Raw genomic sequence first — 129,207 nt, 5'->3', positions numbered from 1 at the left:
GCTTGGTCGTCATAAGGTTCCGGTGCTGAAACGCCTAAATATATAATTAATTCATTTATTACAAAAATCTTTTCAACCCTTAAACGCCGACTGGAAAACGCTGTCGTGATAAGGCCTTTTGTCGAAGAACTGGAGCAACGTGCTGCGGATATGCAGGAAAATGGCAGTGTATACACTATGCAATGGTTTTAACCGGTGTCAAGCCATGGGAGTCACATTAGGTTGATTTGCTTTTGAATGCTGACATATTTGAGGCGATAAAGCTTGAATAAAAAAAACAATGATTTTAAATATTGGTATCAAATGCTACACCTACAAACTAGCAACACGGCCAAGCCAACAACAAAGCGATATGATCGCAGCAAACGGATATCAATTTCGACCAATCAGCGACTGGTCTCCGTTTGACAGCAAATTGGTCTCAAATTGACTGACTACGTGTCGCATCCTATCCTAGGATCAAAGGCCTTTCATAATATATGTCAAACATATAAAACTGGACGGTCCACAATTCAATTTAAAATTTGCATACGATCACCAGATGCATATATCTGATGAATTAAGAAATCGAAAAACTATAGGGAATTTGTTTTATATTTTTGCTCACTTACACAAAGGAACAAAACAAAACAAAAAAGACAACATTGGGTTCATCGCTACTCGAATGTTTAAGATAAGTGATCTTGAAACACGAGTAGATGTTGAACTCGGACATTATGGATGTCATTTTTCGTGAATTTGATGCCTAAAATACGGTCATAGTCAAATCACATTTAAAACGCAAAACAAAAAAACACCCTCTCCAAAATTTGTTAAAATGCAGTTTTTGTCATACTAGATCCGGTGGTGGGAGAAAATTAAAGATTCACTTGCGCCTTTTTCAAATGTTACGCTAGAAAAATTGGCTTAAAAAAGTACAAAAATACTTATATCTTTTGATAGAAACATCGTACAGCTTTGATGTCTTCTGACGAAATGTGTATTTTGGCAATATGTACAATTGCTCTGAACATAGTAGGCTTGAAAAAATGATAGTTTTTGACATATGACAAAAAACCGATTTCGGACTTTTTATTTCTTCAATAAGTTATATCTCCTCAGATTGAAGAGATAGAAAAACTGCTCTTCGAGAAAGTTGTCGGGGTTTTTACCTTCTTCAACTTTGCAGAACATTTTATTTCGATATCTTTTGAAATAAAAAAGTTAGGTGCTGAAATATGAAGTATTTTAAGATTTGGCGTTTAGGACACTTTTGCATATAACGTGGCTTGGACTCACGAGCAAATGTCTAGAAAACATGAAGACTCTATCTTGGATGGTTTTTGAGTTATTAATTTTTTCCACTTAATGTTGGTCCTCGGACCATTGTGCACTGTTGGACTGTTTTCTGGAACGAGCTGTAGTGCCTTAACAATTGCATAGGCTTCCGCCGTGAAGATAGAACAGCCGTTAGGAAGTCTGCCGGAAACTTGCTCGTTATCGGTCGAGATGCCAAATCCTACATGTTCATCAGCTACCGATCCATCAGTAAAGATTTTCGAGAAATCTTTGTACCTTCCGCAATTGATTTCTAAAAAGAGTTTTTTTGCCCTTTCAGGATATTCGCCGACTTTTATTCGATTTTTTAGCGTCCAGTCGATGTTTGCTCCAGGATCCGACCAAGGTCTGCTACCTGGACGGTGCTTTTTAGCAACAGAAGGAATAGGTAAACCCGTTATATCGTGGTAATGATCGGATGCTCTTATGACCATGGGTGCTGATTCGTTTTCCCGCTGTGCTAGCCAAAGTAGACCCTTGCTTACTAGAACTTGAGTCCATAAGTAGCGGAACGGTAGCTCTCCACATTCGGCCATCATTGATTGAATGGGACTCGATCGGAAGGCCCCGGAAATACTTCGGATTACAGCGTTGTATGCTGGTTCGAGAATTTTTACAACTGGCGCACCTCCTCTGCTGACCAGGCCTATCCCGTGCGTCAGTTTTGGAATTGTCAGGCTCTTGTGAAGCCTAAGAAGAGTGCCGCGGGGCCCACTTTTCCAGCGGCCACCAATTACTGCAAATAACCGTTGAATAGATGCCACTTTCTGTCGGGTCTCTCCAGCGTGCTGTTTGAACGACATTCTGTTATCGATAGTTACCCCCAATAACTTTGCCGATTTAACTATTTCCAGCGGCTGATTGTGTATTTTTATACAGGGAACTTTACGGTGTTTCCAACGCTTACATATGTGGATTACCTTAGATTTTTCGGCTGACAGATCGAAACCAGTCCGTTTGGACCACTTTTCAACTACCTGGACCGCTTGTTGAAGTTTCTTTCTCACTGTTGTGGGTGCTTTACCGATGGACAGCAGGAGGATATCGTCAGCATATACGAACAAAATAATGCCCCTTGGGACAATGTTGAACACCTCGTGTATGCTAACCAGGAACAAAGTAACGGATAATACGGAACCCTGAGGGACCCCATTTGCTTGTGTGCGATAATCAGATGTTATGCCGCCCACGACTACCTTGAAAGATCGATCGGTTAGGAAACTTCTGATAAATCCTACTATGCGACCACGTATGCCCCACGAAATTAGGGTGTTGATTATAGGATACCTCCACGCGGTATCATAGGCCTTAGAAATATCCAACAGTGCTGCTTCACAATGTTCGCCGGTCATCAGAGGTTCGTGCAGGGCGTTTTCGAAGTCTGCGAGATAACTGTCAAGTCCTTTACCGTTTCTAAAGGCGTATTGTCGTCGGTCGAGTCGTTGGTCTGCTTCTAGTCGTGTAATCAACCTGCGATTCACCATTCGTTCCATCAGCTTTCCAATGCACTGCCCATAACCGCATAACAGTAACATTCGACAAAAGTAGGCATTGGAGAAAATGGAACCCAAAGTTGCAACTTTGAATAGTATCGAAATTTTAAAAATTTCTCATCAATTTGTCATCAGTCGTATAGCAATCAAATTTTCTACAGCAGTTCCTGTATGCTAGAGGAATTGTCAAAAAATAAATCGAACCTCAGTATGATTGATGTCACGCCAATCTATTTTTCTAGTGTGACTGTTATGCGGTCACATTGCTCAATGAGACAAAATGACTTGGTATTTTTTTTCATAAATCCTAGAACAAACTTGATTTTTTTATTCAGGTGGTCGAAAGCACTTGTGATTTGATGATGATCCTCGATATTAACTCAATACCAGCAAAATATGCAAATGTTACAAATATGCAGTTATGGGCAGTGCAGCTGAGTAACGATATTGGTCTAAAGCTGTTAACATCCTTATGACCCTTTCCTGGTTTCGGAAGTGGAATCACCAAAGCTGTCTTCCATTGATCGGGCACTGTTTCATCTCTCCATACACGGTTGATGACATTAAGAAGGACACGTTTTGTCACATAAGGCAGGTGTCGCAGCATAGGGTATCCGATGGAGTCTATACCGACTGACTTCCCGGTTCCTTTATCAAGGGCCCAGAATAGTTCGTGCATTTGGAAATCACTGTTGATAACGTCAGCTTCTCCTCCGTCTATAGTGATTGCGATGTTTTCGGCAGCCAATTTGCTTTTCCTAAAGGCGAGATTGTAGTTTTCCGTTGCCGAATTCTCGTAGAAGTGTTCTGCAAAGGCTTCAGCGATTTGTCGAGGATCGTCTACTGTTAAGTTGTTCATCTGCAGTGTTATGTTGCGGAAATTTCGTTGACCTCGGAGAGCGTTGACTTTGCGCCACAAAGAAGTAACTGGCTCGTCCGAGTTGAAACTGGAAAGGAAGTTTTCCCAAGAGTGTTGTTTAGCTTGGCTGACAATTTCCCTTGCTTGTGCTCTTGCGACCTGAAATTCTTTCAGGGCTAAACCTCTTCTAGGATCGTCTTCTGCAATTCGTTTTAGTGCTCGTAGTCGTTTTCTTCGCTTTTTTATGGCTGCCGCCACCTCGTTGTTCCACCAAGGCACTGCTTTTCGACCGAGTTTTCCGCTTGTGCGAGGAATGGATTGTTCCGCAGCGTTACGGACTATGTCTTCAAATTCGTTTAAAGACACTTCTCGATCTCCCGGCGTGGATTGTTCGATGATCCTTTCGAAAGATTGCCAGTCTGCATCTCCATATTTCCATCGGCGCTGTACAGTCAGTTTCGGAGAATGCATTGAACTAGTGAGACGAATGGGAAAGTGGTCGCTCCCAGCGGTATCAGCATTCACAGACCATTGAAACTTGGAGACTAGTCGATTAGAGACGATCGTTAGATCTATTGCAGACGTTTTCCCGGACGTGCTATCAAGCCTTGTATGGTCACCGTTGTTGAGAATTGAAAGATCGTGACTGGCCAAGAGTTCCTCTATTTTGATTCCCTTGCGATCTGTAGTAGAACTCCCCCAAATGACGCTATGCGCGTTGAAATCACCCATCAAGATGACAGGTTGAGGTAGTTCGTTGAGTAATGCACGAAGCTGTTCTTCGACCTCTTGAGGTGTCATTTGTGGCGAAAGGTATAGTGACACGAATGTTGCGGCTATCGGATGTTTCATGGTAATAGCGACTGCTGGGAGCGGTGTTTGGAGGTCTATGAAGGAGAACGTAGTGTCTTGATGAACGGCGAGGCACACGACGTTCCTGTGTCGCAAGGTTTGGTCGGCTCGAAATCTCCATTCGTAGTCCTTCAACAGGTTTTGTGAACGGTTGTCGGTGCCCATGAACAGCGTTTCTTGCAGTGCTAAGATGAGAGGTTGACGTTCGGAAACTTCTAGCGCTAGATCGTTGTAGTTGCACCATAGTCCCCTGATATTCCACTGTAGAGCGATAGTCTTCGTTTGAGTTGCATGGTTGTCAGCTGAAGTGCTGTAACATAAATGTCCATCAGGGAGGGAATATTCATTTGCTGTATTATACTTGCCACGTGGAGCAAGCTGGAAGCCTCCTTCTCCGTCTCTAGACTGCAGTCTGGGACGATGCTGGGTTTGACGGTTCACAGAAGAAGTGACTGAGCCAGAGGGTGCATCGGAGGCTTCCAGAGTACTTGTTGCTTGATGTCCCATTGTTGTTAGATCCAGCGATGAACTGCTGTTATCGTACCTAAAGTTGTCCTCTTTACTTGCCATTGAAGATGTATTGAATCATCAGCTCCGAAAGAGCTAGAAATTGGTCCTCCTTCGACTTGCACTTCTTCAAACGGGAAAATAGATCACGCGCCAATCCCATGAATTCGGAGATCGTGAAGAGGGTGGAGGTTGCTTCGGTTGAGTGTTGCTGATCGGCTGAATTTGTTCCATCGCGAACAACTTGCGAGTAGAGGCGCCGCCCTCCGTGGGGGTTGTTGATTGCTGGTTGAGACACCGTCACTCTCGTAGACGTGGTTCGTTGATGTTTCACGGGATCCTGCTGACTAGCCGGGGTGGAGTGTTTACTAGTTTTCCGTTTTGCCTTATTACTTGCCAGTCGTTGCAGGTAGGATTTCCTTAAGTTACAGCCCTTGTAGTTAGCCGTATGATTCTCTCCACAGTTTGCACATCTGATTTGGTCGCGTGTAGAATTATTTAACTCCGCATTTCCATCCTTTCTTGAAGGTAGCCCACAGTTAGAGGTAAGGTGATTTTGGCTACATTTAACGCACACTGGTTTCAGGTTGCAGCACTTCGAGCCATGCCCATATCGTTGGCAACGATGGCATTGTACGACGTTGCCCGGTTTCTTAATGAACTTTTTCCATCGTACTACGGAGTTGCAGACATACCTTATCTTTTGCAGGTCTTGGAGCCTTACGGTGACATTCGCGAAATGCAACAGGTATGGAACGAGACCCACATTGGACGTGTTCATTGGTTTGACTTCGGTTGGTTTCACCCCAACCTGATCTAACTCCTCAACCAATTCAGTTGTGTCCATCAAATGTAAACCGAATAGAACGATTTTAATAGGAGTTTCACTGCTAATTTGGTGAGTGAAAAACTCCAACGAATTAGTCTTCATCGATTGGGTGATTTTTTTATGAACATCAGCGTGTTTTGTTATAACACAGAGAACAGACATCCAGGCTAGAACAAATTTCATTCGGAAATTTGTGTAAGGATTTGAATCTTTACTTGAGTAAGGTTGCAAACCAATACACGATGACAACACTAACGCCGCCAAACACCATATTGCCACAGTCAGTGGTGAATTGAAACATTTCAAGTGGTGAATTAAATTAGTATGGGAAATTAACCGATTGCAGCGCCACGCTATTGCCACTTGTGTTGCCGATTTCAAATGGCCGTTAAATTCCTTACACAGCTTTGGAACTGGACTTGGATGTCTGTTCTCTGTGGTTATAACTAGCACTCCACCATTCATGCCTTTCATGTGATAGCTATCATCGGAGATATTATTCTGTTTCAACAGATTTCGTATTTGTTTCGCATCTTGTCGCAGCACAGTAATAGGCGGACAGTGTACCCTTTTGTTGATGGGAGATTTATTGTTACCCCTTTCCGCAGTGTGCACGTTCTCGTTCCCATCGATCGGAGCGTGTGTGAGCACATCGAAACGATTGCTTGTCGAAATGTTTGCTACCGAGTTGTGGATACCATCAACTGCACGCTTAAAAATTTTTGCACACCGCATGTGTAACCCTTACACACTTTCCGTCATCGCTTGCAAAGATGGCAGAATGTGTGAAAAAAATGTGTAAGCCAAGCTCATGCTATGAGTTGATGGCACCTTACTCATTTTTGAGCAAGCCGTCTGCGGTTGACAAACGCTTTGGAGAAGAAACGTTTGTTTACACCGCTGAGTTAACTGCTATTGTGGCCATCGTTAACGAGTGCTTGTGAGCTGTTTCTTTTGCAGCGCAGCAGTAAAAGCACTACAACTTTATAATTTAAACGTGATATATTATTTTAAACGTAGTTCGGGATTAGCAGATGGATTGCGATTTAATTGGTTCAAAGATAACAAGAGCCATTAGTTGAAATTTTGCGGAGTAAGCACAAAAACAATTTAGGGTTATGTATTTTGTTCTCCCGGAGGTATCGCTTCTATCCGGCCTTGGTTACCGGGCTTCCTGCCTATAGGCCTATAGTATGCCAAGCGAATTAGGAGCGAGCGCCAAAATCGCCTCTTTTTCGACATTTTCGAGCTCCTCAGCGAGCTTTGGAATCGATTTAAGAATGTGTAGCTCTCACTCATTTTCCAATCAAGGGAAGCGTTCCCTCAATGTGTAACTCTCACACATTCTTCAAATCAGTCTGCAAACGCTTCGATGTGTGACAGTTACACAGACTGTTTCGATTCTCAGGCGTCAACACAAAAATGTGTAAGGTCACTTTGCACTAATTTAGTGTGGTCTGGAAAAAAGGCCAAAATGAGTGATCATTGCACATTTCTGAGTGGACCAATTTGAGCGTGATGGGGTAGTGTGGTTTGCGTCCCGCTGCTCACCCATATTCTTTTGTGTACCGTCTCGTTTGCTTCTCTTTGGAAGCTGTCCTCCACTTATGGAGCATTCGCTATCTGATGAAATTTCATCTCGACCATACTTATTGTAGATTTTGCGAATAGGCTCCTAAAGGCCTATCTCAATTTCTGCATAATTCGATCAAGCATTGATTAAAACGACATGTTTACTCATTTTTTAAGTATTCTTATTAGGTAAAGCCCATAAAATATATTTTCAAAAATTTTAATAATTTTTGCAACACTCTTTGTTTAGCACTCAATTTTGGGTAAATTTTGTTTACCGTGTATGTCAAACAGGAACATTTGTTGTCAAAAGTGAGCCAATGTGGTGTCTTTTGCAACCCGCCGTTTCACTTTCGTTACGTCAAGGTTGACCTCGAATGTCAAACAAGACTTGCTCATCATTATTTTATTTTCGAGTTTATTAACTATTCTGTTATTGTTCAAGTTCGGAAAAATTACCATTGAGATCAGAAAACCAAGCTCTTTCGTGTTATGCACCAAAAGCGGGAAAATATTTTTCATTTTAGGACCCTATTAAAATTTGAGACGATCCCGACGTGGAGGCATTTTGCTCGGAGTTATCAACCTCCAGCTTTCAGACTACTTCGGTAATTCGATTCGATCGCGACGAGAAAACTATTTTTCGATAAACAACCAACGATATCTGTAGCACAGCGAAAAACACGTGTGAACGCTACGAGATAGCGGTTAAGACTGGTATTAAAGGAATAATATCAATAATGCTATCTCAACACTTTGCCTCACTTTGCCGAGGGTATATTTTTTTTACAGCCGTCGGACCACTTCGTGGTCTTCCACAAAGTTCTTTGGCATATAGTCACCTACAATAATACAAAAGGGTTTATTTATTGAACGCTTACAGCGCCATCTAGCGGCAAAATTCGAAAACCTAAAATTTCTGCATACATTTGGCCAAGTTTTCCCATGCAAACTTCAAGCGTTTTGAGCGCCCCCTTAGGCTCAACCGGTTCTGCTCAAATTTTGAACGTAGCTTCTGGGAGTCCAAAACAACTAATTTAGGAGGTAAGACTTGGCATTCTTCAAAATTTTTGTTTTTCATATAAATATGGGCCACCCTACAGCCATAGAAAACAGCGGATTACAGATGACACGTACAGTAAGATAAAGGAGCGAAGAAATGTCAAAGCAGCGATAGAGCGAGCAAAAACGTGAGGAGCCAAAGTCGTAGCCGGTCAGCGCTTCTCGGCGCTAGAAAATGAAGTTAAACGCTCTGTCTGGCGGAAAGACAGACTTGCTGGAAATCGAAGCAAACTGACGAGTAGAAAGGCCAGTTTTGCTCATTTTTAAAAAGCAGTCTGACGGAAGGACAGACTTGCTGGAAATTGAACCAAACTGGCGAGTAGAAGAGACAATTTTGCTCTTGCTTGAAAAGAAGCAGCCTGGCGGAAGGACAAACTTGCTGGAAATCGGAAATTGGCGAGTAAAAGGACAGTTGTGCTCTTGTTTGAAAAGAATCAGTCTGGTGGAAGGACAAACTTGCTGGAAATCGAAGCAAACTGGCGAGTAGAAAGGACAGTTTTGCTCTTTATTTAATAGAAACAGTTTGGAAAATGAAGCAATCTGGCGAGTAGAAATATCAGTTTTGTTGAAAAGAAATCGAAGCAAACTGGTGAGTGGAGAGGACAGTTGAGCTCTTGTTTGAAAAGAAGCAGTCTGGTGACATCGATGCTCTTTGGTTTGGTGCATGATTTTAGCTGATTTATTGCGCGGCGAACATAACACGATCCCATAATCTGAAATGCAAATAGTCACAATCGATTCGCGACGAGATTTTATGATTTCGAAGGACGGCTGTGCCAACAACGCGTTCGCGATTGAAAAGCCCGGATTTATTAAATACCCGCTGCGTCTGCATTGCCTTGGCCTATGACACATGCAATTCGTGAAGTTTATCTGCTAACTTTCCGCTAGTAGCGGAACGAAAAAACTAAAAATCCGAAAAAATCCAGATCACCCAGATGGATCGGTGACAAAACCACGCACTGAATGCGCACACGACGTAAACAAACAAAACAAATTTTACAAATTTTGGCGCGACAACAAACTGTCAAAAATCCTGAAAGGGGTAAACCGATGCGTAAAAAATACCGCAAAAATGGTAATCACTAATCCCCTCGTTGATTTTTTTTAATATGAATGAAAAAGTAAACATGGTACCGAAAATTTTAGGTGGTTTGTACCGCACTCTTACGTCTGTATAAATTCGTCTGTGATCTGATGCTGCGCGTTTCGAACGCAGCTTGTTGAGAATCTAAGATAAGTGCGACAATACATCGAGCCGAGGGAAACAACACCTGCAAATGAGTGCTTCGGACTAAGCATTATAGAGCGTGGTGCTAGTGAGATGCCAAACGATGTTTTTGAAGCAATTTTCTTCTAAGTAATATGTCTGTTTGTCTGTGCTGTCATTTTCATAGGAGTACTATCAAAGGCCCCCAAAATCAGCTGATTTTAGACGTCAAATGAAAACGCCCATTCGGGCCCCCGAACGCAAGTTAGCGGATCGGTAACCACGAATCGGTTCAGGCAGAATTAAATTAATAAAAACCAAATCTCGGCCCTGGCATGCTGCTGTTGACCTAAACATAAAACCCTCTCTCAGATATCTATGCATCGTGTCGCCCCTCGGGCACGAAAAGTTGGCGCAAAGCAGGGATGCCAGATGTGAAGACATGTCTTCAATTTGAAGACATTTGATGTTCTGTGAAGACATTTATTTTTGTGAAGACATATGGGAGACACTTCATTTTTTGTGAAGACTTTTGAAGACTTTTGAAAGCTGAAAAATAATAAGTCTTAATGTTGTTAATCTAAACCAACAAAAGTCTTCTGGGAATTCAACTGGGTATTCTCTATTTTTCAAAAAATCTCCAAAAACAGAGGTTGCTTCTAGGATATTACTAAGGTTTTTTTCAGAAATTCTCCCCAGAACTTCGTTTGAATTTAAAACAGAGCTACATCCATAATTTTCCGCAAACTTGTCCGAAGATTTGTCCAAGCCTGTTAAGATTTCTCCAGTAGTCCCTCGAGAATCTCTCTATAAGTTCCACGGGAATTTCTTCAGGATTTCATCAGGAATACCTTCAAAAGCTTTTCAGGAACTCTTCCAGGTGTTTCTCGAATATTCCTCCTGGAGTACCTTAGGAATTCTTTCAGTTCCTCGAGAATTCCTCCAGAAGTTTGCCGAATTTTTTTTTCACGAGAGCCTCGGAAATTCCTACAGGAGTTTTTCGGGAATTCGTGCTGGAGTCCTTCGGGAATAAGATGTTCCTCGATAATTCCTTTAGGAGTTCCTCGGGAATTCCTCCAGCAGTTCCTCGAGAATTCTTCCATGAGTTCCTCGAGAAATACTTTCTCGGAAGTTCCTCCAGGAGTTATTCGGGAATTCATCGTGGAGTTGCAAGGAAATTTCTCCGGTATGTAGTTTCTCGGGAATTCATTCAGAAGTTCCTCGAGAATTCCTTTAAGAACTCCACGAGAAATTCAAGGAGTTCCTCGGATTTCCTCTGGAACTCCTTGGAAATGCCTCTACAATTCCCTCGGGAACTCCTTTAAGGGTTCCTCAGTTAATGCTCCAAGAGTTCCTCGGAAATTCTCCCAGAAGTTTCTCAGGAATGCCACCAAGAGTTTGTCGGGGATTCATCTAGCAGTTCCTCGAGAATTCCTCCAGGAATTCCTCGGGAATTCATTCTGGGATTCCAAAGGAATTTCTCTGGGAGTTCCTCGGGAATTCCTTCAGAAGTTCCTCGAGAATTCTTTTAGGATTTCCTCGGAAATTTCTAAAAGAGTTCCTCAGGAATTCCTCCAAGAGTTCCTCAAAAATTCTTCCAGGATTTCTTCGAGAAATCCTTCCAGCAGTTCTTCAGGAAACCTTCATGAATTCCACGGGAATTTCTCCTGGAGTTTTTGAGAGCTACTCATGAATTCTTCCAGAGTACATCAATAATTTCTCAACGAGTTCCTCGGGAATTCCTCTTGAAGTTCTTCGAGAATTCCTTAAAGGAGTTCCCCGGGAATTCCTCTGGAGCTCCTTGGGAATTCCTCTAGAAGTTCCTCGGGAATTCCTTTCCTCCAAGAGTTCTTCGGAAATTCTTCCAGAAGTTCATCGAGAATCCCTTTAGCATTTTCTCGGGAATTCTTCCAGAAGATTCTCGGGAAATATTTCAGGAGTTCATCAGATATTTATCTGGATATACCTATGTTTACCTCCAGGGAATTCCTAGGAAACTCCTGGAGTAGGTTTACTGGGGACCAACAGGAATTCCCGAGGAACTGCTGGAAAAGAACCTCGAGAAACTATGGAGAACTGCCCGTGGGATTCTTGGAGGATTCCCCGACAAACTTTTTAAGGAAATCCTGATGGAATTCCTGATGAACTTCTGGAGGAATTCCCGAAGAACTCCTGGTAGGAATTTATTGAGGATCTTCTGTAGAAATTCTGGAGAATCTCTTGATGGAATTCCTGAGGATCCCTGGATGAATTGTAAAGGAACTCCTGGAGGAATTGTTGAGGAGCTTTTGGAGAAATTATCATCAATTTCCTGAAGTATCTCCTGAGGGAATTTCCGAGAAACTCCTGGAGGAATTTCCGAGGAACTCCTGTAGGAATTTACGAGCATCTTTTGGAGAAACTCCCGAGATTCTTCTTAGGAATTCCCGAAACTCCTAGAGGAATTTAAGTATAACTCCTACAGGAGTTCCTGACGATCTTCTAGAGGAATTACCGATGAAGTGCTAGTGGAATTCCCAAGAAACTTATGTAGAAATATCCAAAGAACTCCTGGAAGAATTGCCAAGGAATTCCTGGAGGTATTTCCGGGGAACTTCCCGAGGATCTACAGGTGGATTTCCCGACAAACTTTTCAAGGAATTTCTGAAAGGATTCCCGATGAGATTCTTGAGGAATTCCCGATAAACTTCCGGAAAAAATCCCGAAGAACTCTGACAGAAATCCCAAGGAATTTCTGTAAGAATCCTGAAGGATTTTTCGAGAATCTTCTGGAGGAGTTCCCGAGGATCTCCTGGTGGAATTCCTAAAGATCTCCTAGAGGAATCCCCGATGAACTCCTAGCAAAGTTCTCGAAGAACTCATGGAGGAATTTTCTAAGAGCTCCTTGAAGAATTCCCGAGGAAGTCCTGGAGGAATTTTCGAGGAACTCCTGTAGAATTTTCCGCAGAACTCTTGAAGGAACTTTCTCGGGAAACTCAACTCCTGAAGACATTCTCGGGAAACTTATGAAAGAATTCCGGAGGAGCTCCTGAAGATCTCCAGAAGGAATTCCCGAGGATCTTTTGGAGGAGCACCCGAGGATCTCCAGGAGGATTTGCTGAGGATCTTCTGCAGGAATTACTGAGGAACTCCTGGAGGAATTCTCAAGGACCACTTGGGGGAATTTCCGAGGATGATCTGGAGGAATTCCTGAGACACTTTACGATGAATTCCCAGGGATCTTCTGAAGGTATTCTTGAGGACTTCCTGGGGGAATTTCCGATGAATTTGCGAAAGAATTTCCGGAGAAATTCCATGATTTTTTGTGGAACTCGTGGAAATAAATCCGATGAACTTGTTTAAGAATTTTAGGGAAAACCCTAGAAAATTCTAGAGAAAATTATTGCAATATTGCTGGAAAACCTCACGGTATATTCCTTTATATAAAACTAAGTGAGAACATAGCATTTTGACTTTTACCATTAACTTTATACTAAAGCTACAATATGGGGTGTGAAGACATTTGAAGACATTTTAGAGTGCCTTGTGAAGAGATTTGAAAATTTCACCTGGCATCCCTGGCGCAAAGCAACACGCACAAACGCACGCTTGACGTTTTCAAAATTCCCGCGCATATCGTAAACATTCGCCAGATTCTCGCTAGACCGTCGTGTTGTTTCTTGAATTTGTATGAAGATTATTGGTGATATTATCCGATTTTTGTACAATTTTCGCCGAAAGGTTGTCGTTTTAAGATAAATTAAGTGCGAGTGAACATTTTGAGGCGGAAGGAAGCTAATTGATAGTGATTTTGAAGCGAGACGTGAAGGGATTGCAAATCAGCTCACTAGCGGTGCTTTTCAGGAAAGAACAGGAATAACGCAGACGCCAAAATGAGCCACAACGGAATGCTGACCACCGGTTGTATCGCGGTGAGTATCTAGGTGTGTGAATTTATGTGAAGGTGAAACTTGATCTACCTATCCAATTTACAGGATATCATGCGGGGAACCGAGTTGGAAAAGCCCGTGGTGCAGATCCTCGGATCGAAGCGCATCGCCGGTGGCGGCGAACAGTCGGAACGGTACCGGCTGTTGATCTCCGACGGGCAGAATCTGTACAGCTTTGCCATGTTGGCGACGCAGCTGAACGAGCTGCACCAAAAGGGCGAACTGGCCGAGTACACCGTGATCCGCATCGACCGCTACATTACGTCGGTGGTCAACCGTAACGAGAAGGGCGAGAAGCGGGTGCTGATCATATTGGATTTGCATGTGGTCAAGCCGGGACCAGCGGTGGGAGAAAAGATCGGCAATCCGCAAACGCTGACGGATACGGGCGCTGGCGGTGGTGGTGCAGGAGCGCCATCGACTGCGGCTGCGCCGGCCAGGACGGAATCCGCTGGAAGTGTCAGGTTTGTGGTTTGGCTTGTTTTTGTGTGCATTCCATGCAATGTTCTTTGATTTTCAGCAATGGCTCAGCTTACCAGAACCGATCGATGGGTGGTGGTATGCACGGCGGTGGCGCATCCGGTGGCGATAACTTGTCCCTGGAAAACACATTGACCCATCCGATCAGCTCTCTCAGCCCGTATCAAAACAAGTGGGTTATCCGAGCCCGAGTGATGTCCAAGTCGGGCATCCGTACCTGGAGCAATGCCAAGGGCGAGGGCAAGCTATTCTCGATGGATGTCATGGATGAGTCGGGAGAAATTCGGGTCACTGCCTTTAAGGAGCAGTGTGACAAGTACTACGAGATGATCGAGGTCGATAAAGTCTACTACATCACCAAGTGTCAGCTGAAGCCGGCCAATAAGCAGTACTCGACATTGAAGAACGACTACGAGATGACCATGACCAACGACACGATCATCCAAGAGTGTAAAGATGCTGGTTCGTCCATGCCCTCGATCCAGTACAATTTCGTGCCGATCTCTCAGATTGTAAACATGGAGGCGAACGCCATAATCGACGTGATCGGAATTTGCAAGGAAGCCGGAGATGTGATGCAGTTCACGGCCCGGTCCACCGGTCGAGAGCTTAAGAAGCGTGAGGTGACCCTGGTTGATACGAGCAGCGCGGCCGTTTCGTTGACCCTCTGGGGCGAGGATGCCCAGAACTTCAACGCCGCAAGCAACCCGGTCCTGGTCATCAAGGGAGCTCGTGTGACTGAATTCGGAGGAGGCAAATCGCTCGGACTGGTGGCCAGCAGTGTCTTGAAGACCAATCCAGATACGGACGATGCTCACCGGGTCCGCGGATGGTACCTGAGCGTGGGATGCGACAGTGTCATTAACAGCGTTTCCACCAGGACCGGGGCCGGAGCGGGTTACTCTACCGAGTGGTTGACGTTCCACGAGGCCAAGGAGAAGAATCTGGGCGCCGGCGATAAGCCGGATTACTTCCAGGTGAAGGCCGTCATCCATAACATTAAGTCGGCCAACGCTGTGTACAAGGCTTGTCCAAGGCCCGAGTGCAACAAGAAGGTGATCGATCAGGACAACGGACAGTACCGTTGCGAGAAGTGTAACGCCGATTTCCCGAACTTCAAGTACCGGCTGCTGGTTAATGTAAGTACAATAACAATTATCAATTTTAAATACCTACATCATGAAGCACAAGTGGACAATTTTCAAAACGTTTCGTGGTCATCGGGGTACTCGATACAGCTTGGACTTGATGAATTTGACAAACACAAACCATTTTAGAAAACTAAACAAGTCTAATCACTCACAATTATCAGTGCGCTTCTAATTTGGTTTCAAACCGTTCCTAATTCACTTTGATCAATTTTAATATTCTATAATTTGCTCTGCTTCCGTCGACTGAAAGCACCTATCAACCTGTGTTCGGATAGGGGAAGAGTCTAGTAGCAGCAATTGTGTTCGCAGCTCAAAGCTAAAAAGAATGGTTTTTATTAGAAAGTGCGTCGAAGGAGTCATGTGATATTTAGTACATTTAGTCTTGCCTATGCCGTTCGTTTCCCCTCGGACACGATGCTTTAGGAAAGCGTTTGTTACCGTTACCTATCGGTGGTATCAATCAATACAGGACACGATTTATCTATCATTCATAATTTGAACATACCTAGTGGTACTTAGTATACCTATGTGCGCGGTCGGTTACCCTGCAAAACGAGCCTCAGCCACTTTCACGACTCTACAAATAATAATAGAACATTCGTCTGTTCAGCTAACCTATAAGCAACTGGAGTATACAATCATACCTATATCCACTCAAAAATAAACGAATTCAAAAATATAATCGGCTTAAACCCACGGTGAAACTATCAATTAGCTAATTCATAAGCATTAATCCATACTGCACAATTTGTCATAAAAAAATATCAAATTTCAATCACGTTGAACGATAGCAACCACACGTTTATCGGCATCTGCGTCTGTGCAATGTCAAGTCATTGTTGATCGTAGACATCTGTCCGATGAGTAGGATTCTGTATTCGGCGCTGGCAAACGTCGTCCGTGCTGCCAGAACATCCCCCGCCCCGTGGATCGAGGGGAGGGCCTCCCGTAGATTCACCCAGCTCCATTACCGCCAACTTCACCACAGGTCGCTTCAATTTACCGGACGTCGTACGAACGATTGCCTGACGTACTCTGCCGTCCTTACCGGGAATGACTTCATCTACGATTCCTCGAACCCATGACCTTCTTTTGCCTTCTACCACGTATACGACGTCACCAACCTTCAAGGACCTTACTTCATCCAGCCACTTCGTCCTTCTATTGATTGTAGGGAAGTACTCCTTTGACCATCGCCCCCACGCAAGGTTCGCTAGCTGCTGAGAACGAAGGAAACTGCTTCGGAGCGTCTGCTCCAGATTAACGGTTGGTTCCATTGGTTCATGAGCGCCTGAAGAACATCCGAAGACAAAATGGTTGGGCGTTAGGGCTTCGGGATTACTCATATCTTGTGGCATGTACGTGAGGGGCCGTGAGTTGATCAATCCCTCTACTTCAACTAGCGTAGTCCACAAGATTTCGTCGGTTAGTTTCCGACCGTCGTTCAACGTAGCCATGGCTTCTTTGACGCTCCGCACCATGCGTTCCCACACTCCACCCATGTGAGGGGCGGAGGGTGGATTGAACGACCTGTTAAGTTTTGACATCGGTAAAAGTGGAATGAAAAACACTTGTTAACTAGTTCACAGTCCAAGTTCAACTGACATATATTTCTCCTATTTAAATACAACTCTCAACCCTATACTGATATTCTCTCATTCTCTATTCGTGCAGTCAGTCTTCGGGTGACTGTCCATTTTACCGTACCGTCTTAAATCTGAGCGAGTATTCTCCAACCACTACAACTCCTCCATCCTTAAGATAGAAAAAATCCTACTCATTCAGAGAGTTTTAATTCAAAACTATTTGACTTAACCTAATCAGATAGCACTGGAAACTTATATGACTGAACAGGAATGCATTAAAATTTCTTTATAAAAAGTTAATAGTACACATAATCCGATATGTTCTTTTTCACACGTCGTCTTTTCGAACGACGAATCTCGTCGACTGGTGTCCTTTGTGTATCTCCGGTAGGACCGACATTTTCCCCCGAAAAAATGAAAGAATCGGCTGCAAACCCGTAGAAATCAGAACTGTCGTCCGTACTGTAGTGGTCATCCTCTCGCCTGCGTTTACTTCCATGTGAAACCGTCTGAGTATTGATATTGTCCTCAATCGACCGCTGATCCACCTCGGTTGGCAAAAAGGCACTCTCTCCTTGAAAGGCAAAACTCTTTGAGGCCTTTCGGCGAGAGGCTGGCACAACCTTAAGCTGGCGTTTGTGCGCCGAAAGGACTCTGCCCGCAAGAGAGACCTGTAAAATGTTCGTGGAAATTCGTTTCAAAAATTTTGCTGGCAACCATTGTCGAATATCAGTTAGGTTATTGTTCTTATAATAAATCAGATCTCCAACTCTAAGGTTGGAAAATGGGTCAGGCAATTTACCTGTACATGTATTAACATCAAGTTCTTGGCAATCATCATTTACCTTCGTCAGATTATGCTTATAATTATTCTTTGGGTTAATCAAATCAATTAAGGTTTTGGGTTTGTATGATAGCATCCGCTCAGAAGGAAATTTACCATCTTCCAGACAAATGTTTCTGTAATTCATCAGAAACAGCGAAACTTGTTCCTCTGTATCCAGTTTCCTTATTTCCGAATCGACCACAAACTTCTTAAAAACATCTTTTATCAAACGAACCATTCGCTCAGCTTGCCCATTACTTTCTGGGTGATAAGGAGGGCTTTTTAACACCACAATACCCTGATTCCTAAAAAAATTGGTAAACATTTCAGAATTAAAAGGAGGGCCTCCATCTGTTACTAACACATCCGGCAAACCAAACCGAGCAAAAATATTAAGAAAAACTTTTATAACTTTCTTATGATCTGTACCATATTTCATATGCTCAATTTCTACCCACTTTGTGAAACTATCCACAACTACTAGAAACACTTTCTTATCAAAATGAAAAAAATCGGCATGTATCCTGCTGAAAGGTTTATTAGTACGTTTCCATGGTGAATAAGGTGGCTTTTTTGAAAGCGGTGTTGTTTCACTGCACGTCCTACACGATCTTACAAAATCCTCGATATCTTTGTTCATTCCGAACCAATAGACTGTTTTACGGGCTAACTGTTTAATTTTGTTAATACCAGAATGATTCATGTGTAGCATCTTCAAAACTTGCAGTTTCATAACATCAGGGATTACTACTCTGTCCTGAAACAAGACACAACCATCCACTTCTTCTAAATCCCGATGATGCGAGTAAATGTCCATAAAACTTCTTTCAATCCTTTTTGGCCAACCCTTATTCAAAAACTCTAATACTTTAAGAAGATACTTGTCCTTTCTAGTTTCCTTTGCCACTTCTTTATAGTCAAGCGGAAATTCATTTGTAAAATTTAAACTTTTAATGTATTCACGTGCTAGTTCACGTGGTATCTCCTGTGGAAGAGGAAACCTAGAACAAAAATCTGCGTTGCCCATTTTCGCAGATTGCCGATAAATGATTTCATAGTCGTATATGGATAGCTCCATTACATAACGTTGCAAACGTGTAACAGATAACGCATTCTTTCCTTCCTTCCCGAAAATTCCAATAAGTGGTTTGTGGTCTGTATAGATAATAAATTTCTTCCCATATAAAAATTTGTGAAATTTTTTAACCGTGCTTACAACAGCCAGGGCTTCCAGGTGCAAAATAGGGTATTTACGCTGTGCGTCATTCAAGGTAAACGATGTGAAACTTACTGGTCTTTCTTCTCCGTCAATTATGTGGGCCATAACTCCGCCCAGTCCATATGAGCATGCATCGGTAACAATAACAACGGGTTTCTCTGGGTCGAAGTACTCTAGAAGGTGGGTTTTAAGAGAAAATGCTTACATGCATCAAAAACTTTGTCACATTCATGATCCCAATTAAAACTGGTATTTTTCTTCAGTAAAGCATATAAACATTTGATCCTAGTAGACAAATTTGGTATGAATTTGGCGTAATACGTAACCAAACCCAAAAAGGCTTTGAGCTCCGAGACATTCTGCGGAGCCTTTGCTTCGCGGATAGTTTCGATCTTATTTGGACAGGGTAGCAGACCTTTGTCGGTCAGCACATGCCCAAGATATGGCAGCTCTGTCACAAAAAATTTACATTTGTCAATATTCACTTTGATATTAGCCTTGGACAACCGATCTAAAACTAATAACAGCTTTTTCTTACAATCTGCATAATCCTTCCCAGCAATTAAGACATCGTCAAGATAGCATGTCACAAATTCCAACCCTTGAAGCACCTGATCCATGACTTTTTGGAAGATAGACGCGCTCGATGATGCCCCCTGTGGAAGCCTATTATAGGCATAAAGCCCTTTGATTGTATTTATAATCATAAACTTTCTTGACCGTTTGGAAAGAAGAAGCTGTGTATAAGCACCAGTCAAATCCAGCGAACAAAAGACTTTGGACCCGGCTAAGGTAGCAAAAATATCTTGAGTCAAAGGTAAAGGGTATGAATTGGGGACAATCACCTTATTGATTGACACTTTGCAATCTATAACCAATCTTATATCTTGGTTCTTTTTAATTACTACCACTACCGGTGACGCCCACTCGCTTGCTTCTACAGGGGTAATGATACCATCCTTTTCTAAATTGTCTAAATGATCCAAAACTTTTTGTCGTAAACGGAGAGGAACCTCGTATGCTTTCCTAAAAATCGGTCTGTTGTCCTTTAAAACTAAATCCCCTTCAAAACCTACAATCGGATTAGATAAATCCTTGTCAAACACCGCTGGAAACTTACTTTTCAACTCAAGAATTGTGCTGTCGTTATTTATTGAATTGATCCTGTCCATAGCAGCAACGGGTTTCGCAAAAGTGTTTCTCCAGCCAGCGTAGAAAACATCCCATCCTCGTCGCCACTGTTAAGTTTTGACATCGGTAAAAGTGGAATGAAAAACACTTGTTAACTAGTTCACAGTCCAAGTTCAACTGACATATATTTCTCCTATTTAAATACAACTCTCAACCCTATACTGATATTCTCTCATTCTCTATTCGTGCAGTCAGTCTTCGGGTGACTGTCCATTTTACCGTACCGTCTTAAATCTGAGCGAGTATTCTCCAACCACTACACGACCATTTCGTTCGTGCATCGGTGAAAGTACCGGCGCACTCCAAATCGATCTGCTTTATCTGCTGCTGCAGTTCGCGATTGGCCCCGACAAAGTTAGTGCCATTGTCGGAGAAGATTTGAACCGGTAATCCTCGTCTGCGTGTGAATCTCCGGATTGCCATGATACAAGATTCGCTTGAAAGGTCATAGGAGACTTCCAGGTGAACAGCTCGTACCACTAGACACGTGAAAACTGCTACGTACCTTTTCTCCTTGCGCCGACCGACGGTTACCTCCAGCGGCCCCATGTAGTCTATACCGACGTAGCTGAAAGGTCGGACATTCGGCGTCAATCGTTGCTCGGGAAGCGGAGCCATACGAGGGGGAAGGGGCTTGCACTTGCTCACTTTACAGAACTGGCAACTGCGAGCAATGCTTTCTACGGCTGATCGTAGATGCGAAATTTGAAACCGTTGACGGACTTCATTTACGACGGTTTCTTTGTTCGCATGTCCGTAACGACGATGGTAGTGGTCCAAGAGGCGTTGAGTAATCTCACTCTCTTTTGGGAGAATGATAGGAAATCTTACGTCGAAACCAGCATAAGCGGCATCGGCAGTTCTCCCTTCCATCCGAATGATACCGTATTCGTCAGCGAAGGGTGAAAATTTGTAGAGTGAACTGCTTTTCTCTAGAGCTATGCATTTCCCTATCGGTTGATCACGGTTCTTCAGCAGAGTTCGAACTTCGTCCGGATAGTATTCACCCTGCGTCATTCTCCAGAGAAATTGCTCCGCTCGTAGAAACTCCTCCTGCGACAGTGGCACTTTGCGGGCGGCCACTTCGGATCTCAACAGCTTCGCTTGATTTTTCGTAGCTTGGATAGTTTCTATTGGGCGCCCAGATATGCGCAATCGGCAGTTACTGATAAAGCGGTAAACGCATGCCACGGTCCGTAGCAGTACACTCCACTTCGAAAATCTACCAACGTCTATCATTCCCACCGGAAGCATGATGTGAGTGAGCAGGTAGGCCGATCGTAGCTCTTCAGTAGTGTTCGGCTTCTCTTGCTGCTGTGGCCAACTGTCTTCGGAGAGATACAAAAATGATGGACCCTGGAACCACCTTCCGTTAGAATCAGGCTCCGAGTCGCGTACCCACTTTGTCAAACAATCGGCTACATTCTGCTTAGACGGTACCCATCGCCAGCATTCGGCTTGGGTCAGAGATAGAAGTTCTCCGATACGATGGGCGACGAATTGTTTGTAGCGCCTGTGGTCGGAACGAATCCACGCGAGAACCGTGGAAGAATCCGTCCAAAGGTACACATCACGAGGTTGAAGGGTATGGTTCGTCAAAACAGCCGTCAACATTCTGGCCCCGAGCACGGCCGCTTCCAATTCCAATCGTGGAACCGAGAGATGTTTCAGGGGGGCGACTTTACTTTTCGCCATAACCAACGAGCACCGCACGCGTTCCAAGTGGTCCGTAATCCGGAAGTACACCGCACAGCCATATCCAGCCTCACTGGCATCGGTGAACACGTGGCACTGCAGCGTTCGACGGCACAGAGGATCTGCTTCACCGAAATAGCAACGTGGAATACTGAGCTCACTGATACCCGGTAGTAACTCCACCCAGCGTGTCCACTTCTCGAATTCTTCGTCTGCCATTTCTTCGTCCCACTGCACCCCACTTCTCCATAGATCCTGAATGAGGGTGCGTCCATGTATGAGGTACGGTGCCAGGAGACCAAGAGGATCAAACAGACTCATTATGATCCTCAGAGCGATTCGTTTTGTCGGCCGCTTTCCTCCGCACACGTACTGAAGAAGTTGTTCGCTAAGCTCGGTTGAAAACGTTAGAGAGTCCGATTCTGGGTGCCACAGCATTCCAAGAACTCGTTCCCATTTCGCCTCGGGCGTTGACTGTAGCAGGCGTGGCTCTGGATCGTTGCGTTCGCCGAGCTTCTCCAACACTTCCTCACTGTTGCTCACCCAGTTCCTCATTTCGAACCCGCCACGGGCGTGGATGGTTCTAACTTGAACAGCCAACTCCGCTGCTTCTTCTGGGGTGTCAGCACTGTCGTAGTAGTCATCCATGTACGTCTTGTCCTTGATTGCCGCTGCAGCTAACGGGAACTCGTCCGCCCACCTGTCAGCGTTGACTCGTAGAACGTGCTGCGCGACGCATGGCGAGCATGTGGCGCCAAACATCGCTACGTCTGCGATGTAGACTTCAGGAGGATGTTGTGAATCAAATCGGAAGAGGAAACACTGAAAATATTTGTCCGGCGTTCTCATTCGAAGCTGCAGAAACATTTCGCGGATATCGCCTCCGAATGCAACGCGTTTCTCACGGAATTTGCAGATCACTGAAGGGAGCGACACTAGCAGGTCGGGACCTTTTAATAGTTGTGAGTTGAGGGACACTCCATTCACTTGCGCTTTCCCGTCCCACACGAGTCGTTTCTTCTGCTTTTTCGGATGTATAACCAGGCCAAGAGGCAGATACCACACTTGCCTTCGGTTGATCTCCATCAACTCCTCTTCTGTAGCCTTGTGGACGTAGCCTTTCTGCACGTAGTCCTCGATTTGCTTGTTCACATTTTCGCGGAGATTTGGGTCCTTCGCCAGTTGGGCCTCGAAGCTCCGCAAACGTTTCATCGCCATGGGAAGGCTATCGGGTAGATCGATTTCGTCGGCTTTCCAAAGAAGAGCGGTTTCGTATTTTCCGTCCACGAACTTTGTGGTATTTTCCAATATTTCGCGGGCGCGTTTCTCATCAGCGGACTCAGGCGGTGGTGTAGTTGCAGCCGTCATGTCCTCCAGGATGAACTGCTGCCGAACTAGATCGTTCAATTCTCTGTCGGCATCGCAATTGCACTCGTGGAGATTTACAAATGCTGGTTTTGATAGTGCGCTTGCATCTGGGCCATAGACGGACCACCCTAGCAAAGATTTCACCGCGATCGGTTCGCCTGGTCGGCCGACGCAGCTATCCAGGGGCGCGAAGAGACTCAAATTTTCCAAACCTAGGAGAATTCTAGGCACGGCCTCGGAGTACGCAGAAACAGGAAGATCTCGGAGATGTGGGAATCGCTCGGATACTTCGTTGAAGGCCAAACTCTGACTCGGAAGGTTCAACTCTTCGACGGTGTGCGCATTCTTCAGTACGTAACGACGGGGCAGTCCTTTTCCGGAAATTTCGAAGTCCACGCGCTTCGAACTCTCTTCATTCCTCTTCACGCTCGAAGTCCATCTCAGCTCTAGAGGTTCAGGAACACAGACTGCTCCAAGCTGTCGTGCTAAGCTTGCTTCGATAAGCGTCAAGGAGGACCCTTCGTCCAAAAAGGCGAAAGTTTCGCATCTGCGGTTCCCATTGAACAACATAACTGGTATAATCCTGAACAAAACGGATTTTTGCGACCGCTCGTGAGTGTTGCATTCCGACGCTCGAAATTGTCGTTGACGCTGTTCCTGTGTTGAACCGCGATCCGAACGATGAAGGAGTGGGTGGTGGCGGTCTCGACAGTTCCCGACGTTGCATCGAATTCTCGAACGACATCTCCATAGGGCACTGTACTGTTTTGATTTTGTATGGGATTTTGACGTTTCGTGGCCTTGTTGTTTACAAAATTTCTGTAAGAGGGAAAGAGAAGGAGATAATTTCATGCACTGCCCTATTGGCCGTGGTCAAACAAGCAAACCTCGCACAACTTCCAATGATGAACGGCTTTCAGGCGAGCTTCCAATCCCAGCTGCTGGAAACGTTCGCAGTTCCGTACACGATGGTCTGTTTTACCGCATATCGGACAGGGTTGCCTTTCTTCATCGCGTCTCTGCACCTCGGCTACCTCTTCGTGGGCGTACACATGCCCCTTCTCTTTCGGCTTGTCCCTTTCGGCTCTCCCAACCGCTGCCTTCTGTTGGATCGGTGACGTAACTTCGCTGGCGTCGTACACCAGTTCTTCCATGAACACTCCGAAATGTTTAAGGGTCGGTTCCGCATACCCTCGCTTGAATCTTGCCCACTCGAGCTTGTTCGACGCTGGCAGCTTCTCCACTAGTTCGCTGAGCAGCGTAGGGTTGGACAGATGGCCACTGAGATTCGCGGCCTCCAGGTGATCGCATAGCTGTTGCACCGTTAGGCCAAAATTGATCAGCGACTCCAATCGTTCCGGTTTCGGTGCCTCGGCCCGACGCACCTTGCTCAGCAGATTCTTCACCAGCAGCTCTGGTCTCCCGTACAACCGTCGCAGCGTTTCCATAATCGCGTTAACGCTTTGGGGAAACATCAGTTTCGTAACGACGGCGTGTCGCGCTGGCCCGCGCAAGCACTCTCGCAAGCGAATTATATTTTCCACGTCCGTGAAACCGCACGCAATGTTGGCTGTCTCGAAGCTGTGGACAAATATAGGCCACTCTTCCGGGTCGCCCGAAAAAGTGGGTAACTTCTTCGGCCAGATTTGTCTCGCGGCTACTTGGTCGCTGTTCGGCCCCGCCCCGTGGGAACCTGGGTTCGATCCTATCGCCGCGCGCTCAATCCCTCGCAAAGACGGCGCCAGGCTGGCATTCGATCTAGCCGCACTTCCGAAGTGGTTTCCGACGGGTTCCGAAGGGATATTCCTAACCCGCGCACTGTTGGCACGGATCTGATGATCCGGAATCGCTTCTGGGATGAATCGTGGCTCTAACTGCTGTCGATCGGCTATCTCATCTGCTAGCGGCCGGAAACGATCCGGTTCCGCCAAATCGTTCGCTGCATTAGGCCACTCCGAGAACTGTGTCGCGCTTTTGTCGTCCCGGTGACTCATACCGTGCTTGCTTTTCAACCAAGCCTTGGTCCTGTCCTTGCGACTGAAGATGCTTGATTTGCTGCTCTCGTCATCAGCAATCTGTTCCTCCAGCTCGAATTTGTCACGCAGGTACTTCTCCTGCATCGCGAGCTCCTTGGCCTTAATGGCGTGCTCCTGTTCCTTCAGCTGCCTCTCCTTCTCCAGGCGGATCCGTTCTTCCTCTAATCGTGCCCGCTCTTCCCTCAACTTCTGCTCCTCCAGCAATCGCTCGTCTTCCAATCGCTGCAATGCTAATTGCGCTCGAGCTCTGGTTGTAGAAGTGCTGGATTTGGAAGATCTCATCTCCCCGTGGCTCGATTTGTCCAAAGCAGGAACTTCTGGATGTTTTTTTGGAGTAGCATTACCACTCGCCGCCAGATCAGGAACGACCAAGGTCTTCGATTTCTCGGAGTTCTTCGATTTCTCCGAAGTCTTCTTCTGACTAGCGTTGCTTGACTTCAGCATCTCACTCGATGTAGCACCGAGGACAGTCAAGTTCGTCGTTTGTTTCTTACCTCCTTTCTTCTTGGCTCCGGTGGTTTCCGAAGGCGGTTCGGGCAGGCACTTACTGCATCTCCACGACCGCTGTTGGATTCCCGGGGATACCTTGGCACAAGTGTAGTGGTACCATACACTGCACCCATCGCAGGCTACCATGCCGACGTCGGCAGAATTCGGTTCGTCACACGCACCGCAATCACGAGCATCGTCCTGGGCTGGCATCCTATCAATAAATCTTTGAGGATGTTCGGATAGGGGAAGAGTCTAGTAGCAGCAATTGTGTTCGCAGTTCAAAGCTAAAAAGAATGGTTTTTATTAGAAAGTGCGTCGAGAGAGTCATGTGAAATTTAGTACATTTAGTCTTGCCTATGTCGTTCGTTTCCCCTCGGACACGATGCTTTAGGAAAGCGTTTGTTACCGTTACCTATCGGTGGTATCAATCAATACAGGACACGATTTATCTATCATTCATAATTTGAACATACCTAGTGGTACTTAGTATACCTATGTGCGCGGTCGGTTACCCTGCAAAACGAGCCTCAGCCACTTTCACGACTCTACAAATAATAATAGAACATTCGTCTGTTCAGCTAACCTATAAGCAACTGGAGTATACAATCATACCTATATCCACTCAAAAATAAACGAATTCAAAAATATAACCGGCTTAATCCCACGGTGAAACTATCAATTAGCTAATTCATAAGCATTAATCCATACTGCACAATTTGTCATAAAAAAATATCAAATTTCAATCACGTTGAACGATAGCAACCACACGTTTATCGGCATCTGCGTCTGTGCAATGTCAAGTCATTGTTGATCGTAGACATCTGTCCGATGAGTAGGATTCTGTATTCGGCGCTGGCAAACGTCGTCCGTGCTGCCAGAACAACCTGACTTTCTCTTTTGTATGAATATTCTATGAGGCTCGACAGCTATTGCATTATCATAGGGTGACCAGGTTTTAATGTCGCGGTAACAGACACCATATCCTAACTCTCATACAAGGATCGGTAAATTCGCCTCACTCTATTCATATTCACTCCTCTTTGCTGAAGCGAATCGAGAAAGATGCAGCAAACGGATAGTCGTGATCAAACACGCAACCCCATCACCAATGGGAAGCTATGCGCAAGCTGGTTGACATGGATATTCGTGGCCGATCGCCGCAGTTTGGATCGCAAGCGAATGAATGAATGGCGAATGGTGACGAATGCTGGTGAGCGATCGAAGCGGCTATTATCATAACTAGAAAAGAATTTCTGCATGTAATGCATACGTTTTTAGTGTATTGTTGTGGAAATGCTAGATTAGCGAAGAAAATAACAAACATTTTTTAAAAACTTCAAATATTCGTACGCGCAATATCACTCACGAATCGCATCACCTCTCCATCGCTTGCGATGCGAATGAGGACGAATGTTTAAATTCCATGTATGGCTTCCCACCGTTCGCCGGTGTTTGCTGTCGTCGCTGACAAGCAAACACACAAACTAAAGCGACAAGCGAAATCCAGCAAAGATGGAACTGATATGCGATTCACGGCAGTATAACAGTTAGAATATGGCGTCCTTGGTGATAATTGTAGGAAAAACAGTAATCTACCAGTTTGTCGAACATCACATGTTTATATTAGGCTTCTGAACTGAGATATACAGGGTGTCTACTACCTGGAAAAACCTGGATAACCGGGAATCCTCAGGGGATTTTATTTAACAGGGAAAAACCTGGAATACTCAGGGAATTTCTTAAGTACTTAGGGAAATTTTACTCCGATAAAAAAAACATTGGGTCGTATGAACCTGGTAGTAAAAATCCATATAGAATTTTCTCTACAAGGATTTTTTCCAGAAATTCTGTCAGAATTTATTTCTGGAACTTCTTTAAAAATACCTCCTGGATTGTCTCCCAGGATTCCTTATAAAATACCTTCCGCATTTTTGACGTTATTTTTCTTGCTATTCCTTTTTGATTTTTTTCCGGAAAGGTATACTTCCGGATTCCTTCCAGGATTTCTAAATTCCAACCGATTTCTCCTGGAGTTTTTCACGGGGATGCTATTTCTTCCCAGAGTTCCTCCAGTGTTTAGCTCAAAGATATCTTCGTAGGATTTCTACTAGAATTTATCTCGAATACTCTATAAGAATATCTGTCGGGATAAATCGTGGAATTTCTTTCGGCACTCCTCACGGAAATTTTACCCGATTCCTTCCGGTGTTCCTCTTGGGACTTCCCCAGATGATCTTCACAGAATTTCTTTCAGAGTTGCTAAAGGAGTTATTCCTGGGGTTTCTACTAAAGTTCCTCCAAGGGTTTCTGAAGGAGTTTTCACGAATTTACTGCAATAGTTCCTCAAGAGATTTCTTTCATTTTTCTCCTGTGATATCTTCAAACCATTGCTTTGGGCTTTTTTTGAGATGTTCTTCCTGGTCTCCTACAGGAGTTTGTTAAAAGTTTTCGCGAGGTTTATTTTGAAGTTTTACCTGAGATTTTTCTCGGAGTATCTCCTGGAACTTCTCTCAGAAAATTCCTTCCGATGTTGGTCATGAAATGTCTCTCAGACTTTTTCTTAATTTACCCTGGATTTTCTTCTAAGACAATTTTTAGGGTGCCTTCTGGGATTTCCACAGGAGTTATTGCTGATATTTATCATTGAATTCTTCTCCTGCATTCTTTCAGAGCCAGGCTGTTTCTTGTAGTTGTACCTGAGTGTTTTTACAGACATTCTGTGCATTATTCCCGAAATTCTTCCCGGAATCTTTACCAGAAATTGTCCCGAGATTCTGGATATTCCTTTAGGGATTTCTTCCAAAGTAATTGCAGGGATTCTTCTACAGGTTTTCCTCAGAATGTCTCCTAAGATAAGTTACGAAATAACTTATAGGAAATTCATGGAGAAATATTCGAGGGAATTCAAATAAAATTTTGCGAGAAACTCCGCAAAGTGTTATTGAAGAAATCTCGACAGGAACTTCAGGAAAAGCTGAGAAAAAAAAATGAGATATCTCGAAAAAAGTTCTAGGTAATAGTAATCCCGAGAAGAAATATTAAGGACATCCAAGGAGGAATTCTGAAAACCTCGTAGAATCCTGAAAGCAGCTGCGGACGAAGTTCCGCGAGGAAAACAAGAGGAATATCGGAAAACTAGAGAAAACCACTAAAATAGACATGGACACTGGCTTCAGCCGGTAGCTGTACCGATTAAACGAAACTTAACACGGAGTGGCTACGGATAAGAAGCTGTTCTCGTGAAAAATTTCATCGCTCGGAGCGGGAATCGAACCCTCATCCACCCGAACTCTAACCGCATGGCTACGAGGTTCAACCAATGACATTCTTGAAGAAACTTTGAATAGTTTTGGATGGATCTTCAGGAGGAATCCAGCGAGAATCTCTAGAAGTATATCGGAAAACCTTTGCAGGAAATATTGGGACGTACTTAAACAGATATCTCGTGTGAAATCATCCTGCGAAAAGCCAGGAAGAAACTTTGGAAGAAATTCCAGGAATTATGCTCAGACATCTTAAAAGAATTTTTGGAGAGTAGGGGAACTTACGTATTTTCAGCAGTTTTGTTTTCTTCGTCATGGGGGGGGTTTTTGAACTCAGAGTTGGCATCAAATCCTTCCCAACCAAGCTGAATATGATCAGTTTTCAGGCAATTTGGCCGACGAACAAACGAAGAGAACAAACCTGCCGATGATACCCTAAGTCACACTTTATAGAAAATTTGGGTTAGTTTTTTAATTATAAACTTTCAAAATTTCATCTGGAAAAACCTGGAAAACTAAGGGAATTTTATTTTGAGTTATGAGTAGACACTAGGGTGGCCCACACTTATATGAAAAACCAAAATTTCGAAAAATGCCAAGTCTTACTTTCTAAATCAGTTGTTTTGGACTCCCAGAAGCTACGTCAAAATTTGAGCAAAATCGGTTGAGCCTAAGGGGGCGCTCAAAACGCTTGAAGTTTGTATGGGAAAACTAGGCCAAATGTATGCAAAAATTTTAAGTTTTCGAAATTTGCCGCTAGGTGGCGCTGTAAACGTTCAATAATCAAACCCTTTGGTATTATTGTAGGTGACAATATACCAAAGAACTTTGTCGAAGACCGCAAAGTGGTCCGACGGCTGTGAAAAAAGTTATACCCTAGGCAAAAAGAGGCAAAGTGTTGAGATTTCATTATTGATATTATTCTTTTACATGTATTGGAAAAACAACAATAAAGTTTATCCGCACTTTACCTAGGGTATAACTTTTTTCACAGCCGTCGGATCACTTCGCGGTCTTCGACAAAGTTGTATGGCATATAGTCACCTACAATAATACCAAAGGGTTTGATTATTGAACGTTTACAGGGCCACCTAGCGGCAAAATTCGAAAACTTAAAATTTTTGCATACATTTGGCCAAGTTTTCCCATACAAACTTCAAGCATTTTGAGCGCCCCCTTAGGCTCAATCGATTTTGCTCAAATTTTGAACGTAGCTTCTGGGAGTCCGAAACAACTGATTTAGGAGGTAAGACTTGACATTTTTAGAAATTTTGATTTTTCATATAAGTGTGGGCCACCTTAGTAGACACCCTGAATAAAGACAAATGAGTCAAATGATTGCCAGATGATCGAAAACATCCTTGAGTTCACGGAGATTTTAAAGCGGTTTTAAGTTTCATGGTGGTTTCAGAGGCGTTTCAAAGCGTTTCAAGGCGTTACAATGCGTTTTAAGGCGTTTCGTGACTTTTCAAAAGGTTTCGAGTGCCTTCAGAGGGTCGCAAGTGAATTTGACGGAGATTTCATAGGGGTTTTAGATACGTTTCAAAGCGGTTCAGGGCATTTCAGGGCATTAAAGGAAGTTTAAGGGGGGCTTGAGGGGGCTTCAGTGGACCTCAGGTAAATTTCACGGAGGTTTTATAGGGATCTCAGAAGCGTTTCAGGAGGTTTTACAAGGGAATTAGGGGGCTTCGGAGGCTCTCATATGACTTTCACGGAGGTTTTAAAGGGATTTGAGAGGCGTTTCAAAGCGTTTCAGGGTATTTTCATGCGTTTCAGGGCGTATCAGGAGGTTTAAGGGGCCTTAACCCTTCCCTTCCCACGACTTTTAACGACTATATCTATACTAAAAAGGCGTTTCCGAAAAAAGTGGTTGATTGCAAATTGGCTAAATTTTTCGAAATCAATGAAAAACATTTTGGTTGTAAATCAAAAGGTTTTTGATTGTTTATCAATAGTTTACTATTGAAACAAGTAGTTAGTAGTTGGGTTATCCTTATGAGGTTACAACCTTATTCTTAAAATGATTGCATCATATTCATCTAATTCCGTTTGTCCCGAGTTCGTCGAAAATCGATGGTGCTCTAGAGCAACCAAGGGAAGTAGAGGGTTAAGGGGGCTTCAGAGGCTCATAGGTGAATTTCACGCAGTTTCATCATCGAACTCACCACTTGAATCACTTGATAGATTATATCTACTTGAGGTTGTGTGAGTATGAACCTTAGTCATGGACCTCTTAGAGACAATCAACTACGTTGGTAGATTCAATGACCTATACTCAAGGGAGTTCTTGGAGAACTTTTAAGAATCATTGGTGGATCCGATGACCAATACGCAAGGAAGTTCTTGGAAATCCTCAAACTGGCAACGAACTCGACACTTGAGAACACATAGCAACATGAGGCTGTGTAAGCATAAATTTCACTTAGTGGTGATAAATTATTTAATATCAACTCTTTCAGTTATCTACATTGAATACAATCCAAAGAAGCGTGTCAGGAGGATTTAGGCATCAAAAGATATCAAGATCATTTCAAGGGATTCTTAGGGGGTCTCTGAGGGTACCGGGAGGTATCAGGGGCGTCTAAGAAAATTGGGTTATTTAGTGAAAGTTCCCGGACTCCAAAAATAATGCAATTTTGAACTTCGGCTAATTTTTGGGCGGAGAGTTGGATTATGAAATAATCCCGATACCCCTAAAGAACCCAATTGTTATAGAAAATATGTTAGAGTTAGACCCCTATAAATGCTCATATCATTTTCCGTATCCGGCCCTTTTTCTTTTTAAACCTGGGTTGGAACTGGATTTGCGGAAAATGTGTAAACAAATGCGGCTCTACTTCATTTGACATAATGCCATTTGGCATAAAAGCCATTTGGCATAACGGCCATTTGACATAATGCACATATTATCACATGCTTACGCAGAAGGCTGTTCTTCGTGTTATGCCAAACGGCCTTTATGTCAAATGGTCTTTATGCCAAATGGCATTATGCCAAACGGCGTTATGCCAAATAGGGTAGAGCCAACAAATAAATGTTAGGCTGGAACTGGATAATAAAGAAAAACGGCATTAGATACGAAAAATAAAATGGAACATTACATAAGCTCAAACACACCAAGAACACTTAGCATAAATTATGCCCTGTTACCCAAATGGATAACGATGAGCAATCCCAGGATGACAAGGTTTCATGTTCTCGGTCCATCAGACAATCCTAAAACCGTATTTTTACTGGCGGGTTGTCTTTTGTCCGCAGCGTTAGTTGCTTACATAGCTCGAGTTTGGTCTAGGTATTTCTAATCCTAAGGGGGCATATCGATTCGGGCAACAACATAAAACCGTCTGTCGTTTGATGTCCGTGTTAGGAAACGGCTTGCGTGTTTTGTACTGGATCGTAGCCAGAAACGACCAAAGCACTACAAATGCAAATTAAAGTCAGGGACAGATTCACAAGCCAGATAGTATAACATATAATGCAACATAATTCGACTGAATGCAAACGTAACAGGAGGCGTCCAGGGTTTCAGGGGGCCTTAGGGACGCTTCAAGGAGTCTCAAGGGTCAAGGGTTTCAAGGGCATTCCAGGGATCTCAGGTGTGTTTCAGCGAACCGCTGGGGGTTTCAGAAGGTCTTAAGGGTGTTTCAGGGGGTTTCTAGAGCTTTCAGGGATTCGAGAGGGCCTTATTTAGATGATCTCAGAAGCATTCCAGGGCTCAGGGGATTTGATTCAAGGTGGTTTCCGGGGGTGCCAATAGTACTCCGAGACGTTGCAGGGGGTCTCAGAGGGTACCTGGAGGTTTCAGGAGCTTTTCAGGGAGTCTCAGGGGACTTTAGGGAGTTTCAGGAGCTGCTGCCGAAGGGAAGGGTGCGGAATCCAAAGTTGAGCTTCTTACAGCAGATCTTAAAATCTTCTTTGTCGATAAGCTAAAGCTAAAAATATAGGTTTTATTAATTTTATTTTCAAGCACTTCATATGAATTCCATACATTTTTTCAGTGCAACTTTATCGCTGCCCTTGCTTTGGCTTCGCCGGACTTCTTAGTGTCTGCTGTGATAGTTAAGAGTATCCTAAATGCCACTTCTAAGTCAATAAAGCACTACTTACAAAATTATTTGGATATAATAATCTATCTATATATGGGTAATTCTCGCTGAGACCGGCCCACTATTTACACCTTGTCTTTAAAAATGTTTAAGGTGCCGATTTTCTGAAAGCCCTCGACTAAAAAGTAAGAAAAATGCATTTGGTTACTCAAATTGATGGACCCCCCGTTAGTTAGAGCCATAGCAATTTTTGCAGACCCCTCGATTTTGGTCAAATGGTGGCTCACTTAAACCGTTATTACTCGAAAGTTTCTCCAACAACCACCTCAAAACGAATTGTTGTTGAAAAGAGGAAAGATAGAGCTACTATTTACAATAATAAAAAGTTGGGTCGGCCATATTGATATTGGCCGCCATCTTGGATTTTTATACCAAAACATTGTTTTCATCATAAGGGCAACCACCGATTTTCAAAATTATTACATCAATTGAAAGCTGGGACATTTATACAAAACATATAAAAAAATTAGAGATGTCTTTTTCTTCTTTCAAAAGTTATCTGCCGTTTCGTAAATCATGCCACTTTTGCGCACTGGGCCCGGTACCGACCGTTTACATAAATGCAGCGTTATTTCGCAGTGTTTACGAACACGAATTAAATTTCTGAACCCACTAATGGAAAGTTGAAGGTTTAAGCTTTTCAAAGCACTAAAACAGTTATAAAAACAATGCCCGCATCATTGAGAAACAGTCAAAAACGGAAACGAACCTCCGATTTGGCTAAATTTTGTGGCACGCGCCTTTGTGTATATATGCAGGCGTAAACTCGGATGCTGTTGCATGTCTTTGCCGGTGCGCATGGAAATGTATGGAGAAAACGTGGCTTAATTTACAAAACTGTAGATAACTTTTGAAAGAAGAAAAAGACATCTCTAATTTTTTGATATGTTATGTATAAATGTCACAGCTTTCAATTGATGCAAAAAATTCGAAAATCGGTGGTTGCCCTCATGGTGAAAAAAATGTTTTGGTGTAAAAATCCAAGATGGCGGCCAAAATCAATATGGCCGACCCAACTTTTTATTATTGTAAATAGTAGCTCTATCTCTCCTCTTTCCAACAACATTTCGTTTTGAGGTGGTTTTCGGTGAAACTTTCGAGTTATAACGGTTTTAGTGAGCCACCATTTGACCAAAATCGAGGGGTCTGCAAAAATTGTTGTGGCTCTAACTAACGGGGGGTCCATCAATTTGAGTAACCAAATGCATTTTTCTTACTTTTTAGGCGAGGGCTTTCAGAAAATCGGCACCTTAAACATTTTTGAAGACAAGGTGTAAATAGTGGGCCGGTCTCAGCGAGAATTACCCATATATAAAAATGCAGAGGCATACGTGGGACCGCGCATAACTTGCGAACGGAAGGTCCGATTCTAATCGTCTTAGTTTTGTTCTGTTAGTTTTCACCCAAGGAAGGTTTATGAGGCAAAAAACATGGAAAAATTGAGAGTTTTTAAAAATCGATCTTACATACGTTTTGTGACCGGGGACTTGGTCTTGGATGGAAACTTAAAACGTCAAAAAAACGCAGTAGGCAAGACAAAGTATCGCTGTGTAGTCCAAAATTTTGTTCCCACTTAGCCGAATTCAAAGTTACGCAATTGCATCACAACAGGAGGTCTTATGAGAGTTTCAAGGGGGGTCTCGGGCGCCAGAGGGAGTCTCGGAGGCGTTCCAGGAGGGTTTTAGGGGATACATGGTAGCCCAAGTATCATTTTTTAATCAATAATAGTATAGAAGGTTGATAGAGCCATCATAAACTCAAAATAAAAGGCATAAGGTTTTATAACGGTTACCAAAAGCTCTACAGGACCAATTGGTTATCAAGATGTTACTTGGGAGGGGTCCTTCAGGGTGTCTCAGGGGCAGAAGGTCCCAGGAGGTTTAAAGGGGGTTCCAGGTGAGTTTCAGTAGTTCTCAAAGGGTTTGAGGGTCTCTCAGGGGCATTAAGAGGCGTGTCTCAGAGGCGTTTCAAGGGGTCCTCAGGGGGTTTCAGGGAGTACCGGGGCTCTCAGGGGTGTTTCGAAGGGATATCTGGGCCTTTGAGGGGGTCTCAGGGGGGGTTCCAGGGAGTTTCAAGGGCGCTGCAGGGAATAGGGGGTTTCAGGGCTTCATTAGGTCTCAGGGGGTTTCAAGGGCCTCACGGGATTTCAGGGGGTTTCCAGGGGGTCGCTGCGCACTTCAAACGATTCTGAATTCCACGTAATCTCTTTGAATAAACTTCTGAGAGTCACCCGAGAGGAAAGGAAGGGATAGAATGGGATGGGGAAAAATAAGGCAAGGGAATAGAATCGTCGTCAACGCATAAGCGTACCACAATGACAGCGCCCTGAAAAGCACTCTGTAATAACGCATGGAGCGTAAAGAGAGCCTGTAGGTCTTACTACAGCGGGTTAAGAACAACAGAACGTCTTGAAGATTCAGGTTTCTGAAATTAGTTTCACAAGTGTTTACCGAACCGAGTACCATAATCCGGGGTCAAATTGATCACTTTAAAACAAGCTTTGCTCATAACGTTGGTGGCAATTCAAATATTGCCAAAAGAATTTCTGGAAAATCAGTACCTAGTGGATCTCCATGAAACCATGTGACAGAATTTTGTTCAACAAATTTAAACTTTTAGTTAAATTACTTCAAAAATCAAAAAATTATGGCATCTTCAATTTTACTCGGGCGAAATTGATCAATATAGAATTAGGCATCGGTTAAAAATAAAAATTTCCTTATCCACTTAATTTTGCTCTTCTAAACCCGAAAAACGCATCAAAACTCTTACAACTAGTGAATTTGACACTTAAAATGAAAAATTAAATTTTGAAATTTCCCGTTAAGGCCTAAAGGTAGTCAATTTCCTTTGAAATAAGTAAATTCTGTTGCAATAAATGTCTTTTTCATCAAAAAAGACCTTTTTTTTAACTTATTCATATTCAGAATAGCTTTATAACTTTCTAACCAAGGCTCTACAAAAATGTTAAAATATTTACGGAAAGTTCTGGTGGCTATCGATTGTTAATAAGCAATGATTTCAGCTAAAATAAGAAATACATAGCAAATTTCTAAAAAAATAAGGCAAAACTAACTTTTTCCTAAAATAATAAAAGTCTAAACTCATCTCTGAACATCTATGAGTTAGATGAGGTAAGAAGTTTGAGATCATTGCGACGCTTAGATGTTCCTGATAAGCAATTACAATGTAGTACCCAAATGATCAATTTCACCTCGCTGATCAATTTGACCCCGGTTTACGGTACTTGGAAATGCAGACCTAACATTTATCCGACTATGACCCGGCATCAGGATTTTTTTCAATCTTGCAGAATTTTCCATGGTTTTTCGTGTTTCGTTTTCATCTAGCCACACTTCATTTAAATGACATGGAATCGCTTCTCATTTGAAGAGTGCGACTACAAGGAAACATGACTGAATAGATTCAGTTCAAATGAAAGAGATTATTTTTTACAACTTTGCCTGAAACCCACTGAAGCGAGCCAGAAAACCCTTTGATGCGCTCCTGAAATCATCTGAAGCTCCTTGGAACTTCCTGCTAAGGCTCTCTAAGAACTTCTTGTAAACCATCTTGACCCATCTTAAATATCCAGAAGCAAGTCCTATTCTCGCGAGTTTCTTCATTAAATAAAGCCCTGACTTAATGTATGCACAAAATTCCCTTCGTTAATGCCCTTTTTAACTTATGCAGCCCTAGCCCATGGGATAAAACAATGTTTCAGTGTATAGAATTACAATTTCCCTGATTGGTCAATTACACTCCACTGGTCAATTTGAAAACCGGTTTACCTACGGTTCGTGATTCGCCGCATGAAAATGATGATTATTATACTTTACCTAATTAACAGCATTTTTGCCAAATACCTAGTAGGTATTCTGTCAAATGGCATAAACCTGTATCTTTTCAATCCTTTGTCATCCCCTTAGATGCTGGTCGGAGATTGGACCTCCAACCGATGGGTTACCGTGTTCGCAGATCTGGCCGAAGAGATGCTGGGCAAATCCTCGCAGGACATCGGCGACGCGCTGGAGTTCAACAAAGACGAAGCCGAGAAGATTTTCTCCGCCATCAACTTCAAGAGCTACGTCTTCAAGCTGCGCACCAAGGTGGAATTCTACGGGGACTCGTCACGGAACAAGACCACCGCCGTGGCGGCCAGCCCCGTCAACCACAAAGAGTACAATGCCTATCTCATCAAGAACATCCAGGAGATGACCGGAATCAGCAAGCACTAGGCAAGGCTTCGGAAACCAAACCAAATGAGCCACCCATTTACAAACCATCTATTCCTAAAAACTTAATTTTTATTACTATTGTTAGCCATCCATATGTATAAAAAACCGATATTCCTACAAATAAAAATACAGCGTTTAAAACTACTCATAAATCCGTGTTGAGTATGAACCGATTGCCCTCGGATTGTGCCCCGATGTAGCGGTAGCGGCACTTCCCGTACGCCCCCCGATGGTCGCCGGCCTCGCGGATACTCTCCGGCAGCGGGTGGTACACCGGTGGATCCTTCGGTCGCACCCCCAGGGCCGTGCTCAGACTCGCGTACAGGTGGCGCAGTGCGTTGCCCTTGTGGTGCCGGCTGCCGTTTTCCTCCTCTTCGTACTCCTGGCTCTGCTGGCTACGGACAAAGTCACGTTCCATCTTTTTGACCCGCTGGGCGTCCAGGATCCGCAGGCGCGGTAGGTAACGGATGATGTACAGCCTGGGGGAGAATCGTTGAAGAAGAAATACAGTCATAAGCTTGGTTTTAAGGTTCCCTTGCCGAAACGCCTAAATATATACTTAATTTATTTATTACAAGAATCTTTTTAACCCTCCTGTAAGATTTACGTTCGGAGATTCTGGTTTCGGTATTAAGGGAGTAACCCCCTCAGCTGATTCAACTGGATTGACAGCAGTGAATAAACACGCAAAGAAGAAACTACTGTATAACACTTTGACAGACATAAAACCATGAGCAAATAAATGAAGTACTGTCTTATCAGTTCAACTACCAAACCAGTATAGGGCACTGCATGAAATTATCTTCTTCTCTTTCACTCTTACAGAAAATTTGTAAACAACAAGGCCAAGAAACGTCAAAATTCCATACAAAATCAAAACAGTGCAGTGCCCTATTATTAATCGAAGAAAGAAAGTTTCACCTTCAACGCCTACTGGAAAACGCTGTAGGGATAAGGCTTTTCGTCGAGGAGCTGGAGAAACGTGCTGCGGATATGCGGGAAAGTGGCAGTGTAGAAGAACAGAGAAGCTATCTCTTGGGCGTACTACGCACCCATAGAAAACAGCGGATCATAGATGACACGTACAGGAAGATATAGGAGCGAAGAAATGTCAAAGACGCGATAGAGCGAGCAAAAACGCGGGGAGCCAAAGCCGTCAGTGCTTTTCGGCGCTAGAAAAGGAAGTTAAACGCTCAGTCTGGCGGATGGACAGACTTGCTGGAAATCGAAGCAAACTGGCGAGAAGAAAGGACTGATTTGCCTTTGTTTGAAAAGAAGCAGTCTGGCGGAAGGACAGACTTGCTGGAAATCAAAGCAAACCTGTGAGTAGAAAGGAAAGTTTTGCTCTTGTTTGAAAAGAAGCAGTCTGGCGGAAGGACAGACTTGCTGGAAATCGAAGCAAACTGATGAGTAGAAAAAAACAGTTTTGCTCTTGTTTGAAAATAAACAGTGTGGCGGGAAGACAGACTTGCTGGAAATCGAAGCAAACTGGCGAGTAGAAAAGACAGTTGTGCTTTTGTTGAAAAATAACAGTGGCAGAAGGACAGACTTGCTGAAAATCAAAGCAAACTGGCAGGTAGAAAGGACAGTTTTGCTCTTGTTGGAAAGAAGTAGTCTGGTGGAAGGACAGACTTGCTGGAAATTGAAGCGAACAGGCGAGTGAAAGGACAGTTTTGCTGTTGTTGATAAAAAGCAGTCTGGTGGAAGGGGAGATTTGTTGGAAATTGAAGAACGGTTCGGATAACCTAGGATATCCCGACTTATCTGATACTGTCTATTGAACATTGATAGATTACAAATCGTAGCTTGGTATAATGAAAGAAGTTGCGGTTACACCCGTAGACTTTTGGATCAAAACTTAAGAACAGTTCGGATGACCTAGGATAACGCAACTGATCTGATACTGTCTACTTAACATTCAGAAGACTTACTGGGCATGATAGATTACAAATTGTAGCTTTGTATAATGAAAGAAGTTATCGTTACACACGTAGACTTAAGGATCTGAACTCAAGAACAGCTTGGATGACCTATGATATTCTGAATGATCTGACACTGTCTATTGAACTTTCAGAATACTTACTGGACATGGTAGATTACAAATCGTAGCTTTGTATAATGACAGAAGTTACCGTTACACCCATAGACTTTAGAATCTAAACTCAAGAACAGCTTGGATGCCCTAGGATATCCCGAATGATCTGATACTGTCTATTGAATTTTCAAAAGCTTACTGGGCATGATAGATTACAAATTGTAACTTTGAATTATGAAAGAAGCTATCGTTACACCGGTAGACTTTAAGATCTAAATTTAAGAACAGTTTGGATGACCTAGGATATCGCAACTGATCTGATACTGACTACTCAACTTACAAAAGACTTACTGGGCATGATAGGTTACAAATTGTAACTTGGTAGAATGAAAGAAGTTTTCGTTTCACCCGTAGACTTTAGGATCTAAACTCTTGAACAGTTTGGAGGACCTGGGATATTCTGAATGATCTGATACTGTCTACTCAACTTTCAGAAGGCTTACTATATATGATAAATTACAAATCGTAGCTTTATAAAATGAAAGAGGTTATCTTTACACCCGTAGCTACGGGTGTAGACTCAAGGATCTAAACTCAAGAGCAGTTTGGATGACCTAAGATATCCCGATTGGTCTGAGACTGCCTATTGAACTTTCAGAAGAATTACTGGGCATGATATACTACAAATTGTAACTTTCTATAACAGAAGAAGTTTTCTTTACACCCGTAGACTTAAGGATCTAAACTCAAGAACAGTTTGGATGACCTTGGATATCTCGACTGATCTGATTCTGTGTATAGTACAGAGCGTTAATGATTAATCATAAATTTAATCATGATTAATGATTAAGGATTAAGATTAATCAAAATCATTAATCATAATCACAAAAAAATCTCATTTAATCATTAATCATTAATCTTAATCACACTGTTTTTGCAATCTTATCATTAATCAGTAATCATAATCATAAGAAAAAAATATTAATCAATCATTAATCATTCATCACCAAAAATGATTCATCATATAAAATATATAATCCAATTTAAATTGGTTCAAATACTGTTTCAAATAATATAATTTATAATTCTTCTCACAAAAATCTCCCGGACAGAGTTACCTTTTACTTTTGAAACTTCAAAAACATGTTAAACAATAAATATATTTTAATCATTTCCAGTTTTTTGTGATTGATTAATCATGATTAATCATGATTTATAATCAATGAGCCGTTTTTAATCATTAATCATAATCATTAATCACAGATAAAACCAATTTTAATCATTAATCATAATCTTTAATCATCCTAAAAATCAAATTAATCATTAATCATAATCAATAATCACCAAAATTGGAATTTTAATCACCAATGATTAATCATGATTAAAATTTTTGTCAATCATGAACGCTCTGGTATAGTACTTTCAGAGGACTTACTGGATATGATAGATTACAAATTGTAGCTTCGTATAATGAAAGAAGTTACCGTTACACCCGTAGACTTAAGTATCTAAACTCAAGAGCATTTAGGTTGACGTAAGATATCCCAACTAATCTGATTCTGTCTTTTGGACTTTCAGAAGACTTACTGGGCATGATAGATTACAAATTGTAACTTTGTATAATTTTGTTTAATGAAAGATGTTACCGTTACACCCTAAGACTTGAGGATATAAACTCAAGAACAGTTTGGATGACCTTGGATATCTCGACTGATCTGATTCTGTGTATAGTACTTTCAGAAGACTTACTGGACATGATAGATTACAAATTGTAGCTTCGTATAATGAAAGAAGTTACCGTTACACCCTAAGACTTGAGGATCTAAACTCAAGAACAGTTTGGATGACCTTGGATATCTCGACTGATCTGATTCTGTGTATAGTACTTTCAGAAGACTAACTGGACATGATAGATTACAAATCGTAGCTTTGTATAATGCAAGAAGTTACCGTTACACCCGTAGACTTAAGTATCTAAACTCAAGAGCATTTAGGTTGACGTAAGATATCCCAACTAATCTGATTCTGTCTTTTGAACTTTCAGTAGACTTACTGGACATAATAGATTACAAATTGTAACTTTGTATAATTTTGTATAATGAAAGTGTTGAAGTAGGCACATATAAGCAAGTGCGATGCTAAGCATGCCATGAAATTAGTTTGTACCTTTAGAAATAAATCATCAGTTATTGTTAGACCATCAACCGAGACGGTTGTTCTTTTATTACAACTCCCCAAGAGGTTGTGGGCCCTGCGCTTGGGCATCCGTTGCCGTAGCAACCAATCAACAAGTGAAAATTTTTCTCAAGCCGAAGCCGAAATGGAGAAAGTTCAAGTTCCGAAGCTGAATGGATCGAATTACAGCAGCTGGAAGTTCAGCACCGAGCTGCTGCTGATCCGGGAGGACCTCTGGAAGTTCGTCACCAAGCCACGGCCGGAAGAAGTAGCTGCGACGGAAAACGTTCCGGTGAATGCTGCTGCCGTTGAAGCTTGGGATTCCGGAGACCAGCGTGCGCGAGCCACAATCGGTCTTTTGATGGAGAGCAACCAGCATGGCCTCATCAAACAGACGAAAACGGCACGCGAAGCATGGGACAGGCTGAAGGACCATTTCGAGAAGCCGACGCTGACATCGAAGGTATCGTATCTGCGAAGTTTGATCTCCAAACGGTACTGCGAAGGCGAGGACATGGAGAAGCACGTGCACGAAATGGAGGAAGTTTTCGAGCGCCTCTCCGTGGCAGGGCTGAAACTGGACGAAAAGCTGCAGGTTGCGCTGGTGCTGAGTAGTCTTCCGAAAACTTTCAACACTCTAACGACCGCGTTGGAGAGTCGGACGGACGACGAGCTGACACTGGACCTCGTAAAAACCAAGCTGATTGACGAAGTGACAAAGCAGGGAAGTTTCGGCGAATCCGTTCTGAAGGCTGGATCCGGAAAGAAGGTCATCGTTTGCCACTACTGCAAAAAGCCTGGACACAAGCAGAGGGAGTGCCGGAAGCAAGCCAGTGACCACGAATCGGACACCAAGGGCGACCAGAGAAACCGGAAGAATCCATCCAAAGCGAAGGCGGTTCGTGAGACGAATGGCAGCTGCGCTTTCACCGTGAAGGGGACCGGAAAAACTGGATGCTGGATCGTCGATTCGGGGGCGACATCACACATGTGCGCCGAACGGGATTCGTTTCTGGACCTGGATGAAACCACCCACGAAAAAGTCACTCTGGCTGACGGGACGATGACAGCTGCGAATGGCAAAGGGACGTGCGAATTGGATTGCTGCGATCTGCAAGGTAACAAACGTTCCATCACCCTTTCAGACACTTTGTTCGTGCCGAAGTTGGAGTCGAATTTGATCTCCGTGCGCAAACTCGTTGCGAAGGGCGGAAAAGTGATTTTCGATACCGACAATTGCCGCATTATGAAGGGTGAGCAGGTGGCAGCCGTGGCGGTTCCGACCGGTGGGTTGTACTGCATCAAGAACCCTCACAACGCCATGAAAGTCAACGACACAGCGCATACGCCAAACTGCCAGCACGTGTGGCACAGGAAGCTCGGCCACCGGGACAACGATGCCGTTCAGGAGCTTTTCAAGAAGAAGCTAGCGACCGGCGTGCTCCTCGAGGACTGCGGCATTCGATCCGTGTGCGAGTGCTGTCAAGAAGCGAAGTTTGCTCGGCTCCCGTTTCCGAAGAAGACCAAGAAGCAGTCACAACAACCGTTGGACCTGATCCATGCAGACGTGTGCGGTCCGATGAAAAACGTTACCCCAGGAGGATGTCGGTACTACCTCACAGTGATCGACGACTATTCCCGGTACACAACCGTGTACTTTCTGCGAGAGAAATCTGACGCTGAGGAGAAGCTGAGGGATTTCGTAATGGAGGTGAAGACGACGTTCGGCAAACCGCCGAAGATCATTCGCTCCGATAATGGTGGTGAGTTCAAGAACAGGTCCCTGGAGAAGTTCTTCAAGCAAGAAGGTATCAGGCAGCAGTTCACTGCACCACACACCCCGCAGCAGAACGGAGTAGCAGAACGCAAAAACCGCACGTTGAACGAAATGGCGCGGTGCATGCTTCAGGATGCAGGACTACCGACGAAGTACTGGGCAGAGGCCGTGAACACGGCGAGTTACCTCCAAAATCGACTACCGACTAGGTCACTGGAGGTCACACCATACGAAGCGTGGTGGGGAGAAAAGCCGGACCTGAGCCACGTGCAGCCATTTGGAGCTGACGCGTTCGTGTGGATTCCGAAGCAGAACCGAACGAAGCTGGATGCAGCAGCACAGAAGATGACCTTCGTTGGGTATTCGCCTCAGCAGAAGGCGTACCGATTCCTGGATAGGCGTACCGGGTGCGTCATTAGTAGCCGTGATGCTCGGTTCATGCCAACGAGCAGTACCCAAGAAGAAGAAGAAGGCAATGGAAGTATCATCGAGTACCACTTTCCTTCGACCGACAATGTAAAAGCTAATTCATTTCCTATCGTTGCAGGGGACGTTCTCGGTGAGTCAGCGGACGATGAAGAAGAATTTGCGTCGGGTCGGTCAGATCCGGAAGAGGAGGAAGATGAGAACGACGCGGCCGTCGAGTCGCACGAAGACACTACTCTCACCGAGAATATCGATGCCGTTGAACGTCCCCTCAACGCACCGAGAGGACCATCGTCAACGAGCACGCCGATACGTGTGTCAAGCCGACTGAACAAGGGAGTTCCACCATTCCGATTCCGTGAAACCAGCAGCCTGGTGAGTCAGCTAACGTGGGAACCACAATCGCTAGCAGAAGCGCTGGCGAGCCCAGAGCGGGACCACTGGAAGGCCGCGATGGATGAAGAGTATGCAGCTCAGCAAGAAAACTCCACCTGGGACATCGTACGTTTACCCCCGAACCGAAAACCGATAGGCTGTCGGTGGGTTTTCCAGAAGAAGTTCGACGAGCATGGGAATGTGGCGAGGTACAAGGCTCGACTCGTCGCGAAGGGATGCAGCCAAAAATTTGGTACCGACTACGACGAGGTCTACGCGCCGGTTGCGAAGCACACCACTTTCCGGGCACTCTTGTCGATTGCAGCTCGTCGGAAGATGCAAGTGAAGCATGTCGATATCAAGACGGCATATTTGCACGGCAAGCTTTCGGAGACCATCTACATGCGGCAGCCGCCCGGGTATGAATCCGGGAATCAGGAAGATGTGTGCCATTTGAGGAGGAGCTTGTATGGCCTGAAGCAAGCCGGAAGGGTCTGGAACCGGACCATCACCGATGTCTTGAAGGAGCTGGGGTACGAAGCCACGGAAGCTGACAGCTGCCTTTTCGTGAAGGCCGACAAGTCGTCGTTCATCTTACTGTACGTAGATGACATGTTGATCGCCACCGAAGACGACACCGAGTACCAGCGAGTACGGAAGCACCTGGAAAGAAGATTCAAGATTACTTGTCTGGGTAATGTGAAGCAGTACCTCGGCATCCATGTCGAGCGACAAGAGGACGGAGGATTCCTGCTTAGTCAAGAAAGCTACATAGCGAAGGTTTTGGTTAGATTCGAGATGGAGCAAGCAAAACCGTCACAGATTCCGATGGATCCTGGCTACGTCACCGCAGAGCAAAAGGAGAAGGTAATGGCCACCACCGACAAATACCAGAGTCTAGTGGGCGCTTTACTCTACGTCGCCGTATGTACACGGCCGGATCTGGTTATCACGGCGTCCATCCTCGGGCGTAAGGTCAGCAAGCCAACGGAGAGCGACTGGACGGAAGCGAAGCGAGCGTTGCGGTACTTGAAGGGAACCGCTGGACTGAAGCTGCAGCTAGGAGGAGCTGGTCATCTCGAGGGCTACGCTGACGCGGATTGGGCTGGTGATCGCGTCGACCGGAAGTCAAATTCCGGTTTCTTGTTCAAGCTCGGAAATGGAACAATTAGCTGGACAGCACGAAAGCAGGAGTGCGTAACTTTGTCGTCCACCGAAGCGGAGTATGTCGCACTCGCCGAAGCAAGCAAGGAGCTACTCTGGCTGCTGAAGCTGATGCGAGGACTTGGCGAGAACATCCGGCATCCAGTGACGGTTCAGGAGGACAACCAGAGTTGTATCTCTATGCTGAACGCTGAAGGAGGGACGAGACGGACGAAGCACATCGACACCAGATACAATTTCGTCCGGGATTTGGCCGCATCTGGAATCATCAAAGTTAAGTATTGTCCGACGGAGGATATGTTGGCTGACGTGCTGACGAAGCCTCTAGCTCGGCTGAAACTGCGGAAGATAAGGGAAGAAGTTGGCCTGCAGAACATCGTCCTTGAGGAGGAGTGTTGAAGTAGGCACATATAAGCAAGTGCGATGCTAAGCATGCCATGAAATTAGTTTGTACCTTTAGAAATAAATCATCAGTTATTGTTAGACCATCAACCGAGACGGTTGTTCTTTTATTACAACTCCCCAAGAGAAAGAAGTTACCGTTACACCCTAAGACTTGAGGATCTAAACTCAAGAACAGTTTGGATGACCTTGGATATCTCGATTGATCTGATTCTGTGTATAGTACTTTCAGAAGACTTACTGGACATGATAGATTACAAATTGTAGCTTCGTATAATGAAAGAAGTTACCGTTACACCCTAAGACTTGAGGATCTAAACTCAAGAACAGTTTGGATGACCTTGGATATCTCGACTGATCTGATTCTGTGTATAGTACTTTCAGAAGACTAACTGGACATGATAGATTACAAATCGTAGCTTTGTATAATGCAAGAAGTTACCGTTACACCCGTAGACTTGAGGATCTAAACTCAAGAACAGTTTGGATGGCCTTGGATGTCTCGACTGATCTGGTTCTGTGTATAGAACTTTCAGAAGACTTACTGGACATGATAGATTACAAATCGTAGCTTTGTATAATGCAAGAAGTTACCGTTACACCCGTAGACTTTAGGATCTAAACTCAAGAACAGTTTGGATGACTTAGGTTATCCAGAAAACATATTGTGCATCATATTCAACTTTTTTCATGTTGTTGAGCACTAAAACTACAATATTTATCTACAGTGTAGTGTAGATACAGTACAGATACAGTAGATTCTACACAGTTTCGGTCAAGCGCTTCTTTCAAGTGCTTTAGTTTCAGGATAGTATTTTTAAACTCATATAACATTATTCTCAAAACACAAATTACACTCACCTATATTTGAGATAGTCGTACTCGGAGTATTTGAGGTTCAGCAGATGGCACGGACAAGCAGGATTCCCCAGCAGGCTCAGATATTCCAGGTTCGGAAAGCAGAGAGATAGCTTCGTCAGCAGGAGATCCAAATTTTCGAACTGCAAAACAAGCGGTGAACAATAGCTGTTAACAGAATACTGGAGTAGGTAGGTAGTTGTTGCCTCTTCGGCGATACGTGTGGGAATAAAAACTGCATTGATGATTGATGGTTGCAACTGGCGGCTACGCGTGCATATTGCAGAGTGCAGCGTTTATCAGGAGTTATCAGGTGCTGCCGCTGCTGCTGAACGTTCAGAACCATAAGGGCACGGGTAGAGCATTTTATACAACACCATGCAGCATGATAGCCCAAAAGGTCACCGTTTGAATAACAATATTGATTAGATATTAAGGTGGTTGTGAGTAGACTACTAGTGGGTCAATGATAACTATAAAAATTGCATGCTCGTTTTTCTTTTTTTTTGTTCTCTTGATTTAATCAAAATCATGCATTTTTGTATTTCTTGTTGCTACTAATTTTGAGAATTTATTACCAATTTGCAATTAATTTGTAGCATTTATTACTAATTTGTAACTATTTTTTTTTTGTTAGAATTTCAATTCGATTGCCAATCTCATCCAAACTCACCTTGTTGTTGTTCAGCGACAGCAGTTTGATGCGATCCAGCTGGGCCGGAAATATGATATCATCGGTGAGGTAGTTGTTATCCAGGACCAGTTCCTCCAGTTTGGTGAACAGTTCCAGCGACTCGAACGAGGACAGTTTGTTGTAGCTTAGGTCCAGGTGCCGGACGCGGTCCGAGTACAGATTCAGGATGGCCTCCGGCAGTTTGTACGTTTTCTGGTCGAAGTAGATGAGCTGCGGAAGAGTGGGGGAATGAATTGCAACGATGAAATTGTTTTTTTATTTTGTTCAGAATTTTCAAGATTATAAAAAATATGGGTAGTTCTCGCTGAAACCAGGCCGTCATTTACATAAAGTCGACGATTTCATTGTTTTTGCTTATTCACTAGAATATGTTGAAAAAAAATAAGAAACCCACTTTAGATGGTTTAATTCCTCGAGAATTCCTCCAAAAATTGCTCGGGAATTCCTCCAGGAGTACCTCGAAAATTCCTCCAGGAATGCCTTGAGAAAGTTGTTCGAGACTTTTTAGGAGCTCTTCGGGAATTCCTTCCGAAGTTGCTCGAAAATTCCTTCCGGAGTTTCTCGGGAATTCATCCAGAAATTGCTTTCGGAGTTCCTCGGGAAATCCTTCAGAAGTTCTCCGGGAATGGCTCAGGAGTTCAACGGGAATTCCTCAGGAATTCATCTAGGTAAGTAAAAAGAAAATCGTCCAATCCACTAAGAATTTGAATCCTTTGACAGATACGTATTTCGACCTCAACTGTAAGGTCGTCCTCAGTGTCTTCGAGTCAAGTACAAGACACTGCAGTGTCTTGTACTTGACTCGAAGACACTGAGGACGACCTTACAGTTGAGGTCGAAATACGTATCTGTCGAAGGATGCAAATTCTTAGTGGAATTAAAAGAAACAGTACTTAACACGGTTTTCCTTTTACTTACAGATACTCCCCTAACAAGCCCAGGATAATCATCAAATTCATCTAGGCGTCTCGAGGAACCACTGGAAAAATTCCCGAAGAACTCCTGCAGCAAAACCTGGGAAACTCCTGGAGATATTTTGAGCAGTTCTTTGGAGATATTCTGAAGGAATTCCATGAGAAATTTCCGAGGGGTTTCTGGAAGAATTCCAAAGGAAATTTTAAAGGAATGTCTGAGGAACTCCTGGGCGAATTCCCGAGGAACTTATGAGCTCCCGGAAGAGGTTTATGAAAAACTACAGGATAATTTTCCTAGGAACTTCCGCAGGAATTCCCGAGGATTTCTCGAAGAACTCCCGGAAGAACTCCAGAGGAACTCCCGGAAGTACTCCCGAAGAAATTCCAGAGGAACTGTCCATAGGGATTTCCGAGGAATTCCCGAAGAAATTCCTGGGGAACTCCCGGAGGAATTCTCGAGGAATTCTCGAAGACATTCCCGAGAAACTCCTGGATGAATTCCCGAAGGAACTTCCAAAGAACTTTCGTGGAACTCTCGGAATGGTGGGCTTCGTGGCCGTGCGGTTAGGGGCGTCAGTCTTCTTGCCGATTCGTAAGCCTCGGAGTGTGAGTGAAAACTTTTCGTCAAACGGAAAATTATCCACTGGACCACTGGGTGTTTCGTGTGTTGTCCGTTGTCTCATGTTTGTGATTGTTCAGTCTGTGCAACCACAAGTTGAAGACGACGTAGTGTCTTTTTAAACAAGAATATTTTCCGAAGAACTTCCGGAGCAATTCCCGTGAAACTGCTGGAGAAACTCCCTAGGAACTCCCGAAAGAATTCCCGAAGAAATCCCGAGGAACTCCCTGGGAACTCCTGGAGTAATTCACGAGGAACTGCCAGAGAAATTCCTGGTGGATTTCCCGAGGAACTGCCGAAGGAATTTCCGAGGAACTCCCGGAGAGTCTCCTGCATGAACTCCCCAGGCACTTCTGGAGGTATTCCCGAGAAACTCCTGGATTAATTTCCGAGGAACTCCTGAAGAAATTGGAAAAAAATCACAGAGTAATTCCCGCGGAACTTTCTAAGTAATACTCAATTCCAGAGTTGACTCTCCAAATGTCGATGTTCTACATCTCGATATCTCTCCCTATCTCTATGGTTTGGTCAGTCCCTTCAATCTGCATACATTTTACCTTTGTACATGTCAATGTTTCCTTATCGCGAACTAGATCTCATGCGATGCGACCATGCCTAGGCGAGTCCACCCTAGAAATGAGAGGCCACCGGCTTACTGGTGGACCGACGCGATTGCGGACCTGCGCCGCGCCTGCCTACGGGCTAAGCGGCGGACGAAGCGATCACGACCTAAGGAAGAGCGAAACGAACTACGGGTGATGTTCAGCCGTGCTGAAGACTGAGATAAGAGCAAGCAAAAAGGCCTGCTTAGACCCAGTCAGAGTGCCAATGCGAATCCGTGGGGTGATCCCTACAGGATCGTGATGGCTAAGACGAGATGTGTAATGGCTCCTACAGAGCAAACTCCAGCAATGTTGGAGGGGATCATCGAGGATTTTTTTCTGCGTCATGATCCTACACTGAAATAAATTTTGTTGTGGAAACTACCGATTCCATAGTAAAATTACTAACCGTATCTATGATTTTCAACCTACAACAATTTCCAGTTAATTCTACTAAAACACTGTCAACTTAACTAGCAGTGCAGTTAACATTACTAAAAATAATCTTAATTTAACAAATGAGCATTGTATTTTTAATCACACTGTGTTGTAAAATGCGTGTCCAGGAAAAATTAACAATGTTTCGTTGTTGAGACGACTACGCTTTTAGTTGAATTTACTACAATGCATTGTAATTTCAAGCATTTTCAGTTACCTTAACAGATTTTGTTGTCGGTTGAGAATCATAGGTACGGTTAGTAATTTTACTATGGAATCGGTAGTTTTCATAACAAAATTTATTTCAGTGTATTCCTTAGCCTCATTTTGTAGGACAGCCGGGGACTGGGGCTGGCGATGAGGAGAGGGTCACCGATGTGGAACTTGCGGGGATAGCAAAGTCCCTTAGCGTTGGTTAGATCCCAGGGCCGGACGGAGTTCCGAAACTGGCCTTGAAAGTAGCTATTGCAAAGGCTCCCGAGATGTTCAGGTTTGCTATCCAGAAATACCTAGACGAGGGAGTTTTCCCAAAAGTTTGGAAGCGGCAGAACCTGGTTCTATTGCCAAAGGCGGGGAAATCACCGGAGTCCCGTGGGCATATACACCAATATGTTTGATCGACACGGCGGGGAAGGTGCTCGAAAAGATTATCCTCAATAGAATGTTCAGTCACACCGAGGTTGGCAATGGTCTCTCAAGTAGCCAGTACGGCTTCCGGAAGGGGAGGTCGACCGTAGACGCTATCCTGTCGGATGGCTCTCTCTCTCTTCTTGGCGTAACGTCCTCACTGGGACAAAGCCTGCTTCTCAGCTTAGTGTTCTATGAGCACTTCCACAGTTATTAACTGAGAGCTTCCTCTGCCAATGACCATTTTGCATGTGTATATCGTGTGGCAGGCACGAAGATACTCTATGCCCAAGGAAGTCAAGGAAATTTCCTTTACGAATAGATCCTGGACCGACTGGGAATCGAACCCGTCACCCTCAGCATGGTCATGCTGAATACCCGTGCGTTTACCGCCTCGGCTATATGGGCCCTGTCGGATGGCCTCAATGGTCAAATAGCAGCGCGCGTGGGACAGTTACACCAAAGGAAGGTAGACCCATAGGTTGACACCGAAGGTAAATAGTTGGATTAATAGGCATTCCACCTGACACAGGTCCTTTCATGCCATGGTGTCTTCCGACAGTTTCTACACCGTTTCGGGCATGCGGGTTTTTCCTAATGCCCTGTTTGTACTGGTTTAGAGGAAACGACGAAACACGTTTTGTTCGTGTGCCCGCGTTTTCGCACAGTGCGTGACCGCATGCTTGTCACATGCGGGGAGGACTCAACTCCGGACAATATTGTCCAGAGGATGTGTAGAGATGAGTTTGGCTGGCATGCCGTTTCAACGGCTATCACCCACATCGTCTTGGAGCTACAGAGGAGGTGGCGCGTGGACTCGGAGAGTGGCTAGTTCAGATGCGGTACAAGAGGTGGTCCCAGGGTTCAGAGTCGGCTTCGTAGGTCACCTTGCGCTGGAAATCAACCTTTACAGCGATTAAGTGGCCGCGGAGAGGAAGTCCTGGTAACGTTGCTGTCGTGGCGTCGGTCTACTGGCTTGGAACCGAGCCCGCGGTTGGAAAGGGGCCCCCGGTAAAAGCCGGGGCTGGTTGAGACCCTACTGTCAGCAACCTTCTGGTGCATCTGATAGGACCTGAAGGGTAGTGATATTCTTGCCTTTAGCAGGTCAGATCTGGTTTCACGTAGGCAACAGTTCTTGATGTCCGCAAAACAGTTGGGCGCGGGCGTGGGGTTGACCCTGCTCCCCTTCCGAGGATAAAGGGACTGGTGAGGACCACTCGGGAAATTGGCTAAGCGCCAGCAGCATGCTATCATGATGGACTCTCCAAAGCGAGACATCGATGTTCGCAGGCTACGTAGCTAACCTTGAGGGTGCGATGTGCACTAGCCCTTCTCTGAAGCAATGCCTTCTTGGTGATTCCCTTTTACTTTTGTGATAGAAGACGGCCTTAACCCCATACTACCCGGATCTTCCTGTTCGGGTGTCTGTTGAGCAGATTCTTCCCCTATGCTATGGTTTAGAAGAAAAAAAAATGCCCTTGCCTTTGCTAGTTTAAGAAAAGTTCTATTCGAACGTGAAATCACTACAGCTGCACACCAGTGAAACTTGACGTGTATCAGTGGAGAACACTCAACCGCTGCAGGTTTTCATCAATTCGTGCAAGGTGGCCTAACAATTGGATCTCCAACGCCCAAGTAACCAAAAGTTCCGCTTCCCATGACAAAATGCACTTTCACGTTCCGCGAAATTCAGATAAAGTTTCGAATGGAACTTTCTGGCTGCTTAAAAAGCTAACGATGAGCCTTGCTGGTACTTCGGTCACAAGTTCCGGCAAGGCTCATTGGCAGCCTTTTAAGCAGCTTTAAAGCTGCTTAAGATGCTACTCGGAACTTTGTCGGAACTTTCAAGTTCACAGAAGTTCAGTTCAGTACAGTAGTATTGTGTTTTGATGAAGATTAAATGTATTTTTTTAGTAGAAAGCAACTGTTGCATACACGAATAAATGATAATGCGACCACCGGATTCGAACCGATAGCCGCTGCGTGAGAGCCCTACGCTCTACCAACATTACTACAGTTACGATTGAGTAAACGGACACTGTCAAGTGTCTTCAACAGTGCAAGCGGTAAGTGAGCAGACTATTACGCAGGAGAATCCAGTTCAAATCTACAAAGCTGCGACGTGTATGAAAATGTATCTATCAGAAGCAATATCAGACATCAATCACACACCCACGAATAAGGTTGTGATTCTGAAAAATACAATTTGTTTCTGAATGAATTTTGTCAAAGTTCTGTCAGTAGCTGCTTATAAGGCTATCTAGCTACCTTATATGAACTTTCAAGTTCCAAAATAACTTAAAAATGCTGCTGCTTAGAAGGCTAATGAGCAACCTCAAACAAGCTGCTTAGCTTAGAAAGTACCCACTTATCTGAACTTTTGATTACTTTGGTATCTACTGGTTGAAACAAGCCTCCACGCGCACGTGGAATGAGCGGTTTCACAAATTCGTCGAGCAACGACTGAAGTTCAAACGAAGCGAGTATGACCAATGCCTATGCGCGCGAAGGATTGGTCTGGAGAAGTTGATCATAGTTTTGTACGTTGACGACATTTTCATTACGGGTTCGTTGAAGGTAGTCAGGATGGCGAAGGAGCTCATGTCCCGAGAATTTGAAATGGCCGAAAACAGCTTCTTGGAGATGAGAATCGCCTATGATTTGGAAGGCGGAGTCATGCGGATCAGTCAGCAGCAATATCACGAGGATGTTTTGTAAAGATTCGAGATGTGCGAGTGCAAGCCGTATTCAACTCCGTTGAAGCATCACCTGAAGTTGCCGAAAGGGGTAGAGGAGGAAAGGATCACCATGCCATATCGAGAACTCGTGGGTTGTTTTGACTTATGCGGCAATGACAACGAGACCAGATTTGGCAGCGGGAGTGAATTTGCTAAGCCCATCCAAAGTTGCCCGAATGAGATTCACTTGGGTGCACTTGAGACGGGTACTACGATACCTGGAGGGAACCGTTACCGTGGGATTAGTGTTCGCAGAGGAAGTGATGCAGCTGCAGTGGAAGGATATTCTGACACTAATGTGTTGCAAGTTACCCCACAGATGGACAAGTTACCCCATTCGACCTTACAAAACAGTTGCCCCAACATCTCTACACAAAAATACTGTATACAAGTTGCTTCATTTTACTTCCTAAGCTACGTAGGATATTTGTTCCAATATTTAGCATGTCGCTCCCATTTTCATCCTACGAAAAACAAATGATTGATGCGCTATTTGTTTTGTTTCTTTTTTTGTATTTTTGTTAGAAGTGAGCACGCATGAAAACAAAAAGAACGGCATCAATCGGTGCCGTAATCGCTTGTTTTTGAAAAGGATGAATTTGGGAGCCATGAGATTATGTTTAGCTCTCCTACCCTATTCAATTTTTTGTGAAAGATTAACATTATACCACAGACAAACAGACATAACACCTAGAAGAATTTTCGTGAAAATCCATCGCCCACTTTATACTATCATCACCTGGCGGAAATGTTTCACGAAGCACTGAATTGTGCAATATCGTCAACAGAAGGCGCTAGTGTGTAACGTCAAACTCAAATAAAAACCACAGACAAGCAGACGTAATACTGGCGAAATTTCAATCGACCACACTTTTAACGATCACTTTAAATCTTCATAGTTGTGGCTTTTACAACCAGAGGTGCGCACATCGTTTGTCTTTGCGTTTGTCGTTTCACGCTAGTGCTTTCTGTTGACGATATTGCACAACGCAGTGTTCCGTGAAACATTTCCACCAGGTGATGGTAGTGCGAACTGGGCGATGGATTTTCACGAAAATTGTTCTAGGCAGTCTTCCCAAACGAACACCAAACTCGCTAAGTACTGCTGTATTTATACTCCGCCTGTACTCTGACTGTGCGTTCGTACCGCAACACACAAATCTGTACCCAAACGTGTACTTATGTTCAAAGTTCGCTTCAAACACAAGTTCGAACATATGTACAGTACATGTGTACCGTGCGAAACGAAGTGGGAAGCAATCGTGTAAAAAAGAACTTTCTCGAACGACGATTGACAGTTCGGCACCAATCGTTTGCCAATCCAAAAGCCGCTTCGGGTTTCATTCTCGGTTTGTGCTCGGATCGATTTTCGTTTTGTACTTCTGTACGTACACAAGTTTTGTACTTGAGTACTCTTCGGTACGGAGTACGGTAGCAAACACGGGTACTCCGATGTTTGGTGTTTGATGTTCAACACAAGTGCGAGAAAACGTACAGAAGTTGAACATGTGTCAAGTTTGTGGGAAGACTGGTTCTAGGTGTTACGTCTGTTTGTCTGTGGAAAAACTATGCGCGCACTTCTGGTTGTGAAAGCCACAACTATGAAGATTTGAAATTATCGATAAGGCATCGTACACAAATTACGTAACGCTATAGGGGGAGGGGGGGGGGGGTCTAGCTTAGCGTTAAGAGCCATACAAAATATTTTTGATTTTCATACAAAAAGCGTTACATGGGGGAGGGGGGGGGGAGTTTGAAATCGCTGATTTTAGCGTTACGTAATTTGTGTACCATGCCTAAAGCGTTGTCGATGGAAATTTTCATCAATGTTACGTCTATTTGTCTCTGTTTATACCTTCATGATACATTCAGATTTCCATATTATAAAATCATACTTTTTAGGGGCACTTTAAAACAAATCAAATGTTTTAGGTGGCAACCGTTACAATGTATTGTTTGTCGCCTATTAAAATTTTATATAAACAAACCATGCAGAACCCATTATTCAAGGACAGCTGACTGATAAGTACGATTATTCAGTAGAGGAATTCCACGGAGTCATGTCAGTCGATCCTGAGCGACCATTTCAAAAATATCTGAAACTTTGCACAGTTTTTCAATTTCATATAAATCGCCATTTTTTGATATTAAACCTTCATATTCACTCACGACTAACTTTTCAAAAGGGTGTATGCGAAAATAGTTCTAAAATATTCTAAAAGCTGTACAGCAAAAACGGATTGTTCGATTGTTATAAATTTTTCAGCAAAGTTAGATAACTAAATGATGATTCCTTAGAAAATATACACTGTAAAAAATTTCTTTTTCTACTTTGAAAAAATATGATATTTGTCACAAAAACTCAAATATCTCAAAACCCTATCTTTTTACCAACTTCAATTTTTTAGGGGAAATGGCCCATTATATCAGCTATCTACCATAAAATTTTGGTGATGGTAAACTGATAAACAAAAAAGTTATGACATTTCAAACATTTCACAATTTTTACATTTAGTAACAAAAAAAAATTTTTTTCTGTGTAAATTATTTCGAGAATTATATTTTGATGCTGATTTTATTGTAAAGGCTACCGCCTGAATTAAACAAGTTGTTTTCATGATACTTTAGTTTGATTATTCGTAATTACTATAGTATCTATTTGAAACTTAGAGGCGATCCAGTGTTGTGATCAAAAATATTGAGATTGTCATACTTTTTATTGTACGTGACTGGTGAAAAAATCCCTTGATAGTGTTGAAAAGCTGTTGATTATAAGAAAAATGGAATTGAATTTATTTTTAAGACAAAAGCTGTATAATAAAAGTTTTTTTATACGCGTATACGTCTAGTTTATCCGCAAAAAAAATCCCTCTTAGAGAACAGACTTTATGATCGGAAGAATGCGAGTAACTTCAACAACAACAAATGCATAAGAGGTACATACCACAGACAAACAGACGAAACGCCTAGAACAATTTTAGTGAAAATTCATCGCCCAGTTCACACTATCACCACCTGGTGGAAATGTTTCACGAAACACTGCGTTGTGCAATATCGTCATCAGAAGGCGCTAGTGTGAAACGTCAAACGCAAAGAAAAGCGATGGGCGCTCTTCTGGTTATGAAAGCCACAACCAAGATTCAAAATGATCGTTGAAGGCGTGGTCAATGAAAATTTCGCCAGTGTTACGTTTGTTTGTCTGTATACATACCTGACAATGCTCACGAAAAAAACAAAGAAAATACTACCGCTATGAATATTAAAAATTGTATAGTGTTTTTTTTCTTCAGCCACCAACACCAAACAAGTAAGTTAAAATTAATAAGTGATTTTGTTTTTTATAATCTAACGAACAAGATGAACAGTCGCTTTCTCAAAGGTCTTCAACTCAACGCTCTCTTGTAGACCGTTTGATGAAAAAAAATGTTCAAAAGAGTTACGAAATCTCACCGAAAGCACAATAGATAAACTGAAAGAGACTGGTTATGCCCAAATGTCCACATTGTGTACAAAATTACGCATTTGCACGTCCTGCCGTCTAGAATTTGACAAACGAGCCATCTGTATATCATCGGTAAAGCAGGGCGCAGGAAGTTCGAAAACGACAACAACTGAGAAATTGCCATCAGCGACATCTGTTTAAACAATTTAATTACGCCCCTTTTCAAAAATGCCCTGTAATATTCTTCAACATCTATACCCATTTCAATATTTTTAACGTTGCAAAACACGCTTTCAACATTCATCTTGAAGAAGAGGGAAAACACTTGTCCTCAAATGTAACAGAAAATTAATGAATAAACGACTAATGCGCGGAGGGCGTGATAAAATCGGAACATTACGGTACATAGTATATTATATTATATGTATATATAATATATAATAAAAACAACTTGTTTTACTCACGCAAGGCCATTAACAATAAAATCAGCATCAAACTTCAATTTCCGGCCGAAATAATTTACACTAAAAAAAAATATTACTAAATGTGAAAATTGTGAAATGTTTGAATTGTCATAACTTTTTTGTTTATTTTCATGGTAGATTGCTAATACAATGGACCGTTTTCTCTAAAAAATTACGTTGGTAAAAAGATAGGGTTTTGAGATATTTGAGTTTTTGTGACAAAAATGATATTTTTTAATGTTAAAAAAGATTTTTTTCACAGTGTATATTTTCTTAGGAATCGCCATTTAGTTATCTAACTTTGCTGAACAATAAAATCAGCATCAAATCGCGATTCCCGGCCGAAATAATTTACACAGAAAATTTTTTTTTACTAAATGTAAAAATTGTGAAATTTTTAAAATGTTATAACTTTTTTGTTTATTAGTTTACCATCACCAAATTTTTATGGTAGATTGCTAATACAATGGACCGTTTTCCCTAAAAAATTCAAGTTGGTAAAAAGATAGGGTTTTGAGATATTTGAGTTTTTGTGACAAAAATGATGTTTTTCAATAATAAAATAGATTTTTTTTCACAGTGTATATTTTCTTAGAAATCACCATTTAGCTATCTAACTTTGCTGAAAAATTCATAACAATCGAACAATCCGTTTTTGCTGTGCATATTTTTGAATATTTTTGAACCATTTTCACATACACCCTTTTGAAAAGTTAGTCGTGGCTCTAAATAAAAATTTGATATCGAAAAATGGCGATTTAGATGGAACTGAAAAACTGTGCAAAGTTTCAGTTCAATAGAAAATCATGAATTAAAAATTTTCCTTAATTTTGATGCTGTTGCTTGGAATCGCTCAGTATCCTTCCAAAATTATTTATAACTGCCAGAACCAACACGCAGCATTTATAGTCAACCAAAAATCTACCAAAATTTAATTCAGTTTACATCATCCCTCCAAATATTTACCCTGACCGTTGATTACTTTGTACTCTTACCTTTTGTTCATCTTCAATGTAGATAATTTTATTCCAGTTGATATCATCCATCGTGACTCCCCGGTTCTGGTTCTGTTGGTTATCAGCATCAACAGAATTAATCCTCTCAGCAGCGTCCCGTGCTCAATAAATATTGCAATCCACTACTAACCCAGAAACTCTTGTTCTACAGCTTCAGCTAATCACACAAAATTTCACTTTTCTTTTAAACTTGAAAAAAAACGATTCGGGAAGCACGTTCACTATTTGAGACCTTTCCTCGTCAACCGGCAGTTCGATAATCTACTATCTCTCCGGGGAATCGTCCTGATGCTTGCTTCGCGCGGGTAGAAGATCAAGAAGTAGAACAACAGAGAATGGTGCACTATAACTACTGGATCACAATGAAGAAGCTCATCTACCTCTGTTTAGCACACAGCCTCACTCACTGAGCTGTTGTAGAGGCAATTCCAAACAGCAATAAAGCTGAAAGCATGTTCTATTTGCACACACCTCTACTAGCTCCGGGTACGCGGCTTATCAGGCCTCGAAGAGATTTGAATACTTTTTCTGTTTTGTCGTTTCGTTGCGTGTCCCGACCCGAGAAATACGTCATCAACGAGGCGAGAGTGTTCTTCTTCTGGTGTTCTGCTAAAAAGATCTGCTGGTGGTTGAGCTACTTGTTTCAAGATTGCTTGTTTGCTGCCCTGCAGAGTTTGCTCATCCTTTCCGCACTAGCTACACTGATTAGTGGTGAGAGACATGGTGTGTGTCAGAGATAGTAGCCTGTGATCAAAGCAGGCCTAATGTAGGCTGTGCGAATGTTCTACGCGGTTTTTGATGATCGATCGAAGATGATAGAAACGCACAAACACGGCGTTGAAAGTATACTGTTCAAGAACACGGTTAATCGTAGTAGGCCGGCCACGCTTGATTCGTCACTTGGAGTGCTTCAGTCTCGATGGAATACCAAGGGATGCTCAGTGAATGAGTGCTTGACTGAAATACGTGTTCCTTGTTACTTGAGGTAACGATTTTCAGACTTTCCCGTTCACTTCAATTTATTACCTACACCGTTTGTACCTACTGAACGCCTCGGTAATTTGATACGCCTTCATTTTTTATCCTTACGGATGACTAAACCGATAGGCAGCACGCTTGTTCGCAGGTAGATCAAGTTATAAATAAATTGCTGGCGTTCTGACGAATCAACTAGCACGTGGTTGACAATAAGGAGATAATAGAAAGATAATGCAAATCGATAATCTAAACTGAGAGAAAATCAAACATTCTAAGCGGCAAGCGCCTCGGAAGTAGTTTCTATTAAGGCCATAACCACCATACAGTATGCGGCAGGAAAAAATGCGAAATTGTTTTTCAACTTCAAACCTCATTTTCGTCCATTTGACATTAACCAATCTATGTTTCAACGTTCCATAATCTATAATAGGCTAGTTTTCTGAAAAGATTAATTAAAAAATTTCCCATTTTGGTCACTAACCTTTACAGGGCGGCGCCTGAAGATGAAGATAACCAGAATTTTCAAACCGCAGAAAATCGCACAGGTCGCTAAATTTCGCATCTGATAAAACAAAATTTTTGATTTTCTCTACAATAGCATCAAATATATGTACTTATTTCATCTGCTATGTGAAACTACATGGCTCTGGATCAGTGTGGTCTAGTTGTTCATCGAATTTGAGCTAATTTTGTTACTGTTATAGTCATTTTGTTTAATGACCATTGGGCGCGCAGTTTATTGATATCCGCTAATTAGGCCTACATTATCACATGTTAAACATCAAATGTGTTCATTTTTATTTTTCAGTGCTAGAATATAGACATTGACTGATACACTGTCATGAAAAAATAGTCATATATATCCCATATTTAGCGTGTAATAGTGCCTTGAACTTTTCGCATTTTTTCCTGCCGCACCCTGTATGTTAGGGTGGATCATTGGAACCGTTTTTTAGATCGACCAAAGCTGCTTTGGTTTCATTTCGGCTGCTTAGCAAATGTGCAAAATTTGAGCGTGGACGCTTTACGCAATTTCAATTGTAATTTGGATGGTAAACATGGGTAAATATATATTTTTTTTTGAATGTAGGTATTGCAAAAGATAAATCTCCAGAACGACATTGAAAAGGCAAAAATCCTCCAGAAATAAAAATTTCAAAAATAGGGGAGACTGAGGAGACTTGATCCCTGGGGAGACTTGTTCCCCCCATATTTACTCGGAATCAAAAACATTTTTCTTCTAGCATAATTTTTCCAAAACTACTCCTGGACAAACGACTATGTTTTGGCTACAAGTGATTTCGATTGTACATTGCATTATTTTTTAACGGCTGATGGTTTGTTTTCAGTCCTTCAGAAATCTTTTAGGCGATTCCGAAAAATCTCAATAACTTTGTGAAAATTGAACCAAATCGTGTCAAAATTTCACAGCACATAGTTTAAATAAAGTACTTTCAAACTTATTTATCCAAATGAGGTTGTTGTTAACATATTTTAATCAGTGGCGTAGCTAGGAATTTGGGGGCCCGGTGCGGAAGAAAATTGGTAGGCCTTATGAAAATTACATAATATGTACATATTTTATAATGATAAATCTATACATTTAACCCTCTAATGGATACCTGGGGTCCATTGGACCCCAGAGCCACTTTGAAGTGGTCGCAAAAAAGTTTGGATTGACACATCGGTCCCGTTTTCACAGTACCTTCAAACTACACCACGATGAGTTATTTGTGCAAAAATAACAAATATTGCATGGCGTACTATAGATTATTTTTTATGTCAAAGTTGAACCGGGCGATTTTGGTCCCCTGGGGTCCATTGGACCCCACTACACGAATGATTATATCTTGTGATGGTCACTTCCTAGAATAATGCTGTCTTCGACAAAATTGTTCAATAGACCAAGGGCAATCTTGTGACGAACAAATTGAATTGAAATTAGCCCAGTAGGTGGCGCTATTGTTTATTCAAATTATGGATTGAAAGTTAAATTTAGCTTGAATATCTTGAGATTCGGAATGTATAGAAAGTTTGTGTCTTCGGAAAAAGTGTTCAATACATCAAGGATTATTTGGTAATGAAAATTATTTTAAAGTTTTTCTGCAAAATGGCGCTAATTAGTTCGTATATGCCCAGCATCCTAGATTACCGAGTGGCAAGCGTCCTCAAATAAGTACGCTTCTTTTGAAGTGAACATCTTGAGAATAACACAACATAATAACATTCTGTTCACAATACCAATACTGCCAATATGGTGGATAATTTACTTCAGAATTGACTCACCCGGATACCTCCAGGAATTCCTCCCAAAATATCTGAAGGAACTCCTACCAGGAGTCTTCCAGAAATTAATACAGGGATTCTTTCAGTAATTCTTCCTGAGGTTCCTCTACGATTTCATCTGGGAAATCCACCTAAAAGCCCTCCGGAAATGACTCCCAAAACTACATCAGGAATTCCACCAGGGATTCAACTAGGAATTCGTAAAAGGATTTTTCCACAAATGCTTTCCGAGATTCCTCCACGAAATCCTGCCAGAATTTCTTCAGGAATTTGTCTTCGAATTGCTCCCGGGTTTTCTCCAGAATTTCCTCCCGGGTTTCCTGCATGAGTTTTTCTAGGAAATCCACTTGAAATTCCTCCTGGGATTTCTCCAGGAATTCTTACCGGTATTTCTCAACGAATTTCTCCCGGGATTCCTCCAAGAATTCTTCCTGGTATTCCTCCAGGAATTCCTCTCAGGATTCTTTCAGGAATTTCTCCCGGGATTCTCCAGAAATTTCTCCCGGGATTCCTCTAGGAGTTGCTCTCGAGATTCCTCTAGGAATTTCTTCCAGGATTCCTCCAGGAACTCCTCACGGGATTCCTCCAGGAATTTCTCTCCAGGAGTTCCTTCCGGTTACGGGAAGGAAACGTTGAAATTTACATTCCATTTTATTCGATTTTTCATGAAAATATATTTTGTATCACAGAGAACAGACATCCAAGCCTATAGAAAATTGTCTCGAAAGCTGTGCAAGGATTCAATTTTTTTAGCGTTGACAACACTAGCGTCACCTATGCGGCAAGTTGCTACAATTAGTGGTGAGTACGCATATCTACATAAGTTTTATATTTACCACCGACAACAGCGTGGGAACATTGGGATAGCAGCGCCACCACGATGTTGCCACTTGTGTTGCCATTTCAAATGAACGTTTAATTCCTTACACAGTTTTGAAACTGAGCTTGGATGTCTGATCTCTGTGCTGTGGAAAATTGTGTAGATTATGATCAAAGTATAATTGTATATATCCCATAATCTGTAATATAGACACTATAGATTCCATATGCTTTCCAAGGTGCAGACAACTGTAAGGGGCCGTCCATAGTTGAAGTGGCATTTTAGGGTGGTGGGGAGAGTCTCTGATTATGCTACGAGCCATGTATTAGGTATGGGAAAATAGTGGGAGAAGGGGGGTGTCAAAAATCGTCAAAAAAATGCTACGCCATTTATGGATGGCCCCCAACCAAGCGATCTATCAATTCGTTTAGCCAAACGAGATTTACGGAACGATATTGTCTATCCGGTTGGAATCAAGACCGACATTCAATCAAAAATTTCCATTTTCTTGGTCCACAAGTGTCGCAACTGTTTCGCATCTAGTGCGCTGTGTTGCTGACAACAACGGGAAGGATGCGCACTACTTTTGACATGATTGAGAAACGTCGCGAGTTGCGTCGCGTCGCGACTTGATTGTGCGAAGTCCGGTTTGGTGGCGGCCCGACAATAACAACTGTGGGTTGTGTGACGTCATTTTCTATTAGTACACACTGAATTCACTATAAAACACTCTAAAATTGCGTAATTCAACTATTTCTCCCCAAGTCTGTAGATTCTATAGTGTCTATATTCGGTAGGTCCATGTCCTGCCATATAACAGCTGTAGACACCATCTCTAAAAATAATAAGCATCCCGCACCAGCGTCTCCCAATAGGAGAGTTCGTATCAAATGGCTCATCAACTGAACATTTTTGACCTACCCAACAACTAAGACACCATTTTTTCTAAGGAATCAGGATCCTGAGATATTATGAGATAAAAAATTTGCATGCTATCTAGCACTGCCTAGTGGTGGAATATCGAATCAAACGGCCCATAATCTATAAGTTTTTGACCAACCAAACAACTTTGCCGAAGACATCAACTATATAAGTGTGATACTTTGGAGTTTAATTAACTGTTAGAATCTAATAATAAGCTTTTATTTAAACTCTATAGAAACTACACTAAGAACTTCGTAGCACTTTGACGTAGGTACGTCTGCACACCAGAGAAACTAATTCACGAATGCTTTACTGTACCATCGGGTTGCTTGGATCAGTGAATCATTCACCACATCTTCCTTTTTATCCAGATTATGGTTGATTGACAACTTAATCGCGTTGCCAGGTTGGTCGAGACATCGAACGGAATGGACGAGATGTTTGCACTGGTTCCAGATCGTGACCGACTACAGGACTGTGTGTTCCATCGCATACGCCACTTGATGTTCCTTCATCGTTAGGATGTTTGGGTATTTTCTTGACATGAGCCGTGTTTCTTTCAAGCACGCCACCGGATACGGGATCAAATACTGTAACGCGGTTTCCTTTCCTCTCAACTACGTTATATTCTGTTGTATCGGAACATCCCGAGGTGCGTAATGAATGTCGTGATGTGTCGACTTGACTCATGCAATTCCACTTGGTGATACGCATCTTTGATGTCAAGCCGGGAAAACCACATGGATCCATTTAACCTGTTAATTATTATGTTAATTTATTTTATGTTATTCATTTCACAAATTCATCTTGATACAGTACCTTGCAAGAAGATCATCAAGAGTAGGTATCATATGATACTCTCTCCGGATCGCAGTGTTAACACGACGCATGTCGATGCACAGCCGCACGTCACCGTTGTCTTTTATGACTATTACAACAGGTGACACCCACGGACTAGGGCCATAAACTTTTTCGATAATACCCAATTTTAATAGTCTATTGAGTTGATCTTCGACTTGTTGACGAAGAGCTATTGGGACTCGGCGAACATGTTGGGCCACGGGGTTGACAGTTTCATCAATGTTAATACGTATTTTGACGCCTGTATGTATGATTAAATTTTACAATTTGTGTTTATTAGCTAAATACTAATTTATACCTTTAATTACAGGGAACTTATCAATAGCGTTATCTGAAATGTGCTGAATCTCCTCCGGACTCACGGCGCTAGGTAGGCCGATCAACAACACTCCCAACTGCTTCGATGTAACTCTTCCTAGCAAGTTCTGTTCACCACCTTTTACAACATAAAATGTAGTGTCAACACTGAGGCCATTACCCTCGACAACCGTTATTTCGGCATCGAATGTACAGATGATACTCAAGGATTCACGTTGCGCGTAAGCCGATAGCTGTTTGGATGACGGACGCACATTCTTCAGGAAAGCATTTTTGTTCCGGATATATTGCCACGTTGATTCATCAACAATGTTGTATTTGCTACCTGAGTCGATCATCATTTCGATGAGCACGCCACCGACCTTACACCAAACCAACTCGTCATGGTTATAGATAGTAGAGTAAACATAGATCCGCGGACACCGCTGACTAAAATGTTTCAAGCGTGTAAGTAGTAATTTTCAGAAGTGCGACGATTGAATATGACGTCATGCGCTCCATTGATGTTGTCCAAATCGTGACGTCATGCTCGTTTGGATACAGATTTTGACAGTTCGTTTGGATACAACGGATTCATCTTAGCGGATCTATGTTTACTCTACTATCTATAGTCATGGTTATCGCTGATTGCATATATGAAGGAGTCCTGCGGATGAGCTTCAGTTTTCACAGCACGTGATTCAGGCAACTGATTGGCGCTGACAGCGTTGATTTTGGGCTTCTTGAAACGGCGATGATCTTGGTAGTCTGTAGACTTGCGCTTTATCGGACCAGACTTATCAATCCTTCCGCGACACTTTTTCGCGAAATGACCAATGGCATCGCAGTTGTGACACTTGGCGTTCTTGGCTGGACAGTTCTCTTCTGGCTTGTGTGGTCTGTTACCACATCTGCTACAATCGGAAACTTGATAGCTTTGTGTCCAGCGAGATTTGTCATTAGTGTTGGATATTTTGTTCACAAACGTACTGCCACGACTGGTTTCTAGCATGTTCCCAGCACTAGAAGCATGTTGGTTCAACTCACGGACTTGGTGTTGAATAGAAAGGTGGGTGTTGACGAGGTTGGTAAGCTCGTCCAAGTTGATGTTGGGCTTCTCCAATATTTTCCGTCGCAATTCAGGTGGTGCAAGCATTACGATCTTGTCAATCACGGCTGCATCGCGGCTTTCTCGTTCCGTTGTTCCAAACTGACATTTAGTGGCCAATACCTTGGCCCGCAGCAAAAATTTGTCAAGGGTCTCGCCGGTGACTGGTTTCTGCGTCCAAAATGCGTGCCTCTCGAAGGTGTCGTGGCGTTTCGGAGCAAAATAAGTATCCAATCGTTGTATGACATTTTCGAAATCATCTCCGCCGTCTCCAGTGGTTTCATGGTTAGCATTGGGTAAGCTCTCATACACACGTTGAAGTTGACGACCAGCGACAGCCAGGAAGATGCTTTTGAGTCTTTTCTTGCTCTTCTTGCTCATCGCAGCCGCGATGTACTCAAACTGTCTCTTGTAATCGAACCATGATTGTCTAAAGCCTGGTTTAGACGGCGCAAGTGACTTGATTCCAGTCAGTTGAAAATGTCTACTTGAATGCGAATTGAACGTGTAAACACCACCATTCATCTCACTTGATCAACTGACTTGACTTGAACGAAAGTTGAACATGTTGAACTTTTTCATTCAAGTCAAACGAAATCATCTCACTTGCCTCGTCTAAACCCGCGATTCATGTGAGTTGAATTCAAGTCATCTGTCAAATGAGATGAATTCAATCCACGCACCGCACGAATTGAACAATGTAAACACTTCGTTCAACTTAAATGCTTTCAAGAGCATTCAGGTGGACGTTCAAGTCGTTTGCTCAGTCTAAACACATCATTCAATTGGATTGAGCACATTTGAGAAGTTTGCAAGTGAAATGCTCGTTTCAGTTGATCAATGTAAACCAGGCTTAAGTTCCGTTATTGGAACGTTGTCACACTCGAACGGTGGCAGTTTAAACAACTGGTCTTCCATCTGTTTAAATTAGATTTTATTAAGTTGTGGTTGCATTAAAAAAATGTATACTTTTACAAACTTTGGGAGATCTTAGACACATGACAAACTAAGATTGTTTTTCATTTGCCCAGTTGCCATTGGCAACCAATTCCGTCTGGTTCACTGGGCTTGCCATATATTAAGCGATGCATTGCGTTGGCATGACAACCACGTGTTATTATTATTTTTTTAGCATTTTACACGTTGCTCTCAAGGCCAAGGCGAAATCCCTTTTTAGAGGCAAAATTTTCACAGTTTGACCTGGCGGATCGTATCCGCCGCAAATGCAGTTGCTTTTTAAGGCCAACCGTTCGTACAACAGCCTGACCCGACGGATCGTATCCGTCGCTAAGGCAAGTTCCCTTCGAAAGGCGAACTTTTTACAACCTGACCCGACGGATCGTATCCGCCGCTAAGGTAGTTGCCTTTGAAGGTCAACTTTTTGTACAACAGCCTGACCCGACGAATCGTATCCGCCGCTAAGGCAAGCTCCCTCCGAAAGGCGAACTTTTTACAACCTGACCCGACGGATCGTATCCGCCGCTAAGGTAGTTGCCTTTGAAGGTCAACTTTTCTTTCAACAGCCTGACCCGACGGATCGTATCCGTCGCTAAGGCAAGTTTCCTTTTGAGGCGAACTTTTACAGCCTGACCCGGCGGATCGTATCCGCCGCTGAGGCAAGTTCCCTCCTAAGGTGAGCTTTTCAGCCTGGCCCGACGAATCGAGTTCGTCGCTAAGGCAACCACATGTTTGATACAGAAAAAAAATGTGCTTGATTTCCCAACTTTTGCAAAAGTTGCTTGAGGGTTTTACTTACATTTTCCGATACTCAACGGCAGCGTGGATTGTTCTCGTCGCCAGATGTGATACTTTGGAGTTTAATTAACTGTTAGAATCTAATAATAAGCTTTTATTTAAACTCTATAGAAACTACACTAAGAACTTCGTAGCACTTTGACGTAGGTACGTCTGCACACCAGAGAAACTAATTCACGAATGCTTTACTGTACCATCGGGTTGCTTGGATCAGTGAATCATTCACCACAATAAGTAATCAGGATCCTGAGATATATGAGATTTAAATTATAATAGTGTTACGTCTGTTTGCCTCTGATTCCTCTTGGGTTTATTCAAATATTACGAAACGCAAAATTTGACAACTTAGGGGCTCCTCCCTTCTCCGTGCAACAACTTTTGTATGGAAAAGTTTGAATGAAACGTAACACAGCGCTAGACCACCTCCCACTCCTTTGCGTTACGTAATATTTGAATGACCCCTTTTGACCCGCTGGACATATACACTACCCGTCATAAGTACGGACTCACAAAAAGTATTGCAACAATATTGCATCACCCTGACTCACCTCGTGTTCTGGTTTTAGAGATATCGATGTGAGTCAGGGTGATGCAATATTGTTGCAATACTTTTTGTGAGTCCGTACTTATGACGGGTAGTGTATGTCTACTCGTCTACAGCAGTGCGATTTACCCTATTGTTTCGGTACGTCTTGTCCTTGTCCGCTTGTTTAGGTACGTTATATCCTGTAGATCGGGGGCATTTTTCAATGCTCACTAGCACCACCTAGCGGAAACTTCCCGAACTAAATTGTTCATCACTAGATAGGCCTTGACTTTCCTAACATCTTTGCTGAAAACATCACCCTTTCAAAAAGTAAGGATCACGAGATACGCGAGAATATATGTTGGGGTCCAATGGACCCCAGGGTCCCAAAACGGACCTTCATTTAAGGTATCCTCTTGAGGGTTAATTTCTTTGTATTTGTGAATTTTAAGAACAAAAAAATCTATTTTATAAATAAGCCAAGAAAACAAAATGATATCTTCGGCAAAGTTGTAGATAATAGCACAGAGAACAGACATTTAAGCTCGAACAAAAATACGTCGAAATCGTGTGTAAAGGATTTAAGTGTACCTCAACGCCACCAACGGAGACTGCCCCACTTATAAACTCGATTTGAACACACGATGGCAGTGTTCATCGTTAAAATACACTAGCCCACAAAGCGACACGAGCGCCAAACGGCCAAAAACGGCGAGCACTGGAAACAAAAATGACAACACAACAATGTAAGTGATGGGACGCTAGCGCCACGCAACGGGAGCATAACCACATACTCTGATATGACCGTTACAAAGTTTTACACAAGGTAGAAAGCGAAGATAGACGTCTGTTCTCTGTGATAATAGCATGTAAAAAAATGTTGCCGAACACACTTTTGCTTTATCTTTTGAAATAAGCGATATATAATAAATTTAGTATATACAACCCCTTCAAACCTTGAAAAACCACTAAATCCTTTATATCTTTCTTGGTTGAGGCTTTCATGGCCTCTGATGTTCTTAACACTTTTTCAGTATGTTATTAAGCATCTTTTTTGAAGACAGTGTTGCCATATTATTATTATCCCTACGTAATTTTTCTATTTTTCTGTAAAAAATCATATTTTTTTCATAATGAGATTTCTTGCAAAGTTACAAAAAGTTGCAAAAAAGTCAAAGCATAATGAAAAGTTGAGTATTGCATATTTAAAGCGCATATATTGGCATGCATTGCCCTACATTAACCATTAAAGTTGAATTACAGGGGCAAGTGGCCCCACTATTGCTGACTTACGACTATACTGGTATAATCATAATTCAACTATAGTGACGCCACTAACATTAATGGTTTATAAACAGTAATGCATGTCAATATATGTGCGTTATTTATGCAATACGTACAGCTTCAACAGCGTGGTTACTTGGGAAATGCGATCTTATACAGGTCAACTTATTATTCGCTCTTTTTTCTTCGATGCTTAAATTGTGTTAAAAAATTACCATTTTCTCACATTTAAACGTTGAAATAAACACTAAGTTAGTAAAATCTAAAATTTAAAAGGATTTTATAGCTTGGGAAGTTCATGTGACTGCGGCAGCGTTTATAGAAAGAACTATAGTGATTTCTGGAGAAATCTCTAGAGGAATTCTTGGAGGAATCCCTCGAGGAATTTTTGAAGCACTATCTGTAGGATTTCCCTGGAGGAATCCCTGAAGAAAAACCTGGATGAATTGGGGTTTTAAATTTACAGATATGTATTGATTTTTTGATTTTATTCGAAAGAGCACCTTTTTCTGAGCCACTATGATTTTTTTCAGATTTTTGTTCTGATACCTAAAATCAATTTCAAAGAGATTTTTTGAAATCACCTTTTGACAGCTGGGAGACTGTTTGACAGCTCCGCTCAGTACAAACTGCGACGAGGGGTGATTCGACAAATCGCTCCCATACAAACTTCAAATTGATTTTTAAATAGGTTCCCGGGCGCAAAAATACATGAAAATTTGGATTCCGGCTCAGTTTGACATGCAGATTCAGAATATCGAATTATCTCAACATCGTTAAAGAAGCCAATTCCTGGCGCAATCCCTGGAAGAATTTGTGGAGGAATCTCTAGAGGAATTCTGGGAGGAATCCCTAGAGAAATTCCTAAACAATTTTCTGGATGAATTCCTGGAGAAACCTTGGAGGAATTTCTGGATAAATCCCTGAAGCAATTCTTGAAGGAATCTCTAAAATGATCCTTGGAGGAATCCTAGGATGAATTCCCGGGCGAATTTAAGAAGGAATCCCTGAGGAATTCCTGAAAATATTCCGAGAGGAATTCTAAGAAATACCCAAACAACCCAAGTAACCACGGTGCTGAAGCCCTATTGCATGCAGATACATGGTGTATTTAGAGCAATCATTACTTTACATGAACACTTAAGGTTGATTTAAAGTAGAAATGGCAATTGGCTTCTTTAGCGATGTTGAGATAATCCCATATTCTGAATCTGCATGCGAAACTGAGCCGAAATCCAATTTTTCATGAATTTTGGTGCCCGGGAACCAATTTAAAAATCTATTTGAAGTTTGTATGGGAGCGATTTGTCGAATCACCCCTCGTCGCATTTTGTACTGGGTGGAGCTGTCAAACAGTTACCCAGCTGTCAAAAGGTGATTTCGATAAATCTCTTTGAAATTAATTTTAGGTACCAAAATAAAGTTCTAAAAATCTGAAAAAAATCATAGTGGCTCAGAAAAAGGTGCTCTTTCGTATAAAATCAAAAAATCGATACATTTTTCTTAATTTAAAAACCCAATTATGCGACAGAATTAAGATTATACCAGTATAATCTTAATTTGATTCTATAATTGGCTTCTTTAGCGGTGTTGAGATAATTCCATATTCTGATTCTGCATGCCAAACTGAGCCGAAATCCAAATTTTCATGAATTTTGGTGCTCGGGAACCTATTTAAAATCAGTTTGAAGTTTGTATGAGAGCAATTTGTCGTATCACCCCTCGTCGCATTTTGTACTGGGCGAAGCCACAGACAAACAGACGTAACACCTTGAACGATTTTCATGCAAATCCATCGCCCAGTTCACACTACCAACACCTGGTGGAAAAGTTGCACGAATCACTGTGTTGTGCAATATCGTCAACAGAAGGCGCTAGTGTGAAACGTCAAACGCATAGAAAAACGATGCGCGCGCCTCTGTTTGTGAAAGCAACAACTACCTACCTTGATACCTTGTTGGCTACAAAGTAACTTTACTCCAATGCCGAGCGTATAGTAGAGCACCATCTTCGTCGGTCTTGGGCGATGTTCCTCCAGTTTCCCCGAACGTGTAGGGATCGTAGATCTTCTTCAACCGCGTGCAGCCAGCGAGTTCGCGGCCGCCCACGAAGCCGCCTACCTCTACCGGGTTCTCTGCTGAATATTGTTTTCGCTATTCTTTCTTCCGACATTCGCACTACGTGTCCAGCCCACTGAAGTCTGCCGTATTTTATACGTTTCACAATATTCGCATCTTCGTACACTTGGTACAACTCGTGATTCATGCGTCTGCGCCACACTCCATTTTCTTGTTTCCCACCGAGAATTGTCCGCAGCACTTTGCGCTCAAAAACTCCAAAAGCTTTTCGGTCTACCTCCTTTAACGTCCACGCTTCGTGACCGTAGAGGGCAACCGGAAGAATCAGCGTCTTATACAGAGCGAATTTTGTTTGCGTTTGCAAGTTACGGGACCTAAGCTGGCTACGCAATCCGTAAAAGGCCCTATTCGCAGCTGCAATACGCCTTTTCACTTCACGGGAAACGTCATTGTCACATGTCACAAGTGTTCCAAGATAAACAAATTCTTCAACAACTTCAAACACTTCCCCATCAATCACTACCTCAGCACTAACACCACTAGGCCTGCTTCTGTCTCTACCCGCTATCATGTACTTCGTCTTGGTAGAGTTAATCGTCAAGCCTATCCTCGCTGTCTCTCTCTTCAGAGGAGCATAAGCTTCCTCCACTGCCCTACGATCGATGCCGATGAGATCAATATCGTCCGCAAAACCGAGGAGCATGTGCGACCGTGTGATGATAGAGCCATTCCTCTGCACGCCTGACCTCCTAATCACTCCTTCGAGTGCAATGTTGAACAATAAATTTGAAAGAGCATCCCCCTGCTTCAATCCATCCAAGGTCACAAACGACGTAGACACTTCGTCCGCGATCCGAATACTTGATTTTGATCCATCCAGCGTTGCGCGTATCAACCTAATTAGTTTCGCCGGAAAACCATGTTCTGACATTATCTACCAAAGCTCATTTCTTTTCACTGAATCGTACGCTGCTTTAAAATCAATGAACAGATGGTGAGTCTGCAAGTTATATTCCCGAAATTTATCTAGGATCATCCGCAGGGTAAACATTTGATCCGTCGTTGATCGGCCCTCACGAAAACCAGCCTGGTATTCGCCGACGAAGGACTCCTCAAGAGGTCGCAGTCTGTTGAACAGGACACGCGACAGTATCTTATACGCCGAATTTAAAAGGGTAATCCCTCTGTAATTGGCACACTCCAGTCTGTGCCCTTTCTTGTAGATTGGGCATATGAGGCCATCCAACCAACTAGTGGGCAATTCTTCATCCTCCCGAATCTTTATAATAATCTGATGGATTGATTGATGTAGCTGCTCGCTTCCGTGCTTAATAAGTTCGACCGGGATCTCGTCCTTCCCAGCAGCCTTGCTGTTTTTCAGCTCCTTAAGGGCCTTTTTAACCTCATCCAGTGTTGGTGGTTCCACTGCTTGACTGTCATCCATTATGTTTATCCTGTTCCTGGGTGCTCCTTCGCTGCTACCATTCAACAAATCTTCGAAGTGCTCCTTCCACCTGGCTGCCACCATTGTTTTGTCTGTCAGCAAATTTCCTTCCCGGTCATTGCACATGGCGGGCACTGGCGCAGTCTTGTGCCGCGCGCCATTGACAGTTGCATAAAATCTCCGCATATCGTTCCTGTCCATACTTTCCTGCGCTTCAGCAATAACACTCTCTTCGTGTTGCCGTTTTTTCCTGCGGTGGATTCGTTTCTCTTCTGCTCTTGCAACCCTGTACCGCTCTCTGTTCTGCCGGGTACCGGCCACTAGCATTCGACTTCTGGCGGCATTCTTTTCGTTCGTCGCTCGTTGGCAGTCCTCGTCAAACCAACCATTACGTTGGCGTCGCTGAGCGGTACCAATCACCTCTTGCGCTGTTGTTGTCACTGCTTCGTGGATACTTCCCCACAAGCTGTTGACATCTCCAGATCCGTTGGTCTCTCCTATCCTCTCGTCTAGCTTCTGATGGTACTGTGCAGCAACCCCTTCGGCTGACAAGCGATGGATATTGAAACGCATCGTCCTGTTGTTTCTTGAACTCGTGACGCTGGATAATCGCGCCCGAATTTTAGCGGCTACAAGATAATGATCCGAGTCGATGTTCGGGCTTCTGTAGGACCTCACATCTATGACGTCCGAGAAATGTCGCCCGTCGACCAGCACGTGGTCTATCTGGGAGCAAGTGTCACCACTCGGGTGTCGCCAGGTGTGTTTTCGGATATTCTTACGTGCGAAGTAGGTACTGCTGATTGCCATCCCTCTAGCAGCAGCGAATGTCACAAGGCGCAGACCATTATCATTGGTAACAGAATGAAGGCTTTCCGTTCCAATGACAGGCCGAAAGAAACTTTCTCTGCCGATCTGCGCATTTGCATCTCCGATGACTATTTTGACATCTTGTTTTGGGCACTCTCCGTAGGCCTTATCAAGGCTCTCATAGAACTCATCCTTCATGTCATCGGGTTTGTCGTTCGTTGGCGCATAGATGCTGATCAGGCTGTAGTTGAAGAACTTGCCCTTCATCCTCAACACACAGATTCGGTCGCTTACCCGGATAAAAAATTACCATTCATTACATGGTAAATATTATTAACATATGACTGGTTTTATCGTTCACAATAAAACACATAGTAGATATATTGTTACTTTTTACAATAGAAATCAAACCCATATAGTTCGTACAATAAGTGAACAATAGCTTTATTAGTGACTTATTGATTCGATTGTTTTTCAATAGTTCTATAATAATTTAAACTTACTAGCAGTAAAAATTAATTTAAGTTGTTTTTAAATAGTTGCAAAAGTGCCTGCAAAGTTCTTATGGACTTCTTATTAAAAAAGAGTTTATTTGTCAATTACACTTAAAAACAATTCGTAACAAATAAATAACAATAAATATTATTGTTGCTTGGATCATGTTTGTATAATCAAATACAAAATCACTTGACATATTTTTTTTATAGTTTTCGTTTTAAATTTGAATACAATAGATGTTTCGCTTAAGCTTCAACGACTGATAGACGTCAAGCCGTGTTGGCAGAGGAAGCTCTCAATGAATAACGGAGGAAGTACCCAGCGAGGTATACCATATACTTATAGAAAACTAGCTGTAAATCAGGTTTTAGCCAAGTGAGCCAAGTGACGACAAGAAAAGGATGAACAATGATTTTTCTAATGTTTTCCAATAAGTTAAAGGAATCTAGTAAATAGTAAACTATCATTGATAACAATACAAATACAATTAGTTTAATGGGGTAAATTGAACCGATGCTAAAATAAACATGCAATAATATTTGTTGTTATGTAAACAGATTTCGCCTTTGAAAAACCAGAGAATTCATATTTCTCGCTAACATTTTTCCCCAGCATTTACAGATACTAATGGCCACATGAAATGTGAACGATTTATGGTATGGATCATACGACCTGAGGTCTGACTTGTGATATTTGGCAGTTATTTGAAAAGATTGAAGATAGATCTTATCAACAGCTGCCAAGCAATACATACCAGACAGACATCAGAGTGTTTGATTCTTATCCTAAAATGTGCATATCATTCTGGCAGCCGTTAGTGCTCGTAAATGCTGGATATAAATGTTAGCGGAAAATATAAATTCTATGGATTTTCAAAAGCGAAAACTGCTTACAAACAACAACAAATATTATTGTATTTTTATTGTAACAACGATTCATATGACGCCATTCGATTAATTGTATTTGTATTGTAAGAACAATGAAAAAACATTAAGATATATTGTTTTCTTTTGAAAATTGCCCTAAAAATGTCTCATAAAAACACAATACATTCTATTGTTTTTCACGAAAAAGTGTATGAAAATTTTCTCAAAATTTTATGGTTAAGATACATAACGACCACCATTTTTTATTGTAAAAGTGCCATTTACCATTCGCCGAATGGTATAGAACAATAGGGGTGATGGTGAGTGTGCTGTGTAAATTACAATACGTTTAATGGTGAATATTTTTCGAAAAAATGGTGTTGTAACAATAAAATTTATCGTATTTTTATGATATTTTTTATCAGGGTATCGGCTTCCACCGAATAACTCGCTTCATCTGCTTCCCGATCACTATAAAGCCAACTCCACGTTCTGCCTTATCGCCGCCGCTGTAGTAGATGTGGTACTTGAATGAAGTGTTGGCGATGGGATCCACCGCTCGGAATTCGCGTTCTCCAGTTTTGGGCCAGCGTATCTCCTGGATAGCGGCCACATTAACGCCGACATTCCGCAGTTCACGAGCCAGGAGCCCAACACGTGCGGGTTCATTCAAAGTTCTCACGTTCCAAGATCCGACTTTCCAATCGTTGTCCTTTATTCGTTGCCGGGTCTGTTGCCGTTGAATCAATCCGTTTACTCTACTATTGCTTTTCTGGGTGTTTGAAGGTTTTCAGCAGGCTACCTTACCGGGGCCGCGCTGCCTACATTGCGTTGAAGGGGCTGCCTTCTTAGGTATAGCTGACGCAATACAGCATTTCATACTCAGCCGCTGGATGCCAGAACAGACGCTGTTTGAGCCGCACCTCCTTGGTGAACAGACGCTCGGATCGTACCTCCTCAATCTAGCTGAAGTCAGAAGGACAACAGTGCCCAGGCTGCACTACCAGCTAAGCACACAACTCTTAGCTGGCGGTCTTTGTCATCGTTTGACCCGTGGAAGCATGAGGTAGGAACTTGTGAGGACCAGAGCTATGTTGGATGCTCTCCTTATCGACTCACCGTTTTGCAGCAACAACTATGAAAATTTAAAATGATCGTTAAAAGCGTGGTCGATGGAAATTTCACAAGTGTTACGTCTGTTTGTCTGTGGCGAAGCTGTCAAACAGTTGCCCAGCTGTCAAAAGGTGATTTCAAAAAATATCTTTGTAATTGATTTTAGGTATCAAAATAAAGTTCTAAAAATCTGAAAAAAAAAATCATAGTGGCTCAGAAAGAGGTGCTCTTTCGTATAAAATCAAAACATCAATAAATTATTCTAAATTTAAAAACCTAATTGCCCATTTCCACTTTAAATCAACCTTTAGTTTGCATGTAAAGTAATGATTGCTCTAAATACACCTTACATCTGCATGCAATAGGGCTTCAGCACCGTGGATACTTGGGAAAAAACCTGGATTAATTCCTGGAAAGATTCCTGGAAGAATCCCTAGAAAAATTTCAAATCTGGTGGCCCTGGAGAAATTTCTGAATAAACCTTTCGATGAATTGGCTTTTTTAGCGGTGTTGAGATAATTCCATATTCTGAATCTGCATGCCAAACTGAGCCGAAATCCAAATTTTCATGAATTTTGGGGCCCGGGAACCTATTTAAAAATCAATTTGAAGTTTGTATGGGAGTGATTTGATGAATCACCCCTCGTCGGATTTTGTACTGGGCGGAGCTGTCAAACAGTTGCCCAGCTGTCAAAAGGTGATTTGAAAAAAAATCTTTGACATTGGTTTTCGGTATCAAAACAAAGTTATAAAAATCTGAAAAAAATCATAGTGGCTCAGAAAAAGGTGCTCTTTCGTTTAAAAATATAAAATGATGGAAATTTTCTTAATTTAAAAACCCAATTCCTAGAAAGCTTCAGGAGGAATCCTTTGAAGAATTTCTGAAGAGATCCCTGGAGGAACTCTGTAAAACAAATCCTGGAGAAATCTCTGGAGGAAATCCTGGATGAGCTTATAGGCAAATTCCTGGCAGAATCTCTTGAGGAATTTGAAGAGAAGACCCTAGAGGAATTCTTGGAGACATCCCTAGAGGAATTATTGAATGAATTTTCTTGGAGAAATTCCTGGAGGGATACTTCCTCCAGAAATTTTGTAACCGCTGGTTCCACATTTGTAGCTTGTAGGCTCCTCCACAAGCTTCCTCCTTATTTCCATGACCTGCCAGTAAGCCCCTAAAGCCTTAATCCGGCCCTGATATACGAACTGACAGCCTTACTGGTGGTGCCATCCTTAGCTGTCAAAGGGAGCCTTTCGCTTATTTGAATAGCACTCGTTTCGGGTGCTCACACTCACACTCGGTGACAGCGGTTTGAGTAACTAGTTGATCTAACCGTAAGGGTAGCCAACTTTTTAAAGGGATAGAATGCCAGTTGTCAAACTCCGGGATTACCAAAATCATCTACCTATGCTGGGTAAAGTGGTTAGAAGACAAGGAGAAAGTCTCTGTCCATCAGCAACCACCGCCGATATAGGAAGTGCGCGTCACTAAAAACGATATTTAACTAAACCTAGTGTTTTGTACATTGCTATATTAAAGTAAAAGTGCAATTAATTATAAAAGAAAAGGTAATTTTTAAAAGAACTGTGCAAAGAAGTATGGTGTACTTGTGTGGTAATTGGGGGGTGGGAATAACCAGGAGGAGACATGTTCAATAATGCGTCATAGGTCCGAAAACGGGCCTTTTCTTCTTTTTCTATCACCGGAGCAACCGTCCGGAAAGATATTGTCTTCTAGACATCAACGTCGGACTTCCAACCGGTAGTTGAAACCTATCAAGAACGCCGTCATCACCGCCATTTTGAGAAGCCTCGGAGGACAAAAGGACGTCAAAGGCCGTACCACGCGTACCTTCCTGCGCCATTTTGGGAGATAGCCTACGCTCACCTTCGGGTAGTGAACCAGGGAACACGCCGTGCATGCAAACCGGCAAACCGCCTGGTCCCTCCATCAAGCCCGGCCCCTCTATTGGAGAGCATCGATCCGGCAACCGCCTGGTCCCTCCATCAAGCCCGGCCCCTCTATCGGAGATCACCGAACCGGCAGCCGCCTGGTCCCTCCATCAAGCCCGGCCCCTCTATTGGAGAGCATCGATCCGGCAATCACCTGGTCCCTCCATCAAGCCCGGCCCCTCTATCGGAGATCACCGAACCGGCAGCCGCCTGGTCCCTCCATCAAGCCCGGCCCCTCTATTGGAGAGCATCGATCCGGCAATCGCCTGGTCCCTCCATCAAGCCCGGCCCCTCTATCGGAGATCACCGAACCGGCAGCCGCCTGGTCCCTCCATCAAGCCCGGCCCCTCTATTGGAGAGCATCGATCCGGCAACCGCCTGGTCCCTCCATCAAGCCCGGCCCCTCTATCGGAGATCACCGAACCGGCAGCCGCCTGGTCCCTCCATCAAGCCCGGCCCCTCTATTGGAGAGCATCGATCCGGCAATCGCCTGGTCCCTCCATCAATCCCGGCCCCTCTATCGGAGATCACCGAACCGGCAGCCGCCTGGTCCCTCCATCAAGCCCGGCCCCTCTATTGGAGAGCATCGATCCGGCAACCGCCTGGTCCCTCCATCACGCCCGGTCCCTCTAGTGGAGAGCATCGATCCGGCAACCGCCTGGTCCCTCCATCAAGCCCGGCCCGTCAAACGGAGAGCATCGATCCGGCAACCGCCTGGTCCCTCCATACCACCTGGCCCATTCACCGGAGAGTGTTGATCTGGCGAACCGCCAGGGTCCCTCCATACCGCCCGGCACCTCCGCCAGGAAGGGCGTCGATTTCGCCAGGAAGGGCGACGATCATTCCCCGTGCTACGCCAACCGCCAACGAACCCCCCCAAACAAACCGCAAGTACACCTTATGTAAATGTTGTGCACGTCAAATTGTTAATGCCGTAGAATGCTCCTGTGAGGGCAAATAAAACCTTAGAAATGTAAGCAAAATTTTATAGTAGTTGGCCTTTATTTCAACACGCAAGCCCTACTTTGGATATACATTTAAATTTCCATTAGTTTTCCGTGCCCTAAAAGGGGCTGTACGCGCCCAACGCGTGCAACAGAAATGGCACGAGCAAACATGCACACCCCATTAAATACTAGCAAGCAAGATGCTTGCAGTCTGGTGACCGATGGCAGCGTGCGCTCCGAATGGGCGGAGCATACAGCGCAGCGTGACGACTGCAGACCGACCAATTTCATTGACACTTCATGTATATAAGCATACCCCTTTGTTGTTTTTTTCAAGCAGTTTCAAATATACCGCCGATGCGAACGGACCAACGGAGCAAAAGTGTTTCTCTTGAACGTGTGCCGAATAGTAGCGATAGTGGTGGTTAGTCCGATCGGTGCGAGGATCGGCTGGCAGTAGTTCTCTTCCTTCCACCCCGAGCCGGTGGAAACTGTGTGTGTGTCTCTCTGAGTCGGCGTTGGCGTACAAGCAGAACGTGTTGCGTCTTGTTCGGCGTCGTTTGCGTTGCGGTTCGCTTCGTTTAATCGAGGCAATTGGTGTGCGGTGGAGCGGCGGCGGAGCTATTGGACTTTCGCTCTTGTTTGTTGTGTGGTGCTCGGAAGTTGATACCAAGAAAGAGTTATTCGACAATTTTCCATTTCCTCATTCGGTGTCACTTCCGGCATCCGGTGACAGGCAAGGAGCGGCGGTTCCGAGAGCTGTGCCCAGCTGGATCGGATGTGTTTCGGCCATCTGGCCGTGGTCCTTCGACGGAGAGAATAACGCGTTGGTGGCCGTGAGGAAAACGGCTACTTGCGGTACAGGAGACGAAGCCGGTGACCGTGGCGTGTATGCTTGTCGGCATCCAGTGGCTGGTAGCTGCAATGAGCGCAGCTGTCGGTGGTTAGTAGTGTATCCTGGTTGATGGTTGCATCGTGGGCAGCTGTCGACATCTACACCCCCCCCCCCCCCTCGATCACAAGTGAGTTCTGCGTGCTAAGGTAAGTGCTACGAACCTGCCTCCATTGCATTGAGTTGTGTACCCAACAGGGGCCTTTTTCAGACTGGTCCGCTGAATGAAGTTTTCTACCTCGATTCTAATCCACCTTGAGTATTGAAGTACCCCGGATCTGATAATTGGCAAACAAATCCATCTCCCGTTTAGGTGAGTGGCGAAGGAGTGCTGTTAGTATTCGCGGCGGTGTTAATCATAGTAAACGACCCCATGCTCTATGAAATTTCCCTCCTACATTTTCCCCCACTGAGCAGCCGAGAGGCTACAATTTCTAGAAGAATTGCAGGAGCAATCCCTGAAGCAATTATTGAAGGAATCCCGAGAGGAATTCCTGAATAAATTCCTAGAGGAATTCCTAAGGGTACTTCTGGAGTAATACCTGAAAAGTTCCTGAAGGATTTTCTAAAGAAACTCCTGGAGGAATTACTGTACGAATTTCTGAGTGAATTCCAGGAGGAATTCCATAAACAATTCCTGAATATATTCCTGAAGGAACTCTTGAAGAAATTTCTGGGGTAATTCCTAGAGAAATTTTGGGATGGTCCATGGACAAATTCCAGAATCAAATCCTTGATGAATGTCTAGAGAAATCCCTGGAAGATTTTCTAGAGGAACTTCTGAAGGAACTCTTGGGGGTACTTCTGGAGAAATGTCTGGAAGAAATTCTGAAGGAATCCCTGAGGAAATTCCTGGAGGAATGTATGGAGGAGATCTTGGAGATCCAGATACCTGGAGGAGTTCTTGGAAGGGTTTCAGGATAAGTTCCGGGAGGAATTCCTGGGGAAATTCTTGGAGAATTTACTGGAAAAATTTCTGGAGAAATTCTGAAGGAATTTCTGAATGAATATCTGGAGGAATTCCAAGTTTTTCCTGAATTAATTTTTGGTACAGAAATATTTCGAATAATTCCAAATGAAATTATTGGAGAAATCCGTGAATAATTCTCTGAAGGAATACCTGCAGAAAAACCTTAAAGGACCTCTGGTGAAATTCCTGACGAAATCCTAAAAAGAAGCAATGGAACCTCTGAAGATATCTCAGCCGAAATTCCCGGAGGAATACCTGGTGAAATCCCTAGAGGAGTTCTAGAAGAAATCTCTGTAAGAATCCATGTTGGAATCATTGAAGGATGCTATGGGAAATTTGCTAGAGGAGTTCCTCGATGCATCCTTGCAGAAATGCGAGGAATTCCTGAAGCATTCTTGGAACATGCCCTGAAACAATCACTGTTACGTCCTGGAGTTTGGGGTGGCCGTGACACATCGTCGTGTATTTGAACTCCCAGGAGTAAACAAGAACACAAACGTAGACTTTATTTACACTTAAAATACTACATTATAAAGACGCGACACGTTAACAGCACGGCGGTTACAAAACTTCTACCTAATTCTAATTGACTGCTTTGTGCATCAACCGAAAGGCAGACTCATTGCCTTCGGTGAGCGAGCAGTATAGGGAGAGACTGCTGACCAGATCAGTGGTTCCCAACAATCACTATCGGAATTCCGCAAGACGTCCATGGAAGAATTCACGAAAAAGAAATCCTTGGAGCTGAAGGAATTCATAAAAAAAATCCCAGGTTTTTGGCTCTTAGCGCATACTCATGTTTATTTGAGTAGAATACAAGTGAAAATTTGTGAATTTCTAGCTACTCTACTCTATAGCAGCATATGGTTCAAGAAAGTCCTTCTTTTTCCCTTCCGGAACTGGTTCCTGCATATCTGGAAAACTAGGCATGTTGTTTTTGTATTCCTTGACTAAGAATCACAAAATTTAGCCATTCATCCAAGCTTGTTTTCAGGTGTAAAATTTTAAGATAAGATTGAAGTGATACTCTTAGAAATATAGGTACTTTTGTAGTTTTTGTGGAAACCAAGTTTAATAATTGTGGATGAAATCCTAAATTATTCGAATGGTTTATTTCTTGATTGTTTTTTTTTCTGGAACTCCTAATTATTGCACGGCCCCTCTGGCTACGCCCATGCTTGGTGAATTGCCCCAGATACGATGGCGACCGATGGTTACAACCGCACCAGCGTCTGTTCCCCATGTTAAGAGCAGCTGATCGACGTCCGAGTGAAATGGAAGAACACTTAGCTCAACTGTGCACTATGATCCTCCGGAAAATAGCGGGTTGGTGTACGGCCTTGCGAGCCAGCCATGGCAACAGAAAATCAGCAACAAAATAATACGAACCGAGACCAACGAACGACCCCATAGCAAACAAAAGGACTTGCAATTTCAAACTCGAACCGTGGAACTGTCGATCTCTCAACTTCATTGGGAGCACCCGCATACTCGCTGATCTATTGAAGGATCGCTAAATCGGCATCGTAGCGCTGCAGGAGTTTTGTCGGACAAGTTTCATAGTGCTAACGTTTAGAGGTAATCATACCATCTACCAGAGCTACGGAAACACACGCGAGCTGGGAACAGGTTTCGTCGTAATGGGCGATATGCACAGGCGCGTGATCGGTTGTTGACCGATCAAAGAAATAATACGCAGGTTGAGGATCAAGGTGAGGGTGAGCTGAAGTACAGTAAAACGCACGCTCGGGTTCGTAGAAAGAAGTCGACGGAACGAATGGTTCGACTAGAAGTGTAGAACGGTGCTGAAGGAGAATAATGCAGCACGGGCGGTAATGCTGCAGCAATGAACCCGGCAGAACGTGGAACGCTACAAACAGAAGCGAAAACATCAGACCCGCCTCTTTCTAGAGAAAAAGCGCCGCGTAGTGCGAAGAAAAGGAACTGCTGTGCCGTTCCCACGAAACACGGAAGCTCTACCAGAAGCTCTACGCATCCCGCGACGGCTTCGTGCCTTGAGCCGAGACTTTCAGGGTAAAGAACAAGAGCCTCTTAACGGACGGACCGGAGGTGATCGAAAGGTGGAAGCAGCACTTCGATAAGCACCTGAATGACGTGGAGGACGTAGGGACGGGAGACCACGGCAACGGATTAAACAACTACGTCGGTGAAGAAGTGGACGGTCACCTGTCTGCACCGGAAGATAGCCCGAATAACTACCGGATAAATGGAAGGAAATGGTAATCTGCCCCATTCACAAAATGCCGACTATTTGGAATATGAGAACTTCAGGTCGGTCACTATTAATGTGTGTATAAACATAGAGTAATGATATTTATTACTTAAACTCGACATAATTGTACTTCAAGAATAAGGCACAACTGCTGTTACAAATTTTCAGATCTATCTAGCATGTAGTCTGCTCGCAAAAAAAATGTGCCACTCCTCTAGTGGTGGAACAATCTCAGATTGGTGTGCACCATCACAATACCATGATCGTTGCAAGCCTCGATGACGCCGGCATCGTTCGTCGATCCGGACGGGCTAGCGATGTACGAAACCCCACTCAATCGAGCCCTGTCGACATTGTCCCGGAACGGGAAGAACGCATCCGATCCCAGCGATACCCCGGTCAGCTGTTTGGCCCAGTTCTGCTTGTCCGCCTCGGTGAGGAACTCCGGAACCTTTTCGTACATGGACTCGAACTTTGCCAGCGGCATGTCCTTACCGACCGTTCCGTTGACGTAGTTGTCGATGGCATTCGAGATCTCGGCCCGCTTGACGCCCTTTTTGAACTGCATGGAAGTCACGCGGGGATGCTGGCGGAGCCACCTGTTGATGTGAGAAGGAATTATGAGAAAAACGATCGCAAGGATGATTTGAAGATCTTACCAGTTATCGGCCTTATCGCCGGCAAGGCGAGTACAATGGATACGAGACTGCTGACCGGCGCCAATGCCGACCACCTGACCGTCCTTTGCGTAGCACACGGAGTTGCTTTGAGTGTACTTGAGAGCGATCGTGGCAACGATCAGATCTCGAAGAGCGCCATCAGTGAGATTCTTGTTCTTCGTTACGACGTTAGTGAACAAGGCCTTGTTGATGTCGGCGTCATTGCGCCGTTGTTCCATCTGCAGTCCAAACAGGGTTTTCCTCTCCACTGGACTAGGCTCATAGGTGGGATCGATCTGCAGGACACAATATCCTCCATTTTTCTTCTTCTTCAACAGTTCTAAAGCCTCTTCGGTATATCCCGGAGCGATGATGCCATCGGATACCTCGCGGGAGATGATTTTGGCTGTGGCCAAGTCGCAGGTGTCCGAAAGGGCTACGAAGTCTCCAAAAGAGGACATACGATCGGCACCTCGGGCGCGAGCGTAAGCCGTTGCCAGAGGCGTTAGGCTGTCGAACAGGTCATCGACCATGCACAGTTTGGCTTGATCCATCGTCAGCGGAACTCCAACGGCAGCTCCAGCGGGAGATACGTGCTTGAAACTAGTGGCCGCAGGAAGACCCAGGGCTTTCTTGAGTTCGCGGACCAACTGCCAACCATTCAAGGCATCGCACAGGTTGATGAAGCCTGGCGAGGCATTGACGACTTTCAGCGGAAGCTTCTCCAGAGTGGTGAAGATCTGCGCAGGTTTCTGATGGGGGTTCATACCGTACCGCAGGTTTAGCTGCGAAACTCCTGCCGAGTATTGCTTCCGGAAGTAATCGGAGATCAGATTGTCATACTCAGCTGTATGGGTGAATGCTTTCAACGCTAGCATCTGCCGGGTTGCCTCCGTAGTATCTCCGAATTGCTTGATCTCATCGAGCACCTTTCCGTAGTCGGAGGGATCACAGAGAACCGTCACGCGTTTGTGGTTCTTGGCTGCCGCCCGCAGCAGCGTAACTCCTCCGATATCGATGTTTTCCACGGCGTCCTCGACGGTTACATCCGGCTTCGAGATGGTCAGTCCAAACGGATACAGGTTGCACACCACCACCTGGACGAACTCGAAGTTCTGTCGCTTCATGTCGTTCAAATCTGACGGAGTCTCCCGAGCGAGGATTCCACCGTGGACCGCTGGGTGCAAGGTCTTCACGCGACCTCCCAACATCTCCGGAGCACTCGTGATGTCGGATACATCGCGAACCGGAATACCTGTATCACGGACGGCCTTGGCGGTACCTCCGCTGGCTACCAACTTCAGACCGAGCTGGTTCAAGCCCTTGGCGAAGTCCAACAGGCCGGACTTGTCCGATACGCTGAGAATAGCTGTAACCGTAAAAATCGTTAGAACTTAGCATAGAATGTAAATGATGTTTGGTGACATTTCAAGTTTTATTACGGCTCTAAAAGCGTTATAAAACCAGGAATGTCACAAGAACTAGCATATTTAACCATTACCTAATTTACCGCTCGCCATGATTCTTTGGTGGAAGAGAGCACAATTCAACGATCCTCTCCTGAGCGTAGCTGGAAGTAAACTGTAACGAAGTGAACGAAATCAACGCTTAGTGATAAGGTTTCTACTCAGCCATTTTTTTTTTTAAGTCATCATGCAGTTACAACACTATCAGAAGGAAAATTGTAACGTTGCTGGGGAGCATTCAGGAGCTGGATCAATAACATTTGCTAGTTGCAGCTACATAAATTTATTGATGAGGAAAAATATTATAAATGGTGTACAGTTGATAATGCGGAGGTTATCAGTGATGCGGAGAGGTAAAAGAAATGGAAAGGCTTGGTACTTGTTGACGACACGGATGATGATTTGTGTTCACTTCATGGTCGTATTTTGCACTTTTGTTGATAACAAACTACCCATATTGTTCGTTATTCAAATGTTTACTATTTCATCTAGGCAATAGCAGTTATGGGACAATGCTGTTCTGTCGAATATTTGTTCATCATGTCTAAACCATTTTGCTCTATGCCTTAGATGTTCAACTTTTTTTATATAATTTTGTACTCAACGTCTTATATACGAGGATTGTCGAGTTGGATAAATACCGTGGAGGACCCAAACAGAAATCACCCTCTCATCTTATTATTGGATTCTTTATCAAGGCAAAACCTCATGAAGTTTACCGAAGTGCATTTCTATTGCTGTTGCCAACCGGAAAACCTGAAGGATGTTGCACCGTATCAGTGATGTAACAACAATCCATTGATTACCCTTCTAGATCTTAAGGCCTCTATTCACGGGGCACCTAAAACATCTTTGAAAATTAGTTCATTACAGAACAATACTCCATGGACTTGTAGGATGTTGCACCGTATCAGTACTATAAGAACAATCCATTGATTACGCTTGTAGATCTTAAGGCCTTTACTCGCGGAAGTTCTTGGAGGAACAATGTTCCAAGTTATTTCTAGAACAGTGTCCGATGGAACTGTAAAATGCTGCACCATATCCGTAATGCAACAACAATCCATCAATTACGCTTGTAGATCTTAAGGCCTTAATTCGCGGAAGTTCTTGGAGGAGCAGGACCAGGAACATCTTTGGAGATAGACCTGTAAGATGTTGCACCGCATCAGTAATGTAACTACAATTCATTGATTACGCTTGTAGATCTTAAGGCCTTTTCTCTCAAAAGCTCTTGAAATTCCTAGAACATCTTTGGAAACTAGTCAATTTTGGAACTTTCAATTCCACCCTTTTATGCTTATCCTTTGACATATACGCGTATTTCGACTGCCACTCCTGGGATTCCTTCCAGGATTTCTCCAGGAATTCCTTTAGAAATTCCTCCAGAAAATCCTCCACGGATTCCTCCAGGAAGTTTTCCAAGGACTCCTTTTGGAATGCATTCAGGGATTCCTCCATAAATTCCTTCAGGGATTCCTCCTGAAATTCCTCCAGGGATTCCTTCAGAAATTACTCGAAGAATTCCACCAGGGATTTTTGCAGGAGTTCTTCCAAGGATTCTATTAGGAATGCCTCCAGGGATTCCCTTCCTTCCCCTGGAATGCCTCAACGGATTCTTCCATAAATTCCTGCATTTATTTTTCCAAAGATTCCTTCAGGAATGCCTCCAGGGAAGCCTCCTGGAATTCCTTCAAGGATTTTTCATAAAATTTCTCCAGGTATTTATCCTTCAGGAATTTGGAGTGTGTTTACGGATTCCTACGGAAAATCTTCCAAGAATTCCTCCAGGAACTCCCCCAGAAATTCCTCGAGGAATTCTTTCAAGCATTTCTTCAGAAATGTCTCCAGGGATTCCTGCAGAAAATCTTACAGGGATGCCGCCAGGAATGCCATCAGGGATTCCTACAGACATTTCAATTAATTATTCCAAGAATTCCTCCAGAAATCCCTCCAGAAATTCTTCCAAGGATTCCTCCAGGAATTCTATAACGGATTCATCCTGTAACCTCTCCAGGGATTTATCCTTGAAATTCTTCACAGATTCCTAAGGGACTCCACCAAGGATTCCACCAGAGATTCCTCCAGAGAAATTTCTCTGTGGGTTCCTCCAGGAATTCCTTCAGGAAAACATCCAGGGAATTCTCGACAAATTCTTCCAGGAATTTCTTCCAGAATTCTTCCAAGATTTCCTTCAGCGCTTCCTCCAAGAATTCCTCCAGGATTTTTTTCAGGAATTTTTCTACGAATACTTCCAGGAAATTCTCCTGGAATTCTACCACAAATTCCTTCAGAAATTCCTTCAGTAGTTCCTCCAGGAATTCCTCTAATTCATTCAGAAATTCAACCAGATTCTCCCGATGGTTTTTCCAGGAACTTTTCCTGAAATTCCTTTAGAAAATCTTTCAGGAATCCTCCTGGAATTCTTTCAAAAATTCTTTCAGTAATTTCTCTAGGAATTCCCCAGAAATTTCTCCAGGAATTTTTCAGAGCTTTTTACACAAATTCCACCAAGCATTCCTTTAGGAATGGCTCCAGGGATTCCTCCAGGAATTCATTCAGGGAATCCTCCTGAATTTCATCCAGGGATTACTCCTGGAGTGCCTCCACGCATTCCTCCTGTAATTCCTTCAGGAATTCATCCAAGATTTCCTCTAGGAAATCCTCCAGGAACCCCTCCAAGAATTCCTCCGGTAATTTCTCCAAATATTCCTCCTGAAATTTCTTCAGGAATCCTTCTACGGTTTCTTCCAGGGAATTCTCCAAGGATTCCTATAGGAATTCCTTTAGGGATTCCTACTGAAATTTCTTCAGGGATTTTTTCTTGGCATTCCTCCACGATTCATCCATCAATGCCTTCACGAATTTCTCTAGCAATTCCTTCAAAATTATTCCAGAAATTTTTACATAAGTTCCTCAAGGAACTCCTACAGGATTTTTTCCAGAATTCCAGAACTTCCTCTAGAAATACTCCCTAGCATTCCTTTAGTAATGCCTCGAGGGATTACTCCTGAAATTCCTCCAGAGATTTCTCGTAGAATGCTTCCAGAAAATTCTCCAGGAATTCTTCCAGGAGTTAGCATTCCTTGGCCCATTTTGAGAATCACTCAACTGATTCCCAAATTGGGCCACGGAATGCTATTTTGATGCATGAATTACAAAATTGGTGCAAAAAATTCAATTGTGGCGTATAAGATGCCTGGATGATACAATGAACACCATGTCTGATGTCAGCATGGTGTAAAAGACCCTTAGATGGAACAGTGATCATATTACACAATGACTATATACATTCTTCGGGAAAGTTGTAGGTCCATCAACTTTTAGCAAGTTTGCTAAGGACAGTTTTTATGCATCTTTAAAATTGAACGATCTAGAGATATTTTTTTCTGAATCAGCTTAGGGTGGTTCAAGAAAAACCGGTTTTCTGGCATTATGGCTTGTTCAACCTCTTTAATCAGCAATAAATACATAGATGGCTCAATATCAAGTTGTATAGAATATTATTCATCTGGGTAACTAGCTTTAAAACATACACCAACATGCAGAATTATTCATCTGTTGTTCAACCATTAATCAAATATTTTTTGACAGCTGACCCAAGCATGTTTTCGTGATGTCCACATCGCTTCTTCAGCCTTAATAAAGACTTAGTTCAACCACAGAGAACAGACGTTTAAGCTCGAACAAAAATACGTTGAAATCGTGTGTAAAAGATTTAAGTGTACCTCAACGCCATCAACGGAGACTGCCCCACTTATAAAGTCGATTTGACCCCACGATGGCAGTGTTCAGCGTTAAAATACACTAGCCCACAAAGCGACACGAGCGCCAAACGGCCAAAAACGGCGAGCACTGGAAACTAATTTGACAACACAACAATGTAAGTGATGGAACGCTAGCGCCGCGCAACGGGAGCATAACCACATACTTTGATATGACCGTTACAAAGTTTTACACAAGGCAGAAAGCGAAGATAGACGTCTGTTCTCTGTGGTTCAACTTATGTTCTTGACTATTCAGACTCAACAAGTAATGCTCTTGTTTTCGAGGATATGTATACAATTGTGTGTGGTGTAAGCGCTGAGGTGAGTGACTATAAATCCGGAAGTCCAAGTTCAATTCCAAGTTTTCCCACAGATTATTTTATACATTCCTAAACATCTCTTCAGGAAAAAGACGCAGCTAAAGGTAAAAATAGACTCACGAAAGTGTTTTTATTTTATTTTCACACAATTAATAAATTTGATTGATTACTGATTAAGCGCATATTATGCCTCAAATCAGCCTTCCAAAGAACCTCAAATCAGCTGAAGGTTGAATAAAATCACCAAAATTAGATGTTCAGGAGCTGAATAAAGGATTGTACCTCTTGTGCTCAGCTTTTGTGCAAATGAAGGCTAATTTAAACTAGTTGGAGAAACGTTTGTACAACATCAAATTGTTACCTGGGTATGACGGGTTGGGGCAAACATTAAAAATATCTTTTGCCAGCATGCAAAAATGTTGTTATAAAACATATCAAGAAATTATAGAGGTGTTATTTTTGTAACTCAAGTAAAAAATACTTAAAAAGGGCCTATTTTTTCTAGGAAATCATCAACATATTTTGAACGGAATGACGTAGCAACATTTTCCGCGCACGAAAATGTGCGTTTTTTTAGCTTTAAAAGTGGTTCTAAGACAACTTTGATGAGAAATTTGAAACAAAAAGATAAAGCGTTTAAAGCGTTTTGACCAAATTTGGAGCATTTTCCCATAGTTTTCATAGGGTAACGCTAAAACAAATCGTTTTCTGCTACAATCATGTTTTATGGACCTGTAGGATGCTGCAACAGCCTATTGATGACACTTGTAGATCTTGCGTGAGTTTTTGGAAGACCGTTGTGCCAGCTGTCTTTATGCCAAAAGACCTTATGCCAAATGACACAGACCTGTATATCTGTGAAACTTTCCTGGAACACTTCTGAGCCTGCAGCCTCACCCAAACGACGACTTATATCTTCTTGAATACTTCGTGACGACTGATTAATCCGGTCGAACTACTGTAACATATTAATATCAGATCAAACGAGAACTACCTTGTGACCACTATCGCTGTTTGACGCAAATTTGAGAAATTCCACGGATGACCGGAATTGCGTCAAAATAACTTAAATTTGGGTTAATTTGTAGTTCCGTGTTTACATCCAACAAGCTGTGTTGGTATACCAACAGATTCTTTATTACAGCTTCTAGCTGTAATGATATCGCGTAACGGCCTTCAAATCGCTGCTGGTTTGTGGATTTGTCAGTATTACGAATTTTACTGTACAGTAGCAGCTGTTTTGTTGGCGATTTGTTCAAGTTTTCACATCTCCCGGAGTTGGAATAGAATGCAGTAAGGGCAGCTTCAGTGACACGTGATTGATTTCTGAAAACAGAGTTTGGTAGCTGTATGGTGCTTGTTTTGCAGCCGTGTATTAGCTTATGGTTTATATTTGACAAGCTTCCCTTTTATTCAGCGTTGACTGCTTCAATTCGATGGTTACACAACAGAAATCAAATGACTGAAGCTTATAGCGCAGAAAATGTTAGTTGAACATCCGGAAAACTATCTTTCCCCATCTTTTGCCATTTTTTTTATATTTTTGAGTGCCAAAAGTATAGAAATACGTTAAAAATACGTTAACAAAACTGTATAATAACGTTTGCAAAAAATCAGGTCCCAAAGGCCACAAACCTTTGCTTGGAAGTGTGGGCCTATTTCAAATGGAAAATCACATAGATACAGCTTGTCCACATTGAGGCCTTGAGGATGAGTTCTCACTAAATTGAAATTAACTACCGTGGGATTCATTTACTTTTCCTACATTACCTACAAGAAGTTACCTACTGCGGATATTCTACCGGCTTTCATCATTACTCTACTCTTCAGTTCACGATCGACGTTATAAACTACCGAGTTTCACCCATATCTCAAGAAAGTGGTACTTACTCTGAGTGTGAAATTGATAACAAACAGCAAACAATATAATATCTTAGAAAAACACGTGTATTAAAACGAGTTCAACATCAATCACCTTCCTCTCCGAACGGTTTGTACCAATAAACTAATCAACTGCATCTCAGAACTTCACTACCGTATAGCCTTTAACGTATATCTATATGGGTCCCTAACAGGTACCTATATGCAAGGCATCACTACTATCATCAAGCTTAGGAGTTCAACAAGATCATATTTCTGCTTATGGTTCGTTCTCACACTCAATCACCTAAACGATTTGTTTATTATTCTTTGCTGTGGCATACACAATCCAATCCATCATAAGCTTCTCAAAGCTCCCATATGATCATTTTTGGTAGGTGAATAGTTGGTAGCTAAACTCTACGTAGAAAAGCAAAAAAATACAAGAACTATTTTTTTCAAAAATGACTGAAGGAAATAGTAAAAAGACAAATAAATGTTTCTATGCCAATCAAAAGCTACATAAAAGCTAAAAAGTTTTGATGTACCATTTTTTTTTTTTGTATTTTTTTCAATATAAGAATTTTAATGTTATTATTGCTAGTAATCATCTATAATTTAATTTTTGAATGAATCTCTCATTAAGTTCAAACACAAATTTCTATTTAAATAATGTACTATTTATATTTTAAAACGCATAGCATCACATAGCCGGCATGGTTATCTCACGACAACCACAGTAAACTAACACATACACTATAGAAAACTTCATAATTTGTTTGTTGAATGAACGAGGCAAGTTACATATTTTTCAAGCTTTACACTGATAAGAATTTAGAATATATGGACGTGCAGACTATTTATAGGTATATGTTGTGTATAGAATCGAGCTGCTGCTCGAGCTGCTACCGAGTTTCAATTCTATCTAACCGGTTACCTATGGCAATGTATTTGTAATATCCATAAGGAATCTCAACAGAAACTACGAAGTCGCGTGTTTTGGAACGTCGCGGCTTCTCGCGCCAAAGGTGAAGTCGCACATTGCTTGCCTCATCATCTGTCGAGGGTTTATTTATTTTTGCACTTTCTCATCGTAATAGGCTGTTTTACCTCACGCAAATCTGCCAGGGAAAGGCCTACTTTCCCACACCAAATTAGCAGTGCTGTAACGGTTCATTACAGCACTGATTTGGGTTGCGTAATGAACCATTACAGCACTGTTTTCAGTTTTGATCAACTTCTTGATGCTTTCTGGATGCAGGTTTGAAAAATTGTAACAACTGCCCAGTATTGTGCGTTTAGCACTAAATTGATTTCCGAAAAAACTTCATTGACTTCCGCTGCCTTTCCTATGCGTTAAACATTACGTCGGAAGTAGTGCGCTGTATAGCAAACCAGATTTACTGTACAGCGCACTACTTCCGACGTTATGTTTAAAGCATAGGAAAGGCAGCGGAAGTCAATGAAGTTTTTTCGGAAATCAATTTAGTGCTAAACGCACAATATAACCTGCTATGATCATACTTTCTTAAACATGCCTATGAACATCAGTGTGCAGTTTGATGCCAAAATTTGGTTAAAAACTAGCCTCAAGCGGTAATTTATGAAATTGCAAAAAACCTTGTACGCAACTCGGTGCAGAACTCGACTTTTTATAGCACTCGTTGTAATTATCCAACTCGGCAAGCCTCGTTGGATAAATGTACGACTCGTGTTGTAAAAATCTTCATTTTGCACCTTGTTGCGTAAACCACACCATTTCAAATTCAAACCATATTTCTCAATTTCAGAATAGTTCGGATGATCCAGGATGCCTCTATGATGTGTATACAAGTATCATATGATTCAAGTGATCTTCTATGACTACCAAAACGCACTATACCAAATTTGAAATGCACCCGATGCGTTATTACGGGTGTAGATATAAAGGCCTTCACTTCAGAATGATTTGGATGGCCTAAGGTATCGCCATTGATATGCAGTTAGTCTTTCATACTCTGATTTACATGTATGGACCTAATGAAATCAGTTCTGACATTCATACATTAGTTTGATTTACTATTACAGGTAAAGGCCTTACAATCAGAACTCCAGAGCTTTTTGAAGTTGCCTAGAACATCACCAGGTCATGACTACCATAATTTCATGTTTCAAAATGTATATTTGAATGTAATTTATCATGTTCAAGTGATTTAAAAAGTAAACACAACTATTTGTATTCAGAGTAGACAAAGTTCAAAACTTCTGGACGATTTGGATGACCTGGAGATCTATGTTACATCTGTAAAAGGACATAAGACATTTCTATTTAACAGCCCCAACCCAAACAAAGAATATTAAGTCATTTTCATTGAAACATATCACATGTACATAGAAATAAAACGCGGAATAGAGTAAAGAACAAGTGGTGTACACTACATTTCCAGCTGTATCTCCAAAATGTTCTAGCATAACTTAACCTCCATATATGCATATGATAGCACAACTAATCCCCTTGATAAAACATTTTGGTGATGAAAATCCACCCACTGTGTCAAAAGCTATTGGTAAATCTATGCAAAAAAGTTGTCCACATCTTTTAAGGGTTAATATGTAAATTGTTAAAAAAAAACCGATTTAATCCACCTATGGTGAACAGAACCCTTCTTACACTTATAAAAACTTTTGTTGTATTATTTGTATTTGACATATTTATTTTGTGTGATAGACCAAAAGTTCTAGAAAATATTGTGGATTTGGCATCTAGTGAATTGGTTTCCAAAATAGCATCATGGACCATGGGCTAAAGTACCAGAAATGCCAGACACCTTCTAGAATCTTGTATGATTTTTTTTTTAATAGCTTACATATTCTGGAATATTGTATCTTTTGTTAACTGCCAAAAGATCTTGAATCGATTAACAAATGGATAAGAAAATCAGCGAAATACACTTTGTCTAATATCTGTTAATCAGTCGAATAAATTAGCTCCAAAGTACTTAGTATTCATGGTTATGGTGTAAAAAGGACAAAAATTATATATCTACTATGCTAATCAGTTTTGGAATTAGCTAGTTATTTTGGCTGTCCAGTTCTTTCATTTTTCCCACAATATATAAATTCAAAGCTCTCATTTAATATATTGTTAGTTTTCATAGAATTCCTGTTTATTTGTAATTTGTTATTCATAATTTTATTGAAAACAATAATCTGCTAGTATACACTTTATATGAGGTCAGCATTATTGATTGAACAATAATTTCCCATAGACTGGTCAAAAGCTTATGCAAGATAACAAACGAATATAATAATAAAAAAAGGAATTTATTGAAACACTCCTCGAAAGATTTCTCAGTAACCAAATGTCCAATCGAAATAAAATTTCAGGGCCTTCTACAAGGATACTGGAGCTTTCGTTTGGTGCTAAGAGAACCCAAATCGGTTGACAGATGGCTGAGATATTTATTATGATACACTTGGTCAAAAATCTCTCAAAAGTTTAACCTGTATTACTCGAAAGTACTCTTTGAAAGATATCTCGATAACCAAATGTCCAATCCTAATAAAACTGTATAGGGTTCTACTAGGATGTTATAGCTTTCATTTGATTCCAGGAGAACCGAAATCGGTTGACAGACGGTTGAGATATTTATTATGATACACCTGGTCAAAAATCTCAAAAAGTTTAGTTGTATAAATCCTAAGTACTCTTCGAAAGATATCTCTGTAACCAAATGTCCAATCCTAAGAAAATTTCTGAGCAATCTACTAGGATGTTGTAGCTTTCATTTGGTGCCAAGAGAACCCAAATCGATTGACACACGGCTGAGATATTTAGTTTGATACACTTTGTAAAAAATCTCAAAAAGTTTAGTTGTATAACTCCTAAGTACTTTTCGAAATATGTCTTAGTAACCAAATGTCCAATCGAAATAAAATTTCAGAGCGTTCTACTAGGATGTTGTAGCTTTTATTTGCTTTCAAGAGAACTCAAATCGGTTGACAGACGGATGAGATATTCATCAATATGCTAAATGTCAAAAATCTCTCAAAAAGTTACCAATATTAGCATTAGCATTAGCATTAGCATTAAGCGAGTCGCACAAATTCGTAGGTGGTACAGTCCTAGACCGCTGTTATGAGGGTTGCCTCCTTCCCGTCCGAACCAAAGCACAAAGATTTGGGACTAATCTCTGACTCTTAGACAAGACTGACGCAATCCTCCAATGGTCGAGCACTGTCCTGGCCACGTCCTTGCGACTGCTGAGGAATGGGAAAGGATGGTTAGTTTTGGACACCTATGAAAAATGTAGACAACTCTACGATCTCTCAGGCCTAGGTGTCACGGGAATTTGGGTGTTCTTAGTGGAAGGGTAAACTCCAAAGGATACGCTTGGTTAACGTTCAGGCACACCATTGTTAGACTGCTTCGAATCAGTTGTCTGCCCAATTCATCCTCGTCATCTTGTTGGCATTTGGTCGAATTACTAGATTCTTCGATTGATAATCTGAAATATAAAATAATATTAACATCGTACGTCAAATAAGCTACAAATTAGTGATACGCTCGCCACAGTTACATATTTTAAAAATATTATTTATATCGTACGATACATTTACCTGAATCCTTCTGAAATAAAATGTTAATTAGCAGTACATTGGAACACAAATACTACAAAACACAAAAAAAGAACATCAAACTTTGACCTTGGAATGTTTGAAAATACCGTAAATATCAAGATCAAAATTTGATTTGGTAGATCTTACACCGCAACGCACCATTCTAAGGTGATCTACCCACGTTACGGGGGATCTCTCAAAAAGTTACCAATATTACTTCAAAGTACTCTTCGAAAGATATCTCGGTAACCAAATGTCCGATCGTAATAAAATTCAATAGGGTTCTACTAGGATGTTGTAGCTTTCATTTGCAACTAAGAGAATCCAAATCGGATGTCAGACGGCTGAGAAACGTGCGTGACTTTTTTTTGTAACATACGCACACACACACATACACACACACACACACACACACACACACACACACACACACACACACACACACACAGAGAGAGAGACAGACATTTGCTCAGTTCGTCGAGCTGAGTTGATTGGTATATGAGACTTGGCCCTGCGGGCCTCGGATCGGAAGTCGGTTTTTCGAGCGGTATTTATACCCTTCTTATGGGTGTAAGAAGGGTAAAAAACACTACTTTTGAGCTTTTTGCTCTAGAAAACATAGTTAAATATTAAACTAAACCAATCGATTCAAAGATGCCATTTGATAGAAAATTCAATAACCTTTTGAATAAGGGTAAAAAAACTGCGATAAAATTGACCATTTTCATGTTATAGCCAGTTAATGCAAGAGTCAAAAACATGGGTTCTATTAACTGCGTAACGGTTGAAATTTGACCATACGCGTAGAACTTTTTTTTTCACCATTTATGGTCCTCTATCACCCTTTGAAAAAATTGCACTCAGGAACCTAACACCCTGTAAGTTGACAAAAAATCATTATTTTTATTTTATATCTTTGACGGTATATTATAACACTGAAAAAAAGCAGGAATTTAGTTACATTTTCCTCTAGGGCTTAGGACGGTTTACAATGTAAAGGGTTACGGTGAATATAATAATACTTCGGACTGAGATGATCACAGATATGCAGAAGACGACTAGCAAAATTAGGAACACAAGTTGACACGTGTCATTGTAGATTGTACATTGTAGACTATATTTTGACATAAAGGGTTTGACTGATTGCTTTACAACATCGAATGGAAGCTCAAAAAGTGTTATCTAACACTAATACAGGGTGCGGCAGGAAATAATGCGAAAAGTTCAAGGCACTATTACACGCTAAATATGGGATATATATGATTATTTTTTCATGACAGTGTATCAGTCAATATCTATATTCTAGCACTGAAAAATAAAAATGAACACATTTGATGTTTAACATATGATAATGTAGGCCTAATTAGCGGATATCAATAAACTGCGCGCCCAATGGTCATTAAACAAAATGATTATAACAGTAACAAAATTAGCTCAAATTCGATGAACAACCAGACCACACTGATTCAGAGCCATGTAGTTTCACATAGCAGATGAAATAAGTACATATATTTGATGATATTGTAGAGAACATCAAAAATTTTGTTTTATCAGATGCGAAATTTAGCGACCTGTGCGATTTTCTGCGGTTTGAAAATTCTGGTTGTCTTCATCTTCAGGCGCCGCCCTGTAAAGGTTAGTGACCAAAATGGGAAATTTTTTAATTAACTTTTCAGAAAACTAGCCTATTATAGATCATGGAACGTTGAAACATAGATTGGTTAATGTCAAATGGACGAAAATGAGGTTTGAAGTTGAAAAACACTTTCGCATTTTTTCCTGCCGCATACTGTATGAGAGTTATTTGGGGATGATGCTGCTGCTGTCAATGACCAACATCGGTTATTGACACTATGGGTAATCAGCTTGAAATAATTTTCAGAATATAGGGGAACTTACGTATTTTCGGCAGTTTTGTTTTCTTCGTTATGAAAGGCTTTTTGAAACTTCTTGAACACAGAGCTGGCCACAAACCTTCCCAACCAAGCTGACCTTTACAAAAGCTGACCTCACAAAAAAAAACCATGACGAAGAGAACAAACCTGCCGATCATACCCTTTGTCGCCCTATTATAAAATAACTTAGGATATTATTTGATCATTGTTTGGGGAAGCTGTCATTAAAACTAGTTGCCCATATCGGCTAAAAACGCTTGCTCTGGTAGCTGTCTCCTAATAATTTTCAGAAATTTAAAATCTAGCTAAAATTAGCTATGACATTTTTTTTTTTGCTCTTTGTAATATTTCTCAGGAATGATACTTTGATACCAGTGACCTCGGAGATTTTCGATTATTGAAATATTGTTCAATTATCAAAACTTCTTTGGAGCTCCCATTCGGTCAAAACACTCACTAGGCTGCCGTTCTAAGCATATCTGTCCCATGTTGATTTTCAGCATTTTTCCCTTTTTTCCTCCTATCAGTATAATTGTATGTGTATTTTATATGAAAACTTGTAAAAGTCCTTAGTTTGTTCTGAAATTTCGAAAATAAATACCAAGCCATATTTGTCCCATTGTTGCATTTCCAACCATATCTGTCGCACTACAAGAAATACAGTCAAAAACTGCGAAAAGTAAGCGTAGAAATTTGAAATTTGCGTTGTTTCACAGCATAATTGAGTCCCCCTGGGAAATATTTATTCAAAAATGATGTTTTTTTTTGCGTTACAAAGACAACTTTACTGATTCCACATCAGATAAAGTCCATTTTAATAGAAATACGACTGCGTGTGCGTCGAGCAATCAGCAATCAGAATGCAGCCTTGCGCTTGAGTTTCAGGGCTTTCTCAATAATATAATGTTATCCGTTAAACCATTATACATTTGATAAGTCATTTATTTTTGTATCATCGGCTCACATGTTTATGCTGCTTTCAATTAGAATAGAACCTAGGTGGAGATGTTAGATACGGTTGGATCATCGCTATACGATCACCAAACGAAAAAGTATCTGTTCTGTGATGATCTTCGCTTTGTACACAGCTCAATAAATATACAAACATTCTTATTTGAAACATTATAAACGAAAAAAATAAAGAACACTGTCCTTCGGCTATTACGAAATGCAAATTATTGACTAATCCTTAGAACGTACGGACACGACGCCTTAACTTAGGGGGCCAACCGGAGCAACAAAAATATGCTCCTTCGCCCTCGACTAACTTGGAATTACAGGACACCTATCTCTCGGGCTAAAATCAGTCCTTTCTCCCTACATTCTCGCGCATTCATCCATCGGCTTGCACACTCACGTCTCTAAATGTTGTGGTACGTTTTACAGTTCGTCATGCTCGGCATCATCGTCGGCGTTAACTTCTTCTTCCTCATCATCCTTGGAGTCCGCGCCGGTGTCCTCCTCGACGAATTCCTCCGGTTCCGGTTGTTCGTCCTGCGAGACTCCCAAAGTCTGGCGCATCATCCGCTCGATGCTGTCGGCAAAGTCGGCCGTTTCTGGCAGCTGGAATCCGGACCGCAGGGTGGCGGTGTTGAACATCAGGACGGCCATATCCTTGGCCACAACGTCATCGGAATCGGCTTCCACTCGACGGAGCAACTCGCGCATCAGCGGATGCCGAGGGTTGATTTCGAGGGTCTTGCGCTGGTTCAGGTAGTACTGCCGTTGTGGGTCATCAGTCTTCTGGTGGGCATTGGCCAGAGCCAGACGTTCCATGTTACCGGTCCAGCCGAACATGGACGCAACCAGGGCACAAGGCGAGTTGGACAGACGTTCCGAGACCAGGGCCTTGGCGATCTTGTCCTTCAGGGCGACGTCGTTCAACCACTTCAGCAGCGGTTCGAATTCGGTCTTCAGTTCGTCAAATTTGGCCTTGGCTTCCTCGGACTCGTTCAGGATGAAACCTTCCTTGGCAATGTTCTGGAACTTCTTGCCGTCAAACTCGGGCAGAGCGGAGATGGAGTACTCGTCAACGGCTTCGACCAGGTACAGGACTTCGTAGCCACGCGAGAGCAGGCGTTCGGCGAAGGGAGTCTTCTCGACCTCGGCACGGCTAGATCCGGCAATGAAGTAGATGTGTTCCTGCTTGGGCTTCATCCGAGAGACGTAATCGGCCAGACTGGTGTACTCCTTGGAGCTCTTGCTGTTGGACGACTGGAACCGGAGCAGCTTGGCCAGACGGGACCGATTGCTGGGGTCTTCCATGATTCCCAGCTTGACGTTGGTGGAGAATTCCTTCCAGAACTTGTCGTACGTTTCCTTGTCCAGCTTCTTGATCATGTCCAGCGCCTTGCGGACGAGCTTCTTCTTGATGACCTTGATCAGCTTGTGCTGCTGGAGGGTTTCGCGGGAAACGTTCAGCGGCAGATCGTCCGAGTCGACGACACCCCGGATGAAGTTCAGATAGTTGGGCATCATGTCGTTGAACTCGTCGGTGATGAACACCCGGCGGACGTACAGCTTGATGTTGTCCGACTTGGTGCCGTACTTGTTGAAACTCTCCGATGGCTGAACCTGTAGACAAAAGGAAAGGGAAATGATGATAAGAATTTTAATGAGATGTTTTGGCAATGGTGAACCTACCTTGGGGATGAACAGCAACGACTTGAAGGTCACTTCACCTTCGGCGACGAAGTGAGTGTGCGTCAGCGGATCAGAAGTGTCCTTGGTCAAGCTCTTGTAGAATTCCGTATATTCATCGTCCGTTACATCGTTCGGTTTACGCGTCCAGATTGGCTTGCTGTCGTTCATGACCTCCCAATCCCAAACGGTCTTCTTGATCTTCTTCGTCTTTGGCTTCTCGTCCTCGGCTTCTTCCTCGACCTTTCCGTCTTCCTCTTCGGTGGCATCCTCATCCTTCTTTTCGGGCTTCTCGGTGACCTCTTCTTCAACTGGAACTTCCTCCTCGACTTCCTTGCTGGTCCACATGTAGATCGGGAAGTTGATGAACTGCGAGTACTTCTTGATCAGCTGCTTGACGGTGTCTTCCTCCAAGAAGTCCTGGGCCTCTTCCTTCAGGTGCAGAGAGATCTGCGAACCGCGCTGCAGAGTGTTTCCTCGAGGATCTTCGACGATGCTGAAGCTGGCGGCATCCGATTCCCAGATGTACTGGACATCATCGTTGTGCTTGGTGGTCACGACCACGCGGTCAGCAACCAGGAAAGCCGAGTAGAAACCGACACCGAACTGTCCAATCATGTCGTTGACATCCTGGGTCTCTGTCTTGGTCTCTTGCATCTTCGAGAGGAAATCGGCGGTTCCGGACTTGGCGATCGTACCCAGATTGTTGACCAGATCCTGCTTCGTCATACCGATACCGGTGTCGATAATGTGCAACACCTTGCCATCCTTGTCGGCCTTGATCTTGATCTCCAAGTTGCTGTTCGAGTCCAGCACGCCCGGTTCGGTCAGCGACAGCAGACGGATCTTGTCCAGCGCATCCGAAGCGTTGGAAATCAACTCACGCAAGAAGATCTCCTTGTTGCGGTACAGCGAGTTGATGATCAGCTTCATCATCCGGTTGACCTCCGCCTGGAAGGTGAACTTTTCCGACTTATCGCGCAGTTCCTTCATCTGGGCCACGTTCAGCCCGTCCAGTTTGATGGCTTCCTCTTCGCGCTGTACTGCTTCGGCATCGGTTCGGGAACCCTCCTTGGAGGCACCCAGGTTCATCTCGACGACCGGGAGGTCCTCGATGTCGGCATCATCGTCCGCACGGACGGTGGAGATTCCTGGGAATGAGAAAGAGCGGGAGATATGCGATTAGTTTATGAAGGAACGTGTGAAATTTAGCTGATGGGAGTAAGGCCTTAGAAGTTCTGCGCAAGAAACATTCAAGAGGATGGATAAGGCAGCTCTCCGGCGACACAGCCAGGCCCGGATTAAGGATTGTGGGGGCCCGGGGCCCGAGCGGATGTGGAGGCCCCTCGTAGAGATGACCAACAATGTTTTTACCTTATTTTCGAACATTACTTAAGCAATATGAAAAATAAAGCTAATATTAGCAACCAAAAGTGGTTTTTGTGGGGGCCCCTAAAATGTGGGGGCCCGGGGCCCGGGCCCCCCCGGCCCCCCCTTAGATCCGGCCCTGGACACAGCAATAACTATCGACGCTACCGAGACCAGCTTATTCCTGGAGGAATTATAACAGGAATAGAGGAATCCTAGTCGGAATTTCTAAAGGGATCAGAGGAGAAATCGATTGAAAAAATCTCAGAAGAAATTCTTCAAAAATCACCGGGAAAACCTGGAAAATTAAATGAGTAATTTCTGGGGGAATCCTATAAGAAATTCCTGGAGAAATTCAGGAGAAACCCTTTTAAAAATCACAGGAGTTTCTGGAGGAATTTGAGAAAGAATTCCTGAAGGAATATTATCAATAAGTACTGAGTAAACCAGGGTAACCAGATGGATTTTTTTGAGTATTTGAAGCAGGCAATCCTGGAAGAATCATAGCAAGTATAACAGAAAGCACCCCCAACAAACCCAACAAACACCCCCAACAAACGGCCGTCAGTGTACCAGGAGCCGCTCGTGTTCCAATAGCCGCAAATCGTCATGAAAGTTTTGTTTATTTGCATAAATGTGTACGATTGTCTTCTTCCGGATATTATTCGGCACGCAAATTGTGAATATCCGTAATAAAAAGATTGTATTTTTGCCATAAACTTTGTTTTCGACGCTCATGAGCGGCCATTGGAACACGAGCGGCTACTAGTACACTGAGGGTATCCCAATAGGGATTTCTATAGGAATCACAGAGAGAATCTTTGGATAAAATATCTGAGGGATTTTTTTAAGTTCCCTGGAAAATTGCCGGTAAGTATTTCTGGAGGAATCCTATCAGGTGCTTCTGGAGACAGCATTTCTAAGAGAATCCTTAGGACACAATCCTAAGCAGAAATAACAGTAAATTCAGTATAAACTGCTGAATGTATCAAGGGAGGAATCTTGAGAAAAGCACGGGGGGGGGGGGGTATTTCTCAAGGAATCTCATCTCAATCCTAGATGAATCCCAGCATAAATCTGTTGGTGAACCCAAGAGGAATTCATAGGGAAAATTCAACAGGCATTATTATGGATAATATAAATTTTTGATAAATAACATTTCTGGCGTTCGATTTAAATAGATCTTAATTTGGCTGAGATTCGACCTATTCAAATCGAACGCCAGATTTAATTCTTTTTGAAGAAGATATAATAATGTCATAGACAAACAGACGAAACACTTGCATTATGTTCGTACCGATTCAACAATCAATTCAAACATTTGGGGTCGTTGGCCGCCCTTTTTTTTTTTTCGTGCAAGAAGGGCACAGTTAAAAATGTGTAATTTTCAGTTTTTTTGGCAAATCAAATGATGGAAAACTATGTAAGCTTTGATCTCACTATGACCCGTTCCAAAATTTGATGAGATAGATAGTCCATCGGACCTTTCTCATGGCACGATGCTATTGTGACGATGGTAAAAGTTTATGTGTGTTTAGTCCATTTATGTGTAATGATTAATTAAATAAGTGAAATTTTAGGAGGTGCTTCATGAGCTTGAATTATCAAACGCTTGTTCTGAAAACGGTATGCCGCGAAAAATAAAAAATAATAATAATAAAAGCCGCTACAAAAGCATAAAATTTGGGAACCTCTGGAATAGCTTGAGCTTGATTGACCGCCCGTAGATGCTACTCCAGTATAGCCAGACCAGCTACAGAACACACAAGGAACCAATGAGATATTTGCCGGGATAGCAGGCATCTTCAGTGTGTAAGCGTTGGTGATCTTCTCTTTTTCTAATGGCGCCTGCCACGTCAGGCTGCAGATCAATGTGGGGAAGGGTAAGGAAGTGATGATTGCAATCGTTTGTATCCACGTCTGACCGAATATACCTCTGCGTCAGCACAAATTCATGCGGATGTCGGAGTGTTGGTGGGACTTGGTTGGCAGAAGGTTCACGCATTGGTGCGTGGATACCAGGGTAAGGTGATAGAATTGTGTGTTTTTATTATTCCGAAGATGTGCGGCACACTCCGCTTGATTGCATAACTTCCTCCTCTCCTCTTCTTGGCGTAACGTCCTCACTGGGACAAAGCCTGCTTCTCAGCTTTCAGCAGTTCTATGAGCACTTCCACAGTTATTAACTGAGAGCTTCCTCTGCCAATGACCATTTTGCATGTGTATATCGTGTGGCAGGCCCAAGGAAGTCAAGGAAATTTCCTTTACGAAAAGATCCTGGACCGACCGGGAATCGAACCCGTCACCCTCAGCATGGTCATGCTGAATACCCGTGCGTTTACCGCCTCGGCTATATGGGCCCATATATGCATAACTTGTAGGCATTATCTAATAGGATTGAGACACTGTGTTGTGAAAGTTTGGAACAAAAGGAAACGGCTTTTTAACCCGTTTCAGTTCTAGCGATGGCTATGAACATGTGAATACACATACATAAGTTGTATAAGTAGAGAGGAGGGAGAAAGTATATAGAAAGATACAAAGTAGGAGGAAAGGGATGGGTCAAAGATTAACATATGAGTCCGAAGCGGTAGCCACTAGACCAGCAAGTCCGTCGTAAAATTTGGGAACCTCTGGAATAAACTCCTAAACTAGCGTAAATTCTCCCACCACTAGTTCCGGAAAGATTTAGGGTATAACCACTTTATGACAGATATGTGTCTTTGAAAGAAGTTTGAAAGATTCGCTTGACAAAAATGCAAGCAAATAAGTTTCATTCAATATTTTTAAACTGTTTTACCCATTTTTTTTTTCATTTTTATTTTTTTGTAAAATGTATATTATTGTTCTTAATCATATTTTTGGATGATTCTAGGCTTTCATATGTGAAATCTCCAGTGGCAAAGCAACGGTGAACAAGCCGTGGAAAGACTAGCTCAGTTAATTTCCATTTTTTCACCGAAGATACGTGACTGACCAGTTGGGGAAGATCATGACTCAATGAAGACATAAAATCATGTCGGTCAAACAATCAAACGGAACCAAATCCGATCAGGAACTCTGTGTCATGACACATGCATAGGGATGTAGTACCGGTAGTAGCGGTATCGAAAATACCGGTATTACCGACCAACTTTTGGTACCGAAATACCGGTACTGACTAAATCTTGGTACCGGTATTTTCGGTAGCGTAAAATCTCTCCCAAAGTGGTCATTAATATAGCCAATATGTAATGGAATTAAAGGAAAACATTTAAAACCAAGTACCTTGACAAACAAACATTTCATATAATACAATTTTTCTGCAAATCCACGATAACATAGCAATTACCGTGCCATGCCCTAATATCGTGTGTCTCATAATACCGAGTATTTGACAAAAAACTCAAATATTTTACTAAGAGTATTGTTTTTTTAACTGAGTAACTAGTTTGTTCATTAGAATATTAAACCTTCTTAAGTTAGGCGTGATAAATTTGTCACATATTTACAAAAAACAAGCAATTAAAATTTTTACAAAATGTGAGTGCAAAGTACCAATGCACGGTATTAGGGCATGGTTCCTTTTGTGTTCCAAATACCGTGTTTCAGCTAAAACTGCAAACTGAAAATATTATTGCTTTATGAATCAATTGTACAGACCTCTAGGCAACGTTTAACACACAGGTGCATTTAAGAATGGACTTGGTATTTTTGATAGAGTGATGACTCAAAGGACCACCAATGTATGCGGGTCACATACACGGTATTAGGAGCAATGCTATGTTTAACCATTTTTATATTAAAAATGGCTTGAACATTTGGAAATCCATTAATCATATTTATTATACATAATGAACATAATAAGCAATACCGTCTACCCCCGTTGGTTTGAACGACACCTCATGCAAACCAACGGGGTTTATTTTTAATTTGAACTTCTAGCAACCCTGTTGGCATCGAAAAACACACTACTGGCAACCCGATTTGGTATTTTGTTTTGATTCTGCGTTCCGTTTCACACCGTTCCATTAGCAGAATGACGGTTGAACCTTTTTTAGTTTGAACGATGTGCAGATTAGAGGGGGTCAAACTAAAAAGTGTTCAGATTACATGCGGTCAAACCAACGGGGGTAGACGGTAATATAGCGTTTGAAAAATCGAGAAACACGGACAATTATTTTTTACAGGGCTCTTTGAAGTGAAGAGCATCCTTAAGGTCACGGTATTAGGGCATGGCACGGTATTGGTTTAATGAACGTTGAATTTTGGAAATAGATTTACTAGCTTAGAATAAAACTTGTTAGATTAGGGTTTCTTGTTATTTCTTCAGTTTTTAGAATCCGACGATAGCATCTTCAAAGAAAAATCAGTTATTTTTTTCTCCACCTTGCCGCTATCTAATAGATAATATATCTATCGGATTATGGTAAATCTAAGGTTGTTTCTGTTTCGTTTTAAATTGACCAAGATACTGTCTGTGAAACTGCACAGAAGCTACAAACAATAGCTTCTTTAACAGTTTCATACAGCTTATTTCTTTCTATCCTTTTATCTATCTACACAGAAAACAACAAAACAAAACAAAGAACAAATTTTATTCAGAAGGTTGTGTAAGGATTTGAGTCTTTACTAGAGTAAGGTTGCAAATCAATACACGATGACAACACAAACGCCGCCAAACACCATATTGCCACAGTCAGTGTTGAATTGAAACATTTCAAGTAGTGAATTGAATTAGTATGGGAAATAAACCGATTGCAGCGCCACATTATTGCCACTTGTGTTGTCGATGAAATATTCCTTACACAAAATTAAGAATGGACTTGGATGTCTGTTCTCTGTGCTAAATTGCTTTGCTTTAGGCTCCATTGTGAATGGCAAATGTTTCAGAACAAAAAAAGCACCTTTTCCCCAAATGATCCACAAATCAAATAAAATAAGAATGTCCGATTGTTTATTTAGTAAATTACGACAATTCGACACGCTGGTTTCGTTTGCTTTTTAGTCATTCTGGAGAAAAGTGCTTTTTCAGGTTTGGATAATATACTATTCTCATTTGAGCCTTAATTTAGTATTTTCTGGTTAGCTTTTATGACATCCCTGAAACCGGAATTCACAAATTCCTGGTGAATTGCTGTTTTTCTATGCAAATAGATTACTCTTCATTTTAATGAAACAAAATCTCAGTATCGGTATTTCACCGGTACTGTACTGCCGTTCTACGCATAATTGTCCCATGTTATATGGGATTCCCATATAACATGGGACAATGTAGTCGCCACTACAGTTTTTCAGTAGCGGAAGCATATTTTGGGGTGGTGTTTCGGCTAATTGGTTTGTTTACTAGCTGTTTCCTTTGTTGTTGAATGTGTGAACATTGTGCTGTCACAGATTGAAAATGTGCACGATCATCGCAAAATCATTGCAAAGCTCAATAATGTATGTTCTTATTTATTTTCGCTTTCTATTGATCATTGTGGAAGTGCTCATGGAGTAGTGAGCTAAGAAGCAGGTTTTGTCATAGCTGGGGCTTAACGCCAAGAAAAACAATAAAAAGAATGTATGTAATGATCACTCTAACATCTTTAGGTACATTGAATCCACCTCATCGCCGTTTCAAATTGCCTTGTTATAAATTCAGTGCATTTTTATTTATCCTAGAATCTTCTGGATTGAACATTTCTAGAAGCTTCTGTAAGTTGTTGCATACATGCTTATGTGAAACATTTCACTCACATTAAGAAGCGCCAGAAGGTATACTAATATGTATTCAACCTTGGTTCGTAAATGACTGTTGTAGGGTTCTAACCCAATAAACGAAAGAAATTTCTAGTAGAACTTTCTACAAGATTGCTGCAGCAATGATTGTTTTACCCATAACGATGCATCAATGCAACGATGCAATAATGCAACGGTGCACCAATGCAACCATGTAGCGATGCAGTCATTGATCAATGCAACGATGCACTATCGCAGCAATACAGTGATGCAGTAATGCAAGATAAAGATTGCAGGAACGCAACGATACAGTCATGCAACAATGCAACGAAGGACCAATGCAGTACAGTACAGTAATGCAGTAGCATTTCAAAGCGTGACGGAAGGACAGACAACTCTGGGCTTTCATTTCTATTATATGATGTCCATATTTAGCTCTTTAAATCAGCCATTTTCTTCCTTCTTTTCACAAATGAAGTCTTACCTTACGCACCTATGGTTGCTGTGGCCAATATCAACATATGGGTCATGATATGATTTCTAAATAACATTTAAAATAAAATAGTTTAAATTTAGTTTGTACATCTCTAAAACACTCAAGAAGATGCAGCATAATTTCTTACATTTTTAACTGTTGTTTTGGTTCGCCAAATGGACTGAAACGAATCTCCTACACAGTTAGAAAAAATCACCGACTTCGGTAATGTTTTACCGAAATCTCAACCGTTAAGTTTGTTTTACAGGAAAAATTCGGTAAAGGTAGCAACTTCTACCGAAGTTCGTTAGAGTTTGACAGATAAACGATAACATTTTACCGAAATTTGTTATTTTTTTACAGAATTTCGTTAAAAATCCATTACCGAACACTCAGCGGTTGAGATTTCGGTAAAAATTACCGAACACGATTAGCTGTGTACTTTTGGTCTTTTTGTTTAATATTGTAAACTGAAACCTTAGATTTCCTTCGCACATCCCTTTACCATAGATAAACTGAGGTTTCACTTCCTACATCTTATGGTAGACTGGATCACCAGATGGCCTACATGTTACAGACGGAAATCTCGAGTTTCCTTTGCAGATTCCTACAATATGCAATGTGCAAGATTTTTTTACTACTTAGAAATAAAATCCCAACTTCAAAAATGCAATTGAATTTTCCATATAGGGTATCCCTGATAAAAAATATCATAAAAATACGATAAATTTTATTGTTACAACACCATTTTTTCGAAAAATATTCACCATCAAACGTATTGTAATTTACACTGTACACTCACCATCACCCCTATTGTTCTTTACCATTCGGCGAATGGTAAATGACACTTTTACAATAAAAAATGGTGGTCGTTATGTATCTTAACCATAAAATTTTGAGAAAATTTTCATAAACTTTTTCGCGAAAAACAATAGAATGTATTGTGTTTTTATGAGACATTTTTAGGGCAATTTTCAAAAGAAAACAATATATCTTAATGTTTTTTCATTGTTCTTACAATACAAATACAATTAATTGAATGGCGTCAAATATATCGTTGTTGTAATAAAAATACTATATTATTTGTTGTTATTTGTAAGCAGTTTTCGCTTTTGAAAATCCATAGAATTTATATTTCCCGCTAACATTTATATCCAGCATTTGCGAGCACTAACGGCCGCCAGAATGATATGCACATTTCATGATAAAGTGTAGTACGCACCTGAAAAGTACTGTGGAAAAGGATAGGACAAGAAACGGTCAAGAAATGATTTCGTTGTCAAAAGTCAGCTGAAAAAAAATGAAAATTGTGTAACGCTCGTAACGCCTGCCGGGCAAATCAAATGGAGCTGTCACTTTTCCTTGCGGAAAAATGTTCCGTTCAATTATTCCCCAAGGAAAACTGACATTTTCGCCCATACTAATCAGTTGTCAAAATTCCTTTGGTAATTAGAGGGATTTTTTCTTGAGTGCTTTTCTTACCAGGTGCGTACCAGACTTAAGAGTCAAACACTCGGATGTCTGTCTGGTATGTGTTGCATGGCGGCTGTTGATAAGATCTATCATCAATCTTTTCAAATAACTGCCAAATATCACAAGTCAGACCTCAGGTTGTATGATCCATACCATAAATCGTTCACAATTCATGTGGCCATTAGTATCTGTAAATGCTGAAGAAAAATGTTACCGAGAAATATGAATTCTTTAGTTTTTAAAAGACGAAATCTGTTTACATAACAACAAATATTATTGCATGTTTATTTTAACATCGGTTCAATTGACCCCATTAAACAAATTGTATTTGTATTGTTATCAATGGTAGTTTACTATTTACTAGATTCCTTTAATTTATTGGAAAACATTAGAAAAATCATTGTTCATCTTTTTCTTGTCGTAACGTCCTCACTTGGCTAAAACCTGCTTTTCAGCTAGTTTTCTATAAGTACTTCCTCAGTTATTCATTGATAGCTTCCTCTGCCAACACGGCTTGACGTCTGTCAGTCGTTGAAGTTTTAGCGAATAACATTCAAAAATCGAAACATCTACTGTACTCAAATTTAAAACGAAAACTATAAAAAAAATATGTCGAGTGATTTTGTATTTGATTATACAAACATGATCCAAGCAACAATAATATTTATTGTTATTTATTTGTTACGAATTATTTTTAAGTGAAATTGAGAAATAAACCCTTTTTTAACAAATAGTTCATGAGAACTTTGCAGGCACTTTTGCAACTATATAAAAACAACTTAAATTAATTTTTACTGATAGTAACTTTAAATTATTATAGAACTATTGAAAAACAATCGAATCAATTAGTCACTAATAAAGCTAATGTTCACTTATTGTACGAACTATATGGGCTTGATTTCTATTGTAAAAAGTAACAATATATCTACTATGTGTTTTATGGTGAACAATAAAACCAGTCATATGTTAATAATATTTACCATGTAATGAATGGTAACTTTTTATCCGGGATGTGTTCCATCATTAATCTCACGCTCCCATATTCATCCTATTCGAAAACAAGCGATTACGGCACCGATTGATTCCGTTCTTTTTGTTTTCAAGGGTGCTCACTTCTAACAAAAATATAAAAAATAAGAAACAAAACAAATAGCGCTTCAATCCTTTGTTTTTCGTAGGATGAAAATGAGAGCCACATGCTTAAGAAGGGAACCAATACCCTATGCTTCTCAAGAAACGGACTGGATGATGATTCGTTTTATTCCTTCGATTTTTCTTGAACCGGACCCTTTATTCTCTTCTATACACCCAGGAGCAGGTCGGACGATCTGTTTTATTCATTCATTCCATACTTGAAATGGACCGAATTTCAACAATCCTTCGTTCCTTTTACAGAAACGGAGTCTCCTTTGTTTCATACGGAGGTGTAGACCGGAATCGATATTCCCTTTACTCTCTACTGATCAACCAGGAGCGGATTGGACGATTGATGTTATTTCTTCATTTCACATGATAAATAAACCGAATTTACACAATCTCCCTACGATCCTTTATCAGAAACGGACTGATAAAAATAACTTTCATCTGCTAGAGATGTACAATGTTTTTTTTTATTATTTTATTATAAAGATTTTCAGCCATTGACTGGTTCGTGTTGTACAATGTTGATAATGAAACTGTGTATTGGTACACGTCAGAGTTACCCACCCAATTGCTTGCTTATCAACACCCGTGCTCCCTTGCTACGAGATAGGTAAATGAGGGAGACCCCTGCCGCTTGGGGAATCCCAGCATATTAGGAATAATGTTTACATAAGAGAACAGGAAATTCCAAAAACTGAAAGAGTATCTGTTATTCTGTTATTCTGTTATAATCAACGCACCCCCGAGCCGTGGCCAATCTGCGTTGTTTCGCTGGGCGATACGTCTACCAGTAGACTTGTATCTGCCCTATGCTAAACCGATTAGCATATCAAGTCCTTTCCACTGATGAGTAGGCTCGAATGTCCCGCCCCTCCCTATAACCCATAGGGGGAAATAAGGAGTTTCCAGTTTCAAGTATTGTATTGATTATGACACCAACTCTTTCTATTCCTTGGTAAAAAAAATCACTAGACTTGTTTTATCAGACTACTATTAATAATGAACATAATTAAGATACAAGTTTGCATACACAATTGTAAAAGCAGTGTTAGATACTTTAAAGTGAATTGAAAAATGTAAATAAGATAAATTGTAAACTATTCCGCGGCGACACGAATGCTTCAACAGTGTCATAAATAAACGCGCAAACAAACAAATAATTGATATTGAAGTATGCATATTGCAATATCTATTAGCAAAGTCGTAGAAAGAGTTGGGCGCCTGATTATAAAATTGTTGTACTTATCTTGTGTGTTTCGGACAAGTCCCGTTTGTGTTGGCCATTGGGACACTTCTTGCTTCAAAACGGTCGTTTCTGGAATGGAAAGAGAATAATTGGCCGCACAACTCCGCAAATGGGCGGCCCGCACATATTAGTATACACACTTATTTCTAAATTGCCTGTTCGGTACTTTTTCGACGAGATTATAACAGCAGTACGATCTCGGTAGTTTCGGTAATCGATTTTACTGAGGCTCAGTAAAACAACTGTCAAAATCGTATGGAAAAGGTAAACAATGCATTTTTGCTGAACGAGTTCGGTGCTCAGCAGTTTTAATCTCGTCAAAAAATTACCGAACTCGGTAATCAAAATTAAGTGTGTAATGTTGCAATGATTGAAAATAGTAGAGTATAATTGTTAATCTATATGAATACTGCTACTAGTTCAGGTTTCTCACCCTCCACGATTCTCTAGATACTGTTATAGCGTGTTTGTTGTTAATTTGTTGATAAGTGAAGCCTACAGTACTTCAAAATTCAATGTAGCGAAGATCTTGAGCGGATAGCATTCATTGATAATGATAGTGATTATTTTAATATAATATGGCTTAACAAAAATTACTATTCAATTATTTTAAATCGGATTCGTCAATAAAATTATTGTTCATAAAATAATTAACCATGCGAATATCGAACTACACAAACTAAAAAGTGTTATTATTTTTACCAATGATTTCATCCTAATCTTGACCCTAACATAGTTATGCGCTTAGTGGACAATTAACAAAAATAGTGTTGTTTCGACAATAGTCACATACTATGCCCTACGACATTGACGATTCTATTGTCTATGGCTCACCTATTTAGCGCCACCCAGCAGGGACTTGGTCTGGTACCCAATTCAGTATATCCGCTCCACGTAATGTACCGTACCTCTTTCGATTTGTGATATATTACGCGGAACATTACTCTCTTCATTCGGATAGCGGCTATGTAACCCATTGGATTAAAAACCTCCATCAAACATGAAGCGATTAATCGGAGACTGAAGACTCTATACCAAATTTGGCTCAGAGACAGGTAATCAGTGAAGTCAGTTTTTCTCGTTTGTCAGAGACGATTGATACGTATTAAGACAAACTTTCCACTGCATCTGCCAGCGATAATCGGTGATCGATCAACATTTCGAGTACCTACCCCAATTTACACAAGTATGCCAAGGATCACCGCTAATGCTTTACAATACAGTTGGAAAAACTAGAGCAACACCTGGCCACAATGATGCATAAAGCACTAAAGCGGACCGGAAGTTTCGGTGAGCCAGCCCCACCAATTCCAAAAACTGAAAGAGTATTCTAGATTTTTTAAAGAAATACATTGTGAGGTTGAAATGGCTTTACATTAATTCATTTTGAAATACAACTCCAAAGCAGGCGTGGAAATAACACCCGGCATAGAGCTTCGATCAACCAACTAGGTGATAATCAAAGCAAGCGTTCAACACTGACGTGGCTTTTTGTTTCCATCTGAATCAACACAGTGTTCTTAGCCAGTGCATACCTAGTAACTACAATGATAAACGGTGATTTATCACAGATTCTAATGCAATGCTTATTTTAGTTTAATAGGTTGCAGTTGCAGTTTTCTATCATTTTGGTCGGAAGCAATGCCACAATAAAAAAAAAAACAATTTGAATGGCTTTGTTCCATGAGTATTTAATGAAAACACTTATAAATTATACATCAGCTGTGAAAAATTTGTTTCACAATCTCAAAACAATAAACTAAATCGAACATCTTTTGTAACTTTTACCAAATCTAATCCACGTAGCCACTTTTTATTCGGGAATTTTCTACAAGCGCTGCCGAGCAACATTCGAAGATGAAAGAACAAGAAGACCACTCACTCCACCCAAAAGAGCTCCCGTTAGATGCGGGGCCACCATATTCTTTTTTTTTGCGCAACACCACTTACCTGCAAACAGGAAAACTCCCACAATCAGAAGCAGCAGGTACTTCATCTTTCCTTCGTCGGGTGCAACACTTTCGTGTTGTAAATCTCAAGAAAAACACAAAATCACTAGTTTTTGAAAACTTTTCTTCCTTCCGAGCGACTCGACGACACACGCGCGCTTCGGTGGCGTTCCGCACTTCTTTCTGCGACCGATTCTTGACCAAGACTACGAACATGAATGGGGTGCTCTCTCGGTAAAAAGGCTTCGACAGACAACGAAGACAGCTAGCGGTCACCGCACACACAGTCCCGTTGTACGCACACCAAAACCGCAAGCGTCGATTATTTGGCGAGCGCTGATTGGTCCAAATCGCCGGTCACTGGACAACTTTGGCGGCTCTCTGCTTCTCTCTCCTGAGAGAAACTTCAAGAGCTTCACGAGAGTGGCAACAGGGCTGTATTGACAATTGGCGTGATTTTATGTTCATAGGTGCTATGAAAGTAACACACGCTAAGAAAAAGTTTCTCTAATCTGAGCTAAAATGGAACTTTTTGTTGTAATCGTAGTAGGCATCGAAGTAAGCAACGATGACCAATGTGTTGGAGATTGGTTAGTGTCCAACCCCTCGCAGATACGCAAATAAAAAGAGATAGGTGTCTGACCCTTCGAAGGTTGGAATGTCATCTTTAGAGCCGATGCACACGAGCGTTAATTGACGCTGCGTGAATTCACGCTGCGTCGCCGCAGCGTTCCTGTGGGGCATGCGTTGACATTGCGTGCCGCACACGGTGCGGCGCGGTTGCGGTGCGGTAGCGTTGCGTTCTCGTGTGCATCCTCCCATTTGATTGTGTGTAACTCAGGACGCACTTGCGTGCACGCTGCGTGGACGCGCCGCCCGTGTGCATCGGCTCTTAACCGCAGTGTGTTTTGCTCGTTCGAGGTTGTTGGTTGTGTTGTGTACGCAAGTTTGTTTATTAGGTTAAAGTCGTTGAAATACATTAAATTTAAGTTTCACACGAAACGGTTTGAGTTGTACTTCTTCTCGTAACGCAAGTCCCTGTGTTGGTGCTCTGCTAGTAGTTGCAGTTTCCAACACAATGAACCTATAGTTGCAAGAAAATAGAGAGCGAAAATGGTACAAAATCGCTAATAGACCTCCGCTCGTACGTTTAATCGTCCTGGTGCAGGGGGTGGGAAACTCGGCACAAAGTGCCCGGCACACTCACCGGCACACTCGCCGGCACATTTATGAAGCTGGCTGTCATCGAACTGGCAGCACTTTTTTGTGTTTTTTTTTATCTTCTGGAGGAGAAAGACAATAACAAAAACAACTTTTATCAACACTTTTGATAAAATAATGCAACAAGAATCGAATGTGTTTAGGGCTCGAAGCGCTGCATTTTTTTTCTAGCAGTATAACCTCGAGTATGACGAAGTTAGTCTCTATGGCTCGCTCTATGGTATAACCCGATGCACAATTCATGCTGCGTCGCCGCAGCGTTCCTATGGGGTATGCGGTGGCGTTGCGTGCTGCACACGGTTCGGCCGTTCGGCGCGGTTGCATTTCGTGTGCATTCTCCCATTTGATGGTGTGTAACTCAGGAGGCACCTGCGTGGCAGGGAGGAATAACAAGGATGAGGACCTGAACTTCTGCATCTCTAGCTACAGCATCAAGATCAAGCCTTGCCGATTCAGACTGTTTATTCTATCGAATGAGCGCAGCAAGCGGGGAAATTATTTTGCCAAAACCCAGGCCATAATCATGATCTCCTGCAGGAGATTGCTTTTGATTACAATATTTATTTAAGTTGTGCAAGAGTCAGGATCGGAACATAAAACAAAACAAGCGAAAGGTTGCCAGATACATAAAAAAAATAATGAATCAACTGACAGCATGACTGCCAGCACGCCAGCACCGGCCGGCACACTTTGGCACAGTCGGCACATCACCGGCACATTTGGCACAAAATGAATTGTGCCGAGTTTCTCACCCCCTGACAAACTTACAGTGCTACTTACAGAACTGGTTTTCTCCCACAATCTCAGCACCCGACCCTCAGCACTCGCTTTTTCCTGTTATATCAATCTATAAACTACAATCAATCAAAAATATGTCCAATTGATATTTTGTAGCTACTCACGATATGCTTTTACACAATCCTACGGTTAACTACTCCTAGCAGGCGTTCATACGATAGAAATCTTCACCTACGGTCAGGGGGTGGGAAACTCGGCACAAAGTGCCCGGCACACTTTCGGCACACTCACCGGCACACTCGCCGGCACATTTATGAAGCTGGCTGTCATCGAACTGGCAGCACTTTTTTGTGTTTTTTTTTATCTTCTGGAGGAGAAAGACAATAACAAAAACAACTTTTATCAACACTTTTGATAAAATAATGCAACAAGAATCGAATGTGTTTAGGGCTCGAAGCGCTGCATTTTTTTTCTAGCAGTATAACCTCGAGTATGACGAAGTTAGTCTCTATGGCTCGCTCTATGGTATAACCCGATGCACAATTCATGCTGCGTCGCCGCAGCGTTCCTATGGGGTATGCGGTGGCGTTGCGTGCTGCACACGGTTCGGCCGTTCGGCGCGGTTGCATTTCGTGTGCATTCTCCCATTTGATGGTGTGTAACTCAGGAGGCACCTGCGTGGCAGGGAGGAATAACAAGGATGAGGACCTGAACTTCTGCATCTCTAGCTACAGCATCAAGATCAAGCCTTGCCGATTCAGACTGTTTATTCTATCGAATGAGCGCAGCAAGCGGGGAAATTATTTTGCCAAAACCCAGGCCATAATCATGATCTCCTGCAGGAGATTGCTTTTGATTACAATATTTATTTAAGTTGTGCAAGAGTCAGGATCGGAACATAAAACAAAACAAGCGAAAGGTTGCCAGATACATAAAAAAAAATAATGAATCAACTGACAGCATGACTGCCAGCACGCCAGCACCGGCCGGCACACTTTGGCACAGTCGGCACATCACCGGCACATTTGGCACAAAATGAATTGTGCCGAGTTTCTCACCCCCTGCCTACGGTAAGTAATTTCATTTATAATAACAACACCAATTTCATATCAATTTGCACTTACTATTTTCAGCTATACTAATTCAACTAATTATACAAGTTCTGTTCTAATTCAGGGGTTTTGGGATATATTTTAATAGATTCTCGTTCACTGGAATGCAATCCTACTCTGACAAAGCAAACAACACCAAGATGTCAGCGCCCAGTGTGTATCGTGTCGATGACAATGCATTTGTTCTCCACGTGTGCAATATGGGATTCGTTCGCACATCGAACCCTTTCTATCCCGGCGTAACAACTATAGACTGGAACAGGAATCGAGCATCACGGCGGCGGAAATGACGGCGATCAAAGTGGCTATTTCCTTCGTCGAGCAGATGGAGTTACACAACTGCGTGATATACACAGACTCAAAATCAGCGTGCATGATTCTGGAGGATTCGATGGACGAGAAGGCCGGCTCAACAATCGTTGTGGAGATACTGAGGATAGCTCATCGTTTCGGAACAGCAATCCAGTGGATCCCGAGCCACGTGGAGGTTGAAGGCAACGAGATAGCGGACAAGCTGGCAAAACTGGGACTGTCCGACATAGCACCAACCTACGGTAATAGATTATGCTTGAATGATGCGCTGCATCGATTCAAAATACATACCCAAGATATCGCCAACCGATGGTATCAGGACTACTCCATGGAAAAGGGTAAACGCTTTAGCGAGATTTTTCCTGTATTTTCGACCGAGCCATGGTACTACAAAGTCCAGATGGAAGGTCGAGATGTCCGCCTGACAAACCGTCTGATGACTGGCCACGACTTTTCAAAGTACTGGCTGGCAAAGATGAAGATAGCAGAGGACGAGGACTGCGATATGTGCGAAGTTCCCGAGACGTCAGAGCACATCATTGTTCACTGTCCGAAGCACGGTTTCCGACGATTAAAGTTTCAATTTGAGCAAAAATATCTGAGCCTTACTGACCTGTACAAATCGAAATGCATTGAGACATACCAAGAAGTAACTGAATTTGTAAAACAAGCTAAGTTAAAACTGTAAACAAAACTCTAAACTGCAAGAATGCAAAACTGCAACTGGAAACGTCTAGTCGTCACTCCCATACAACGTCGGAAACGATGAGTTTCTGGCCATATAGTCAAAGTCACTGGGCCAAAATCGCTGAAACTGCCAGATGACAGTTTCAAACAGAGTGAAGAAGACTTGGTGTCGAGCTATCAAATCATCGCGAGCCGTTATAGGGCACTGCACTGTTTTGATTTTGTATGGGATTTTGACGTTTCGTGGTCTTATTGTTTACATTTCTGTAAGAGTGAAAGAGAAGGAGAGAATTTCGTGCAGTGCCCTATAGAGGTGGCGATAGTGTTTGGCTATTTTTCATTATGGCGTCGCGGACAACAAATTTGAATTTATTGTCGTCGCAGTTGAAACCCGAAGTTTTCTCACACCCGACAATCGAATTTTCTCAAAATCCATACGTGAAACCTAACGTCGGACGTAGTGCGCTGGACAGCGGACCTGCCCTTCTATCCAGCGCACTGTGCCCGACGTACGTCCGACACACGGTTAGGGAGAAAAATCGATTTTCGCGTGTCAAAAATTCCGATTTTCAACTGCACGAACAATATATGTTCTAGCTGTCACGTCGGTTCGTCGGTGGCCTAACTTCCTCCGTGCTGAGGCTCTTAGAATTCAGGCAAAACATTTCAATAGGTCCTATCTGCATTTGAGGGGCTCTCTTTGTTCGCTTTCTCTTTCAATTATTGCAATGTAATGGTACACTATCTAGATTGAGTTTAAATAAGGGCGAAAGTAACATGAGAGAGGTCTCTTCATCGACTCTCTCTTCTTCAAATTAAAGTGACAAGATACAAGTATTGTTGAACTTTTTGGTCATAAATCGCTAAGTTGCGATGCAATCTAGCGTCTAAGTGTAAAAAAGTTCGATTGAATTTGCATCTTGTCACTTTAATTTGCAGAAGAGAGAGTCGATGAAGAGAACTCTCTCATGTTACTTTCGCCCTTATTTAAACTCAATCTAGACTTGTCAACTACTTTTGCAGTACAAATCAAAAGACGATTGTTTTGACCATCGTTCAATGCAAGGAGACAATCATAATACAAATAAACAGCTGATATATTAACGAAAGAGAGGGAAACCAAAGAGAGCCTCTCTTCTGCAGATAGGACCTTTAGACATGTTTGACCTGAATTATTTCAGTACAGAGCCTCTGTAGGGCACTGCACTGTTTTGATTTCGTATGGGATTTTGACGTTTCGTGGCCTTGTTGTTTACAACATTTCTGTAAGAGTGAAAGAGAAGGGGAGAATTTCATGCAGTTCCCTGTACGAATTTGCCCTGTCCTGCTCACTCCCACAGAAAATTTGAAAACAGCGCGCACAGTAAAAGTCATATTTGACTTACTGTGCGCGCTGTTTTCAAATTTTCTGTGGGAGTGAGCAGTACACCAGATTCGTGCAGAGGCTCATTAGAGGTCTATGAGCCATTTTACGAAGTGACAACAATGTTGATGATGATATTGATTTTCACGGGTTTTGACGCTACCTCCTGTCAAAATTTCATTCATAAAAACGGCTCGTAAAATGGATTGTTTTCTGCAGTGGGGTGACACGGCTGTCAAACTCGGTACATCGCCGCTCCACCCAACATCATTTTTGGTACGGCGCGTTTTGGTACCCACTTTCTGGCCGGTTTACCCTAACTTGTTCCTGATTTTCGGGTGTGTGGCTCGTGTGTTGCTAGTGCTTATTTCGAAAATTACACATTTCGAACGAAATCGTTGTTTTTGATGATTGTTTCTCTTTCTTTATCACTTTGCACGATATTATATGTAGCAGCGAAGCAGTGTCGCTGTTTCCAGCGCATTTTTTCAATGAATTTAGCAATCAAAACAAAAACATTGGACGCCATGTTTAATCAAATGCTGGGTAGATGATTCTGGCCCTTCGTCATCCCCCTGGTTTTCTGAAATACTTTCAAAAACCATGTTGCATAAACAATTATTAGCGTGCAGCGAGCACTTTTCATAGGGGTGCTTGCTCTATGCTCGTTCAGGGTTGCCAATCGATCAACATAACAGCATAAAACAGCTGTTTTTGTTTTTAATTTTGACAGATCCACCACCCACACTCGTTCGTCCCGTTTCGTCATCGCGGTCGCCAGTATCTGTCGGTGGGCCCTAATAACATCATTCAACGATTATGAAACCAGCAGCACCACAGGAGAAGTTATAGGTTTTAGTGTTACGTTTTTTTTTTTTGAAAATTAGATGAAATGTTTCGAAAAGTAGTGAAATTTGCGGTCCCCAGCGCGGGAACCCTATCGGCCGGCCTGTTCCCATTTGGCAGCATCAACGAAAATGACCGCGTCGAGCACGCACCGATGCAGCAGATGCTCGCCGAAGCCCCGGGCGATAAACAGACCGGCAAGGATAGACTGTATCTGATGTTCAGCATCGAGTGAGTACCTAGAAGTTGGATGGCGAAGATCGTTTCTAATGTGGTGTTTTAATATTTGCAGCGGATTCGGTCGAATTTCCAACGAAGTCAACTCAATCTACCAGGCTGGATTTTTGGGCTTTCTCGTGGGGGCTTGCTACGGTGGATTCATCAACTCCCGGGTGGCCTACGTAAACTTCATGGAAAGGAACCAGGCTACGGCGTTCAAGTCCAGTTTTGAAGCTAAGGTAGTCAAATTTGAAATGTTTAAATACAAAATAATGATTTACTGTGTCTTTTTATTGCAGCGTAAACTTCAAGATCAGGTGACTGTCACCTTCGCCAAGGGAGCATTCAAATGGGGCTGGCGATTAGCACTGTTCACCACCAGTTACATGTAAGATTCCATTCCACTATTGCGAAAGGTTTTTCTAAAACGTTTCTCTACAGAGGCATCCAAACCGTCATATCGGTGTACCGCGGCAAATCATCCATCTATGAGTACCTGGCAGCGGGCGGAACAACCGGTGCCCTGTACAAGTTCAGCATGGGTCCGAAGGGGATGGTCAGCGGAGGACTGGTGGGTATGACTTTAGGCGGCATTGCTGGATTGGCGTCTCTGGCCATACTGAAAGCGAGTGGAACCACCATGGAGGAAGTTCGCTTCTGGCAGTACAAATGGAGGGCCAGTCGTGACGAGGCCATCAACGAAAGTTTCAAAAAGCAAACCCCTGCGGAAGCCGATCGGCTGATGGAGGGACATCATGAAAAATTCGGAACGACGAATCTGTCGCTGGATAACATTGCGGCAAGCGAAAAGAAGGAAGCTAGTGCGGTAATTCAGACGCAGACGGCACCGACTACTACAGAGAATGTGGGGAAACAGTAAAACGCTTTAAGGTAATGTAATTCTCTTTATTCATATCTGTCTTCGAACGATCCTCAAAAACGGCTCAACCGTTCAACTTTTGGTTTGCATCATCTTCTTTCGCGCTTGAATCTTCTCGTGTTTTAACCGCAGCTGCAATAGCCACGCTGAACCAGACATATCTTCTTCGGTTTTTGGTTTCCCACCACCTGTAATGGAAAGATCATCAGTGTTGATGTTTGAAGCTTAAGCCTTCACATAGTATAATCACACTTATCTGGATTGATGAAGATGGTACAAGTACACGGCAAAGCATGGACACTAGTGGGACAGTTACCTTATGTTTCGTTTTTCTATCTTGCTTGGATGGAAGCGACGATCTTGATTTTGCCAAAGTAAAGTTTAGTTCACGGTCGCCATGTAGTACTGAGGTACCTATTTGCAGAAAGTGCACGCAGGCAACCATTTCCAAAAAGTAAAGCCGCGATTTTTGCTCCTTTTTAGCGAATGTGTAGGGGCTGCACAATGGTAAATCGACACCGTTCAGCATAGCTCTTATCCCTACAAGTTCCTACCTCATGCTTCCACGGTAGCCATATAGTTGCCGGCTAATAATATGAATACTAACCCCAACATGACAGATCGGTGAAGTACTAGATTTGTAGTAATGAACTGAATTTTAGTGTGGTGAGAAGGTCAATTCTCCGTTTCTGCAATGAAATGGTGTAAAAAGCGTGGGTATTATACTTCCTTGCCTGATTTGATGCTGTTTGAGCAAAATTTTGTGCAACAGTGTTGTTGTTTTTTTTTTCATTTCTTGCAACATAAACAACATAGTTATCCAAAGTTTTGCTCAAACAGCATCAAATCAGGCATGGAAGTATAATACCCACGCTTTTTGCACCATTTCATTGCAGAAACGGAGAATTGACCTTCTCACCACAGCCAAGGGCTGAAACTTTAATAAAGACAAATCAATCAACCTTCTCACCATACTAAAATTCAGCTCATTACTTCAAATCTAGTACTACACTGAACCTGCCCCATGCAAGGTGTCAAGCGACCCGTACCGAGGAATGAGCGATCGAGGAGTACCTGGGCACCCCCACAGTATGTTGTCTCTTGGAGCGGACCTGGTGTGATGGTTAGAACACTTGACTATCACGCCGAGGACCTGGGATCGAATCCCACTCCCGACAAACTCGCAAAAATGTGAGTTCTTCTTTCGGAATGGAAGTAAAGCGTGGGTCCCGAGATGAAATAGCCTAGGGCTAAAAATCTCGTTGATACAGATAAAAAAAAAAATGTTGTCTCTTACCGCGTTAATGCAGGGCTCTAACGCGGCGGATTATCTTTCCCGTGCTACTCGTGGGATTCAATATGAGTATGGTATCAATAATAAAAATCAACCAGGAGGTAGTGGCGAAGTAAATCCCTTCACGAGAAACGGATCGGCTAAGTCTTCGTTAAGCAGAACAGATGGAGGAAAATAGAGGAGCGAAGGAAGCCGAGATTGAGCGAGCGAAAACACGAGGAGCCAAAGCCATACCCCGTTAGCGCTATTCGGCTCTCGAGAAGGAAGTGAAGCGCTCATGTAGGCAGGACAAAAGAGTGTGGGCGAACTCCCTAGCCGACGAAGGTGAGAAAGCCGCAAATACCGGCGTCATTCGTCTCCTCTCGATGTCTCACGTCGCCTTAGTGGGACGAAGATGAATACTACGATGCCCGTGAGACATATCTGGATAGCTATTGACCGTCAACAAGACCAAATCGTTGTTGGACGTGAACACGGTCAACCCTTCCAGATTTTAAGGTAGCTAGGCAAGCAATGTGTAGTGTACTATCAAATGACAGATCCATTATTGCAAGAATCGCGCAATGCTGTTGCGCTCGAACTATACCAACACAAAGAAATCTATCATGTAAGAAGCTACGTGTTGCGAGAATAAACCAGGAGCTGGCATTCTTGGCCAGATCGTCGATCAAACCACAAGTGTTATTTTACCCGTGATAATCAGAAAGAAACCTCAAACTAAATTATTACAGCTGGGGACGAGGAGAATTTTTTTCTTTTAAGTTAAACGTGTGCTAAGCAGCATTGAATATCATCGGATTGCAGTTCATCTTTGATCAACGGACGGTAGTTTCCTGGTGTTCAACATTAGCATCGATTACCCGAATCGGTTGAGCAAGTTTCGCCTGGATTGAGTGCATCGAATAAGAGGCAAACGTGGGCAAACTTCGTCGCCAACAGTGAATTTGTAACGTGGATCAAAATTGGTAATCGCAGCGGTGATTGGAGGTTTTAGTGAGTATTTTGCTAGTTTGCTGCATGCCGCAATTTTTGGCGGCATAAATCTCCATTTTGATTTGGGGTATTGTTTCGGTAAGGAGGTATACCAGTGTTGCCAGTTGGTATTGTGCAAATGAATACAAAGACCTCTTTCATATAGATTAACAAAGGAAGCATCTATTGTTAAGCAAATTCTTTTACAGCGAACCTGAAAGCTGATTTTGCTTTTGACTAACAGTGTTGTTTCTCTATTTCGATAGGAAAGTGTATAAGTGGGCAGCAGTAAGTGGAACAATAAGCTGGTTTCGCGATACGGCCTGATTTCTTGTGCCGGCTGACCGGTTTTGAAGACGATTACGGCGTGCATTTGTTAGACAGCCATTGCACACCCTACGGACTACTCCACGACAACCTAAAGGAAGAAAGCCTCAGAGAAGACGGAAGGCGGTATTTCCGAGTGCAGGTTCGAGTCCCTTTCAAGGTCGCTGAAGGTCATCGGTGGTCCTGAGCCGACGGTGCGACATTAGAACGGTCGGTAAGTCGTTTGTTTTAATTACTTTCTTTCGGGACTGACAATAGCATTTTTACTGAAAAGGTTTTTCAAATACCGCCATGGCGAATGCTAATATTGCTTTCACAATTAAACCCTACCGCAAGGGAACACCCTTCGGGGACTGGGTAGAACGCCTAGGCTTCTTTTTTATTGTGAATAAGGTTCAACCGGAGGCCAAAAGAGCACATTTTATAACCCTTAGTGGCCCGACTGTATTTGCTGAATTAAAACTTCTCTATCCAAACGGCAATCTGTCCGAAATTTCATACGATGACGCCAAATTACGTGCTCGTTTTGATAAGACTGAGTCAGACTTAATACAAAGGCTGAAATTTAATAATCGAGTCCAGCAGCCGGATGAGTCGGCCGAGGATTTTGTGTTATCCGTTAAACTGCAGGCCGAGTATTGTTCTTTTGACAATTTTAAATCCTTTGCCATAAGGGATCGCATTATAGCTGGAGTGCGAGATAGGGCCCTACAACAAAAGCTATTGAACGAAGAAAAGTTGACATTAGAAATGACCGAAAAAATTATAACCACATGGAAAATGGCTGGTGCTAATGCCAAGTCTTTTAACGTGGGAAACAATTTTGAGCAGATAGCAGCGGTTAGAAACCAAGGCCATATGCCGTTTGGGCCTAGAATGGCACAGCTGGCACGCACGTACGATTTAGCCCACGAGATAAATCAAAATAGATACAATAGGGCACCTGTAAAAAGTAGACTCGGGTATAAATCGTATCCCAGAAATACGACGTTCCAAGGAAACCAGCATTGGAGAAATACGGTGAAATCTAGATCAACGGACAGATATCAGCAACGTCCCAACCGTCCTAATTACGCCGAGATGATTTGTAATTTCTGCGGCATAAAGGGTCACATTCGGCGTCGATGTTTCAAGCTAAAAAATATGACGAAGGACACTGTTAACATGGTGCATGCAAGCAACCCGGAGGCTGAAGAGGATACAAGCATAAGTGAGCTACTTAAGGCCGCACGGGACGACGTGTAATTTTTCCTATCTTCCCTCTCTTTCTAACAATTTGCCTCGCGATTTTGAAGAAGCAAATATCAATTTCCACTGCACTGACGTAGCTGAAACTTTAGTCGATTGTGCACCACTAGTGAGCAAATGAACGATCAAATTTGTAGTCAATAATATGAAGTAAAAGTTGAGATTTGCATCTTACTAGCAACAGAGCAATGGCGGACGATTCAACCACCGTCCCGTCCGGCCTTAATCGTATGAGGACCCATTCGGATTCAGACAGCGATGACGGAAGTGATGCAGGTAGTGTAGCATGCATGTTAGTTTCTTCAATCAATAAAATAAGTGACCCTTGCTTGGTTGAACTAACAATAGAAGGCAAACACTTGAAAATGGAAGTTGATTGTGGATCATCAGTGTCAGTAATTAGTAAAGCTCAATATTATTTGAATTTTAGCAATCCATTGAAGGAGTATGGTAAACAACTGATAGTAGTAGACGGGGAAAAGTTGAGAATAGAGGGAGAAGCAAACGTGTTTGTTAGATTGAATGGTATTGAAGCGCATTTACAGTTGTTAGTTCTGGATTGTACCAACAACTTCATACCACTGATGGGACGAACATGGCTAGATCTATTCTACTCGGATTGGAGACGATTCTTTTCAAATTCTGTGAGTGTCAATAATTTAATGTTGGATAACAAGGACAATAGAAGTTTGGAAATTCAAGAAAAGTTTGGCAACGTTTTTGTGAAAGATTTTTCTACACCTATTAGGGGATTTGAAGCCGATTTGGTTCTGAAAACAGACCAGCCAATATTTAAAAATGCATATGACGTTCCTTATCGGTTAAGTCAACGTGTTATATACTATTTGACAAAATTAGAAAAAGAAAAGGTAATTACCCCTATCAAAACAAGTGAATGGGCATCTCCAGTAGTAGTGGTCATGAAAAAGAACAATGAAATCCGGTTGGTAATCGACTGTAAAGTATCCATTAATAAAGTTATAATACCAAATACCTACCCTTTGCCCACAGCTCAGGATGTTTTTGCGAGATTGGCTGGCTGTAAAGTTTTTTGTGCTTTAGACCTGGAGGGGGCCTATACACAATTGGCTTTGTCTAATAAATCGAAGAAGTTTATGGTAATAAACACCATCAAGGGTCTTTTTACGTACAATAGATTACCACAAGGAGCTTCTTCTAGCGCAGCCATTTTTCAGCAGGTCATGGATACTGTTTTGGGTGATATTGAAAATGTGGAAACCTATTTGGACGATGTACTAATTGCCGGAAAAGATTTTGATGATTTTAAGAGAAAGCTCTATTTGGTTTTACAAAGTTATCAACCGCTAACATTAAAGTCAACTGGGGAAAATGTAAATTTTTTGTTAATCAGTTACCGTTTTTAGGACATGTTATTAGTGAGAAAGGGCTATTGCCTAATCCAGATAAAGTGTCAACAATAGTAAATGCTAAACCACCCGGTAATGTTACTGAGCTGAAATCATATCTGGGATTACTAAACTACTACAATAGATTTTTACCAAATTTATCCTCAAAGTTATATAATTTGTATGCACTTTTAAGAAATAATGTAAAATTTGTTTGGGATCATAAATGCGACACGGCCTTCAAGGATAGTAAAATTCTGTTATTACAGGCAAATTTTTTAGAGTTTTATGATCCGCAGAAACCTATAGTTGTTGTGACTGATGCTTCAGGATATGGACTTGGAGGAGTTATTGCTCATACCATAAATAATGTTGAGAAACCTATATGTTTTACATCTTTCACGCTTAACGATGCTCAAAAAACTTACCCGATATTACATTTGGAGGCGTTGGCTTTAGTTAGCACGAGAAATTCCATAAGTATCTTTACGGGCAAAAATTCACTGTTTTTACTGATCATAAGCCGCTAGTGGGAATTTTTGGTAAAGATGTTAAACATTCAATCTGTGTCACAAAATTGCAGAGATATATTTTGGAACTTTCTGTCTACGATTTTGATATACAGTACAGACCATCTGCTAAAATGGGAAATGCTGATTTTTGTTCAAGATTTCCTCTACGGCAGATGGTTCCAAATGAGTGTGACTATGAATTTATCAAAAGCATCAATTTCAGTAAAGACTTGCCAATTGATTTTAGGGCAGTGGCCCTAGCAACAAAGGAAGACAATTTTCTGCAGAACATCATTACTTTCTTAAGGAAACGTTGGCCAAAGAAGATAGACAAAAGTTACAATGATGTGTATTCAAATCAACGAGATTTGGAAATTGTAGAGGAATGTTTATTATACCAGGACAGGGTGGTTATACCAAAGGTTTTGCAAAAGGACGTTTTAAAGTTATGACATGCCAACCATTCTGGAATTGTAAATATGAAACAATTAGCTAGAAGAACAGTATACTGGTTTGGTTTGAACACTGATATTGAACTTGCTTTGGCTTTGGCTTGTGATGCGTGCAATAGCATGGCAATAGTACCGAAACCGAAAATAACATCCAAATGAATCCCAACAAATCGCCCTTTTAGTAGAGTTCATGTAGACTTTTTCTTTTTCAAGCATCATACTTTCTTGTTAATAGTGGACAGTTTTTCCAAATGGCTAGAAATAGAGTGGATGACAAAAGGCACAGATTGTAATAAAGTCCTTAAAAAACTTGTTGAATATTTTGCGAGGTATGGGTTGCCTGACGTTTTGGTGTCTGACGGAGGTCCTCCTTTCAACTCTTTGTCATTCGTCAAGTTTTTGGAAAGACAAGGAGTAAAAGTACTCAAAAGCCCACCATATAACCCCTCAAGTAATGGCCAGGCGGAGAGATGTGTCAGAACAGTAAAAGAAGTTTTGAAAAAGTTTTTACTGGACGATGAGATCGCTGAGTTGGAATTGGAGGATCAGATTAATTTGTTTTTATTTAATTACCGCAATAGCGCTTTGACGAAGGATGGTGAATTTCTATCAGAAAAAATATTTAATTTTATGCCAAAAACGCTAGTAGATTTGATAAACCCTAAGACATATTACAAAAACCAACTACTACCAATACAGCCAAGTGAAGAAGTCACGAACGAGGCATGCCCTAACAATACCATAGCTCTATTGGATAATCTGATGGCTGGTGATATGGTTTGGTATAGAACTACTACAGCCCAATGTGACCGTTAGGGCTCCCCCAAACCCCAGAGAATCGGTTAGCGAAGATGACGATGGTCCGTTTCTCGGATTTCCAGAGGAAGCGAGCAAGAATACACGCAAACGAAAACATCAAGGGGAAGGAACTGAAGCAGGCCTCGCTCTTCGGAGATCCAAGCGTAGGAGAACGGTAGTGAAGGATAATAATTTTGTTGAACTGCATTTGAAATTGAAGAACTATAGTGGTTAAGGATAGAATTTAAGATGTAATACTGTTCTGATAGTATACTTTTGAATTTACGTCTATAAAATAATTGACAAATGTCATATCAGAAGAAAAAAATTCACTGTACAGAAGTACACTCAATATTCCTAAAGTGTTCCAAACTTCTCTGAAAAGGGAAGAGCTGTAGTGTACTGTCAAATGACAGATCCATTATTGCAAGAATCGCGCAATGCTGTTGCGCTCGAACTATACCAACACAAAGAAATCTATCATGTAAGAAGCTACGTGTTGCGAGAATAAACCAGGAGCTGGCATTCTTGGCCAGATCGTCGATCAAACCACAAGTGTTATTTTACCCGTGATAATCAGAAAGAAACCTCAAACTAAATTATTACACAATGGAGAATGTTGAAAGCTTCCAATATCTTGGTAGCCAAATGGCGGCCGATGGCGGCATCAAGAGGTGCACGGATCAAGAAGGCGAGGGCTGCTTTTGCGAGCTTAAGAAGTGTATGGTAAAACAACCAGATAGGTCGACGCACCAAAATCCGAATTTCTAACTTGAACGTGAAATCTGTGCTGCTATACGCCAGTGAAACCTGGTGTGTATCAGCGGAGAACACTCATCGGCTGCAGGTCTTCATCAATAGATGCCTGCGGTATATAATTCATGCATGGTGGCCTCACAATTGAATCTCCAACGTGGAGCTCCATCATCGATGTCATCAAAAGCCGATAGCGACAGAAATTTGGGAGCGAAAGTGGAGGTGGGTCGGCCGCACTCTACGCAGAGGCGGGAACGAAATCTGCAAACAAGCGTTAGATTGGAACCCAGCACGACATCGCAGCAGAGGCAGACCCAGAGCGCAGCCTCGACAAGGAAATAAAGGAAGTCGACAGAAATTTGACCTGGTCACAGGTCAAGGCGATGGCTGGCAATCGCCCAGAATGGAGACCATTCAATTCGGCCCTCTGCACCACTATGGGTGCTCAGCACTGAAAGTATCAACAAGAATCGAGCAGGTTGACTCCATCATTGGTTTTGCATCCGCGAATTATTAGACTACGGAAGTCAATGTTGGTGGCCAGGCAGGACCACGTTAAACTCGTGGCAACTGCGGCAGCGACAGAACCCGGAAGTCAAATGTTCCGATGTCTATCCAGACGGAGGCCTGCGCTTTCGCCAGTAGTCCCTAGTAGTCTGGCAGGTAGTCGCAGAAGCGTGTGAGGCAGCCGTCAGGTGAGGATCTACCAAGGGTGGGCCTGAAAAGGTCGGCCCGTCCCGGAACGAAGGGGACGCGAGGTTGCGACCATTGATTGATCCTAATAAAACTCCATGAGCTAAACAAGGCTCCGGGTCCGGACGGTATGCCGACAGTAGCCATCAACAGCTATCGTAAC

General features: G+C 42.3%; 13 protein-coding genes and 1 long non-coding RNA gene across 16 annotated transcripts; 4 read left to right on the top strand and 10 right to left on the bottom strand.

Annotated features, from left to right (window-relative positions):
- Positions 1-13,292: 13,292 nt before the first annotated feature.
- Positions 13,293-37,425, top strand: LOC134285649 (replication protein A 70 kDa DNA-binding subunit-like). Its single transcript, XM_062846834.1, has 4 exons — positions 13,293-13,612; positions 13,676-14,094; positions 14,151-15,249; positions 36,973-37,425. Exons 1-4 carry the CDS (start codon positions 13,574-13,576, stop codon positions 37,279-37,281), a joined length of 1,866 nt encoding a protein of 621 aa, XP_062702818.1. The 5' UTR covers positions 13,293-13,573; the 3' UTR covers positions 37,282-37,425.
- Positions 15,256-23,914, bottom strand: LOC134285648 (uncharacterized). 2 transcript variants are annotated; one of them, XM_062846832.1, is made up of 3 exons: positions 20,589-23,914; positions 20,349-20,519; positions 15,256-16,791 (listed from the first exon to the last, which is right to left on the bottom strand). In XM_062846832.1, exons 1-3 carry the CDS (start codon positions 23,714-23,716, stop codon positions 16,095-16,097), a joined length of 3,996 nt encoding a protein of 1,331 aa, XP_062702816.1. In that variant the 5' UTR covers positions 23,717-23,914; the 3' UTR covers positions 15,256-16,094. The 2 variants fall into 2 exon arrangements, with proteins under 2 accessions (XP_062702816.1, XP_062702815.1); XM_062846831.1 differs by having other exon boundaries at positions 20,349-23,913.
- Positions 37,282-59,002, bottom strand: LOC134285652 (leucine-rich melanocyte differentiation-associated protein-like). The gene is made up of 4 exons (XM_062846837.1): positions 58,027-59,002; positions 47,167-47,397; positions 46,497-46,636; positions 37,282-37,760 (listed from the first exon to the last, which is right to left on the bottom strand). The coding sequence occupies exons 1-4, from the start codon at positions 58,075-58,077 to the stop codon at positions 37,427-37,429; spliced, it is 756 nt and encodes a 251-aa protein (XP_062702821.1). The 5' UTR covers positions 58,078-59,002; the 3' UTR covers positions 37,282-37,426.
- Positions 37,427-37,795, bottom strand: LOC134291846 (leucine-rich melanocyte differentiation-associated protein-like). The gene has a single exon (XM_062860155.1). The coding sequence runs from the start codon at positions 37,793-37,795 to the stop codon at positions 37,427-37,429; it is 369 nt and encodes a 122-aa protein (XP_062716139.1).
- On the bottom strand, positions 46,493-58,077 carry LOC109412573 (leucine-rich melanocyte differentiation-associated protein). The gene is made up of 3 exons (XM_062860124.1): positions 58,027-58,077; positions 47,167-47,397; positions 46,493-46,636 (listed from the first exon to the last, which is right to left on the bottom strand). The coding sequence occupies exons 1-3, from the start codon at positions 58,075-58,077 to the stop codon at positions 46,493-46,495; spliced, it is 426 nt and encodes a 141-aa protein (XP_062716108.1).
- A 2,602-nt stretch (positions 59,003-61,604) lies between the features above and the next one.
- On the bottom strand, positions 61,605-65,742 carry LOC134287483 (uncharacterized protein K02A2.6-like). Of its 2 annotated transcripts, XM_062849358.1 has the most exons (3): positions 64,215-64,913; positions 63,875-64,157; positions 61,605-63,810 (listed from the first exon to the last, which is right to left on the bottom strand). In XM_062849358.1, the coding sequence occupies exons 1-3, from the start codon at positions 64,573-64,575 to the stop codon at positions 63,678-63,680; spliced, it is 777 nt and encodes a 258-aa protein (XP_062705342.1). In that variant the 5' UTR covers positions 64,576-64,913; the 3' UTR covers positions 61,605-63,677. The 2 variants fall into 2 exon arrangements, with proteins under 2 accessions (XP_062705342.1, XP_062705341.1); XM_062849357.1 differs by having other exon boundaries at positions 63,875-65,742.
- Positions 65,743-66,544: 802 nt separating this feature from the next.
- LOC134291843 (splicing factor 3A subunit 2-like) lies at positions 66,545-78,606 on the top strand. The gene is made up of 2 exons (XM_062860119.1): positions 66,545-66,613; positions 77,431-78,606. The coding sequence occupies exons 1-2, from the start codon at positions 66,545-66,547 to the stop codon at positions 78,604-78,606; spliced, it is 1,245 nt and encodes a 414-aa protein (XP_062716103.1).
- Positions 78,607-82,775: 4,169 nt separating this feature from the next.
- LOC109396999 (bifunctional purine biosynthesis protein ATIC) lies at positions 82,776-90,945 on the bottom strand. Its single transcript, XM_029860100.2, has 4 exons — positions 90,790-90,945; positions 84,848-84,927; positions 83,347-84,715; positions 82,776-83,286 (listed from the first exon to the last, which is right to left on the bottom strand). The coding sequence occupies exons 2-4, from the start codon at positions 84,864-84,866 to the stop codon at positions 82,902-82,904; spliced, it is 1,773 nt and encodes a 590-aa protein (XP_029715960.2). The 5' UTR covers positions 84,867-84,927; positions 90,790-90,945; the 3' UTR covers positions 82,776-82,901.
- On the bottom strand, positions 82,902-84,866 carry LOC134291841 (bifunctional purine biosynthesis protein ATIC-like). The gene is made up of 3 exons (XM_062860115.1): positions 84,857-84,866; positions 83,347-84,715; positions 82,902-83,286 (listed from the first exon to the last, which is right to left on the bottom strand). Exons 1-3 carry the CDS (start codon positions 84,864-84,866, stop codon positions 82,902-82,904), a joined length of 1,764 nt encoding a protein of 587 aa, XP_062716099.1.
- A 7,229-nt stretch (positions 90,946-98,174) lies between the features above and the next one.
- LOC109396991 (endoplasmin) lies at positions 98,175-113,470 on the bottom strand. The gene is made up of 3 exons (XM_062846833.1): positions 113,249-113,470; positions 99,897-101,044; positions 98,175-99,827 (listed from the first exon to the last, which is right to left on the bottom strand). The coding sequence occupies exons 1-3, from the start codon at positions 113,292-113,294 to the stop codon at positions 98,634-98,636; spliced, it is 2,388 nt and encodes a 795-aa protein (XP_062702817.1). The 5' UTR covers positions 113,295-113,470; the 3' UTR covers positions 98,175-98,633.
- On the bottom strand, positions 98,634-113,294 carry LOC115259492 (endoplasmin). The gene is made up of 3 exons (XM_029860097.2): positions 113,249-113,294; positions 99,897-101,044; positions 98,634-99,827 (listed from the first exon to the last, which is right to left on the bottom strand). Exons 1-3 carry the CDS (start codon positions 113,292-113,294, stop codon positions 98,634-98,636), a joined length of 2,388 nt encoding a protein of 795 aa, XP_029715957.2.
- Positions 113,471-115,279: 1,809 nt separating the features above from the next.
- LOC134287481 (uncharacterized) lies at positions 115,280-116,565 on the bottom strand. Its single transcript, XR_009997337.1, has 3 exons — positions 116,331-116,565; positions 115,371-115,437; positions 115,280-115,315 (listed from the first exon to the last, which is right to left on the bottom strand). It is a non-coding gene; the product is annotated as an uncharacterized LOC134287481 (long non-coding RNA).
- LOC134291838 (uncharacterized) lies at positions 116,242-117,318 on the top strand. Its single transcript, XM_062860097.1, has 2 exons — positions 116,242-116,276; positions 116,571-117,318. The coding sequence occupies exons 1-2, from the start codon at positions 116,242-116,244 to the stop codon at positions 117,316-117,318; spliced, it is 783 nt and encodes a 260-aa protein (XP_062716081.1).
- Positions 117,319-119,446: 2,128 nt separating this feature from the next.
- On the top strand, positions 119,447-120,645 carry LOC109412577 (RPII140-upstream gene protein). Its single transcript, XM_029860105.2, has 4 exons — positions 119,447-119,757; positions 119,819-119,984; positions 120,045-120,133; positions 120,187-120,645. The coding sequence occupies exons 1-4, from the start codon at positions 119,573-119,575 to the stop codon at positions 120,623-120,625; spliced, it is 879 nt and encodes a 292-aa protein (XP_029715965.2). The 5' UTR covers positions 119,447-119,572; the 3' UTR covers positions 120,626-120,645.
- Positions 120,646-129,207: the final 8,562 nt, after the last annotated feature.

The sequence above is a fragment of the Aedes albopictus genome, chromosome 1 (genome assembly GCF_035046485.1).
Source record: "Aedes albopictus strain Foshan chromosome 1, AalbF5, whole genome shotgun sequence".
Classification (NCBI taxonomy): Eukaryota; Metazoa; Arthropoda; class Insecta; order Diptera; family Culicidae; genus Aedes; species Aedes albopictus.
This window is presented reverse-complemented; position numbering and strand designations above follow the sequence as displayed.

Bases quoted from the DNA above. Each gene is read 5' to 3' on its own strand.
- LOC134285649 (XM_062846834.1), top strand. From the start codon at position 13,574: ATGAGCCACAACGGAATGCTGACCACCGGTTGTATCGCG. The intron at 13,613-13,675 runs GTGAGTATCTAG...TCCAATTTACAG, and splicing joins TGACCACCGGTTGTATCGCG to GATATCATGCGGGGAACCGA. The intron at 15,250-36,972 runs GTAAGTACAATA...TCATCCCCTTAG, and splicing joins AGTACCGGCTGCTGGTTAAT to ATGCTGGTCGGAGATTGGAC.
- LOC134285648 (XM_062846831.1), bottom strand. From the start codon at position 23,716: ATGTTGTTCAATGGGAACCGCAGATGCGAAACTTTCGCCTTTTTGGAC. The intron at 16,792-20,348 runs GTCGTGTAGTGG...AAAACTTAACAG, and splicing joins ACCGATGCACGAACGAAATG to GTCGTTCAATCCACCCTCCG.
- LOC134291846 (XM_062860155.1), bottom strand. From the start codon at position 37,795: ATGACTGTATTTCTTCTTCAACGATTCTCCCCCAGGCTGTACATCATC.
- LOC109412573 (XM_062860124.1), bottom strand. From the start codon at position 58,077: ATGGATGATATCAACTGGAATAAAATTATCTACATTGAAGATGAACAA. The intron at 47,398-58,026 runs GTAAGAGTACAA...ACTCTTCCGCAG, and splicing joins ACATTGAAGATGAACAAAAG to CTCATCTACTTCGACCAGAA. The intron at 46,637-47,166 runs GTGAGTTTGGAT...CTTGTTTTGCAG, and splicing joins TGTCGCTGAACAACAACAAG to TTCGAAAATTTGGATCTCCT.
- LOC134285652 (XM_062846837.1), bottom strand. From the start codon at position 58,077: ATGGATGATATCAACTGGAATAAAATTATCTACATTGAAGATGAACAA. The intron at 47,398-58,026 runs GTAAGAGTACAA...ACTCTTCCGCAG, and splicing joins ACATTGAAGATGAACAAAAG to CTCATCTACTTCGACCAGAA. The intron at 37,761-46,496 runs GTGAGTGTAATT...ATTCTCCCCCAG, and splicing joins TACGACTATCTCAAATATAG to GCTGTACATCATCCGTTACC.
- LOC134287483 (XM_062849357.1), bottom strand. From the start codon at position 65,702: ATGAGCAAGAAGAGCAAGAAAAGACTCAAAAGCATCTTCCTGGCTGTC.
- LOC134291843 (XM_062860119.1), top strand. From the start codon at position 66,545: ATGCAGTTGCTTTTTAAGGCCAACCGTTCGTACAACAGCCTGACCCGA. The intron at 66,614-77,430 runs GCAAGTTCCCTT...ATTGTCTTCTAG, and splicing joins GGATCGTATCCGTCGCTAAG to ACATCAACGTCGGACTTCCA.
- LOC109396999 (XM_029860100.2), bottom strand. The intron at 83,287-83,346 runs GTAAGATCTTCA...TCACATCAACAG, and splicing joins GGCGATAAGGCCGATAACTG to GTGGCTCCGCCAGCATCCCC.
- LOC134291841 (XM_062860115.1), bottom strand. The intron at 83,287-83,346 runs GTAAGATCTTCA...TCACATCAACAG, and splicing joins GGCGATAAGGCCGATAACTG to GTGGCTCCGCCAGCATCCCC.
- LOC109396991 (XM_062846833.1), bottom strand. From the start codon at position 113,294: ATGAAGTACCTGCTGCTTCTGATTGTGGGAGTTTTCCTGTTTGCAG. The intron at 101,045-113,248 runs GTAAGTGGTGTT...TCTCATTCCCAG, and splicing joins GGGAGTTTTCCTGTTTGCAG to GAATCTCCACCGTCCGTGCG. The intron at 99,828-99,896 runs GTAGGTTCACCA...TTTTGTCTACAG, and splicing joins CGTTGCTGTTCATCCCCAAG to GTTCAGCCATCGGAGAGTTT.
- LOC115259492 (XM_029860097.2), bottom strand. From the start codon at position 113,294: ATGAAGTACCTGCTGCTTCTGATTGTGGGAGTTTTCCTGTTTGCAG. The intron at 101,045-113,248 runs GTAAGTGGTGTT...TCTCATTCCCAG, and splicing joins GGGAGTTTTCCTGTTTGCAG to GAATCTCCACCGTCCGTGCG. The intron at 99,828-99,896 runs GTAGGTTCACCA...TTTTGTCTACAG, and splicing joins CGTTGCTGTTCATCCCCAAG to GTTCAGCCATCGGAGAGTTT.
- LOC134291838 (XM_062860097.1), top strand. From the start codon at position 116,242: ATGAATTGTGCCGAGTTTCTCACCCCCTGCCTACG. The intron at 116,277-116,570 runs GTAAGTAATTTC...TAACAACTATAG, and splicing joins TTTCTCACCCCCTGCCTACG to ACTGGAACAGGAATCGAGCA.
- LOC109412577 (XM_029860105.2), top strand. From the start codon at position 119,573: ATGTTTCGAAAAGTAGTGAAATTTGCGGTCCCCAGCGCGGGAACCCTA. The intron at 119,758-119,818 runs GTGAGTACCTAG...TAATATTTGCAG, and splicing joins TATCTGATGTTCAGCATCGA to CGGATTCGGTCGAATTTCCA. The intron at 119,985-120,044 runs GTAGTCAAATTT...TTTTTATTGCAG, and splicing joins AGTCCAGTTTTGAAGCTAAG to CGTAAACTTCAAGATCAGGT.